This window comes from Phalacrocorax aristotelis, chromosome 6 (assembly GCF_949628215.1).
Source record: "Phalacrocorax aristotelis chromosome 6, bGulAri2.1, whole genome shotgun sequence".
Lineage (NCBI taxonomy): Eukaryota > Metazoa > Chordata > Aves > Suliformes > Phalacrocoracidae > Phalacrocorax > Phalacrocorax aristotelis.
The window spans coordinates 41,365,235-41,488,525 of record NC_134281.1 but is presented as its reverse complement, the minus strand read 5'-3'; the positions used below and the strand labels follow the sequence as shown (position 1 = coordinate 41,488,525).

Below are 123,291 nucleotides of genomic sequence, written 5' to 3'. Positions count from 1 at the left end.
AAATCTTAATGGCTGCATTATTTATGCCTGAAGGCTGTCAGTACAGGAGAGACTTAATCTCTTCTCTTCTTTGCATCTTTTTGGTCCTTTCCCTCTTCAGCCTGCAGCACATATACACTCCACTTCTGGGGATGCCAGAGCCCTACAGCACCAAGCAAGGGCAATCTTCCTCTTCTTCAAGGCTTATTCTAAAGCAAGAGGAGACAGATTTAATTCACAGCTGTGTCAGCCTGACCATCTAAGCATATGAAAGACCAGCCTGGTTTGAGAGGGCGATAAACATCAGGTTGTCTGAATTGGCAGTTTTGACTGATGTCCTGTGACTCCAAAGATCATACAATCTGGATTTCTGGGGTTTTTTGGGTATCCTATTCTTTTTTCCCATGGCATTTTGGAGGGAGTTGTTTCCAATTTTGCTTTACATATTTTGATGTGTGAAAGTGAGTGCATGTACAAATAATTTAGAAATGGCACCACTGGTGGTTACTTTGATTGCAATTCTGCACCAGCTCTGCTTCCCACATCACCGACCAGCTCGTCCGTAAACACAGCAGGGAATGAGGCTGGTGGGTGGAAGGAAGGGTTGCTAACTGCTGCTGTGCTGGAAGCTGGCTAGCTCATCTGGGGAGGCAGTGGTGTAGGCATGAAGTGTATGGGAACTCCAGGAGGAGTCCAGGTTTGCCTTGAGGGCTGTAGAGTAAATGAGTTTAGATTGTACATGGAAATGTTAAACCTGTTCTGTGGGTTCATCGCTGTGAGCAGGATCCTGGGGCTTTGGAACCAGAAGGACAATTGCCTCATTCATTTCCTGAGGTTAGTTTGTTTAAAAAAAAAAAAAAAAAAAAAAAAAAAGACTATTTGTAGCATTAACCTTGTGATTTCACAATTAGGTGCATGAATTGGATGACCTGGATAGCTGGAAATGCAATGGTGTTGCTAATGCAGCTAGCTACTGACTTAGCTCCAGCTGTGACCTTGATTTGATAATTTATGTAACAAAGTTTACAGAGATGGAGTTTTCTTTTCAAACATACAGCTAAGGTCAGAAATAAAATATAAAAATATGGGTAGTTTAGCCAAGATATTTGAAAACCACTTGGCTTTTCACTATAATTTAAAACCTTTGCGTCCTACACTAGTGAGTCTAATAAAAAAACCATAAAATGTAATACAAAAATTACTAGTGCTAAGAGAGAATTTGGCTCAGTTTTGCTTCTCTCTCTTGGGCCCAGGGAAAATATTCCAACAGAAGTCCAAAAGCTTCAGCATGATGGAGTGAAATGCCATGTCTTTCAGATAGCAGCTGCTGCTTTAGCAACGGAAATACAGGATACAGATTACGGCAGCTTTGAGAGGCATTGTTTTGGTTTAGATTCCTTTTGCCTAACCAGTAGTCCTTGTCTGCAAACCTGAAAAAAAAATATTTTAGGCCCATAACCACCTAAATGAACAAAAGCCAAGAATAAACTGATGCGGCTTTTGCATAGTAAGAATTAAATTTACTTTATTAAAACCAAATGAAAGAGAGTTTTGCTGATGTCCCTTACAAGAAGAACGGCAGGTAAAACCTGACCCTGACAGATGCCAGTGGACGCTGCCTGGCCACAGCCCTCCTCTGTGGGAGAAGGGTTTCGGCTTTGACCCAGCTCCCACCCTTGACAAAGCAGGACGGGGAATTGCTGCTGGCACCCAGAACCTGGGAGAAGTAAAAAAATCAACCGTTAAAGCAGATAAAACCATGTTTCAAGAAAATAGAATATGATTATAAAAAATAACCTGTCGCTGTATTAATTCTTGGACGGATTGTTAACTCGTGGAATTTACTGCTACAGGACACGAGTGACTGGTAATTACCCAGTAAAGCGGATATTGCAGCCATCTTGTCACTACAGGTCAGATGTATTTAAAAATTATATACTCCTGCAGGGTTTTGACATAAAGTGTTAATTAATGAAGAGTAAATCTAGAGGGTATGTATTTAATATGTGCCTATCATTTGGCTTCTTGGGCTTGCTGATTGCTGGGCAGGAACCGCTGCTGTGTGCCACATAAAGTCACTCTTGCTTTCATGCGGCAAATTTTATTCCCCTGTACACTTTTTCCTAATACAGCCCAGCGTACACGCAAGGCTTCTGGCATGTTCCTAATGAGGTGCATGATAAGGAGGGAAGATGTAAGGTGTGAGGAAGACGAGGGAGTGAGAAAGATGCTGCTACGGATCACCCGGCACAGCGGGAAGAGGCTTGCAGGGCGGACGGGGTTATGACCAGAGGTTGTGGAAAGGGGTTTCTTTGCATCGCCCCATACCTGGCGTTGATCCGCCCCCAGCGCTCGTCTCTCAAAGGGGATGTTTCTCGAGGGTCTCGGCTTCTTATCTGTTCCCCATGCCGCTCTCCCCGGGAGGACAGCTGCCGCCTGTGTGCCACCCAGTGCGTTAGGCTTTCCGCGCGTCCCCTTCGTTTATTCAATTTCCAGCCCTGTTGCACACAAACATTTTCTCAAGTCTGTGCTGCGCGGTGCCGCCCGGGGAGGGGTGACTCCGTGCCCCGGGTTGCGAGAGGAGGCGGGCACGTTGCCTGATTTAAAAGTTTTTTTTTTTTTTTAAAAAAACCCTAACCGACAAAAAAACCCGAACAAACAAGTAAAAAAGTTTTTGAAAAAAAGGTTTAAACACAAGAATAAAGTGTGCTGACTTTTAGAGACGGGCTGACGGCCGCTGAGGCACACGCTTGCGGCGGCCGCTCCGGCAGCGCGGGCGGGAGCGCCAGCCTCAGCCCCGCTCCCCCGTCGGGCCCGGGGGGCAGCGCGGCCCCGGCGGCAGCGGGCGGGGCGGAGGGATGGGGGGAGGGAGCGGGGGGGCCCGGCCCGGCCCGGCCCCGCGCTGCCCCCGCCCGCAGCGCGGCGGCACCAGACGCCTCCCTCTCCCCGCGGCGGCTCCGGTCCCGGCCCCGCCGCTCCCGCTCCTCCTCCGCTCCGCAGTTTGCGTCTCGCCGCCGCTCGCAGCCAGCGGCGGGGCCGCGCCGCGCAGTGTCCCCGGAGCCGGGCGCGGGGCGCAGCGGCCGCCCGCCGAGCCGCCGCCGTCCCCCTGCATGGCGGCCGCCCCGCAGCCCTAGCCGGCCCCCCCGCAGCCCTAGCCGGCCCCCGGGGCCCGGGGGAAGCGGCGCGGGAGCCGCGGGGCGGGGGGGGAGGTTGTCCGGAGGCGGCGTCCGCGGCTCTCCCGCCGCGGCAGCATGGCGCGGGGCGGCGGGCGGCAGGAGGCCGCCGCCACCGCCCGGGGCCGCCGCCCGCGGGGCCGGGGGCCGCTTGGCCTCCTCTGCCTGGCGCTTCTCTGCGGGCTGGGCGCCGCCGAGGCGGAGTTCTCCATCCTGGACGAGGCGCAAGTTCTGGCCACCCAGATGAGGAAACTCGCCACCGAGGAGCTGGGGGTCGTCACCATGCAGGTACGGCCCGGCCCGGCCCGCGCCTCGCCTGGTTTTCTCTCCCTCTTCCTCTCCCTCCCTCCTCCACACGCTCTTCCCGATTCCTGTTTTGCCCTTTCTTTCTTCTTTCCCTTCTTTCTTTCTTTCTTTTCTTCCTTCCCCCTCCCCGGTTCTTTTCTGCTTCACAAACTTCCCCGCCGTGGGGGCCGCCCGGCTCCCCTCGGCCCCGGCTCCCCTCAGCCCGCCGCGGAGCCGCCCGCCCGCCCCGGCCCGGGGCTGAGGGGTGCGGGCCACGGACCCCTTTTTATTTGTGAGTTACACAAAAGAAGCGGGCAGAAAACGCTCCCCGCCGCCTCTCCCCCCGAAGTCCCGAAGGCCGGTTTTTGCAGAGGGGTCCGAGCCCGGCCTTGGGGCTGGGCCCGCCGCGCTCCGGCTGTCGGGCTGGCGGCTCGGTGCTAACCTGCCTCCCGCCCGAGCATCCCTCTGCCTGCTGGCAGGGAGCTGTAATGAGTCGTGTCCAGCCCGACAACGCTCAGATCGGGGTAAAGAAATGCTTCCCGGCCCGAGCGTGCGTTTGGACAAGTTTATCCAGATGCTGTAATTCATTGCGGGATTTGGGTGAAGGAGGTGATGAGGAGCTATTTGCATCTCGGGCTGAGAGGCTGCATGTTAACGGGGTATTTTGTGGAGGGACTGGTCGGACTTGCAGGGTGTGCTGGTACCTGCGTTATTGCTGTCGGCTGCGGAACCTCTGGGGGGGAAAGTGAAATCAGATCCCAAGCAGCTTTAAGCGGAAGATATGGTCAGTACCAAATGCAGTTTTAAAAGCCTCCCAAATTGAAAAGGAGACACTTTCATAGAATCAGCAGGGGTCTCTACCCAAATGGCCTTTTATCTTCTCTAAACTGGCTTCATTCTCTCACCTCTGAAACATCATTGTGCCTGCTGGCCTCCTAGGGCTGTGTTTTGTCGGGGGAAACACTGAGCTGTCTCTTGTCCTTGATGCTAAGAAGAGGTGGATTTAAATGACTTCACTTAACAAGGTAGACTACTGATGTACTGAATTCAAGGAAGTCACTTTTTTTCCTATGCCATGCATACGCATGCATGTATTTCCCCTCAGGATATGAGCATAATTATGTAAATGGTGGGGTCTTTGGTTAGTGCAAATTAAATCAGTATAATTGTATTGCTAAATCTTTTCTGGTGTTACGAAAAGTCTAATACAGTCATCTCAACAAGTATTGTCTTTTAAAAAGCAACTCAGAAAAATATACATGGTTACCCTACTGTGATACACTAGGTAACCGTAGGATGAGCCAGGTTTTCTTTCCAAGAATTATACCGATGATACGAACTCGGGAACAATCTGGATGATTGGTGCACAGGGATGCAAATGATGTTAAACCTGTGTTTACTATTAGTTGCATATTTAAGGGCCCAAAGTAATTTAATGTGGTGGAACTGGTAGTAGACTCTGAAAACCCTTTTCATACTGAGCTCTATTTTTATATGCTTAATATTTTGGCTGCCTTAACTCCCATCAAGCTAATGTGCAGCTTGTCCTTTACTCTCCCCTGTAACATTATTACAGCTGTTTAAGATTAAAAACTGGTGGGAACAAACCTCCCCTGAATTTAGAAGCTTCTTTGCTGACCTTCTACAGTAGAACAAAAAATGTTATGACATGTGTCACTGCAGCCCATGCTTCTCACTTGATTTTTAGGGCAGAAATTTCCTCAGCCTGCTTAGGCAAGGCTGGATGTAGCTGGCGCGGAACTACCCTTTTTTTCGCCGGTGCAGGGCTGTTGGCGAGCAGTGGCAGGCGCCTGGTGCCAGGCGGTGGGTTGCCTGTGCTGCAGGACCATTGGCGCAGCCGAGATGCCTGAGGCGATGCAAACAGGTGCTGTGGCAGGGCTGTGTCTGTGTGGAAAGGAGGGGTGGGAGATTTTGGAAGAAGAGCGAGAGTGCTTCTGGACTTCAATTGGATATAAATGTAGGGGTGTTGCCCTGGGTTTAGAGGGTGAGGTGGAGGCAGGCCCCAAGTCAAGACCTAGTGAGAGGAAGCTGCGGTAGCGAGAGGAAGGATTAATATCCTACCATTTAGAAGCTGTGGTTTTATTTAGTTTCATAAATTGTAGAGGAGGAAGTGGCAGGATTTAATGCTTCCCTTGCGCTCTTCCTTCGTGCTTTGGTCCTTGCCAGTTGTGGCTTCCACGTCTGCATATCCTGGTAATAGGCAGGAGGGGTAATTGTGGGAGAGGGCTTTGGAGGAAGGATAGGTCTGAGCTGGAGGTGGGGAAGGAGCATCCAATGAGTGAAGGAGCAGGTGGAAATGCTTAAATAGAGTGACGGTGAGAGGTTGGTTTGGGTGTGTTTTGAGTCTGGAAAAGATGAAATTGTAGACGGAGCCTCCATAAATGCAGGAAGGGAGTATGAGGTGGAGCCTCCAGAGCAGACACTAGAGGAGCAATGGAAGAGGTAAGAGGGGAACCATGAAATTTCTGAGCCTTAAATGCCTGCGTAATGAATATGGAAGTTGTGAGATAGAAAATAAATTTGTTTTCTGCTGGAGCAGCCATCAGCGCTATAAACGAGATCTGTTTCCTCTGTGTGGTACCGACTTCCTGCGATACATTTTTATTTTACCAGTATTTCACGTAATTAGTCCAACAGCAATAAGGACTTGGTGTTTTCAGTCAAATCGCATTGTTTTGCTTTGTGGAGAGGAATGAGGTCCGTGTACATCTGCATTGTAATATAGGCTGGAGCTACAGGAAGAGCGAGGATGAGGGAGATTTCTGATGCCAGCATCAGTGTGACAATTGTTTTTGGCACTCATACCACAGCTTTCTATTTATAGACACTTGCGTGAGTGCATCTGTGCACTATCTGACTATTACCTTTAAGAAATGCTTTGTTTTCTCACCCATGTAAGTGCTCTGATTTCATATATAAATTTATTCTTTGAATGGTACTGCACAGAGCAGCTGAGGATAATGTATCGTATGTGACAATTCATGAGATGAACACTTGCTGAACGTATTGAACACCAGTTTAACAGTTTCTTACTTTAGTCTCAAAGTAAAATGTACGCATTTGTATCACATGAGGTATTCTCTTAGTGAGAACGTGTGTTGGGCGCTGCGGTGCAGAAGGATGTGTGGGTTCCTGGGTGTCGGTGTGTTACTGCCCTGGGTGTTATTTGTCCAGGAGTGGTTAAATATAGAAGGTTCATCGATTGTCTCACTTTCTCTATTGCAGCAATTAATTATTATTCCCACTCCATTTGACAGTTCTACAAAACCACAGTTAATGACACTGCTGTATCTTAACATCACATGTATTTCCTTCTGTGCGTCAGGGTACAGGGTGGTGTGTATGTGCACATGCTTGCGCATTTTTTTTCCCCTGAGCAGTAGAGGTGATCTGTTTATGGTTCTCCCCAAAGTTCGACAATACTTTGTCCGAAATAACCAGAAACAGCCGCACTGTGATCCCTTACAGGACAGAGAGTGCCGCGCTGTGAGAGCGGCAGGAGGAGAAGCTGCTGGTTCGCACGGGGCTGCTGTGCCTGCAGCAGGATGCAGGTACTGTACCTACAGTCCCCTGTAACCATTGTCTTCTTTTTCCTGTTAGCTAGAGCACACGTTGACAGTGTCAGTACCATTCCAGGGAGCAGCATTTGGCAGCAGGCTGCATCCTTGGAAGACGGCATGCAATCACATCTCCACCTGCCAATCTGAGCAGCCGTATTACTTGTCATTACTTAGAACCTACATCTTAAACAGCCTAATGTCATAACTTGCAGAGAGCTGGAGCCTGGTGAACGAGCAGTTCGCGTGGCAGTCCTGTAATGTGTTCTTCTGGGCAGAGCTGACACTCAGCAGTAATTAGAGCTAAGTGCCCCTTTATGCTAAAATTATAACTAAATTGGTGGTTGTGGCGTGACCTGGTCTGCTGGTAGAGTTTCACCATCCGTGTTACCTGGCTCGTTTGACTTGGTTGAAATTACAGAGTAGGCTGTGGGTTGAAACAACTGAGATTCTTTGGTTGGGAGGTAGAGGCAGCAGAAGGATAAACCAGAACTTTTGTGATCATTTTGTTTGGTTTTGGCATGGTTTAACTAACCCTCTAAATCTGCACAGGGCGTCCAAGGTGAGGGCTATTTTTTGATAGTGTAGGGCAAGGTAACATCTCTGCCTCAAAAATGGGGCTCTAATACTTGCAGTGAGAGTTGAAAGGATTAAGCAATGCTTTGAAGATGAAAAGCATGGTTAAGCGCTTCTATAACTTTCAAAATGCATGTTGATGTTTCTAGTCAGATAGTAACAAAAGTCATAGGCCCAGAGGGCCTTGAATATTTTTGAAGGCAGCTCTGCCATCTTAATCCTTCACACTTGATGAAGGAAGCACAACCCTTTCTCATTGTCTGGAGGTTAGAAGAAAAAAATGCATTTTGACCCTGAAATCAGCAGTTTACTGGTAATTTTTTCCCTGCCTTTTTCCTTTTTTTTTTTTTTTTTGTTTGTCTTGTTTTATATCAATACTTGCTCAGGTGATGTAGTGATGTGTAAAATAATAAACAGCATAGTACATGCTTCTCCAGGTTGATTGGCAAGTTTATTATTTATTTTACTAATCACACGCCTGGCCATATGTTTTTCAAGAAGAACAGATTGTGCATAGACCAGAATGACACAGAGACAGGGAGATGTCTATATGTTTATATGAGGAGGGTGCCCTGACACCATTGTTCTGAAAAATCCATGTTCTTTGAAGATTTCTGGGTGATGGCAAAGAGTTGCAGTCACTAGAACTGTCCATTTATTTAATCTCTTTGAAAATGAGCACTGACAGAATACAGTGGTTTTTTCTCTAATGGAATGGTCTTCTGGCTAATGACAGTGGATTTCTGACTTAGGAGAGAGAAATCCCATTTTGAGGTGTGCTGCAGACCAGTTGAAATGCCAGAATTGTGGTTCTGCACCTCTGAAACCAGGGTTTTCACACATTTCCCCTCTTCTTTGTATGGGTATTTACAAATAAATCTGTCGGTGGCTGTGACGTGCTTGTGTAGCAAGTGATGTAGGGCACCACAAGTTCTCCAGCACCGGGTCTGAAACCTGGACCTTGGTGGACCCTTGGACAAATGACAGCACAGAAAACTGCTTCCCTTTTTTTCCCCTTTTATTTTCAGGTTATTTCCAGCTTGTGAAGCTGAAATACATTAGAAGAATTCAAGTAAGGAAGGCCGATAAATGTTTGACTGTATCTTTTCTTTTTTTTTTTTAATTATTATTTGGCAGTAGTGCTCACTTTGGTAATAATTACAGAGTAGAAACCAGTGGAGTAAAACCTCATCTGTTTTACATGATTATGTCTTGGTTTGAATCCAGCTACAGCAGCCTTTTTCAAGGCGCTCTGAAAGCCCAAGACTGCAGCAGTTTTTCATCCTGTTCCACATGGATTCTTTTTTTTTTTTTTTTCCCAGCATGAAACATTTCAAAAAGATAGAGAAGGGTCCTGGTGGAAGGGCAGTGAAAATGGCTGTGCATAGGAGACGGAATCTGGATTTTTAATTAGGCTTTGAGTTGTTTCTTCAAAGTGTCGGGACATCATTAGTGATTTAAGTTTTGTTGCATTAGCGAAGACTGATGTTGCACTTCAAATGCAGAGAATGCAGCTGTCCTGTACAGATAAAAGTTGCCGAGTGTGGTGCAGCAAGGTGGGTTGGTAGATAATTAGCTGTCCCCTGCACTGCTGCAATGAAGGACACTGCCAGTCGTGGTGAGGAACAGAGGGGTTATTAGCAGCAAGAAATCCAAGTACACCATGAAGCGATTGGGAACACCATCTCAGCTGTGGCAGCACTGATAACACGTATGTTAAGAAGGTGCAAAAGTAAAAGGCATGCGTTAGCCCTCTTTTTTCTTGGCTTAATTCAGGAGAGGAGGAACCATTAGTGCGTGACAATCTGAACATAGCAGAGAAGCTGCTCTGCTACCGGTAGCTTGGCCAGGCACCAGTGAGAAAAAATGTAATGCTTATTTTCAAATAAAATCGAGTGCTTCACCTTCTTTGAGACAGAAAAGCAAGATATGTCTGAGAATGGAAGGAAATGTGAAGTATTAAGATATTTGTGTGTGTGTGTTCACCAGTTATTATTTTATGTCTGTGGATAAAAGGAAGTATTATGTATTAACAGATTTTTTTGTTCAACAGTTACTGTTTTCAGTTCATCAATTATTGGTGAAAAATTGGCAAAGAAATGTTTGGAGCCGTGTCAGTTTGTGTGTGGAAGTGCCCAGCTGTAAGGAATTATCCCAAATGTCTCTGTGTCCGGACACTGCGTAGTTTGAACTGCTCGGGGCTGAGATACCAGGCTACCAGAGTGTGAGCCTGGCTCTCTGTGAAGCCTGCTCATGGCAACACGTTGTGGGTCAGAGCCTATGGCGGCTTTGCTGGGGACTTCAGTGGGGGTTGGAAAATGTCCCAGGAATGATTCTCTTGTATGTAGTTGAATAGGAAAATATTAACTTTTGGGTTTATTTTTCCTTTTTTCCTGTACCTGGATAATATAGCTTAAAAATGGAAATTTAAGTAACTTATTTGATGTATCAGCCTTTGTTTTGTATGTCAAAAAAATCTGCTGAGGTTTTGACTAAGAGCTATACTACCTATTCTTGTATCGTAAGCTTAATACAGAATAAAGTATAAAGTTATAAAGTATGGAGTGACTGCATTCTGCAGTCATTGCTTTCCTGTAGTTTATTGTTGTTGAATAATGTGCAATGTGAAATCTGGGAGGATATTCTTGTGCTCTCTTTCCCATGGAAAACAGAGTTTACTAACGTGGATACTTAGCCAGTGTCTGTTGTCAAGACACACTTTATCTAATATAAAATAGTGTGCATGCTAAGTCATTGCTTGAATCTTGCATTATGTGTGTTCTTCTCTGGTACAGATTTCTGTACGATACTGCATGTCTAATTTAGCAGAGAAAATCTGAGCTGACTTTTGAAATAATGGTACCACAAGTCAATAATACTAATTTCCAATCCCATGAAAAGTTGTAATGGAGTCCCTTTTATCAACTGCCTGTAAGGTCTCTGTAGAGTCTCTCAAGTGATTTTGCAAAAGTGTATTTGCACAATTACAATCATCAGTGAAAACAAACTATTAGTCTTCCTTTACCAGCTTCTCAGCCAGAAGCAGCTGATAAAACCAGCTTTTCACTAGCGCTGTTCCCAAGCACATGGCTTTGCTCATCTTTGACTATGTGATTTGAGGATCGAACCACTCTAGTAGGACCCGAGGGAATGGCTGGAAGGTGTGCCAGGGGAGGTTTAGGTTGGGTATTAGGAAAAGGCTCTTCACCCAGAGGGTGGTGGAGCTCTGGAACAGGCTCCCCAGGGAGGCAGCCACGGCACCAAGCCTGATGCTATTCAAGAAGCACTAGGACAAGGCCCTCAGAGATATGGTGTGAAATTTGGGGTTGTGCTGTGCAGGGACAGGAGTTGGACTTGATGATCCTTGTGAGTCCCTCCCAACTCAGGACATTTGATGATTGAGTCAATGATTCTATTAGTAGAGCAGAAGAGCCCTACCACCTCTTTGAGAAAAGCTGTAATTTTACTTTCGGCAGTCTAGCCAGTGCTCTCTGTCCAGTTTTGGCCATCCTTTGCACATGCTCCTGTGATGCTATATGCATTCTTGGCTATACTTATAATGGTCACAGGTGGGAATGAGGCATGGGGAAAAGGCTTTACAATAGACGCATCTGGAAGTTGCCGTAAAGGTTTCTAGAATTTCTTGTGCATTCACTCTGGTAGAGTTATTGGAGTATTTTTGTGCCCTTTTTTGTGGCTTTTGGACCTGAATGTGTTTAAAAGCGAGTTCAGCTTGATGGCGATGATATGATGGTACCACACCAAAGAGCTGGGGTGCTCCCATGACCTCCCTGTCTCTGTTTCAGTCCCTGCTCCTCTTACTTTCAGCAAAGGAAATACTAGAAAAGTTTCCTTTTGGACCATACTGTCACCTCAGAGGTAATATTGAACCAAGCCTGGGGAGATATTTGTGGTGATGGGGCAGAGGGGAGAAGGGACAGACTCCCCGAAGTAGCTATAGTGGGAGCCTGTTTGCCTGGAGCAAGCCCAGGCTCTGAGCCAAGGCTGGAAAGGGCTCACCAGCCCTTGGGAAGGTCACATGGAGAGCCAGGAGATCTCTTTGCCTTTTATTTGTTGGCAAATAAAGGAACCCCAATCTGTGGGGGTCAGCAGTGTAAGTTTTTTATCATAACAGACTTTCCTTTTGTGTGAGGGTAGCATTTGACACTAAAATGAATGGCAAGTTAGCAAAATATCTTGGTTTTAGCCAAATAAGCAACAGTCTTCACCAGTTCCTTCCCAGAAGACATGTTAGCACAAGGAAGATCAGCTGTGTGATCTCTGCATGCCTGTGGCTGATCCTGGTTTCGTCTCCTTCCCCTTTACCCAGTGGTGGCAGCTGGGCATGAAAACTGGTTGAAAAGCACTACAGCCGCAGGGAGAGGTGTTCAGCGCATCCAGACAATGGTGTGGCCAGCAGTGATGGCAGAGCTGTTCCTGGCCAGAGCCCATTCCATGTCTGCTGCATATCAGATCGTGTGCTACAGCGTGGGACAGTTCAGCTTGCTGATGCATTATCCCAAACCTGGCTGCTGCTTTGGGAACAGGAGAAAGCCTGAGGTCTCAGCAGACCGGTTGTGTTTGACTTGTGCTAGTACTGTTTTGTCTTCAAAGAGCAAAGAAGAGAAAAATGGGCCGTGTGATGCTTTTCAGGGTGAAGTAGATGCTGAGATGTATGCATGGGCAAACATCAGGTGAGGGGCGCTTTTTGGGAATACTGTACAGTAGCCTGGTATGACTACAGAGGCTTGCGCTTTGTGGGAGCAAAATTAAGTTTGCCTGAAGTGTTTTATTTCAGTGGTAGCCTATCCATTGCACATCAACACATAGGCAAATGCTGATGGAATATCAGTGCAGAAGGTTGTTTTCAGGATATTTTTATTGTTTTGTTCATGGTTAGTGAACTAACACATTGTGTTCCCTTGTTTTTTCCAATACAGAAGTCATATGGCATTTCTGACTTTTGATTTTGGAGACCTAAACGCCATTTGGAGGAAAAGAAAGCAGCAAGATCTCTCATTGCAAGGAATGTAAAATAGAGGAGGAAAGGCCACTTCAACTCAGTGGATCCTGAATTGCAGTTCAGTATTTTGTTAGCAGTGGAGGCTGAAGTGGGTGCAGGTCTGCAGGTTCAGCACCCAGTTGACAGCAGCTGGCATGTCAAGCCCTTGTGACAGCAGTATTTGAGAGAGGCCAAATGAACATTTTAGAGACAGAATTTTTGTGTTGTATGAAAGGCATACGAAGGATAAAATAAAAGGATATTTAATATGAGGATAATACATTTAACCATTTTAACAATGAATGGATATTTAATTTAAATGTGCTACAATTGCGGTCTGGGTAGTCAGACTTCCTTGAGCATGCTGGTTGCCCAGACAGTTGTGTGTAATATGAATTTCTTAGTTGTCTTTCATTTCTTTTGCCAGAGGCTATCCAGGACTGCCAGGAGTGATGTGGGATTTATTCCCTTGGTCTGGCTTGGTGGAGTGCAGCTATAGGAAACAGTTTATAGGGAGAACTGCACATTCTGGTGCAGGTAGGAAGACAGGAGTAAGCACTAAGGATGGCTCATTTGTCACATTATCTGGCAGCAGTCAGGCATCTGTTTTTAAACTGTAGATTTCAAAGTCTTTGATCTGTTAGATTAAAATTAGAAAATGTTATTCCTGGACACACAGTCTCTTGTCTTGCTTGTAGGAGGTCATGATTTTAAAAAAGATTTTTTTTAAAAGAAAAATGTTAATATTCAAATACGTTGCAGGAGGAGAACAAAAATTACAAACTTTTAAGACTTTTTAGCTTTAGATTAGCTTCACCAATGTCAGCGTCGCAAATGTAAAGCTAACATCACTTAAGTAGCCTACCTTCTCTTGTCTGAGTTACTGCTTGGTAGTGTAATTTGGGAAAAACTGAAGCATATTTTTCATTTTTTTATTTTTGACTGAAATGAAGCTAACATTTTAAATTATAATATTCCAGTTCTTCCTTCTGATTTCTGCTGCTGTTGTATTTTACATAATCCTAGATGATTCCGGTAGCTGCTCTGAGGCATAGGCTTGATGGTCTTGAAGTTGTTAAAATCAGTTAGCTAAAGATCCAGCTGCTCTTGGCGGAGGTACCCATGCTGTGCTGAGCTTGCTTCCAGAACTGCAGGATTTTTATTCCAAAAGTTGTGTTAGGTTTTTAACATTTTAGATATTGACATCTGATGATGTTGTATTTCCATTAAAACTGCTGGATGCAAAGCCAAAATTAAAATAACCCCAACATAACCATAGTAGTAGATAGCTAGATTAGTAGAAACGACTAGTCATTTATTTCTGTTTGGTAAGAAATAGAATCTAATGAATTTCAAAATACTGATACACCGCGATGTCACTTAATGTAAATCTACCTCCTGCTTCATATTTATGTATTTATTCAGTCAGCTGTTGACTGTAAGTCTAGAAATACATTTAAAAAAATACGTTCCGGTAATTGCAACCTCAGACTTTCAAACACTGCTTTTTCATACATGTCCGCGAATAGAAAGTCAGCCTCCAAAAATAAATGAAACCCAATGTACATTGCTATGGTTTCCAGTGTTTGAAATAGAGGATTTCTCTTTGAGGAGCAGAGGTGCAGCAGCTATTCTGAGAAGGGAAGAAGGCTTGGAGTCAGGCTGAAATGAATGCAGACCTGCTATGTGAAGGCTCGTTTGAAAAATAAGGCCTGCTGAGTGTGTTCTCTGCTTCAGGTGTGTCGTCTGGATCATTTATTAGAGCCTGAAAATTCATGCTAAAGAGGAAAACTAAGCAGCTAGAAAGGGATAACACAGTCATAAAAAATTTTAGTAGAGAAATGCATTGTTTTGGCAATTCTTTGAAAACGTCACGAAAGCTATTGTCTCTTCTGAGCCAAGTTAGATGAGAGCCACTTTGCTAAGATGCACGTATAGTGTAGGTCAGGCTTATTCCAGATTCTCACCTATTTTTATTAATACATATCTTGGAAACAATTTCCCTAACGGCCAGCATCGAACGAGCACTTAGCCCTCCTCTGCGTGACATGTATGGGGCTGAGGTGGTTGGTTCTCAACTCCAGTATGGCAGATGGACACACCTCTCCGGTCAGCACAAGAAATAACACGATTGTAACAGGTACCCTGAATTTTTGCCCTTGATAGAAGATATCCCTGAGGGACTGGCAGGGAGCTGGGTGGACGCCTAGGGCTGCGAATGTGTGGACCTGAAGATCTGCAGAGTGCTGTCTGCATGACAAAACCCAGCATTTTTAGAACCATCCGCTCTTCCTGTGACTGCAGGGAGGAGCTGGACTGGGGTTTTGCCACTGCTGCTAGGAGATGACATTTCATTTTAATACTGAAAACAGATCCACGGCCTTCTTGGGATTCTTGCTCTGAAATAAGGTTAGAGCCAGTATTAGCTTTGGGCCCTAGGTCTGATTGCAAGTCCAAAAATATATCTAAAATATTAGAACCTTGCTATAGCAAGCCTGTGGGCTGGCAGCGTGGCTAGTTGCAGATCCTGCAGAGGCCGGTATGTGAGGCTGGCGTACAGCCATACCCACGCTGGTGAAGATTGTCAACTTGTGGCCTTGCTTTGATGCAAAAAGGAAAAAAGATATTTTTTTTTTTATTTTTTTTTAATTTTATTTTCCGTTTTGGTGGACAGAAAATAACTTGCTTTCTTGCAGGGCTGCCAGGAATTTATATCTACCTGACTTAGTTATTCAAAACCTCGGGAGACGCTGAGCCCCTGTGGGCAAAGGAAAGAGAAGAAAAAGATATGGAAAGGGGTATGATGGAGAAAGTGGATAAAGTGGCTCTTAACTGCTTTGGTTTTGATAAGAGCAGGAGCAAATGCTCAGGAATGGCAGCTCACCAGTTAATCCTGACACCATAACAGAAGAGCAGGATCTGATCAAACTCTTTTAATCTTACTATTGCCAACCCGCCAAAGCAGAGATGCTGCTGTCCTCTGAGAATCATGTTTGGTGTAGGTATGTTGTCTGGGCTGGAATTGTCTTTTCTGTTTTATCCATGAACTGTGACAGATGCAGAGTGGTCACGGTCTGAGGTGCCTACATGTTGCCAAATACAGAAATTAAAGCATTAAAACAATCAAAGTGCACCTTTGACTGTCGTGTGGGTACCGGGCCTATGTGAGTATTACTGCAGAGGAGTTGCGAAGCATTCCCGGCTACTCATTTTAAACCCCAGTTTTCTAGTAATAGACTTAAAAATCTTATTGTGGAGTTGAGTTAGTGACTGAGTCTTCACTTTATAATCTCTTTATAAAAATGTATGCACATTAACAGGACGTATTTAATAGACACACTGCCTAGATGAAAGGGTGCTTTGTGGAAGGAGGCTTTTGTGTATTTCTGGATCTCTCAGCAATTCCTGCGGAGCTTCCTGAGTCTGGCTGACACTGAGCGGCAGAGGAAAAGACCTTCTCGCTTTCAGCTTGAATGGAGAATAATGGGGAGCGAGATGGGAGTGGGGGAGGGAACCCCACTCCCCGATGCGGGGCGATTGGTATGGGCGCTCACCAGCCGAGCATTTAACATTTTCAGTTCTTCCTACCCCCAGCTGGGGCTTTGCATTTGCAATGAGCTCCGTGCTACCCTGGCAGCACAAGTGGGTCTGCGTGAACAATAGCAGTTTCCCAGCCTGGTGAAATTGAGACAACTTTTCTCAGCCCAGGTAGTCCCTTTATTTCTGGTTTGGTCCACAGACAAGATGTTTCTGAAATGGCCACTTACCAGAATAGTGTTAGGTTGGGGCTTGTTTGGGTGTTTTGTTTTTTTTTTTAATTGAGAGCTTATGTTATCTTTCATCTTTTACTTAATCCGTCAGCTGGATTTTGGTATTTTTTTCTGTCTGTGGCGCACCAGAGATTCTTGGCGAGAAAAAGGTTTTCTTTTTCAAAAAATAAGGCTGCAAGGTCACAGACACATTCGGTTTGACCTGGCAAACATCTTCATGACAACAAGAGTCTTGTGGACATCTAATTAAGTTTCCACTAGCAAAAAGAACTAAACTTTAACAAAAAAAAAAAACCCAAACAAAAAAAAACCCTGAAGTTCGCTGATAAAGACATTTCCTTTTGCAGTTGCTGCTAATTCATGTGCTCTGTGGGATTACAAGCAGAGGGAACTTCAGCTTAGTCCTGTTGCAAGGACCCCAGAAAATGTATTCCGGTTTGGAAAGATCTGACTGAAGATTCACAGAGAAGATTATTAAAAAAAAAAAGAAAAAAAACACCCACGCACTTTTAATTAGGATGATAAAGCTGCACAGATGTGATTGGGGTCCTTTGGAGCAGGGTTTCTGATTTGGTCAGATGGTATGTCCCTGGTGGGAAAGGTAGGTGTACCCTGTGTATTGAGTTATTTCTTGCTGGTTTCTGTGCAAATGCTGCTTGTGGTTGGGTACTTCCAAACAGATGTGTGTTGATAGAGGTGGCTCTTGCAGTGCACCTCACCTCTGCTTCTTGCCTTGGACCCCAGTTGCCTGTCTTCATCCAGGTCCTCGTATTTGTTTTTCAGCTGTGGTCACAGCTGGAGACTCCGTGTCAAGAAAGCAAAAGTAGGCTTGAGTTGAGTGTTTGCAGGTTCCCCTAAAGGGTAAAGCAGTTGTGCGGTGGCTGAGAGTGAAATCTGTGGATGGGGTTACACCCAGGTAACTTCAAAGAGATACAAAGGCATTAAATTGGAAAATGTTGCAAGAGGAACATGTGTGGCCAAGGTTACAGTGAATCAGGGGTGAAAGGCCGTAGGCTGGGCTCTGTGTTCCCGTCTGACTTGAAAGCACTACTTGTCTTAGGACAAACCGAGATATTATGCATTGACGTCATTGCTATGACTGAAAATTTCACCTTAAGAATTGCAAAAATCTTTTTGAAACAAATCACTCAACACCTTTTTGCCGGCAGCCCCAGCCCAAGCATGCAGCATTTCTCTGTATAAAACCAAAATTAGGAACCAGCCTGTTAATTTTTGGATGCAGGCATAAACCCTTTCCAGGTGTGCTTCTAAACTGATGCATTTCAGGTGCTGCTTACTTTCCTTGATCTCCTCTTGCCAAAGAAAAGATTTCACAGAAGTGATATAGTAAGCACAAAAATCCTTGATTTAATTCTTCCTCTAAGACAAGGCTATCTATCTTTCCCTGTTAGCCTCCTATTTAATTCTGTGTTTATTGAAGTGCATTATGCGGATATATGTGGGACCTTATGGTATCTGTTTATTTCTCCCTCTTTTTTAATCAAAACAAGAAAATCTGGCAAAGGGCTAAGATGTCCCTAAGTCACTGAGTGATATTTTTTTTTTTAAAAAATTACTTTTATTTACTACCCATCTTAAGGATAAAAGCTTCCTAGTTCATGAGCTTTCCCATATTTTTAGTTTTGAGTACTGGCCTTGCTTCATTAGACATGATTGAACGTGGAATTTCTAGGAGCATGTGGTTGTACTGTGTTAATTTAAAAAAGAAATGAGGAGTTGTGTCCTGCAGGGTTCTGAAACTGGAGGGGGCAGCAGCAATTGCTGGAATCAGAAATTGTGGCCCAGAGGAGGCCACAAAAATGATCAGAGGGCTGGAGCAGCTCTCCTACGCAGAAAGGCTGAGAGAGCTGGGGTTGTTCAGCCTGGGGAGACCTTAGAATGCTCTGGGGTTACCTTATAGCGGCCTTCCAGTACTTAAAGGGGGCTTATGAGAAAGATGGGAACAAACTTTTTAGCAGGGCCTGTTGTGATAGGACAACGGGTAATGGTTTTAAACTAAAAGAGGGTAGATTTATACTGGATGTAAGGAAGAAATTTTTTACAGTGAGGGTGATGAAACCCTGGCACAGGTTGCCCAAAAAGGTGATCAATGCCCCATCCCTGGAAACATTCAAGGTCAGATTGGACAGGGGCTCTGAGCAACCTGATCTAGTTGAAGATGTCCTTGCTTACTGCAGGGGGGTTGGACTAGATGACCTATAAAGGAGTTGTTCAACCGAAACTATTCTGTGATTCTATGAAATTAGCCATTCCCCCAGTGATGTGGATATAGACAAATTGGGAGTTTTCTGCCATAGAGTGTTGCTGCTCCAAATTTCTCCTGATTACAGTTCTTTTAAAATTTTGCCATTATTAAAATGATCAGTTGGACTGAGATTGATCTCATAGATATGAACTGTACATTGCAAGGTGGTGTGAAAGTTTTATGTTCAGAACTTGTGGGAATTAAGTAATTTTTGATTAATATTGGCAGGAACTTAATCAGGAGCAAAGAGCAGGGATTTCCCAGCAATCACCTGAGTAGTCTGCTTTATTTTAGCACATTGCATGTGGGCTCAGGATAAAGTCTTATGTTAACTTCTTGCTAGTTTCAGATGAATAAACAAAAATACGTCCTGCATCACTGCAAACCTCACCTTTCGCTAGGCTCTCCATGCACGTGGCTTGTTGCACAAATGTGATGTTACCTGTAACCTCCAGCAGCTGGTGGAAATTTGTTGTGTTCGTGAATTTGGTGTCTTTCATAAAGTTTTTTGTGGCTTTACCAGTTGAGTGCAACTATTCTGTAATAATGAAATTCAGCAAGCTTTGAACTGTTTTTTGCAAAAGCAAGAGGTAATTGAGATTTTTAGTTTCTAAAAGGAGGTATTTGGAGTTGATGAAGCACCTGAAACTTCTGTGGTTTGATAGCAATCCCCTATATAGTTATTTAATGCTTTTCTATCCTACTTGCTTAGTAAAATACTTACAGAAACACATACAGAGTATGCTGTATGGTAGTACTCTGAACTATAAAAAGCATACATGTTCTGAAAGCTAGAGAGGTTTTTGTTTGGTTGGTTTTTTTTTTTTAATTTTCATTACTTTCATTGCATATTTGCTGCAGGTTTTGTGTTCTTCACATTTAATCTTCAGTTTCTTTAGGGGAGAGCTGGTTGAACATTGAATTGAAAATCAGGTTCCTAGTTTGTCAGATGAAGATTTCTCATGAAGAATATTTATATTTTTTTCTTTTAATAGCTACTGCATGCTTTGCAGGCTGGGATAACAAGTATTCTTTTTTTTTTTTAACCAGAAAAAACCCCGTCATTATTGTTATTACGATTTTATTTTTGGTGACTAAAAACTGAAACAGGAAATGACCTGAGACAGTTTCCATGACACCCTTTCACTTGAATCCGGTTTTCAGGAAGATGAAAGGCCAAAGCAGCCTTTTGATAGTGAGCAGCTAATTGGGTGGCTGATAGAGGCAGGTTTTCCTACGTGGGGAAAAAAAAAGGAGAAAAGAAGTGGAACAGCTGTGTTTTGGTATATATGTATAATCCAAGATCAAACTCTCCAAGGGCAAGGAAATACTGTGAAACGAAAATTAAGAATCTTTGAAAGAATAAATGTGGCTTTTTTTTGGGGTAGGTTGTGTTTAAAATAAAAATCTACTGGAACAAAGGTGTTAATAAATAATGGATTTGTGAAATCAGAACAGAACCTCTTGCTCAGTGCAAAATGTGGTGTTGGTTTTTGTTTCTGCCTAGGCAAATCCCAACAAAATGGCAATGTGCTCGGGTGTCTTTGCTGTTTCCTTTGCTCGGTATGTTCCTGCCCAGAAAGATGCGTGTGTGGTTAGAGCAACATGCAGCCAGGTCCGCTGTTACTGCAGCTCATCTGAGGGCAGTTCCTGGACTCCCTCAGTTCTGATCATTGCTTTTGCTCTTCTTCTAATAGTGTGTGTTAAAATGTTGTAGTGCAAAAGTACAGTGCAGAAATCTGTCCTTTTTTTGAATGTAGGTTTAAATTTGAGAATTCTCTTCCGCTAATAATGGGGATGCTGATCAGGGTGTTAACATACATGTAATCTCTGCAGTGAAAAATAACCTTCCAAGACATGGCAAAGATGATAAATACCTAAAATTAAGTGAAATACTTAGCACAAGGAGGGTTTTTTTTTGTTATAAATAGTTCAAATCTCAGGTAATGAAGCAGATTAAATGCTAGATATTCAGGCAGTTTAAGCTTATTTTTCTTTCTGGGACTTGATACAATATGAAGTGAGTGCATGTTCCCTGTATCCATATCACTGGATAGAAAAAGGGAGTACTGATCATACAGTCCTACCTTGTTCGTTTTTCCCTCTGCTGTCCCACTTAGTTTGGGAACTCCAGATGTCTGAACAAATTATTTCTCCTCCAAAAGTGGGTGTTTTAAGTTGATAAACTTACGAGCCTGTTACTAATTGGTGTCTGGTGTCTATTTTTGATTGGAGGGAGAGGTCCTGAAGGAATCCTCGTAAGTTGAGTGGTACAGCAAGATGTGACTGATGAGGGTGCGGTTTCTAAGTGGCAGTGTTTGTTTCTGCTACAGCATCTGTAGGTGTTACAGTGCTGTTGTATTTTATATCTCTTAAAACATAGGCGGTGTGCTACAACTGGTGTCACTTTTGGTTTACAAACTGTTCGTAAAATTGTCCTATCCAGATACGGAAGTGAGAAGCTAGGTTTTAAAAGTTCTTGTTTTAATTTCGTGAAAATAGAAGGTGCAAAGGACATCTTAGCTTGCAATCGTATTGAATATAGTTTCAGATTTACTCCAGTGAAGTAGGGAGCAAGTAACTCTGATTTGTGGATTCAGACGCAGGTTGTGATTAGACGCATTGGCAGATGATGGCACATCCAACCTCATGGCTGGCTGCTGTGCAAGGAGGAGGTCCTTCTCTGGGCATATGCTCCTGCTGTATCAGGCCTAGGATTGCAGAGCAAGCTCATGAGAACCTGCTTTATTTTCAGCAAGTATCTGTCAAGCTGACTCATCTTACAGCCTAGTGGCTTAATTCTCATAGCAAACTGTGTTTTCAGGAGTGTTACAGAAGCAGTTGGTCTGATCCTGCTTATTGAGAGGAGAGGGTCTTTCTTGCCCCTTCACTGCCATGAGGCCCATGGACAATCCCTTGGGCTCTCTGAGCTGGCTGCACCCACCTGTGCAGTACTCCTTCCCTGTACCCTGAAATTAGCCTCAGCTTTCATGAATGGTTGGATGGATTTTCGTGGCTTGCTCCTTCTTCAGTAGGTGTTTTTCTGTCCAGATGGAGAAGATAATTGCTTTATCTACTGTGTTACTTGCCACAGTGCATGAGTTACACTTATATTCCCATGAAGTCTTCAATACCCGGAAGGGAAAGTTTGTAGGAATGTTTTGAGGTTGCTGTTGCCTTGGGACCTGTTGTGCTCTCCATGGCTATGTGGTACCCTGTTGGTCCTGGAAGTGTGTCCAGCTGGTTAGTGCTATTTCCATGCATTGTTTTCTCTTCTGAACTTCTTATGCAGAAGATGCCATCTAGGCTGGCATACTTCAAACTAAGTGAAATAGCCTGGTTTTTATCTCCTGAATATCGAAGCGAGCCTTTTTTGAATGCAGGAGACCGGGATTACACCGATGAAAGCTATGTAAGCCAACCAGTTGCTAGTCTTTCACAGTGACTTCAGTGGTTTGTGAACCTAAAAATCTACTGCACAATCACTAAACAACCAACAGGAGATAACTCTGGAAGAATTTGGCACAGCTCTGGCTGATTGGTGTAAGGCCTTCTCACTACACCACCATGTACTCCTAACTTCTGCAATGGTAAGGAAGCAGCTTACTGTCTGAAAGGGCTGCTTCAACATAAATAAGTAAAACCCTCTAAAACCAGCTTGAACTGCTAGTGTTGGGCAGCTCCTCTGCCTTCTCATATGAAGATCTTATTAGGCAACAGCTGTGGTCCCACTGCCAGCTTTCCTCTGCAGACTAAGCCTGGGGGACTGCTCGTTAGCTCCCTGCCTGCCTGCGAGAGAGGAGAATGTAAAATTAATACACGACGAAACGGCCGCGGTCTGACACTGTGGGAATGCAGGTGGGCTGGAGTGATGCGTGGGAATTAAACTAATGTGCTAATTGTGCTCCTCGCAGGAGGCTGGTTGCTCTGTGCAATTTTGGTATTTTCCGGTATAATAATCCTGGTGGGTTTTCCCCAACTCTTTCCTGCTCTCTCTGCTGATAGAGCCTTTAATATTGTGGTTTGTGTGAGAATTTTTGTATTTTGTGAGAATTTGGAGAAATAGATAGGTGTTCCCTGCCTTCAGAAATTGCCAAATATTTCTTTCTTTATGAATATAGCATGATGTTTGCTGCTACTCCTGTGTGACGATGCAGTGTCAAGAGTGTTATTTCCCAGGAACAGTGTCTGCAGCTGACAAATTTCTGTGCGCTTTGGAATTGTGAAATCCAATCTTGTGCTTCTGCTGTCAATATGGAGCTTTCTCATGGCACTCCTTTATTTTTCTTTAAAGGCTGAAATTTTAGTAATGATCCGAGAGTATATAGTCAACTATTTTGCTCAGAAAATAGTCAATACACATGCATTGTGAGAGCTTGAAATAAAATAAAGGCGATCTGCTGTTGTACATGGGAGGCAGAAGGTGGTGTGTTCCTGTGCAGCTGTGACAGTCCTGTGGGTCCTGCTGCTGGGGGGATCATCCCTCTTTCCCTGTCCCTCTCTTGTAACAAATCTGTTTTATCTGAGATTAAATGAAATTAACCTGAAAACAAAAAATGGTGGCAAGATGTTCCAGAAGCAGCAATTTAATAATAATTTTGAATTTCAGTGGTAAAGAAAACAAGTATTTCATACAGATGCTGTTGCCAGAGCCCTGTTAAATGCATTTATTCTCACGAGTACTTTATCTGGAAAATGTTTTGCAGGCAAGAAATATGCAGGGTTTTTTGTTCCTTTGTTGATGTTTATCTTCAGAACAGGTGGAACAATAACTGCTTAATAAGGCTGTTTGTCTTAAATGCAGCTATTCAGAAGGCCATAGAACAAATAAATTGGAGACTAAGCGAAACGGAAAGTTTTGCTTAGCTACAGGGAAGTTAAAGTTGAGAGAAAAAATTGAAACCCAGGTCTCAGTGTCGCAAGTACTGGTCTACATCACTATAATGGTGTAAATGCCTCGAGGGAGTTGCAGATGTGATTTATTTACAGTGAAAGGGTCTTGTATGCTTCCAGCAAAGCACAAAGCAATGAATAAATGAGTGTTAGGCTTGAAAACTGCCTGATGGACTTTATATTTTGTCAGCTGTACTACTTGGTAAGTATTGTTTTTAGCAGTCATCTTTCTTGCAATGTGCTGTGTGATGATTTCCGAATTCCTGCATGTCCAGCTGTGTTACGCTGGTTTCTGGAAGTCAGACTGCACCATGCCACCGGTATTGCAAGCCAGCATGCCTCTCCATGTATCAAATTCAGGATGGAACCTGCAGCTTTCCACAATGCTGGCAGCTCAGTGAGAGTTAATGAGTGATTACCACTGAATATACGGTGGTCCATTCTGTATTACTGCTTGAGATCCTTCAAGCACTAATGTCAGTAAGTACTACAGGGGTTTGGTGTTACAGCTCAGAGGTTCCTTCCTTGGCTGTTTGCCCCATCTCTCCGCTGAGGTTTGCCTCACTAATAGTCATGTTAGTGCAACTATTTGTGGGGCTGAAGTATAAACTGGATCCTTGAAATGAATCCCTGGGATTTCAGGGATTCGGCACAGCCCCAAATAGTGGTGCCGGCACAGCAGAGTGCTAGGGTGGATATTTCTTATGGCAGATTTGTTGCTTATGCCCGTGTATATGTAACTATGCTGTTTGAGGTAAAGAATAATTGTGTTTTAAAACTTGCCAGTTTTAAAGACGGGTGATCATTGTATGCCAATCTCAAAGAATTCACCTTTCAGAGGCTCGTTCTCACTTTGTTTTGTTAGGAAAAGTGCGTTGCCGGAAGGTGCCTCCTTGCCTTGCTGCTGCTGGAACAGCTGGCTGAGCTGCTGGGATTGAGCTTGAGGAATAATCATTGAGTGGGGCTGGTTATATGAGAGTGAAGTGTTTACAGTGTCAAAACAGTTCTAAAATTGGGAACAAATGTTTAGGAGGGCCTGTTGCAATAGTACAAGGGGTAATGGTTTTAAACTAAAAGAGGGTAGATTTAGACTAGGTGGATATAAGGAAGACGTTTTTTTACAGTGGGGGTGGTGAAACCCTGGCACAGGTTGCCCAAAAAGGTGGTCGATGCCCCATCCCTGGAAACATTCAAGGTCAGATTGGACAGGGGCTCTGAGCAACCTGATCTAGTTGAAGATGTCCCTGCTCACGGTAGGGGGGTTGGACTAGATGACCTTTAAAGGAGTCTTCCAGCCCAAAGCATTATATGATTCTGTGAGAACATTGTGGAAACCTAACTAGGGCTTGGGTTCAGTTCTGGTTAGTGCTGACCTTAGAAGAGGCAGGTTGCTACAAAAGAGAGAGCTTACACATCAAATATTTCTGTAGCTCAAAGCTATGTTACAAGCAGCTGGAAGGTCCTCTTCAAACTTTTGTTTGTTGCAAAAGCCTACCATGCTCAAGGTTAGTGTGTGCCTTCTGTCCTTGGAGAGATGGAATAAAGGCTCAGAATGCTTCTTTCTTTCTTTTTTTTTCCTTAACCAATATATATGTTTACATTAGGCCTTTGTCAGCAGTCGAATCTTGCAGACTTAGGTGTTGTGTTGTGTTATGTTGTTGGTTTTGGTTTTAATTTTTCCTCCATGTGTCTTTCAGGTCTGTTTTGGTGCTTGAACAGGACATGCCAAACTCTTGACATAAAACTAACTTTGCAGGTTGTAAACTTAAAATGGTATTGACGCTGTAGAAACCACTTATCTTACTTTGTCCGCTCTTTCAACAAGAAACACATCAAAAACTAATTCAGGAATCTTCTTTCCACCAGTTTCTTCTACACTTTATGTATTTTATAGCTTTATTGTATGAGTGTCCTACGTTTTGGGTTTTTTTTTGTTTTGTTTTAAGTGAGAGCACTGAAGTTTCCCCTGTAAAATGACAGGTTAGAGTAGGGGGCAGATGTTACACCTGAAATTACCTTTTTAATTATCAAGATTATTCGCAAAGAGATGCAGTCATCTTTAAAAACCAAAGATATTACAGGTCGTTCATGTTATGGCTTCTTTTTTCACTGCTTCACAGGGGGCTGCATTTTGTAAAAGCAAAACTAAACCAGAAACTTTCCTGGTGACTTTTGGGGGACTGAGCAAGGAGGGGTGCGTAGACTGATATAGTTAAAAGGTTAGGGAGGGTAGGAGGAGGTATGTATTTAATTTTGGTTTGGAAAAAAGGGTCTCTGTATTGTTAGCACTCCAGGATCAAGTAACTAAACCTTCCCAAATCCTCTAGAGCTGACAAACCAAACCAAACCAGGACACCATCTGGAAATGATTCTCTGCTTCATTCTCTGTATTACTAGCATAATGAAATAAAAAAATTCCAAGTCCTTGTAATTGTTGAATTTTGTCATGCAAATGCGTTCTAGACTTTGGAAAGGATTGTAAAGGTTTTGCTCTGATTTTCATGCTTTGAAGAAAACCTCTGTGTCCTTGCTGCTTTGGTTGAATAGAGGAGCAGCTTGCAGCAAGACATCAGCTTTTCAAATCACTTTTATATGAATAACAGCTTGTGGTTGTGAATAAGTTGAAATTGGATGGTAGTAAATGAAAAAATATTGAATTAACATAAGCAACTAGTGATTGCTATGTTTATCGAATAGAATGCCTTCGTAAATTGTTTTAAACTTCTGTAATTATCATCCATCCTCAGATGATAGCTCAGATATTTCTTGGCTGCCTGATGCGTACTCGGGGAGGATTTGGTTAGCATTCCACTTTTTCTGTAGTTTGATGCGAAGGTCACCACCTTGTAATTCTTAACGTGTGGAACAGAACACATACTGCGGTACATTTTCTGTCCAGATAATTTATGTTTTTATTAGCTGAAGTGCGTACTGTAAACTTCACTTTGTGGGTGAGGGTGGAAGCGCAGGGGAGGAGGGAGCAGGCGGGAGCCAAGTCTGGTGCGCAGGGGCGAGGGACGCTGGAAAGCCAGGGATGTCACCTGGAAATGTAGAAGGCACAGGTGTGAACTGGTGGTAACTTTGTACTTAGTAATATTGTTATAACTGCCATGTCATTATTTTTACTTAAAAGTATATATATCTAGTGTTAAAGTCTGTAAATCCTCCATCTGCTTCATATTGCCACTTATTATTCATTTGCAAGTGTAAGGAGAAGCAGGAGCACACCATATTGTTTAAACACCCAGTTTAATGTGTTGTAAGATACTAGAGAAAGGACTTTGCCTTGCATGGAGATAGACCTTTCAGAATTTTCAGAAGGCTTAATTTTTCTTTTTAAACAATTCAATATTCTGTGACCTTCTGAAACCTGAAATTTGTGCCATTACTTCATCTTACTGTGCTTTATCATAGCTATTTTAGGATGGACATCGTGTTTGGGAGTCTTTTGAACTTTTATATTGCCTGATGCTTTTGATTTTGTAGCCATAGCCTTGTGTTTGTATCCTTGTTACATTTAAGAGTGAAAAGACATAAAAAGAATTCAAATCAAGCTGGGGAGGTGTGAAGCTGTGTTCAGTGTAGGTCTGTTGGCTTCCAGTGTCTCCATGTAGCAAAAACTATATTATGAAAACACACATTTAAATAGTGTCCTGGAAAGCTTTTGGAAATTAAAATACAGATTGCATGCTGAAACAGGGAGATAAAGTTAATTTGTGGGTATCAGCAATTTATTAATTTATTCAAGTTAAAATTTATTAATTTGTTAGGATAAATTATCAGTATCAGCATAATGAGAAATCTGCTGTCCAATAATTCTTTTCCCTACTTTGACTGTCAAATACTGATACTGGTGTAGTAGTAACTGTGTTTGACAACAGGAATATTTATTCCCTGAATAGCATTAATCTACTTCAATTCTGTCTACATTCAAAGTAACGTTAATGCCTTTATTTCTCCTTGGTGTCTGAACTTGCTAATCCTGATACCAAAGTGGATTATGGTGTCATTTCCGCATATTCAGACAGATGTGCAACACACAGATAATCGGACAGAAAACCAAAAGAAAGGGAATTTATTTAGGTTGCAGAGCTGGGGGTGGTCTCTATACAGCCTTAAATCCTTAATTCAATTTCAGGTTTGCCAGTCAGTCCTGTTGGCTCACACGCCAAATGAGGCTCAGTAAGCTTGTGGCCTTGCTTCATGCTCAGTTTTAACATCGGAAGCTGTGCCTCCACCACAGTAATGTTTTGATGCCTGTTTAGTACGATTCATCATGTATTCACAGTGAGTGGAATGATTATATAGTGCTTTAAAAGCATCACACGTTTTAGTAAAATACTGTTTTTTCCTAATGCAACGGCATGTTACAAGATTAGGATTTCGTTGACATCTTGTATCTCTGATTTTGATAAAATTTAACAAATGAAAGCTTGGATGATTTACTGAAAATGAAATAAAAACTATTTTGAAGAAAGAAGCTGATACTACATGTTCTAATTTGAAAACCCCTTTGACTGATAAATATTTTATGTGCACTGAAGCATCCTCAAAGATTAAATATGAATGAATGGTAGGAAACCTTGCAGTACTATAAAACCTTGAGATTTTACAATTTCAGATGCAAATGTCCGCCTAGGGATTCTTGATTATTTTTAATGAAGATGACACTGTACACATGATCAGCATGAGTGCTTCTTAAATAAGACAGTACATGTAAGTAGTATCTTCTGAAGGCAATCACAGCAGAGATTTATTTTGATTAAATGAGCAGCCTTTTCTCTAGAGGTTCCAAAATATTTTATTTAGACAAAGTAGACAATTTAGGCAAATTGAGATTAAAAAAAAAAAGGTCAAATAATTCTCTTCCGTTTTGAAACAGAGATTGTTTTGTGTTCATTTACCAGCAGTAGTGGAGCTCACATCATGGTTTGTAAATGTTTTGTGAAAAAGCAGCTTGTAATGATATTTCCAGAAGGAGTGAAAAATAGTAATTGCCTCTGTCATTGTTTTAATTTTAAGTGTGTGTATGCATGATTTCTTTTTGATCTTTTTAATAGGTACAACCCAGCTGGCAGTGACATCATATCATAAAAGGAATGAATCTTACCAACTGAAAAGTTGGTTCTTTCCAGTTTAAATTCCTTTTCTACAGTGGAAGTCTGCTCCCAAATTCTGTTGTCTTCTCTGTTCCTCCTGTCCTCACAGTGTTTTGCTATGTTGACCATAAATAAGATTGTGTAGATGTACGGGTCCCAGGGCTGTACTTGTAGGTTTGTAGCAATTATCTTGTGTATTTTCTGTATGGTTTTTTAGGTTGCAGACACATAAATCTGACATCTGTCAGTTCTAGATTTTAATTCTGTCCTCTGTGGGTGGAACAGTGTAGTTCTTGGTCCAATCTGCTCTCCTCTCTCTGGGCTTGGAAGGTTGCATCAGAGGTAGAACCAACTCAAAATAAAGGAAAGACCTATCTTAAAAAAAAAACAAACAACCAAACTTAAAAAAACCCAAAACAGGCTGTTTCTAAACATCCTGAAAGCTCTTTTCTTTTTCTTTCCTCTTTGCTTTGCTTTGCGGCTCTTTTGCATTGTGATAGTTCTTGCATGTTTTCCTGTATTTCTCAGTAATAACATTGGCTACATTAAAAGTCCAGTCTGTTGAGAAACGTGCAGTTTTTCCAACCAGAGTTGGAGGCTGGGGTGATAATCATATGACAAGATTGCATGCTGATAGTCCCTTAAAAACTGAGCTTTTTCTAAACATCCATAAATACCTTAACTAGTGTGGCATGGCTATACAATCCTGGCCTTATCCAAGGATAACAAGGTTAAAGTGGTTGATGGGGTGTATGTTTTCCTGCATCTCTGGGAGTGTAAAAGGATAGGTCAGCTGAGGATGATCATGGACTTGTTATTTCATGACAGTAATGATCCTTTTTGTATCATGAGTGATCTGCATGTGAAGGTGCTTTACAGTTTTGGCCCTTTAACCTTGTGCTTTTACATCTTGACTGCCAAAACCAGTGAGCTACAAAAAGTAACTCCTTGCAGCAGGTGACTGAGCCAGGGGCGCTTTGGATAGTGCATGGCTTATTTCCATGTTTTGTCAAATGATTAAGTCTAACATTAAGGATACTTGTCTGCAGAGCAGTGGCATGGGGCAGCATGGTGGTGGAGGGAAGGGATGTAAAAGCCACCTGTGCAGCATCTGCTGGAGCCTCTTCAGCATTTCTGTTCCACAGAGCTGTGTTACACCACTGTGCTGACACCTGAGTGGTCCACACTAAACTGATTAAATCCTCTATTGTCATGTTTGTTTTTTAATAATCTGCAGAAGCAGATGAATGTTCAGTTAAAGGATTCCAGGTTTTCTTAGAAAAAGAACATGCCACCTTCTCTTTTGGTAATCTCTTAAAAAAACAGCCAACCAAACACCCCCACCCTTCCCCCCCCCCCCCCCCCCCCCCGAAACCCTTGCTCCTTTTCTTATTAGAAATAAATCAGAGTATTTTCAAAGGGCCAAAGGAGCACAGCTATTTAATATTGTCATATCTTTAAGATTAGAGGAGGAATTCAGGAAATGGAGAACAGGTGATACTACTCAATCTACAGTGTGTGTGTCTGCAAACTCATGTATAAATTAGAAGAATTAGTCTTTATACATCTTCTTTTAAAAAAATTAGATCTCATTTCAGTGAGTGAAAAGGAATCACACTGAGAAATAAATATCTGATTTACCTTCAGTACCTGTATAATATTTTTCTTCAATATTATGTGTGCATTTATTTGGTGCTCTCATCAAGCCTTCATTTCTCTGATCAACCTTCGTTATCCTATAGTGAGTATATTTTGCAAAGGCTTCTTAAAAATAACAGATTACAGAAGCTCATAGTAACGCCAGTCGTCTGGAGCTAGAAGTAGCACATTTCTCTCTTGAAAACTCCAGGGTAAACAGTGGGAGATCTGGGACAGCCCCAGCAGAAAACTCCTTCTGCAGTGACTCTGAGGATGTATGGCTTTAATGTGAAACCACAGGAATCTGACCACATGGCAAAGAGTATCCCATACATTGAAATAGCTGCAAAAAGATATTCCACTGAGTGAGGAAAAGGTGCTTATGTGGAAACTGAAAAAACAAAAAAACACTGCACTGTAGTCTGAAACACTGCACTGTAGTCTGAGGTGTCGTTTCAGACATGAAATGCCTTTAGAGATTTTTTTTGGGGGGGGGCGGGAATTCTTACAAATTTGTAATATCTAATTTGTACTTTTTATTTGTAGTATCCATTTTGAAACACAGAAATCATTCAGATGTTCATCTCAGTATTGTTAATCAGCAGCTTATCAGAAGAATGCATACTCTGATTTTTAAATTGATGTTCAGGCTAATTTCTTGCTACTTAGTGTTTGAAAGACAAATATATTTAAACTAATTTCAGGAAAACTAATTTTTAGAAGGCTGAAATAATTACTTTTAGTTAGGAGATACTGTAGGCTGTTCATTCAACAGTAGTGAAGACACTATGTTTTCATGGTGTGTATTTATTATATTTATTTAAGATGATGAACATGGGTTTGCCAATATTCAAATAAGAACAGCAGAATAGAAAATCTATTTTGTGTTCTGATTTTTTCATGAGCCTTTTATGCTACTTACTCTTCATTTCTTCAGATATGATTTATGTTAAAGTTGCTGTCGTGGCAAGAGAAACAAGCAGAGCTGAGTTTGTCTTTATGTTTTGAAGCCCTGGCTAAATGACTCCTGAATAATGACATTTGTCAGGGAGCCTTTGAGACCACTATAGTAATGACAAAATTTTGTCCTTAAATGCCAAATCATGGGCTCTGTTTAACTGAAATAATTGCACATACCTGAATAGCCCCCACCCGAACGCTGCTAATGTTAGGCGAACTTGAACTGTCTGGTGTTCTTCATATGGAGAAATGGACACATAGGTGACAGGAGGTTGTTTGTATTGGGGAGACCCGGTATAGACATGGAAAAGGGAGGAGCGCCAGAAAGCCATGTCTCTCCTTTTTTTTATTAGGATGACTTTCTTTGTAAAAACAAAGCGAGACCACTAAAAAGCCAAGCATACCTCGGTCTGTGGCAGGTCCCTCTCACCCGAGCCCTCACCCATTTCAGCAGCTGCCTTGGTGGAACTGCCCCATCTTCTGGGATCCACAGTCAAGAACCCTGCAGCCCCATCGTTGGCTTGCAGCCTCTTCAGCTTGTAAAACAATGAGGGTGCAAGATAAAGGGCTCTTCTTCGCAAAACATCTGATAATTTTTCTCTCCCAAAGGCTGAATGTAGAAATTCTCGTGGGATGGCGTGGCGGGAGTGCTACAGAAAATGCTGAGGCTAGTTTTGCTCTTCTTCAGCACCTTTCCTCATTAAATCTGGAGCTTGCTTTCCCTTTCCTGGGTTGGAATCTGCTCTTAATTAACACTGGAGGTTTTGTTTGACTTTTGGCGGTGTTTTTTTCCCTTTTTTACTCCCCTCACTCTCATGTAAATGATGTCTTGCTATTTTGCTTGCTTTTTTCCTGTTTTAATTAGAAGAATAAGTGCTTGCATTCATGCACAGATTGCTTTGAAGTGTTGTAGGAATTCAATTCACAAGCCTCTCCTTAGTCTCAATTATTAATTTTTTTTTTAATAACCGATAATACCTAATGGCTCCACTCTTTACAGAAGATAACATTTGTTTTCTGTGGATTGCTCTACCTCCTTCTGTGTCCTGAGATAACAAGTTAAACATGAGGACAAATGGTTAATCGGCCAGCTTCCATTGAGTGTTCTTGCGAGGTTTTGTTTCACAGGGGGACGACTCATGCTGAACCACAGCTCTGTGAAAGAACGAGGGAAAAATAGTCCTAGGGACTAACTGATGGGTAGCTGGATGCCGTGGGCCAGCTCGGCCCCTCTGGCCATTGTCCTGCAGAGCATGGGAGTTATTGCCCACCTTGGATGAGCACTAGCGATTCACCTGGAGAAGTGGTTTAGCAGTTTCTTCTAGAGATCATCATCTCTGCTTTACTGACCTAGCAGTTATTTGCTACTTTGCATCTGTATGTTATTTTTTGGGCATTTACTTCTGTTGTAGATCTGTTTAATCTTGTTGATAGTGTCAGGTGGCCACCTGGCTCAAAAAACGTAACGGGGAGAAGTTGTCAGATAATTTAGTCTGTTAGTGTGCTTGCTCTCTGAGTTCATTCCACCCGTGTTGTGGAAGCATGAGGAGAAATATTTTATTTCCGGTGCTGGTTGATGGGTAATTCTCTTTTCATTAGCGGCTAAGCAAAGTGAAATGTTGTTTCCTAAAGGTCACCCAGAGTACCAGGGGATTTCAAATTTCAAGGTCAGAAAGAGTGCCAATTAAATCAAGTCTTCTCTGCTTTTGTAAAAATACGATGATTGACCCAAGGTTTTAGTGTGGGGCGTCACAGCTCTAGAACTGCCACTGTGTCCTCAGAGAATTGGAGAGTGGCTGAGGTGGGACGGGACCTCCTGAGGTCCTTGTGCCCTGCTCGGCTGGGGCACCTGTCCCATGGGGTTTGGCACCCCCAAGGCGGGAGTCCACAAGCCCCTGGGAAGCTCTTGCAGGAGCACGCAGCATTCCCTGGCACGCGAGCGTGCAGGCTTTGCACATACAACGTGTGCTGCTACGAGCACGCTGTCTTCCTGCACGTGCGCTCTGGCTGCCGCTGTCCTGGATGCCATTTCCACTTACTGTTCGTAGGCAAACGTGGATCCTCTCCCTGTCTGTACTCCTTTGGCTCCCACAGCTGCTGCATAAACCAGGTTTGGTTTGAGAAGTGTTTTGGGAGGCTGTGTCTGCAGGTGGGAAATAGCCCCAGTACACGGAGCAATGATTTCTTTCTAACCCATAAAATATTCTGATGTTAAACTGGAAGACTTTTTAATATATATGCTGTCCTGTAAATCTCTGTCAAGAGCTCAGTTTTCCACAGCACCTCTATGAGCCAGCATACCAAAACCAGCCGTGTGAAATGGGCAAAGGCACTAACCCACACGCACAGCTCTGCAGCCGGAGGTATCACCCTCTGCAGGCATCACTGCTCTGGGCCACGTGCCTTTGTTGGGTGCGCAGGTCTCAAAGCACTTTGTCACGTTTGGTGAGGTCTTGCAGCTGAGAGTTGGTACGACTGAAGTCACCTCTGTCTAGGCAGCATGGGGGGGGTGTCAAGTTTAAGTCAATTTTAAGCCCTGGGTCAATTTGAAATGTAACAATTATTTTCAAATAACTTTGCATCCAGGTTGGGGAGAATGATTGAGATGATAATTGATGAAAGTGTTTATATCCTGAGATAATCTTTTAACTTCTTTTAAAATTTGAGAAATTAAACCTGCTAAGACGTTAGGAGTGTAAAGAATTGTTCCTACTCCCTTCTGCTTGAAAAGGGAAAGGTGTGGATTATATCAAAGAAGAACAATGCAAATGAGGTATGTAAACAGGTGGCCTTAAAACTCTTATTAATACAAATAATATTATCATAAGAGAGTACTCTTGTACTTTTTATTACAGACACTGACTCATACAGGAAGGTACTTAAGTACAGACGGTCTCTTTCAGGTTGTTACTCATCCATTATTTTTCTCTTGAAAAAGGTGTCGGTGGCTTACATCGAAGCATCTGAGAACTCGCTGCAGTGGGTGTTCAAGTTTTAAACTTTTATGTGTTTCTGAGTGCAGACAGTATCAGACAGTTATTGTTAAGAAGCACTGCAGCAGCAGTTGCAGGGGAAGGATGTTATCATGATATTTATCGTGTGTACGTTGATGGCTCCTGCTGAGAGATCCTGAAAAATGATAGTCTTGGACATTTAAATAAAACAGTTCTGTAATTATGTTAGCATCAGCCCATTCATTTTATGCACAGAAGTTTAGTGTCATGATCTATGAACTATAAATTCCTACGTTTAAGCATGTTGTTCTTGGATATTTTTTTTTCCTGATTCAAGTAGATCTCTTTAATAACTCACTCCAGCCTTACTGTTCTGTGCTGCAGCGTTTCTCCAAACAAAACCCACCTTGATTGTGTTAAATAGATCAGGAAACAATATTACATGCTCTCACTGTGTGTCTGTATGTCCCTTTGTGTTTGTTTTGGGGTTTTTTGTGTGGTGTGGTTTTTTTTTTTTTTTTTAATTTGCTGTAAAATTACACAATCCTAGCTGTAATGATACATAAATTGAACCATGTTTCTTCTGCATACTTGGTATATATTGAATTCATGACCAAATTGGACAAGCACAGTAATGATACTAAAATGATATCAAGGTCTTTTGGCTATAGGATTGCATCTGTTTACATGTATTGGTTTGCTACTTAAATGTTTTCCAATTTTTAGTTAGTAATTTTGACATGGGCTTGAAAGAAAATAAACCAGAAAAATGAAACCCAGAGTTGTTCCAATAGAATGAAGTTTCATGTTGATTTTGCTAGTGATAAATGCTTAAATTTATCTTCTCTTTAAAGGGAAGAGGACCTACAAAATGCAGCAAGTTCAAAAATCTCCAATAATCAAAGTTTTCAACCTGAAAAAAACTATATAAATTTTTTAAGCTTCACATCCTAGAGGCTGGAATGAGGAATAAGTGTATAGGGAGAAAAAATCAAATCCTATTGAGAAGGCCATCTGCTTTATATTTTAAGGTTGGGTAGCATGACTTCTCTTTTTCTGAAATGCCACCATATACATTGTCATGAGTATAGCCTTAGTCAAGTTACATTGGCTAAATGAATAATCCTCTTAACATGTGGAACTAATTTTCTTAGGGTATTTTCCCCTCTCACTCTTCTTTTCCCCTCCCTCTTCTCTGGTTCCTTGAAAAAGACGACAAAAAATCTGCCAGTTTTTGATTGCATTTTTGGCAGTTACTCAGTTTTCCATAGTTCTCTCTCCTGGCAAATGCCTGAAATTTTCCAAGGAAACACGTTTACAAGAATTGTGCTCTACTTTGACTCTTTTCAAGCAATGTTGTACCTACTTACCATCTCCCCTTCTGAATATGACTCTTGAAACAATCCCAAAGACTTTTACCTCCCACAGGCTAATGATAGTAGATTAGTTATAAATTCTGACTGTGATAATTTCTACCATCAAAATTAAGATCAAACCCAAATACCAGTTCTTCTGTTGTCCTCCATGTTGCACAAAGCGTTTTGCTGCAGTGCTGGCTGCAGAGTGGGGCGCATAGATGCGACGGGCCAACTCAGGAAGTGGCAGAAGATAACGGTAGCTTGGTTTCTAAGTAGTGAATTGGTAAGCAATTTTCATTAAGGTAAAAACAGGCACAAGAGATGATGTTTTCCTGCTTACAACATTCTCAAATGTTGGGGAATGTCTGAGCACGCAGAGGTACACATCTGCAAATGCATCTTGAGTGCCAGGACGGTCTATTTCACTTTCCTTATGGGAAAGCTTTGTCTGATAGTCTCAGCTTTTTCTAACAACTGATTTTTTCCCCACAAATTCCTCCGCGTTGCAAGTAATCTTGTGTAAATTTTATGTGTAGAAAAAGCAAAATCACTTAAATGAAGCTGCCAGAGGAGTCCTTCAAATGATGTAGTTTAACAACACACCAGCAATGTAGATAATTGAGCACAGACCAGCTTTGCCCATCAGTGACAAATAGAGCTTCTCTGAGCAAAATGTTGATGGGGGGAGATGAACAGGGCCAGGACAGCAGAATCACAAGCTGTATGAGTCTTTACATTTCCTCACTTTTTTAATTGAAGATGCTGCTTGTGGTGCCTGCTCTCTGAGGAGAGGCTGCCTGCGCTCTGACCCCCACGAAAGCACTGGCCTGGGGCTTGTGAGCTCTGCATCACATTTCTTTTTGTCTACCTGTCCAATAAAGATATCTGTTGCTGCTTGATGAATAATGTAATGAAAAAAAAAATTAATTTGTTAAATCCTTCACAAAGAGTTGTTCTCCTGAAACCCTCAGAAAGGCATTTGCAGGGTGGTGTTGGGGTATTTCTTTTAGATGTGTAGCTGCTGCGTCTGTCCCTGGGCTGAGCAGGGTCTGGAGTACTGGGCTGCTGCCATCATTGCTCTCATCCAACTGGATTTGCCTTTTGCTATGTTTTCCTGCAATTTACTTTAGTTTCTTGTATGTATATTGTACATTCTTAGAGAAAAACATGAAGCATGTCCTTGATCTCATGGGAACCCACTATTTAATGTTTCTTGGTTTTAGAAAATGGTAACAAAACATAACGTGATAGGGCTTCAGACACTGCAAAAATAAACTCCAGACAGAAGCCACAGGTTTCCCTCAAAACAATCTCACTTGGCGAGTTTCATCAGAAAGAGGATTTGTTATATATTTGTTTGCTCACCACTTTTTAAAACCTTAACCTTTAAAATAAGAAACAGACCCTGGTTAGTTGCTGCTTGAAGTTTAAAAAGTATTGCAGCCCTGCTGAGCTAATACTGCATATATCTGACACATGTACATTTTGTTACTGCTGTTTTCGATACTTTTTTAATATTGTTGAGCTTTTTCATCCTGTCATTACCCAAATATGACATGTAACAGCAGTCCATGTCCTAAATCTGCTGAAAGTTGTGGGTTTTTTTCTTTTTGAAGTCTTGCAGTATAGATGCTAAAACAGCTTCAGTATATTTACAGCTCAGTGGATATTTTACTAATCCTGTATTTGTTTTTCCTGATTCTTTTTGTCTCTAAAAATGTTATTTTTGCCAGTAGGGAGATGGATTCATATCTTGTCTAGCAAATAAAGTGATGTGAAAATGGTTCACTGCTCTGTGGAGCAGTTGGCGCTTGTAGTTGGTTGGGGACCTTGGAGGTTTGGGGCTGGTGGCTTCTTTTGTTTGTTTTGATGCAGTGCTGACAGTCAAACTGGGGGCATTTGAACTTGTTTTCTCACTGGAGTGCATTGTTGCTGAGTTTATTTTAATCTCAAGGAACTGAGTGAATAAGTCAGTTAATATTTTACTTTTTATGCGAAGCTTGGTGTAGAGTCATCTCCCATATTTAAAACTGAGTGCCTTTGGCTTCAGATTATGAATAAAGGTCCCCTAAGCCTTGTTTTGGTACACAACTAAGCTAAACCCGAGCTACCCCTTATCTCTGGCTTGGTGGGAAACGTGACTCCATTTTACCCAGAGATGCGGGTTCGGGTGCTGTGCCCATTCATCACTGTCAGACCCCACCTGTGGGATGCATTAGATCGCAGTGGCCCAAATCTTCCTGTCCCAGCCCCAAGGACCCCTGCCCTTGCATCCTCTCATCGCTTCCTGATTTACCTCACTATGAAATATTTGTCCTGTTGTTCAGAGCTAAAAGAGAGGCAGGCTGGTGGCACCAACAAGCACTTGGTTGCAGTTAAAGTCAATAGATGATATATCTAGATACCACAGAATATTTTCTAAGAAGTTGCGACTGCTTTGACCCAGACAGGTAACTAAAGACCTTGGAAAGCAAGAGTCTCTAATGTGTTGGAAATGTGTATTTTTTTTAAAAAAAAAAAAAAACAACCTACTTGCTCAGGACTCCATCCAGGCTGTGGTCATCCTCTGCAGGCTCGTAGGGACACATTGCTTGGCTTTCCTGAAATCTGCATGTCTCAGAGCTGTAATGGATTGCCAGAAATCCTGCAGTGGTACCTGCAGATACCATGGTTTTCTAGGCTTCTGTTTGTGTAGCTAAAGTGAGTGCAGTGTTCAGTAAGGGAAGGGGAGGATAAAGAGCATGAGTGATGTGCTGAGCATCGTGCTCAGGATTCAGGTGTTGCCGGAGGTTCAGGGGCCCCAGGGATGGCACAAGGCTTTGACTTCAGCCCCTGCCTGCCCCACAGAGTTTAAATGTAAGGATAAACCAGCAGGTGATAGATATAGCCAGCCAGATAAGTGTTATTTCTCTCTGAGCATCTCAAATGTGTAAGTAATTTGAAAAGAAAAGCACACTTTTACAGGCTTCCTGATTTAGACTGGGTTTCTGAAATCTACTTTTGGAACAAAGTATGGAAAGTGCAGATGTTTCAAAACTCGTAAGTTTTGAAAAAGTTTTCCATTTTGTTTACTTCGGAATGTTGTGTTTGAAAACTGATGCTTTGTGGCGGAAATGGCTGAAGTGAGTGAAACAAAGTTTGCTTGCTGTGCTGGGTAAGCTGTGGCAGCACAAAATGTTGTTTTCTAAACCGAATCTTGAAATTTAATTCAGAGTTTGGATTGAAAAGCAAAAGTTGCTTTTGTTTCCAATAATATTTTTTTTAAGTTGGAAACCTTTGCAAAAATCTGCTTGAGGAAACCAAGCTGGTGGAGTAGTTGAGGTGCGCTGGGTGTGTGTGCAGGTGTGCTGCAGCATGTGTGGGTTGGAGCACAGCTGTGAAGCAACTTTTCTTGGCCCAGTACCTAAGATAAGTAGCAGATAGTGTAGAGCGTTAAGTTTTACCCTCTGCCATGTGCCACAAAACCAAAGCTGTTGTGTTTTAAGTATGTTGGATTTAAAGGAATTTGAGAATTCCTGAAAAATTAATCTTTTTCACATAGTTGATGAATGTTCAGCAACAACCTGAATATTTATAAATATTGTAATAAACTTAAAATAGATGATGATAGCAAAGGGTGGGGCAAATGGAGAAAAGTAAAATAAAATGCTGTTTCAGGGCTTACGGCGGTGTGCGATGAGGAGACGTTGGGAGCAGTGGTGGGGCTGCAGATAGCTCTGCGTCTGGTGGAGCGCCACCTCAGCGGGGGGAAAGGCTGGAGGCCAAACCAGCGCAGCAGTTGCAGCCTTCGTGTGTTGTGAGAGTGAGTGGTGATGGGTTACGGCAAATAATCCCAGGCGAGCATCTCATTAAACACGTGTGTAATTGTTCCTGTTGGAGTGAACTTAGCCTGCTGCCATCTGCTAAGCAGATTCAATTAAACAGTGAGGAGTAGGAAGAATAATGTACAGATGCTAATGCGCTGTGTAAACTACGATGGGCAAGTTCTCCTAAATATTTAGATTATTTTTCTAAGTTCGTGGAGCTGACTTATTCTTGGGTCTGTGAAGGTCCCTTAACTTCATTTGAGGTTGCCACTTAGCTCCGGTTTTCTACTTAAAGTTAGATCACTTTTTTAAGATAGTGAAATTGGCTTAAATACAACAGGGAGATGGTTTTGGATTTGGGTGAAATTCTGCATAGGAGTTCTTGATAGGGAGCAGATATCTCTAGTAACTAGACTGTACCCAGGCAGAGACCGAGCAGTTAACACACAGCCTCAGGGAGCTCGGTGTGCAATGGGTTGGCTTTTCCTGGGTAGTTTCTCAATCCTAAATTAGTTTTTACTGTTGGTTTAGGTTCACTGTCTATGATGGCAGTTTGACTAACAGGCTTCTGCTTTTCCCTCTCTGACATGCACAGAGCTTTAAATTAAAAGAGTAGAAGACACCATAACATTTTCAAGAACTTGGTTAAACTATAAATCAAGCAAAAATAGGTTAAAAACATAGCTCTACGGCCAAATAAATTCTTGCTGGTGCTGTGACTCTTATATAAGTGTGTGTAATGTTCTCTGGCATTATTCTGAAAGTTCATAAACACGGCTACGTGTTAAAGGGGTGGAGGAAGGGGTCAGCTTTGTGTTAAGGACAGAAAGCTCCATTCTCGGTAGCTGTCAGTCTATTTCCTTCTCGCTCCTTTTGATGTCTGGAGACTAAATGCTGTGTGGAGAGAAAAATTCAATTCATTTAAAACATTTTGCATCAAAATGACATGCTTTAATGTATTTTCTTCTGATGTTTAAATTATCTTTTCATCTCATGGCAGGGTGTGGGGGGGAAGCCAACATGTTTGTAGTTAAAGTACCCAAGCAAAACTTTAAACAAAGGTCTAGAAGAAGAGGAAGTTTCAAAGTACGGGCAGCTTTTAAGAGTAGATGCCTCCCCCCTGCCCCCCTCGCCCCCCCCCCCCCCCCTTCTTTTAGGCTCTCTGAGACCTGTAAACTGAGGAGATTTATTGCTGCCCTTCAAATGCTTCTTTAGAATTAAGAGTTCAAATTTCTGAAATTCCTGAAGTCCTCAGGAGGGAAAGGAATAAGGGAAAGTGATGATCTTAAGTGGAGCACAGCACACCAAAGGGTTTTCCAGGCTGGTTTTGCTAGTTATAGCTGCATGTAGCCTTACTAAGGGGAGATGAGCTAAACCTGCATCAGGAAAACTCTCATGGATGAATGATTACACTGCATTTGGATGAAGTTTAGACTTCTTTAGTAACTGCAGTTGTTATTGCCAATAATTTGGAAAGCAGACTCTGGCTTATAGTGTGGCTGTAAACATGAGTCTTAGTATACTCTCTCACAACTATGACATCAAGGGAGGGATTCAACAGGGTGTTTGTAAATCACTGTCCTTCAGCAGATGTGGCCATGCCTACAGATGTGCTTGCTGATGTGTTGTCATGTGTTTGACTTAATGCTGATAGACGTGGAATCCACTCTGTCAGTGAAATCCCAGCTCCCCTTGAGGCTGGTAGAGAAAAATCCCATTGACTTTTTTTTTTTTTAATTTTCTATGCCTCCTCCACAATCTAGGAAGGAGTTCACCCTCTGTGTTCCTTCTGCTTATGTCACTGATTTTGATATATTTGAAGTTGTATTTCCCAGTAGTTCACTTTCTTCCCTACATGATGCATGGAAGCTCTAGTAAATGTTGCACAGGGTGCAATGTTAAAATGCCCTCTCGGGCCACCCACTCCTGTGGAGCAGCCAGTACAGCTCCCTTCCAGCTCAGATAGGCTCATTGTGCAGTTGTTCTGTGGCAGGCACTAACAGCATCTCTTAGGTTTGGGCTGTGTTTTTGTAAAAAGTGTACAGTGTGTTTCTGGTTGCAAACACAGAACCCCAGAATCCCACGTTTGCAAGGAAGTGTCAGCATTTTAATCAGGATCTGCTTGGAAGATTATTTCAGCTTCTATATTAGATATCTTGCTTTCATAGAGAATGTTTGATATATGGTGGGGAACTGGCCACTTGTTTTCTTAAGAACTCTGCAAACCCTCCCTGCCGTTTGGATACCTCCAAGCTTGTTAGGGATTGGCATGCACCTGAGCAGGACAGGAGAAAGTTAGAAGTTCCTTCATAAATTAAGAGGCTTTTTTTTCCTGTTTTCCAGAGTATAATGACCTAAATAACCTTAACGTTTACTGTTATGTTTATTGTTAATGAATAACCAATACTATTCTTGTTTTGCATGGCACTGTTCTCTTAAACCTCCATTGCATTATGCAGCTACTGCATATGCTATTAAGACAGATATCAAAGGAGTATTTTAGGGACACTTGTAGGTTGTCCAGTACGGATGGCCCCACTGTCCCGAAGGGGGAAGGTGCCTTTGGAAATGAGAAGTCTTGAAAGGGAAACTTAGGTTTATCAGGCAAATTTATCAGGAATGCTATCAGTGTAACCCAGAATCCTTCCAACCTTATTTTTCAGTTTGGAAGCAGAATATTAGCAAGGTGTTGTTTTCTTTCCTCCATGTAACCACTGTGAGCAAATGATGATGGCGGTGTGGCTCTTGCCTGTGGAGGCACAGCAGGCGGAGGGACTTGTGTCTTTCCGGAAGCAGATTGGAAGCTTTCCCAGGGGAGGACAGAGCTCTCATTTCTATCTTCTGATATGTCTTTTTTTTTTTTTTTTTTCCTGTTAGTGAGTCTGATTTTGTTGTGTTCAAAAGCGGGTCTCATTCTTGTCTTTTCCAGATAGCAAATGTGTCTAAATTTGGCTCACAGCTTCTTGTGTGTTAGCTGGAAATAGCAAGCACTTTTAAAAACAGTTATGTTGGGTTAAATGTTTAGTGCTAGAGAACAGTCATAGTTTGCACGGGCAGTAGCTTTCAAATGTGAAATATTTTGTTTAGCACCTTATGACAGTTTGGTAAATTAACAGATGTTCTGAACAAAACTGTTATGTGTTTGCCTTCAAAACCAAACCCAGCCTTTTCACACAGATCCAGAAACAGGTATATGGAGATGTGATTCCCCTTGAGTAAGCCTGGCAATAGAATCCCCAGGTGAAATGGTCCTTTTCTGACACAGATTTCATAGAATCATAGAATTGTTTATGTTGGAAAAGACCTTTAAGATCATCGAGTCCAACCATAAACCTAACACTGCCAAGTCAACCACTAAACCATGTCCCTAAGCGCCACATGTGCACATCTTTTAAACACCTCCAGGGACAGTGACTCAACCCCTTCCCTGGGCAGCCTGTTCCAATGCTTGACAACCCTTTCAGAGGAGAAATTTTTCCCAATATCCAATGTAAACCTCCCCTGGCACAACTTGAGGCGGTTTCCTCTCATCCTATCACTTGCTACTTTGGAAAAGAGACCAGCACCTTCCTCACTACAACCTCCTTTCAGGTTGTTGTAGAGAGCAACAAGGTCTCCCCTCAGCCTCCTCCAGGCTAAACACCCCCAGTTCCCTCAGCTGCTCCTCATCAGACTTGTTCTCCAGACCCTTCACCAGCTTCATTGCCCTTCTCTGGACACACTCCAGCAACTCAATGTCCCTTTCTACTGAGGGGCCCAAAACTGAACACAGTATTTGAGGTGTGGCCTCACGAGTGCCGAGTACAGGGGCACGATTGCTTCCCTACTCCTGCTGGCCACACTATTCCTGATACAAGCCAGGAAGCTGTTGGCCTTCTTGGCCACCTGGGCACACTGCTGGCTCATGTTCGGCTGGCTGTCGACCCCCAGGTCCTTTATGCCGGGCAGCTTTCCAGCCACTCTTCCCCAAGCCTGCAGCATTGCGTGGGGCTGTTGTGACCCATGTGCCGTTTGAAGCTGCTTTAATGTGATATTTATGACAAAAGGTCTCTTAACGCATCCTTTCTGATTTTTCTTGCAGAGGATATTCAACTCCTTTGTGTACACGGAGAAAATATCGAATGGAGAAAGTGAAGTTCAACAGGTGAGTCTGAAAGCCCCTTCCCACCTCCTGCTGCCCACTGGCAGTGTTACAAAGGCTGAGGCAACTTAGAAATTAGTTTGTCTGGATTTATTGTGGCCACTTTCCTAGCGTCCAGCAGATCAGATAACCCATCTCCATTTATGTTCTATTCCATTTATTGTTATATGGGCTGATGATATATTTGAGAGTTTTGCATTGCCGTGAAAAGGCTTTCCATCTGCTGTGTGTGGGTTCTTCCCAAAAGAGCAGAGGCAAAGCTGGGGCCCTCATGTAGTATCTCACATTAATTGTCTTGTTTTCATGTTGGAAGTGTCTCTCTTAAAATTGTTTTAATTCAAGGCAGAAACGCTAATATTGTTTATGAATGCGGAAATGGTATCAGTTACTTTGTGTAAATATAGGACAGCTACAGTCTTATGCATAACAGTTGTGGTTGAGGTTTTTTTTGTAATTTTGTGTGGGTTTTTTGTATGGGAACACATTTGAACATTTAACTCTTCAATTTAGCATTGAGATAATATATCTCAACACATGGGCTGTTTGAATTTTGATACATGCATGCATTTAGAAAATTAATTTTGGATCTATTTTAAAACAGACCAAGTAGATCTCATTTTCTTGTTTAAGTAATTAAGGTACCAATTCTGTAGGCTCACAATTGCACCTTCCTGCTAAATTTGATTAATTTTGGTAGAAGAGGCAGCTGCTTCCCTGCATGAGTAGCCTGGGCACCTGAAAAAAGAGCTGGCTTTTCCTTCCAGTTTAAGCATGGACTCAGTGGCACAACATTCAGCAAGTAACCTGACCTTCTTAGACCCCTATCAAACCAGTTTTAATGTTCAGTAAAAACAAAAATGCCTCAGAGTTGCTCTCCCCGGGGAAAAGGGAGTTGCTCTCCAGCCACGCAGGTAGCCTGATTTGCACATGAGCTGCTATTGCTGGTTTCCAAGAGCATAGCAGCACATTGCATGCTCATGTGCCTTAAAACTGGTCATGTAATACAAATTAACACTCTAAGTTGTGTTTACTATAAATAGTAAAAATCCCAGACTTTTTTTTTCCCAAGGAAAAAGTCAAAGCAGAGCTGGATCAAACGGGATTTTGAATGCCTGCACATTGTATTTAAACTTTGGGAGAGTTAGCATTGGAGAGCAAGGCTCAGCTCCTCTTCCATTTCACAGAATCACAGAATCACAGGTTGGAAGGGACCTCAGGGATCATCTAGTCCAACCTTTCTAGGAAGAGCAGTCTAAACAAGATGGCCCAGCACCCTGTCCAGCCGACTCTTGAAGGTGTCCAATGTGGCCAAGTCAACCACTTCCCTGGGGAGATTATTCCAACGGTTGACTGTCCTCACTGTGAAAAATTTCCCTCTGGTGTCCAATTGGAATCTCCCCAGAGCAACTTGTGTCCATTCCCCCTTGTCCTCTCCATGTGACTCCGTGTAAAAAGGGAGTCTCCATCTTCTTTGTAGCTACCCGTTAAGTACCAGTACACGATGATGAAGATCCCCTCTGAGCCTCCTTTTCTCAAGGCTGAACAAACCCAGTTCTCCCAGCCTATCCTCATATGGCAGGCGTCCCAGTCCTCTGATCATCTTGGTGGCCCTTCTCTGGACCCCTTCCAGCCCGTCCAGCCCGTCCACATCCTTTTTGTATAGAGGGGACCGGAACTGTACACAGTACTCCAGGTGCGGCCTGAAAAGCCCTGAGTAGAGTGGGATAATGACTTTGTTACCTCTGCTGGCGATGCCCTTTTTGATGCAACCCAGCATCCTGTTGGCCTTCTTGGCTGCAGCAGCACGCTGTTCGCTCATGTTGAGCTTCCTGTCCACCAGGACCCCCAGGTCCCTTTGCACAGAGCTGCTCTCCAGCCAGGTGGATCCTAGTCTGTGCTGCATTCCCGGATTATGTTTTCCCAGGTGCATGATCTTACACTTTTCCTTGTTGAACTTCATAAGGTTCTTGCTGCCCCACTCCTCCAGCCTATCCAGATCTCCCTGCACGGCATCTCTCCCTTCTGGAGTGTCTACTTCCCCGCTCAACTTGGTGTCATCAGCAAACTTCATCAGGCTACACTTTATGCCATTATCCAGATCACTTATAAAGATGTTGAATAACATTGGGCCCTATATCGATCCCTGGGGGACTCCACTAGTGACAGGTTGCCAGTTTGAGAAAGAGCTATTTACTACCACCCTTTGGGTGCGGCCTGTCAGCCAGTTCCCCACCCACTGCACAGACCACTTGTCTAGGCCATATTTCAGAAGAAATATGGTGGCTTTTGATGGGATTCTAGTCAATGTAGGAACTAAATTAATTTGCAGAAAATTGAATAGTTCAGGAAAAGTTCCAACACCACTGGATTTCTGTTAAACAAAACCAGAGTTGTTAGTGTAGAAGCCTTGTGCCATACTGGCATTTAACCGAAGTGTGTAGCTATATTAAGAGATAACTTTGGTAAATGTAAGAGCATATGATTAATGATTTCAGATTTAAATTAGACTGTTAGATTGACATCATACAGATTTTAAGGTGAATCTCCTGTGAGTGCTAGCGTAAAAATGGCAAGGTTTATGTTAGGAAAAAACCCGACAAAGTTTACCTTAGGTGTTGCCATTGTCTGTGTTAGATGTTTCTTCAGTGAGATACAGATTGGTGTGGGAAACAATAGAAGAAACCAGAGCAAGGCATTAATCCCGGTAAATTACACTAATTCGGGCATTAACAATTGCTTGACGCTGCAGATAATAGCGTCTCAATCCTAGTAACAGACATTATGCTTTACTGGAGTTTTTTCCTAGCTCTAGTTAGTTAGAAAACATTTGACACAAGTTTTTCCTGAAGCTTGATTGTTTTGTGGGAGTCTGTCCTACATATTCAATTTGGTTGTCGATACACGTTCTTGATTTTTCTATCATCACAGTTGAGATTATCACCTATAATACAAGAGTAAAAAAATATGGGGAGGGCTAAATAAGCCAGGAGGACTTCCCCTCCTTGGTTTTTGATTCCACTGCCTGTCTTTGTTTTGCCACCTTTCTCACTTTGCTTCTCAAGTGAATTGTGGGGAAGACTTTCCGTACCCCTAATAATTATCCTTATTCTCTCCTGCGTTTGCTTGGCTTCTGCTTTTTGTTTTTTTTGATTGGTTGGTTTGGTTTGATTTTTTGTTAAGCAGTCACCAGTATGAATGTCATGACATGGAGGGCAGCAGATGTGCCATTGATGTTGTATTAGAACCCTTCAATTATTTTTTAAATAGCCTCTCTTCCAAGAAACCCCCCTGGTTATTTTTCTTTTTTGACAACCTCTAATTGGAGAACACATAATTAAGAAGAGGTTATATGGAACTAATGACATCCTGTTCTCTTCATGTAAGTGGTACCTTTTTTCTCTTGGAGGTCCAGATACGTATGGCTGTGTATCTGAGTAGTTAATTTTGTATCATTGTTATTAATTTATACAATTCTGGTGCGTGTTCCTATTACTAATTTGGGCATACATTTTTTTGTTGTTGTTGATATATTGGTAAAATATTGTTTTTTAAAAAAATAAATTGGATGTCCAAATTGCGATCCCATAGAATAAATTTGCTTCTTGGGAAGGCATCATGCTATTGGTGATGCTAAGTTGTTGGTTTATATGGTGCCCAAGGTCAGATGTGCACGAACGGTGATGGTTCAGTGGTGCAGACAGGAGACGCATGCCATGCTCAGTGTGATGCTGGAGCCCACTGTCCACCCTCGGGAGGCTTTGGCTTCCCTCTGAGCATACACAGGTGGGTGCTTGCATGCAAAAGGACCATGAAAGGGTAATTGTCACTTGAGTTTAAAAGTTTAAATCCGAAACCATCCAACATCTTAAAAGAAGGCTTCTCTGGCTTTGACGTTGCACTATGGTAATGTTTTTCTCAAGTATTTCTGGGTGGTCTGCACACCACTAAAGGGCCATGTGGGCTAGATTATATGTATCAGATGGCTTTTGAAAGCCAAAAGTGTTTTTGGGAAACAAAGAAACTGGATTAAAACTTCTTTGAAGTCTCTACTATCAGTTCACTACTTAAGAAAAGATGCTGCTTGTTTCCCAGACGCAGATGTACATATTCACTCTAAGTAGATATAAATAACTGTCTAAACACTGTAGGTAGTGTGATGAATTCAGAGCTGTCAGAGGAGAAAAACAAGGCCCCGGTGAAGTATAATTACTGTGGTTAAAAGCTCAACAGTGAAGTGGATAGAAGAATAATTGAGCACTTCTGTTTCATTAATAACCAGGTCCTTTAGTCCTAATGAATTACAAGCAATATAACCAGAGTTTTATGAGTAAGAGTAGTACATCGAATGGGATTGTCTTGAGCAAATGTAAACAAATTAAATCCCCTGTCGCTCACTCCTGGTTTTGTCGTTCATTAACATTTTCTTAGCAACTGATACCCGAAGGCAATTAATTAAGGTTTTATGTCATCTGGGATTTTTTCCTGGCAGACCACTGAATTGTTGTGGGGGGTATTTGGTTTTTTTGTTTGTTTGGTTGGTTTTTTTAAAAACCAAACTGTGTAAATAATGACTTTCTGTTTGTCGAGAAAGTGAAAAACTACAGCTGTTGGCCTTCAGGCCTAACTATTTAATATGCCTGGCTTTCTTTGTGCCACACAAGGTGTGGTTTACCTTTTGACATTAAACTTCTAAGGTCTACAGTTATAGCATTACTATTGTACGTAACAGATAAAACCTTTTTTGCTTTGAATAAGTTATAAAAAATCAGATGGCAATTGCAAAAAAACCACCTTGGATTCCTTTCCTGTAAGTTATTTCAATATCAGAGAACTTGCATTCAATAGGAAAATTTAGTGGTGTGAACTAGTGATATAAATAAAGTGGAAAGTGGTTAGTTTTATTAGGGAAAATCTAGATAGCCATTTTCAAGGAAGTCAGTGTGTGTTCCTGTCCTGCCAGACATCTGGTTTCTGCAGTATAAGGAATATGAAACTGGGCTCCAAGGAGGAGAGAGGACGGTGATGCAGTCTTGAGCATGAGCTTACTTACCAGCCTCAAGCAGAAAAGTCTTGATGCATTGAAGTCTGGCAGAGAAGTTGGAACACAGCAGCAATTACATCTCTACAGAGAGAAATTCATAACCATTTCTTCTGTCTGTCCATGCATCCTGGGGAAAGAAGCAGTAGCAAATAAAGTTTTTGAATTAGAGATGGTCAATTGCAAATATGACTATGTCAGCTGAAAATCACCTTGCTGGAATTTTCCTGGGAATATTCACTCCTATTTGAAGGCTGGGAAGGACAGGGACAGAGGGAGGATTTTAATTTAGAATGAGTAAATCAGTAAGCAGTGAGGTGTGCCTTATTATTAGGTTTTTCTTGTTTAATGTATCCTTCTTTCCATGTAACTCCTGTGTTTAGAGCTAGAAGACTGTCATTCCTTTTCCTTCTGGCTCATTCAGAGCATCATTATAATCCATAAAAATAGCAATAATAACCTAGAAATCCGTTTTGTATAAATCTGCTAGAAGCTGTGAAGAAACTGAAGGAGGTTAATCGGGAGGTTTGGGAACAGAACTGTGAGGCAAAACACTGGGTTTTTACAGGTATGCAAAATTGTTTCTAAGAGAACCAGGTTACCAAAAGTATTTTTTTGAGAATTGGTGTGTGTATCTATATACACAAATAGATATACACATACATATATATCTCCAAGTATATATGTGTGTGTGTATATATATATGTAAAAATCCCTGAAAGCTGAAATCTTTAATGATTTGGGATTGAGTAAATTGTGTGCCACAAAAATGTCTTTTGGAGTAATACAATATATTTTAAATTCAGAAATGCTTAACTGTGCACTTGCATCCCAGAAGGCCAACCATATCGTGGGCTGCATCAAAAGAAGCGCGACGAGCAGGTCAAGGGAGGTGATTCTCCCCCTCTACTCTGCTCTTGTGAGACCCTACCTGTAGTAGTGCATTGAGCTCTGGGGCTCCCAACACAAGAAGGACATGGACCTGTTGGAGTAAGTCCAGAGGAGGGCCACAAAGATGACCAGAGGGCTGGGCACCTCTCTTATGAAGACAGGCTTAGGGAGTTGGGGTTGTTCAGCCTGGAGAAGAGAAGGCTCCGAGGAAGCCTTATAGCAGCCTTCCAGTACGCAAAGGGGGCCTACAGGAAAGCTGGAGAAGGACTCTTTATCAGGGAGTGTAGTGATAGGACAAGGAGCAATGGTTTTAAACTGAAAGAGGGTAGATTTATATTAGATATAAGGAAGAAATTCTTCACTCTGAGGGTGGTGAGGCACTGGAACGGGTTGCCCAGAGAAGCTGTGGCTGCCCCATCCCTGGAAGTGTTCAAGGCTGGGTTGGATGGGGCTTTGAGCAGACCGGTCTAGGGGGAAGGTGTCCCTGCCCATGGGAGGGGGGTTGGAACTAGATGGTCTTTAAGGTCCCTTCCAGCCTAAGCCATTCTGATTCTATGATATTTCAGAGTTATAAAAGCTACGACTTGATGATCTTTAAGGGTCTTTTCCAACCTAAATGATTCCATGATTCTGATTCAAACGGTTTAGAAAAATCAGAAATCAAATTATATATTACCTAATCAGAAGTGAAACTTCCTTCTTTTTTTTTTTTTTAACTTTGCTACAGAGAACACCTACACATTTATTGTCAGTCTGACAGAGAACATTTTATCCAAATTTGTGGTGGTTTTTTTCACGTCTGACTACAAACTGAAAGATCCACTGTTCAGAGCTTTGCTTTGCATCACTCTTTTATACTCCTGATGGACAAAAATGATTTTGCTGTCATACTTGGGCAAGTTCAGTGAAGTGTGTATTATTCATTGGAGTTAGAATAATTTGAAATTTTGCACAGGTGGGATACAGCTGCTGAGGATTTTTCACTCTGTCAGGACTCTCATTTTCTGAGATAGTTTTAAATACATAGCACTGTATGAGTGAAGGGCACGTGTTCATTTGCTTGTGAAGGGTTCTATTATGGAAGTAGCATTTAGAGACAACGTCAGCTTTAGTTTTGAAAATATGGTAAAGGATGGAAGTTGTGTCCTCTAAACTGAATTGGACACAGCCACTCACTGAATTTGATCTCTCTAAAGATCAAATAGCTGTTTTACAAACTGTGTTGACTTTGTGGCACATGGAGAGCGATAGACTAAGGCAAATAAAAATCCCAAGTGGTATTATTACTAGGGGTTTCTTTCATGGGATCCTTATGCTGTTGGGCTGCTGTAATCTTCTGGGTTTCTGGAGGACTTCCACAGAGCCCGTGTGAAACTTGTTAGATAATGCACCGCTTTTTCTAAGCCTACTTCAGGGCTGGACCGCTCCTGGTTTGGTTTTTGGTGTTTTGCTTCCTCTGTTACCAACTGCCAGGTGGTGGGATTACATTCAGAGACATAGCCATTGCTTGTTCTTCCTTGTTCCTCTTTGCCAGTTGATTTGTATTCTGTTAGTTGTGGCATTTTTAATACGCTGTGGGACAAGACACAGCTCTCTCTACCATGTTTTGTTCTCTGCATTTTCCTTGCTAAGGCCACCATCATGTGAGACATCAGCTATACACAAGATGTTCTCTCTGTCTTCAGGGAATGTATTTGTTATAAAAATAAATAACAATATGTGAGTTTAAGGAGCTCCTTTGCAGTTGTGCTAATGAAAGGACTCCTCATCACTCAATTTCTTTTACTTAATTATTTTTTACCAAAACGGGATGTCTTTCTAAAAGTAAGCTATGCCTCAGTCTGGAAGGACAGGTTTGCTGCAGAAACACTTGTGCTGGTGAAGGACACAGGCCATCAGAAGCCCACCTGGCTTTACAGAGCTGGTACCTGTGAGACAGATGAACACATTTACTCCCTCTGTCAGCACACTAGAAGAAAGGGTTCCCCTGTGGTGGGAGGAAGGATGCTTTTGGCTGCTGTCCCGCTGCCTCACTGTGTCATGCATCAGCGGTTGATGCCCATGGCTGACAGCTTTGATGGTCACACTGCTCCGGCACCAGACTCCTGCAAAAACAGCACAGCAGCCTTGGAGAAACCAACCATTGTTCTCCTGAGCAAAATTCTTAGTAGAAACAGGGTCCTGATATGTCTGCCCTGGCTGCTGCTCTGCCCGCTTTGGTTTTGTATAAGCAGTAAGAGAAAGCTCTGCACTTGCTGTAATTGCTCTCCTCTTGGCCAGCGAGGTGCAGGGTGGTAAGACTGAGCTGGCATGTTGGCATGCTGTGCTTTAAGTTGGGTTGGATTTTTTCTTTGTTTTTGGACTGGGCAAAGAGCTTTTGAACTCTTTTGAGACGAAATATGTCAGCATGCTGAAAAATCTAGATTTTGCTGTTGAGCATGACATTTCCCTGGCTACGAAAAGTGATATGCTTGCACAACATCGAATTTTGTGTTGATTAAGTATAAGCCTCATGATAAAAGGCGATGCATACCATGGTTAACGTATTTCCAGAATGACTTTCAGGAATTGTGTCCCTTTCTCTGGTTTTTGTTGTGCGCTATGTTTGACATCTTCCTTGGAGTAAGTCTTCGGAAGCCTTGATTCTTAGTTCCACTGGCCAGTGGAAAACCTCAAATAAGTGCTGGTCTCTTTGAAGAAATGCACATTGGAAAGTAGTTTCCTGCATTCTGATTGAATGTCCAAGAGTGTATTTTCAGTGTCATCCAGAGTAGGAACGGTTTGAATCTGTTAAAGCAGAGCTGTGAGAAGAAGCCGGTGGTGATTCCGATGATCCTTTCTCGAGCCATGTCTCTGCTGACCTCTGTGCTCTTCTGGGTTTGTACAGAACTGGTGGTTTCTTCAAGACCCAAGCAGGTTAGGAATAAATAGGTTAAAAATTTTCTAGAACAAAAATCTGTGGATGCACAGTAGTGTTAAGTTGTGATACAGTGGGAGGAGTGCCTAGTGGATATTAGAGAGAGGTACTTTTTTTCCAGGTTCTTCTGGTTCATAGAGGGGATCTAAAAATAAAAATACTAACTAAACTCTTCAATGTGTAAGGAATACAGTTTGAGGAGCCCAGCAGTGTTAAATCCCTGGCTGTGAGTCCATTATGGTGTCCATGCCTGTTGACCTCATTGATACATATTTTAAATACATTCTTGAAAACATTAAAAATACCTTGGCTTTCAAGATACAGCCAGAAATAAAACCTAACCTTGGAGCTCTGCTTTCCCTCAGTGCTCCCTGAAAAGGGAAGACTTCAGAGCTGTGGCACTTTGAGGGGAATGAAGCTTTAAAAAAAAGCTCGAGGGAACTATGCAAATGAGGAGAATATCTCTGAGAAAATTAGAAACTCTCTGATGTTGTGATGAAAGGTTGTCAGTGGAGATGGTGACAACTGAAGTGCATTACCCATGGGTGCTGCAGTAATAGAAACAGGTGTTACCGTCCAACCTGTCTGAAAACTGAAATGCTTTGGCTGCATGCCAGCTGCCCCCAAAAAATATTAAAAAGAGCTAATGGCTGCATTGTTTGGAGTGAGCACTCCTTTCTTATTATTTGATTCCTTAAAATTAAGGAGAAAATACAGAAATCTGAAAAAAAAGATGAGAGGAATGCCAAGCAAGGCTTCTTTCTCCCCCCATTGTTTTTAAAAGGAGGTGAAGAGCACTTTGAGAATAGACCCGAGGATAATAGCATTTTTATGTCAAACTCAAAGTATCCAGATTTATTTTAGTCTCCATTAAAATGGATGAATTTGAGCATTTCTGTGGGAGCAGAAAATGTCTGTCATGCTTGGTACCTACCTGAGGGTATACCTGGGCATGGGATGTCAGCTGCCTGCTCCCTTTCATGTGCTTGATTTGGGACACAATTTTTCGTTTTGCCTTAAAAATGTTTTACGCAGTTATGTTAGGATGTTTTCATAGTTCAGTGCTCTGTCCTTTCATTATTTGTTATCTCTCTCTTTCTGTACCTTTGATGCTTTGTAACCAGTGTGGTGTGGGTCTCGCGTCCATCAGTATGTAACAGCTATTTAGCTCTGGGCAGGTTGAAAAAGCAGGGTATATGCTGGGGAAAAAAAGTGATCTTTTGGTTAAAGATTTGAGAGTTTTATTTAGAAAAATTAGTAGCTGATTTAAGCCTGCAGCTCTTATTCTGACAGGCTCTAGCAACTGAGTGCATCACCTTGCAAACTGAATAATGTTTCTGAGCTAATGATGTGAGTGTGCATGCATGCATGGGCACACAGGGCATAGATGAGGAGCTAGGAAGTATGCTTCCCCCGCCCCACCCCCTGTTGTTTTAATCACTGAGAGCTGGAATTCCTGTTCACTGTCATAGATTTTTGTGCTCCAGTGAAACCCAACTATGGAAGAAAAATTAAGTTAGTTTTATACTTCTTGATTTGATAAATTAGAACTATTTGGTTTTAGTTATTTTTCATCTGATTGGTGCATTACTCTTAGGTTCTTAACATGGTTTTATTCATTGTAATCAATTTACAATGGAAATTTGCTTTTGGATCATCTTGCCATTGGTGACTCTTTTGAGTTAGCTGTTTTTAAAGTGGTTTTGATTGTTGGGAGTATTCTCTTAGTATCAGAGGGCGGTATTTTTAGGGTTCTTCAGATTAGACAAACTCAGTTCTTCCAACTGTGTTCTTGACTGTGGGCAGGGAATAGATGTCTGTAGCTCTGGGAGGCTTCAAGTCCCTTGTTGCTGACATGCACTTGACTCTCTGCCCTGACTGAAGTTTTGGATCCCATTTAATAAAGTAATGTAATGACTTTGAGCTGTTCAGAAGTTTTTTGATGGGAGGTGCAGTTTAGATACTGAGCATTTGCTTTTTATCAGCTTCTGAGGTATGGGCTCTTCTGAAAAACAGGTTTGTCAGATCTTCAGACTCTGCACAGCAGAGTAAAATTCAAAGGCTGTGGGGTGCTTTTATCATTCAACCTAGAAGGTGAACACTCATCAACACCGAAACCTCACCTTGTACAGCATTCATTTATCAGAGAAAAGTGATTCCAAACAAGAGTCCTTTTGCTCTGATGCTTCGTGTTAGTTCTGTTACTGCTAATGATGGTTTCATGGTCCTTTTTTTTTCAGCAAACTTAAGCTCTCTCCCCTTTACGTGATTTTACGTAGAGAAACCAAGAAAGAAGTGTATCGATTCAAGTATCTGGTTTTTATAGTGCTTAAGCACAGGTATTTAATTTGCCCATACTGAGAGAGGAACTTTGTAACCATGAAATGTAAACGCTTCGATTTAGAAAATTTGGCTTGTGTATGTTTGAGACGCTTCTCAAGGACACATTTAAGGACTACAGTCGGCCAAAAAGAAACTTTACTGGAAAACAGAAAAGGAACTGCCCAGCAGCTTATTCTCTAACAACTGAGAGCAATTTAATAATGTTGGATGCCTAACATGGAGGAGACCATTAGTAGTCCTCTGGTGCCTTGGCAATAAATCATTCTACCAAACTAATTAGGTATAATTCTGCAAGTCATTTGAGTAAGGTCCTATTAAAACCTGTGCTCCTAGGAGACCTGTCGTTGAGCTGCAGCATTTGCTGGGAACAATGGAGGCAAAAGCAATGCTGTTATCAGTGTGGGCCTTGTTATTTGCATAGCGAAGTAAATCATGATGAAATGTCCTGTTAATAATAGTTAGGAAAGACATTTGTCAGTCCAGGGGATCTGGAACAACCGACTGTGTTTCTCAGCACACAAATGTAGCGGCACTGTTAAATCATCCCCATAGAGTTTGGAGTGTACAGGGAGCAGGAGACATGAGTGTTATGAATTAACTAACTTCAGCTATGAAAAAAGTTTGCAGAAATGCAAAACACAGTATTTCTGAGTATCCAACATTGCTGTATATTGCTTAGGGATGATTCTGTTTCATTTATGATGCATCTGGTGGATAATTAAGTGTAATAGATATGTTGGTGTGAAAAGGATACTGAATGTGCCAGAGCAAATTTTGTACATGACTGGATAATTTCATTAATTTACCACTTTGAATGAAAGACTAGGAGCAAAAGTGTCAGTAAATTTTTCTTGTAAAACCTGATGCTTCCTAGGAACTGTGTTTACTGTCATGTTAGCTCAAGTAGCAGCCACAAATTTTCCCTTCCAATTTTCCCCTGCAAAGTCATTAGTCAGACTCATTCTGAAGTGCCTAATGAACTAGACACAAGCGAGCTCTTATCTGACAGCGCAAGAGCTTCAATAGGCCTGTGATGTGTCCCAGCAGGCTCTACCCTTGTTAACACCATGTGCCTTCGGACTGCTTTGAATCTGCCTGGCACGGAGAGCGCGCAGGGCTCTGCCTGCAAAAGCCATGGGCATGACCATGTCTTTGAATCACACACCGGCAAGCCCCAGTGCAGAGCTCAAGAAGTATCTGTTTGCAAACATTTGTTAACTTTTTTTTTTTTTAAAAGAAACATTTAAATAGAAGGGCTGAAGTACCCTATTTGCTGTTTCTAAAGTTAGGCACTCTGATTTTTTTTTTTAAAGGTCCGAGAATTGCTGGGGAGGGATGACAATCTGTTTGTTTTCACTTTTCAGAAAGGAGAGAAATATGATCATCTGCTCTTACAAGTAATAGTGTAACCTCTAAACCTTGTCCTGATTTATCAGTAGCTGCCTTCATCAGAAGGACCTCTGACAACAAAAGGCTTGTGGAAGAATTTCACCTGTGCGAGATGGTTGTCATTATTTTCTTTCTGTTATAATAAAATGTCAGCTACGATTTTTCATTCTGTTGTTGAAGTTTGTAGTTAAAACTGTTGTAGCTTACAACTAGCCACTGTGAGCTGCTGGGTCGACTCTGAAGACACTCAGTTAGGAGCCTGTGGTGCACCCCAGGAAAGCAGCAGGGGATACAAAGAAAAAAAAGCAAGAACTGGGATGGCTTATTTTGCCCAAATTGCAATGAGGAGAACTACATGAAAGTTTTTGTGAAATACTTCTGAGCAGATCCACCTGACTGAGGAGGCTGTTGATGAACAGAGAAATATGCATGGCGGTATTTGGGCTTTTTTGTGGCCAAGATTATTAATTACTTGACTTCACAGTGCTTAAGCCAGCAAAATAGAAGTACAATGAACAAAGCAGAACGTATGTAGTTTTTACTTTCCATTTAAGTTGGTTAATAAGGTACGAGATAATGCAGAGAAATTGGCTTAATTTTAACCTTTCTTCTTTTTTTTTTTTTTTCAGTTGGCAAAAAAAATTCGTGAGAAATTCAACCGTTACTTGGATGTTGTGAATCGTAACAAGCAAGTAGTGGAAGCATCATACACTGCTCATCTCACATCGCCCTTGACTGCGATCCAAGACTGCTGTACTATTCCACCATCTATGATGGAGTAAGTATTAAATTCTGAAATTACTTATGCTGTCACTTAATATGTGAAGAAAAAAAGATTATTTCTTTGCAAAATAGCCTGTATTATCTGCTGGTCTTGATAACTCTGAAAAGGGGGGAAGAGAGTACTCCAAAGGTGCTCCTTATCTTGTCCTCATATTCTTTTACATTTCTACTATGCACACGTTTAATGAGGCGCTCTAAATAAGAACTCAGCTGTGATGGATTGTAAAATGAAACAAAAAGGAAAAAAGTTTGTTCAACCCTTAATTGCACAGAATACTTTTCTGTAAAAAATCAGTCTGTTTATATCCAAGATGCCAGTTTTGCATTGAGACACTGCTTACCCTGAATAACTCCTCTGAAGCTGGTCATGGGACTTGTTCTTTTTACCCCTTTGAAGTGCAGTAACCCAAATCACGAGTTGGTCAGTACATCACATGCTAAAAAAATTGCATTACAGTTTAATCAAGTTGACATGCTGCTTTTTGATACACAGAGGTTAATCAAAAATGAGTACATTGCTTGGAAACTGAATTTATTAATTTTCAATTTGTTTCATTTTTAAGTGCAGGAGATTTGAATAGTCTAAATCCAGGAAGTTGGTTGTCTTAATCATGTTTTATTATGCTGTGTATTTGCAGAAACTTCTTTGGGTTTCCTGATTGTAGGAAGGTGTGATAGAAAATCTGATTTTTCCCCTAAAAGTGTAATAATTTCTTTTAAATGCTCAACATTTTAAACATTTACTTTTATACACACTAGGAAAGAACAAGAATAACTTCCAGTTTGTGCAAACCTTGATTACAGAGTACATTTTCATTGTTTATATCTGTCTGATTTAAAAACATTTTAGAGAGGGGAAAGTAATTGGGGTAATAAATATTAAAAGCACTTTCTGCAGTCTAACTCTATAAGACAGCTCTTAATGACAGTGTGCTTTCATGTTTTCTGAAGTATGGCATTAACCTTTGTTTATATAAGGACTTAAAATATTCACGGCATTCAAATTTGCGATACGAATCGGTGTCTGGAGAGAAAGTCCACGTGTTTGTTTTGATTGGCATGAAAGTAAGACATCTTGATAGGGTTAAGCCTCACGTGGCACCAAAGAAAGGCGTACCTTGCTGTTGTAGTGTAGATGTAGTAGTCTTGGTACAGTTCCTACTGGACAAGGTGTGTGTGTAAAATGCTGGCACATCTGGTGCTCAATGGCCAGACTGTTGGCAGCATTAGTAGAAAGGTCAAGAATTAGTGGAGGATGAAAACCTTTCTGTGCTCTGACCTCTCCATGCAGGAAACACCAGCCAGCAGTAACGCTTACCAAGCAAGGGGTGAAGAGGAGGAATGAGATTTATAACTCCCTTGTCAGTATTGCATAATTTTTCATTTAAAAAAGAAAGAAAGAAAAAAAAAAAGACACCTGCTCTTAGTCTGTAAACTTTCGTGAATTTCCTTTCACTTTGTCCTCCAAAATTACTTAGCTTGGAAGTCCTTTAGAAATTTTTTTACCCATGGTGGACTTGCATAAAGATCCTTCACAGTATGTGGTTTAACAAGCGAACCAGAGCTCACAGCTGGCAGAGAGGTGGATTTTCTATTTGCAGAGCTCCTCATTCAGGCTCTACAATATGATTCTCATTATTTAGTTACTGGGCTTGATAATATTAAATCTGCTGAAGTGGTTACCAGACCAGTCTATCAGTCTGCAGGATCCTCCAGACAGCACTTCAGCAAGACCTGGTTGAGTGGCTTATTGGACCATGCAAAATATACCCACTGCCATCTTTAGGAAATTGTCCGCAAGTCATACCAAGACAGAATGTAAAAACATGTTTTTCTTGTGAAATTTAACTTCAGAGTTGTTACTGGTGCCATGCTTTGTTAATTGCCCAATTGTCTAAATGCTTCTGCCATAATTTCATTTGTCATTTCTGCCCTTCTGCCTCTCCTGGTGCTGCTCTTCCTTTCATTTCCCTTCTCTGTGGCATCTGTCTTCTGGGAGATTACTCATTTTGGTTAAAAACGTTGGGAAAAAGCTGATGTTGATATCCAAGGTGGCATTGTTAAGTCTTATGTTTGACACAAGCCTGTCAAAGGGGAAAGTAAAACGGCTCACACGGGCAGGACATGGTTTCTGAAATGGTAGGAGAGCACCTCATGCCCTTCCCCTGCTCCATGCTGTCAGCTGCCTCAAAACCTCTCCCCGTCTTCCTGCCTCTCCAGAAAAACACATTAATTTTTAATAGAAATGCCAAAATGAGATAACTTTCTTTTTAAGCAGAAGCTTTCCATTAAAATTAAAAGATTCCTTGCTCATTAGGATCCCCGTTTCTCTCCCGTGGTCACCTCCAGGACTAGTTAAAAGGGAGGAAACGGCCAGCGGGGCGAGCGTCTTTGCAGGCAGGTGAACCAGAAATCATCAATAGCTGCTTTTTTTTTTTGTCCAGAGAAATAGACTGAGATTTTTGACAGAAAATACTAAAAGTTAAGATACCTACCTTAATGGTCAGATTATGGGGAACTGGAACAGATGTATGAGTGTTTGAATGTGGATTTAGGAATTATTTTTAAAACACAGACACAGATATCTCCCAGCTGGACAATGTGATCATATTTTGAAGGCTACTGATTTACTTGAACTCTTCCACATTTTATTTTCCACTAAGTTAGTATGGCTATGAGGAGGGCTGCACTTATGAGAAGTAAAGTTAGGTGTGCTTTTGCTGGTGACAGCTTATCCTTGACATGTGTTAGTCCTGGGCAGGAGAGTGCTGGAGTAAGAGCAACAATGATTATAACAGTTTTGTTTAGAGTGTTTATTAGCTGCTGCTATAGAAAAAGACACACTGAAAAAGACACAGATTTGTCTGTGCTATTTGCTGTTTCCAGGATCTACTTTGCTTTAGATTGTAACTTGAAAATGTGTGTGTCCTTAGGGCTATGTTTTTTCTTTCAGGAGGATTGTGAAATATTTGTGTTATAACCGCTTCACTCTGTGTATTCTTTTTCTGGGTGTAGGGAGGTGTTTTGTCATGTGGCCTTTTGAGTAAACATTTGGTGCAAGAACAGTGTCAAAAGTACGTTATCTTCAGGCTATATTTTTCAGGTAGATTTGAAGGCTTGTCCCACAATATTTCAGGTTTCTTATCACAAGGCGTTCAGCCTCTAAACGCACGATCACATCTGTAAATCCGAGGGTACTTAATGTTGTCAGGTGATTCCTCCATCAACATTTTACATTGCTGTCTAGCTTAGTGGCATTGCTTTAGGAATGCAGCAAGTTTGGGTTTGTTTTGGAAAAATTAAGTGGGAAGGTATTTACACATGTGTAAAGTAGAGATGAACTATTGTGTAGAGAGAAGATTTATTTTTAGGGTTTTTTTAATCGCTTGGTATCTTTATTTAGTTTATATTTGTTATTAGCATTAACAAAATTATCCATGTGTAGCCTTGGATTTGCTTGTATTTACCTTGAAAATCTGAGCATTGGCTTAGAAGACAGTTTGCCATGTTGCTTGAGGGAAACTGAGAATACCACACCTGGTGACTGGAAATAAATGACACAAAATAAGACTAACAAAGCATGAACCGGGATATAAAATGAATCTGGCATTTAAATTGCTCATTTAGTTGGGTAGTGAGATATGGCAAGCAAAACAACATTTATTTTATTGCCAATATGTGGTGTTGGCTTTACAGTGAAGAGCCCAAATGAGTAAGTTTCCATGTGACTGTGATTCCAGTCCATAGTGACTAGTTCTGAATTAAAATTAACAGCCTGATTGTGGTTTTGGTTGCTATATTGTACCCAACATATAGTGGCCTAACTAGTGTAAGTACTAGTGCATTTGTTCTCCCCACTGAGGTTGGTTTGTGCAATGGAACTACCTTGGTTTGGAAAGTGGTGAAAACAAATGAACTAGAATATGCAAAATCAACTTGATGAGGCAGTGCAGTTGGTGGCTATTGAGCGGCTTTGGCAAGGAATTTTTCCATAGGCCTTAATTCAACAAACGTTTAATCATATGCTTATGCTCACCCAGTTTACCAGAGCATTTAAGCACGTGCTCATGTAAATGGAAATTAACCATACACTATATATGCAAGTACTTCGAAGTAGAGGCGGACTGCTAAATTGGAGCAACAGAGCAGGGGCTGTCTGTTTTTTCTTTAGTTTCTGCTGTTCCTTGCTTCAGATACAGCTGTTTGCATTTTCAGTTCTGCTTAATCAAGGTTTGGGAATGGGAAAAAACATGATGGCAATGGAGGTACAGACAAAAGTTGAGAAGAGCAGCCAGAGGGTGTAGCTTTCAGACAAGCTCAGAAGTGGATGGTATGAAGATCCAGTATCTGCTCTACCATCTGGACTATATTTGTGTCTGTGAGGTCAGAGCCTGGAGACTTGTTCCTTTTCCAAGGGCTGTGTGCCACGTTGAGGAAGCACCCATAGCAGTTGAGAAAGGGGCATTGCTCCAGCCAGAGTTAATATGGGTAAAGTGCTCCAGGCTCTTAGCAAAATGGATGGGTAAACTGATGGGAGATAAGGAAAATGGATGTCAAGTGACATGCATCTTCTAATCTGTGAAGAAATCCCTGCTGGAAAAAAAGGCTTTGTGTTTCCTCACCAATAAAGGCTGCTGAAGAAGCCACGAGAAACAGATTTCATGCTGTGTCTCCAGACATTCCCTATCATGATTGAATTGGGTGGTTATTTACAAGACAGTGTTTTGATTAAAAGTATCTTCCTTCTTAAGAGGATAAATACCTTTGTGTACAAGATGGTGTCTCCTCTTTGTCATGCCTGAGATGCTTCCTGAGAAAGCTCTGAGTGTAGATGTTTAGGAAGTCTTGGGACTGAAATGGCCCGATGTACATGGGGCTATAGCAGAGCAAGAGGGCAGGGGAAAGAATAAACTGTGTTTGTTTATCAGAAGTATTGAGCACCTGCAGCTTCCCTACACCTTCAGCAGGAACTTACAGGATACATGTCAGTTGTGGAAAGTGTCTAAATGTAGGGACTTAAGAAATGAGTTTTGGGAAACGGGTTTAGAAGCATTAGCTTTGTGTGGTGTTGTAACTTTGCAGGTCTGCATGGACTGACTTGTGACTGACAACTGAAATAGCTTTCTTCATAAAGATGGTGTTGGACTGGATGGCAACATAGATCAAATAGGTGTTTTCTATTGACTATTTGCAGATGAAGGAAAATCAGACTCTTTCCACACAAAGAGTAACTCTGATAACGTGTGTAATGTTTGAGTATTCATCACCTACCCAGTACAAAAATGCCTTTTTCTGGAGAAGCTGTGATTGATGCTATGATTGATGCTAGCTGGCTCTTGTAGGAGACTTTCAGAAGTAGCTTTATATAGTTCCAGTTTTGCCAGGTAAATTAAAGTTACATTTGCATGATAAGTACATGTGAAGATGCAGCTGCAGGTAGGTACTTTACAAAATTGGTGCCATAGAGTACACTCCAGTGGTTTTCTTGATGTAGCAAAGCCCTGCATTTCTGCAGTAAGATTACCTTCCAAAAAAACGGAGGCTATAACTCCTTACGTAGATGCATTTGTGAGGAAACACACAGCTACCTGTGTAACTTTTCCAACAAATAAACCAGATACTATGCTTTTAAAGGGAGACCAAAAAATCTTCCTGAACCCAGTCTCGATCCTCCTCCTCTCCTGCCTAGTTTTAAGACCCATCACAGTCTGATGTAGTACAGCATTTCACATCCTCATGTGTCTGTGAGTGAAGGTAGGAAATGATTTCCTTAAGTTGCCCACAACTGGGACCTGAGTGGGGAGAGAAGGGCAGAGTCGTGGTGCTGGGAAGCCACCCTGCGTGGTGCCTTGCTGCTGCGAGGGGTGGTGTGGCCAGCGTTTTGATAACCCTACACCTGCAGATGGGACATGAATACACGTGTGCTGGTGGAAACACCCTCCTTTCTCTTGGCTTCTACCCTGGAGAAGAGAAATTAATTTTACTGCTGTTTTTTATGGAAAGTTGTCACGGGTCTCTCAAAAACATATGTTTAGAAGCACATTGCCATTCATTAATACTCTTGCTTCTGCTGCTACGGTGTATATTTCAAGGTGGCTAGAAATCTATTTTTACTCTTTATTTGACTATGCTGATAAGATCTTAGGGAATGCATTTATCTAAATTTGTGAAAGGAGATGGAATTGAGAAATACTTGTTGGTAAAACATTGTATTTGGCAGTGTTGTGTTACAAGCATTAATAGAACTGTTTGAATAAGTGAGTTTACAAACCTATTTTTGAAAATCATTTACTCCCTGACTGTGATACCACCTTCAGAAGTGGTCTTTTTTTTTCTTTTTTTAAACAGATGGTTAAATATTTGCTAATGCAGTTCAAGTTTATTGCAGCTCTTTCTTTGTTTATCCTTCCTCCTTAGCAGTTAAGTGGGCGATAACGGGAATCCCATTCAGTTCCTTCAGTTGCTGCAATATCTGAAGAGCTGCACTTCCAAAGGAGAAAGTGGGTGGGCCACACTAAATGGAAACCTAAGATGTATTTGCTGTTCTTGCAGAGTATCAGACTACAGTAATGCGGGTGAATTCCCTAGAAAATGTGGGGAGTGTGCATAGTGCTAGTCTTGGCATGACCTTGTTTTGTCCATAAACTGTAGCAGGTATTTAGGAAATTGCTCTCTTGGACTGTTGCTTTTAACTTCATAAATGTGGCCGAGTTCCTCGTGAAAAAGTGATTTTTGGCATAGTTTGTGTGACTGGGTTGCAGGCCTCCTTCTAATAATACACTTTTTTTACATCTGAGAGCAAGTATACTTTTATAAGCAGTAGTTGAAATAATTGGAACAACTTCTGTGCCTTGCCAGAAGAAACTGGTTAACTGAATCATCAGTAGCTTTTTTTTTTTTTAAATCTTATTCATAAAAACATTGCTTTCCACCATTCTGTTTAGATGCAGTGGGAGTCATATATTTCAGTATTATTTTAAGTATGTAAAATATGAGTTAAAATCTTGCCTTATGATCAAGAAAACATGCCTAGTTGAGAATTTCAAAGGAAACGCTGAATTTTCAATGAACTTGTGTAATTTCATTTGCATACTAAAATCAACTTCAAATTTATATGAATGGAAAGGGAGGGAATGAAATGAGTCTTGAAACAATGAGAAACACTCAATAGCTGCTCAAGTGTCATTTTTATAGGCAGCTCTCTCATTTTTTCCCTAAACTGAAACTGTACAAAAGAGGTTGATTTACACTGTAAATTTAGGCCGCACAAAATCCAATTGGAACTCACTTGAGCACTGTTTTGATGTAAGATTCAAAGCTTCTGCGAATTTATTTTATCTTCTACACTTGCTGATCTCCTGCTTGTAAATCCTGTTGAAGGAGAATAGAAATGAGTGCAGCCTGATGGGAATTTAATGTCTGAAGTTCAAAGCAGTTTGCACATCAGAGCAAATGTCAATCAAATGAACATCTTGCAAGCTAGGCAGGGAGCGCGTTTCTCCATGGGGAAGAGATCAAAGTGGGAGTCGCAGCTCTGTTTGCTCCCTCGGGACGCAGTTTCGATCGGTTGTTCATTAAAGTGAATCCAGAAGGAAGGGCTTTTTAGAAAGAGGCAGGGGAAGGGGGATGGGGTGAGTGGGGCCTGTCTTGAAACTGAATTTCAGCCAATGTCTTTTGCTCTCGTTTAAGGAAGTACGAAAACGAATGACATCTAAATACAGATTTTGTTGTGTTTTTCTGGTAATGATTTTGGAAGACTTCCTAAGTGTTGGCTGTGGTGTTACCACCTAGACCATTTTGGGCCAAATCTCACAGGAGGCCTCAGTCAGCCATTGCTGTTATCCGCCTCGTAGTCTTGCTGCTGGCAAAAGTGGGAGAGACTGGTAAAAATTAAGTTGCCTTTGTGCAGAGAAAGGGAGGTGATCAATGCTTGCCTGCAAATCTTAGAATATTGAAGTTTGGGTTTTTTAACTTCTTCCAAAACAAGTGATGGGAAGATTTGTACGGTTTGAAACTTATGTGGAAGGTATATGTAGGTCATAGCAAAGGTAAAACCAGTGATTGGAGCCAAGAATATAAGCATTTACTGTAAATGCCACATGACAGTGTTGAGGCTTTAGTTTTAATTGTTGCTTTAATAGTGAAGATTGCCAAATAGGTTAATATCACACAGAATCACAGGTTGGAAGGGACCTCAGGGATCATCTAGTCCAACCTTTCTAGGAAGAGCAGAGTCTAAACAAGATGGCCCAGCACCCTGTCCAGCCGACTCTTGAAGGTGTCCAATGTGGCCAAGTCAACCACTTCCCTGGGGAGATTATTCCAACGGTTGACTGTCCTCACTGTGAAAAATTTCCCTCTGGTGTCCAATTGGAATCTCCCCAAGAGCAACTTGTGTCCATTCCCCCTTGTCCTCTCCATGTGACTCCGTGTAAAAAGGGAGTCTCCATCTTCTTTGTAGCTACCCGTTAAGTACCAGTACACGATGATGAGATCCCCTCTGAGCCTCCTTTTCTCAAGGCTGAACAAACCCAGTTCTCCCAGCCTATCCTCATATGGCAGGCGTCCCAGTCCTCTGATCATCTTGGTGGCCCTTCTCTGGACCCCTTCCAGCCTGTTCACATCCTTTTTGTATAGAGGGGACCGGAACTGTACACAGTACTCCAGGTGCGGCCTGAAAAGCCCTGAGTAGAGTGGGATAATGACTTTGTTACCTCTGCTGGCGATGCCCTTTTTGATGCAACCCAGCATCCTGTTGGCCTTCTTGGCTGCAGCAGCACGCTGTTCGCTCATGTTGAGCTTCCTGTCCACCAGGACCCCCAGGTCCCTTTGCACAGAGCTGCTGTCCAGCCAGGTGGATCCTAGTCTGTGCTGCGTTCCCGGATTATGTTTTCCCAGGTGCATGACCTTATTAATTGAAACGACTTAGGGGCACCCAAAAGAAGCACATGGAAAATTCTCCAAAGTAATTAAAATAATCACAAGTACTGCAATGTAAATTTACCACAGTGCTACCTTTGTCCAGTTTCTGGTCTTGGTTTTCTGAGGATGTACATTTGCAATGGGAGCTGGTCTGTTCTCAAGGTCCTTGTTATATGGAACCAGTCATGCTTTAAAAATACACTCTATTGCAAGATGCAAAATATCAGTTTTAAGGCAAACTTAGAGATTTGAGGTAGATAACCCACAGAGCGCAGTCTGGAGCAGTCCTTGCTGTAGGTTGACAGATCTCTCTGAAGGCTTGTCTTTAATTTATGGGGTTTAAAACAATTGTATTTATATCTTTTTCATATTAACCGTATTCTCTTTTTGCTACTTGTGTGCTGTGGCAAGAGAAAGGAGGGGTGGGCTGAGGGACTTGGTTAATTTTTGCATTAAAGTGTTTTAACATGCTCCAATAGAAATGCAATGTAAATAGGGTGTTTATAGCTGAAACACTGATCCCCTTGGCCTGTGGCAATCGGTTTGGGGCTGCAGGAGCGCTTGTGGCAGGGCAGGTGAGGGTGATAACTTTATTTTTGCCTTCCTAGAAGGCATCTCAGCATTGGACCTGGTGATCATCTGCTTGAAACCCCATGTTAATATCTATCATGACCAAGAGACCAGAAATTCAGTTTGGCAGCTTTGTGTGTACAAAGAGGTGATGTAGCAATACACTCAACATTTTGAACCAAGATACATACAACTTCTCTGCTGGGTAATTTAAAGTGAGGAGTTTGGATAGTGTGAGAACTGTGTGTCAGGGTGCACATGTCATTTTCAGTGAGTGTGAGCGGTGACTTCTGGCATAAAATAAAATCAGAGCAGAGGAAGATTCCAGATGATTTTGAATTAAACCCCAGCATTTACTGCCTGTGTTATGAGAGATGAATAATGTTAGCTGCTAACAAGGTATCCTGTTGCCATCGCTAATAGATTTTGATGGGAGCAGTGGGACAATTAGCTAACATCTTGAAAAGTCATCATTTTTCCCTAAGAGTTTGTTCTTTAGTATTCCTCGGAAATATTTCTTTAGCATGGAGATGTTTAATTTGCAGTCTCCAGCTCTTCTCCATCTGGTTTTGCCCAAAGATAAACATGCTTTTTTGTGAAACCCATCCTTCAGTAATCAATCTTAATCTTGAGATTCTTTAGCCAACAAAAAAATCAACAACATTTTTGCTTGCTTGGTAGGAGCTGTAATTTTTTGAAGTGGTTAAGTTTTAATGGGGATAGGAAAAGCCACAGCCTTGATCCAAAAACTGTGTTCCTGTGAAATGTCTTTTCCTCAAAGGAGAGAACTTTCGGGTGTTTTCAGAGAGCAGGTTGCCAATAACTTCAACAAGCAGCCCCCAGCAGAGTGGATGAGCCCATGCAGAGTGCCATGGCATCACAGTTTGGCTGCTTTCGGTGTCTGACATAGCATTCCTTCCGGATCTTATAATCTGATGGTGGTGGGGTCTGATCAAGAGGACAGGAGATCTTTCTGTCTGTCTATCCTTCCATTTCTCTCTCTCTTCCTTGCCATGAAGAGCGAGGATAATGCAGAAGATCATCAAAAGCTCTTTGCCCCTATCTGAGTCTTGAATCAAAACACCAGCACTGATGGAGTGCTGTTGATTATGCTGTTTTGGATAAAATACCAAGAGCACTGAACATCTGTGTCCAATAAGAAACCCACAGTACTTTTTGTAAAGCAAGGAATTTAGCTGCCTGTTCTTGTTCCTGCTGTATATGGCATTTTTCACTTTGCTCATCGCTGAGTGGTTTTGATGTGTTGAGCAGCTGCCACAATTAAAGATGTTTCTCCAGTGACAAGCAAGTTCATAATTGTGTGTATTAGGTGGGGATGGAGGAGGGCAAGTGGAGCTAAACGTTTGTGGTTATGTAGGGTAACCTGACTGCATCAAAAGACTGAGGTATGTAAAATATTTGTAAAGAGATGAGAGAGAGAATTTGTGTACAGACTGCTCTAGGACTCCCTGATGCAAAAACTTGCACTCTCCATGCATCTATATGGTAGAAGGTTTGCACCTTAAAAATATTTTTTTCCCTGTATTGATGTATGTATATTAAAAATCTTGACCAAAATTGACAGAGCTATGTTTAAACAACATTTATTCTACATAATTTTTAAAGTGTATGGAGGGCAGTTAACTGCTTCCAAATATACGTTACTCCTTCCCCTCCTCCCCCTTATGTCTAGGTTTGAGAAGGGATAAAAAATGCTGGTGCCTCAGTAACTCTAATTGTCCACTGGTAGTCTCATTCATCTCCTTTAAGTATAACGCAGTTAAAGATGCATGTAGTGTTTATGGATATAGATTAAACTAATTTTAAAGCATGCCGGTTTGAGAAGACGTTGTTTTCATTGATTTTTCTATGTGGCAGTGAAGATGTTAAAATTAAGCAGTAATCAATAATGATAACTTTTTGCATGTTCAGAAATTCAGTTTGATTAGAGCTTCTTAAACAGAGCCTCTAGTCTGGCTATGTAAAAAGACACTTCTTGCAACTCTACAAGAATCATAAAATTTAATCTGATGTTAAGACCAAAGAAGCCAGTGTCTGAGGTTTTGCTATGCATTTGTATAAAAGACTATTTTACTTATTTGTAATTCAGAAAATCATTTAGGAGTTTAATAGTGAACTCTTTGGAAATTACTCCTATACTTGAAGGGCAAATTTCTAAAAAAAAAAAAAACCAAAAACCAAAAAAAACCACAAAACACCAAAAAACCCACCAAAACAAAAACAAACCCAAACAACCCAAAACAAACCCAACAAACAGCCCAAGCTTAAGTATGGTTATACTGGCATGAATCATGAACAAAAGGCAGACTCATGGCCTGTATATGCAACAGCAGGTGCTGCTCGCAGTGAGCTCCAGTGCTTCTCTCAGGAGCATTTGTCTGGTTTTGTAATGCTAAAATTTCTGAAAGTGGATCCAGTCACCTACAGAAGTGATGATCTTAAGCCTACTAACAAATATTTTTCTTATCCTTAGTTACTAGTTTTAACAGATCTCTTCTAAGTCATAAAAGGTTCTCCTGCATCCCGTGTGTGAGGACCCCATAAATCGAGCAATGGGGGTTCTCAGCAAATATTGCATCTGGCTGGCTTGGGGCAGCTGCAGCTACCTCCCCATAGGTTGAAATTATTTTGAATTGGGCTGAAGGAAAAGATATTGGATTAGGAGATTTTAATTTGCTTAAAAAGACTTGCTTCCTGTGGTCACAAGTTGAAATTGCCTTGTGGTAACCAATTCCATCTGTCTGTGGTTTTTGTTTCTGTTAATTGTTGTTTTAAGGGGATGATTTAGAAGTGCATTGTTTTATCATCTGTTTGTGTCTATGAACCCCGGCCCTTAGAGAAAGCATTCTGTAAGGACAGAACCAGCAAATCAGTCTTTCCCTTCTGACTGGGCACCATATTTGTTGAAGTAGTTGCAACTTCCTGCATTTCAATTTCTTGTTTAAAATCTTCAACCAGAAGAATGGTGTCTGTTTTTCATACTGCTTTTGCTTGCAATATTTTGGGCCTCCACTATGTGATAGCATATATGTGGGTGTGTTTGTATGTGTACATATACATTTGTGTATGTGTATGTATATGTGTGTATGTGAAAAAATGTAAAATCAGTTTAAGCAACTAAAGAATCTTAAGCGCATATATAACATACGTGTGCATTGATGTAAATGTAAAGCATTAGAATGGCACTGGGTGATTGCTATGTAGATGTAAGCGAGTGATTGATGTGCCATTAATATTAAATAAGTTGGTCGGTATCTTTTGATGTAGCTGTTTTTTGTGTAATTTGCTGTTTTAGTCTTGACAGTACTGAACGAACCCCTACTCTGCCCAGTTTCTCTCCAAGACTTGTTTCCTATCAGCTTTCATGCCAGAAAGGCTACTGAAGGCTCTTGTTCCAGGACGGGGTTTTATGCAGACCTTGCTTGCCGTTTGTAATTTCTTAGGAATACGTTGATGGTAGAAAAACTCTTTGATAGGAAGTAAATGGTTTTTTGAAGTACTAGAACAATCAGACTATAAGTCAAATGTCATCAAAATGTTCAAGGTCACAAAAATGTTAACAAAAAAAATTGGCCTATGTAAATGATACAAAACTGCATTTAAATCCTTGAAAGCTTCAGAAGAGTTTCCAGTTACTTATAACCCTTTAAAACCCTTTTACATTTTGTTAAGGCATTGGTTTAATTCTATTTTATCGCCATTAGAAGTATGCACTAGAATACTTTTTCCATTAGAGTTATGAATGCGTTTGAATTATTTAACCTAACCAAAATGTAACAAAACTTTAGACGGTCAAGTTCCTTCCACTCTTTGGAATGTAAATCTTCAAGTTTGGTACAGAAAACAAGTTTACAATTGCTGTATTAGATCTTTTTTTGTAAAGACATGAAGAGGAAATCCTCTTCATGAAGACACTTGGTGAAAGATGAAATAATAGTACTGGTGAAAGAGTCTCTAGGAAGAAAATGTTTGGCTCAATAACAGGAGGAGACACTTTCTGATGGCATGGCTGGATGCTATGCACATTTCCCAAGCTGGTACCTCTACTGGTTAAATCTAGAGGAAAGAGTGTGCTTTCTTATGATCCTGTCTTTCAAGGAATATTGTGGAGGAAAATGCAACATGTCATTGTAGAGAGCAGATGCAATATAGCCGTTATGAGCTTATCCCCCCTAGTTTTGGGTTTCACAATTTTTCCTGGACCCTTAAAATATGTATGATGTGGGAGTTTCCAAAATAATTATTTTTCACTGAAATTTCAGAAATATGCTTTCCTGTTGTAGAAACTGTGTAGGTTTAATAGATAATGTTAGGTTGCTAATCCTGTTGTCATTTCAGATTTGATGGAAATTTTAATACCAACGTTTCTAGAATTATCAGCTGTGATAGACTGTCTACCACTGTCAATAGCAGAGCCTTCAATCCTGGACGTGACTTAAATTCTGGTAAGTAGTAGAGTTTTGTGTTTTTTCCTTCTGTTGTAGGTTTGGGGTTTGGTTTTGTTTTTTTTTTCCCATTAGACTTTAACATTTCCTTGGCATAGAGAATTAGCATCAATTGCCATAGTAACAAGCATTTATTTCTCCTTGAAACTGTCACACTGCTCTTAATTTGAGATTTCATGATTGAAAGATGATACCTAAAGTAATGCCTTTAGTTGAAGTTCTTTATAAAAACGTAATGAAGATTTTATTCCAGCCTACCATGGATAATTTTGTTGTGCTTTATGCACTTTTTATTTCTTCTGGGTTTTGTGGTTTTTTGGGGGGTTTTGGTGGGTTTTTTTGGTGGGGTTTGTTGTTGTTGTTTTTTCCCCAAGGCACTTTCCTTACTAGGCCTGTGTACTTTGGCATCAGTAGTGTCAGCTACTGAAGGGGCCATGCAAAGAGTTTTCTCTGATCTTCTTAGCTGAGTTCAGCTAATGTGAGGCTGTGTTTGCAGCGATACACAAAAACTACAAAATCTAAGGACATCCTAAAATATTTCCTTTCTTCATCTTGTCAGGGCATTTCCATCTTGACAGTCAGTGCATTTTCTTGATGCACTTAAAGAACTAGAAATATGCTTAGAACCAAAACACATATGACTTATCCCTGAAGAATTCAGCTTTTGGTCCTCTAGTGTAGCAAAGTTTTCTTTTTTTTTGCATCCTGGTCAACTTGAATTAATACATGGATTTCAGGGTTTTTTTAGTCATAGTTTTGTTCAGCTGTTTCATCTTTTCAAATTTTTATGATGCCATTGTGTTGTTAATTAGGGACTTTGGTTGTAGATTTCGTTTAGCATAAGTTTTGGGATTTTTTGTTTGGTTTTTTTTTTTTTACAAGTAATGCAGACTTGAAAGGATTGTTTTAGTTATTATTTTCATGTGTCTTTTGGAATAAAATACTGGTTTATTTTTCAACTTGACTGATGAAGTGGCAAACCTGCCATTCTACCCTCACCATGCACAGAACATCTGCATATCTTGCAAAAAATAAGATGAAAGAACCCCAGATTTCTCTCTAGCCTCTCTTACTCTGTCCCTTCTTGTAGCTTTTCTCTCTGGATTTCTAATGAAATCTAAAAAGAAAAGTAAAAACCAAATGCAAAACAAACAGTCCCCACAGGTTTCTTTCCATCCCATCCACTGTATACCACATCTTGAACGCAGGTGCTAGCCAGACCAGCTAATTTCCTGACATACATCTCATCACCATAATTTGTGTAGTGTTTTCCATCCTAAAGATAGACAGTCTTTGTTCACTCACTATGATTTGCTGGGCTTTGTTTGACTCATAAGCTACCTCTTTATTAAAAAAAACAAACAAGCGAACAACTTATTCTTATTTTAATAATGTTTAAAATCACATGCAGTTGTTGATCAAAATAATTTTTGAAAGTAAGTTCAAGGCACTGCTATAAAAGTAAAGCATTGAATGAATCATGTAATTTTTTTTATGTAGTAAAACCCCATTGTTTTTCTGCTGCAGATGGTGGATGTTAAAAAAGTATTGAAGAAATATTCCATCCTCTTGAGTGGTGGAAAACAAATACGCTATAGTTTCACTTACACATTTTTTTAAAATTTCTGGTTTACAAAGTGAGCACATGTTCAAGCTTCTTGCTGTCCTGCCTCAACAGTAAGACTTCAGTGCCTCTGCTTCCCTTGCCTCTGGCTTGAAAGCTTCCTGATGAAAGGAGTATCTTCAAAAAATGGCAATGGCAGAAAAGGGCAGCAGAAGAGAAGAGGGAATTGGGGTGATAGTAAGAACAGGGAAGTGCTTCAGGATTTACTGACAGCTGACTCTCCTCTGGCTTTCATGTTAGCAGCTCTCTAATAAGAAAATGCCTGTAAGAGAGAGATGGAATGGGAAGAGTGGATTGATGCAGAAAAATGAGATGGAAACAGGTTTGAGAAAAAAAAGTTGACACTGAGTACACACCTAGTGAAATAAGAAGTGAAGTTTTCTGTAGGCAAGTTGCAAGGAATACCCTTAGTCCTCGCCTGCTTGTGCAAAGGTGTTTGAAAGCCTGTGAGATGACAGTTCCTGTCTGCCCTTCCCTGGCCCTCAGCCGCGAACATCTAAACCACCTGAGCTCCACCTCCCCAGCCACAGAACAGGAGACTGGTGTGGCTTTACAGAAGGGTTGCTGCCAGGATTGTTGAGCAGAATAATGCTGGTATGGAGCTGGACATCATCCGCATCCAAAGCAGTGTTCCTGTATCGCTGCAGAGGTATTTGGGGTTTGGAATAAACTGGATGTGGAAAGGTTTAGCGGCAGGAGGCTGGGTGTTTGTTTTGTGGGTGTAGGGTATTGTGTTGGTGGTATCTGTAGCTCTCGCTTATGTAGTCATGGGCCATGACCTGTTGTGCCAAAAAAGCAGCCTCTGCCCAAAGGAATTCATGGTCTAAGACAATAGTTGGCTTGAGACAAGCTGGGGATATGAACAGATGGGGAAGCAGTTTTGGTCAGAAGGACAGAGTGCTGTGAGTGCACCAGTATCCTTACAGCTGTGAAGATGGCTGTCCGGTAAGAAAGGGTTTTTAAAAGTACTCGCTGTCGTCTGTCTCTCAAAAATCTTAATTTTTTCTTATTTTCAGAGTGACCTAGTTCTGTGAAACTGCTTACCTTAGAGGATACACTTAGGACGGAGCAATTTGTCTGCACAGGAGCTGTTTCTGAATATATCTCTGTGTGTGTATTTATTACCCTAAACTAAAATCACCTTTGAAAGAGAATAAAGATCAAACAAGGAAAAAAGTTTCTCTACTCCTCTTGTAAGTGTCCTCACATAGAGCTACTGAGGAATATCAGTTGCACATTGGAATCAGACCCTACCTCAGCCTGAATTATCTTCCTGCTCTAAAAAGCCTAAGAATTGTTGGTACATCTGGGTATTTTGGTTGTGTTTTTTCTCTCCTGCCTTGCTTTGCTCATTTAGACTTAAAGGCAGGATGGGAAGCCATGGCTTCCCCAAAATCATGTCATACTGTCTTTCCCACTGGATGCAGTGTGATGGAGAGGACCTCAAGAGCCTCCTAGAAAAAGGGTTTGAAAGCCCTCTAGTTTGCCCACAGTTTCCAAAACCAGCCTGACTACCTGTCCATCAACCAAGTTGTTTTCCCAAAAGGGATGGTCATTTTATTCTTAATGTTAAAAAAAAAAAAAAGTAATTTCCCATGAGCATCTCTCTTTTCAGGCAGAGTTTTGCAGTTTAAATAATCCAGCCTATAAAAAGCTCTTAGCAAAACATAAATTTAAACTCTGCTGTGTTCGGCACTGATCTCAATTCTTTAAATATTAATCTTGGCCTGCTCTGTGCACAGCGTAAGAGTGGGATCAGAGTGTCAAAGTTGTAGGTGTTGGAAGTGAACAGAATTTGCACCACAGACTCTGGGTGAGCCACAGGAGCAGGGCCTCGGAGAGCCCTTGGTGCAGACAATAACCTCAGCTTTTAGTCTGAACAATGTATTAAGAAGGGTAACTGTAGCTCGTGAAACTTAAAAAAAAAAAAAAGAATTTTTTGTTTTTGCAGTTTTCTGTTGGATTTTTATAATCTAAAGAGAAAATAAATATTAATCTTGGGGAAGGAAAGGAGAAAAAATAGATGTCTATCTCTTTCCTCAACCCTGAAAAAACAATGCTTTTGTCGCTTTTCTCCCTTGATATTAGGTGGCTTTTTTTTTTAATGTTTCAAGAAAGTTTCGCTGTTTCTTGGCTTGAGTTTTGCATTTGGATTACTTTTAGCCATTACTACAAAACAGATAAGGAGAAAGTCTTTATTCTTCAGATGGAATCACAGGCTCTGGTTTTTTAGATTGCGAGATCTGTCCTCACTGGTATGAATAGGCCTTATCCATAGCTAGTGTGTTATGTTATCAGATTCCTTTAGGGTTTTTTTTTTTTCGTTTTGAATAAACAAGGAAATAGTAAATCATTCTCCTTCTCATCCTTCAAAACACTGAACTATCTTGATTCGAGTCAGGCAGCTTTAGCAGAGTGGTCTTCCCCAGCTATATACAGAGAAGGTACCAAGTTGCTCAATAAATTTTGTCTGTGCCTTATTTGAGGCGTTGATCATTTAAAATGTGAAGTGCCTTGGTCATGTTTCTTACACTGCTTTACTTTAAACTGATAGTTTGGGTGAGTTAAAATAGTTGGGAAGTATTTGAGCAGATGAGCTAATGCCCTCTCCCCCCAGCCCAAATCCTTTTAATCAAAGAAGCTGGGCTCATTCCTTAAAATGAAAGGTTTTTATACTTCTTTGCCCTTCAGAGTCAAAAGAGCTCCCAGTGAGTGAGCTGGGCTCTGTCCTGGCTCATGCTATCAGCAGAATTTTAATTGGGTTCGAGCTGCAGAGCCTTTTATTTCTGGTGAAAATGCGTGAGCCAGAATACAGTTTGACTCAGAAAACCCTGGATCAGATTTGTAGATCTGGAGAGTTAGAGAATGTCTTTACATGTAACATAAACACATTACCTTTCTGCTGTTGTTTCTGGGGAATACTAAAGTGTCTTCATGATGATTATTTTTAATGGAGGTGCTTGTCAGAGAGGAACTGCAGTATGTGCATTGCACAGAAAATTAAACTTTTCTTCTTTGGCAGGGTGAGAACCATGAGGTCTGCAGCTCAATAAATGTAATGTTAAAGAGGAGGATTGTAAGGAACTCTTTTATAATGAGCAATTATGTTCAGTAGTTCCTTTTTTTTTTTTACTGACTGTTTGTGCTGTTCTTTGAAGATTAATTAGTTAATGATTTGACTACGCTTTGAAGATGTAACGTGGTATCTAGAAGTGCTAAGTGTTATCATATCGCATTCCCTTTGAAGTTTTATAAACTCTATCACATAGGGCTTTCTTTCTAAAAGTCCTTCTTGCATTGTGAGGTATTTATAATTAGAGAGAATGATCATGTGAAATACCCTCATGTTAATACTTTCCAGCTTCTGTCTGCAGCAGAATTTGGGGTCAGATAGTGCTGTGTTGTAAGTGGAGGGGACAGAGGCTTCGGAGTTACTTGGCAACGCCAGCTCATGGGCAGCTCCCAGTTGGCCATTTATATAATTCCAGTCTGGGTCTGGAATTAAGGGATACTGCTAAGATTTCTGCATTTATAAGACTTGGACTCTTGACTTCCTCCAAGTAGCATGATATCAAGGCTGGGTCTTTAGTGGTAATGTTCATTTTAGAAAAGCAAAATCTTTATGCATACTCAGTAATGCAAAGTACTTCGTAATTTGTGTTAGAACAGGGAGATGGGTACCTTCTTGTACTTAGAAAAATTACTTGAGCCTGACCAGAAAATGAAAAGTAAGTTGGTTTTGAGTTAAAATGGGAACCACAGGTCTTGGTCAAGCATACAGACACCTAGAGAGTGAGTACCAGTGAGATGCCCTGCACACATTTCTGCTAGTGCTGCCAAGGGTGTAATTTTGTCAAATTTAGGCTTTAGCTGTAAGCTAGACAGGCAATTCACCTTACAGTATGTTTTTTTGTTGGCATCTTCTGATTCTGTCACCTGACCAGAGGCTGGCCTTCCTGGAAGAGGGAGGTGAGAACAAAGTACAGGCAAGCAACTGAGGGAGTGGAAAGGTTAGGGTAAGTGAGGTTAGGTTAAAACAGAGCATCTGCTTGGTGTCCTGGCAGGGACCAAGAAACAAGGAAATATCTGCAGGACGTTCTTACAGGTTTAGTGGATGGAAAATAAAAGTGCACTTAAAAAGTATGTATTTTTCAGCCATGGCTTTTCTGCTGGGAGATTGTCTACTGTGGTCATAGGAAAAAGGGAACAAAAAAAAGAGCAGAAAGTTATGACAAAATTCATAGTCTCTGGGGAAGGCATTATTGAACTAATGTGCGAGTTGAAGGAAAACATGAGCAGAACTTTGTGAAAAGGAGGAACAGCAGAGAGAAGCACAGAGGCTGTAAGGAGTTAGTTTGAGGTTCAAAAATAATTGTTTTGTGGGGAGAATGAACACTTTTAAATCCAGATACTCTCATGGGAAAATAAATACCTTGGCCTTGTGGGAGTGAGAAGTTTAATATAGCAATGATTGAAAAGAAACCCCTCTTAATTATAAACTCCTTTATTTTAATGTTGTTTGTGAAATTAAACTGGACAAGTTATTTCATCCAGGCTTCAACTGAGTGTTCACGTGTCTGATTTGAAAATACATTGTTCAAGTTCTATAACCCATAACAAAAGCTTAAATACCAGAAATTCATCTTCTTTATACAAAACAATTGCCATACTTCACCCCCAGAACTATGAATCCTGGTGGCTAGACATAAAAAGAAGGATTTAAAATGTTTGATACTCTCTTCTCTCTCCCTGCCTGCGAGGCAATGCAGTCACCTGAAGCAGCAGTTCAGCTGTAGTGGCGGCATGCCTGGACTTTGTTGGCCTTGTTTGTGTTGAAGTGTAATTGTATTAGCTTTTCCTAAGTTTTTTGTATTGCAACAGAATGGATAATGTTGGTTGTCATACACTGCTGAGAGACAGTGTTGATTTAAAAAAACATTTTTAAATAGTTATGATTTTCTTTATTTTCTTCCAAGGGTTTGGTACTTCTAAAGGATTTTTTCTCAGGTTTCTCTTTGCAGCTTAATAAAGAGATACCAAATACTTTTCTGGATTCTCACAGCTGTGGCCATGCAACATGCTGCCACGCAAGAGAGCTTGTGTGGGCTGTGAGCACCGGTGCTGCACCTTCCCTGAAGGGTCAGGCTGCCAAACTCTCAATGAGTTCAGAAATTAATCTGGGTTTTCCCAGACAAGTTTAGAGAGAGAAAAAGAGGATGGGAGCTTTGGAGGCGATGAAGAGAAGAATTTCTGGTACTCCTAGCTAGAAAAGCTAGAAACTCTGTGTGTGTCAGATTTATTTTGTTTTTAATTAAAACTGACTTTTGCCTAAATTTGGCAATATTGACATTTCATATTGCTTTGTGTCCCTGCTACACAGAAACCATTGTCCGTGACCAAAGAAGCCTGCTCTCTGTACAAATCAGAAGTGGCACTACTAAACTGGTATCATATCAGGTGTAAAAGCAAAACAAGGACTTAAGAGAAGTTTAAGGGGAACTTGAATGAAACAATATTCACAAATCTGTTTGACTTCTGTCTGCAAGATCATGGGAGGTTTCTTCAAAAGTGTGAAAACTCATAAGAAAAAAGATTCTTGCTCCCAAGAGCATCACCAGGTTGATTTTACCTGTGCAGAGGGAAGAGTGAGAAACAAGCTTTGGCACTCTTGCTGGGGTTGAATTGGTTTTTCTGGAGAAGGATGAGAAAGTGTGAGGTGTGAGTATAGTTCTGGTCCCTGGCTCAGTCATTAATGTGCTGGGAAAACCCTCATCAACCATTTCATGTCTTGTTCTTGTTTTTTCCTCAGTCTTCCTCCTCATCTTGTCCATTGAGGCACCAAGTTCTTCAAAGCCACAGTCGTGCAAAGCTGCATCTTTGTACAGAGCCCAGCAGGGTGCAACCAGGACTTCCACTGGGGCTTTTAGACACTGTGGAAATGTAAAAAACTGTGGCAAAAAGGGGGGAAAAAAGACCCCAAGATAGTGGTTTTTACAGGGTAATTATGCTTAGCTGAACGTGGAGAGAACATTGTGGCCGCAGCTAGTCTGGGGAAACTCGAGAAAGTGCTAAACTGTTGAGGATGTAGAATTTAAACTGTACTTTGTGTGGGTATTTTGTTGTAGAATGTCCGGCTAAGGTTTGAAATGTGCCTTTCAGTGATTTCCAACCCAAATATTGACGTATTTGATAATGACTGAGATTTGGGAGATGAAACTGTCTGGCCTATTTTCAGTGTCGATCCTAAGGGAAATGCCCAAAGTAAATGCTCAGCAAAAGGTGAAGCACTGTAGATCAGAGCTGCCCTCTGCCAGTTCTGGCAATTTTATCATCAAAGAACATGGAAGGAGAACTGGTGAGAAAATACTTTTTTTTTTTTTTTTAATGCATTTTAAGCTGTTATGATCCATTTTAACTGTTAGGTAAAGACTAAAGAATGAAACATTCAAGTTTTATTTTCAGTTTGCTGCAAGCAGAGACGATGATTTGCCCCAAGTGGAATGTAATCCTGTTACTGCTGTGGTGATGAGAGGGTGTGTGCCTCCCATGCTAACGACATTCCATTCCTTCTCCCCTGAGAGCATTTTTCCTCTTGCTTTAAGGGACTCAGCAAGCCTACGGCTGCCTAAAGTCACTGGTGTGGCAAAGCTGGCAAATGCGTGGGATGAGTGCCAATCCCATCATCTTGCCGGGCTTCCAGGGAGAGCAGTTGAGGTTTCCACTGCACTATGAGGCAGAAATCCCAATGCTGCATCTGCCTTGGGTGATTCAAACGCTATTGTCCCCACCTGGGCTCTGAGTGCTCGGGATTTCTGCAATAGCCGTGCACTCCATTGGTTTAGCTTGATGTATTAAATATCTTTGTAGGTTATTAGTGCAGACAGTCTCAGCCCTGGGGTAGCTGCTTTATTTGGTTGCTGGTTTTCGTGGTGGTTTGTGTTTTTACTAATGTAGTCAGTTTTGTTAATATTGCTAAGCTATAGCTTTTGAAAGACTTCATTGTTAGTGTTAAGTAGTGCTTCCTTAAAGATGATTTTACTAGGAAAGTAAGCACATTTTCAAGAGAATTAATGTGGCCTATAAACTACAGGAGGGTTTGAGATCTGTACCCTGTGGTTATATTCTGAGCTCAGTTCCTACTTGACTACAAGACTTGGGAACATGTCATTTACCTTCTTTGTTCTTCACTTTTTGCCCATGCAATGAATAACTCATAATCACGTGCCACAGAGATGTTTCTGAGAGACTTGGAGGAAAGTTGCAATATAGCTGCTAAGAACTGCTATCATCATTCTTTCTGAATGTTATGATCTTGTAAATGGGAGCCTGATGGAGATGCTCACAGTGAGGATGGGTGGAACCAGCATGGAGATGCCACCCACCAGGTAGCACTTTTGTGTGGCCACAGCATAACCCTTTGAGGAAAAATGCTGTGTTTTCCCTGAAAAGTGGCTATTTCTCCTAACAAGCAATACATGAGGCCCACAGCCTTGTTAAAAATGGCCCAGGGATAGTGAGAAACTGGGGTAAATTCTTGAGTCCCAAAGATGGGAGCTGTACCTATCTACCTTTACACAAACAGGACAGCACGATGAACGAAGATGAAAAATTCTCCCTTTTTTTTTTTTAACCTTTTCAACTATTTCTGTACAGTGAGTTTTTTTTCTCGACCCACATTTTGCTAAATGTTCATGTAGACATTTTTAAACAGATGTCAGAATAGGTAATGTTCACAGATTGGGTTACAGAGCTATAAGCGGCAAACCTACTTAATATTTTGGAGTTATTTCAGTATAAAGACTGCATGTTTTTTTTAACATTGGGGTTTTTTCTTTGAGAACTATGTGGACAATATGTTTATCATTACATATAAATGTATGTATGAACATACTTACTATATATAATTGCTTTAATCTCTTCCTTCCTTGCTCCTGCCTTGGCTTCTTGGGTTGCAGTTTTAATTCAGAGATTCAGGAATTGTTATCACATATTAAACAAAATCCATCAAGTCCAGTGTTAAGTTTCAAAAAAACTTCAACTGTTTGCAAATCAGAAGTGAAAATCTATCAATCCTCAGATAGAGCTGCTTGTAGTGGTATTGGGACCTTCATTATTCTTCTCCAAGCACATACGAGAGACGCTTTGAATAAACATACCTCCAAGTTTGACCTCTCTTTATAACTGTACTTCGGTTTTGATTTTTTTCCTCTCCAACCTTCAGTTCTTGCTGATAATCTGAAGTCTAACCCAGGAATTAAATGGCAGTATTTCAGCTCAGAAGAAGGCATTTTTACCGTTTTCCCAGCCCACAAGTTCCGGTGCAAAGGCAGCTATGAACACCGCAGCAGGTATGATTTGTCTCCTTACAATCTAGTGGGCAAAGCACTAAAATTGGATTCCTTGAGCACTGGTTTCATTTCAGCATTACGCTTTGCTAAGGCGACATCATTCATGAGTAACTTTAACGGGGTCCCTTGGGTTTTCTTAGGTTTGTTTTTTAAAGTGCGAGTTTTCACTTTTTAAGAAACTTAGATTTAAAATAAAATTACATACAGGTTCCTCACCTCTCCCAAATCAAATAAGCTGTAAATAGCAGTAACTGGTAAATTGTAGGTCAGCCCATAGGCAAAACTTGTCTTGCATTCGACTCATACTCGACCCCTGTTAATAAAGTAGTGAACATGTGTTCTGCTGATTTAGCAGCTGGATCACTTTGGGGAGATGGGTAGAAGGATGAGGGACTGGAAAGGGCATAGGTAGGAGCATTTTTCCAACATCCACCTAAGGTTCAAGCGGCACATTTTGGATAGTTGGGAAGCAGCAATAGTGGAAACTTTCTGTTTCTACTGAAAAAAAAAAACCTGTGGAAAAAAGAATCAAATGGTGACAAGGTTTTCCTGCACAGGGGAATATTCCTGTTCTGTAGGCATGAAGCAAAAGCAGTTGCAGTGCAGTATTTTTTCCCCTAGCTTTTGTTGTTAATACTCTGGGACTGGTAAAGTCTCAAGGGTGGAGTCTTCTAAGAAAGTGCGGTGGCTTTAGTATCTCTGGTCACGTATGAGCTGATTGTACCAGTTAATCAATCTATGCAGAGGAAGTATCAGCACAGCCAGGTATGTTTCTATATAGAGCTGAGTGTACAGAGACTAAGAAGTGTTTTGGTGAACTGTCAGTGTTGAGCAGTCAAATGTTTACAGATGTTATCTTCTATGTGTCATCAAAGCATGAAGCATCTGGGCTTGATTAAGTCTTCTGTGGTCTTGGAAAGGTGTAGTCTGAAGACGTGGGAGCTGGGGGTACCCCAGTCTTGATCAGAATTTTGACACTAAAACCACGGGTGATTTCATCCAAATCACTTAGTCTTGGTTGCAGTCTCTCCATGGCTGAATAAGGGATATCTTTTTGCTAATATTTACTTCAGAGGGTAGTTTGGATGAATTAATTAGTTATTACTTAAGCTCTTTGAAGATCAAAGGCCCTATTTAAGTTGTAGGTATTAATACCAGTGTAGAGCTGCAGGCTGTTTTACAATTAAGAACTAATTTGTGCCAGTTGTTTATTGCAGTGCCTTGTCTAAAATCTTCTGCATTTCCTTTACTCTTAATAAGATTTCTGTGGCTGCCTTTGATATAACAAAAATTTAGATCCCAAAACTCACACTTGACTCTTAACTGGTTTTGGGTCTGGACTAAAGAGGGAAGAAGGTCCTGTCTTTTTTTAAATTCTTCCTCCTTGCAGAAGATCTTCCTAATTTGGTCCATGTTGAAACCTTGGCATGAAAACCTGTGAAATCTTTCACACATCTCTCACAATACCAAACTGGATCTGAGCACTGCTTCACTGAAAATAGTTTTTTTGATGTTAGCACAAACAAACACATGGCAGCACCAAGAGCCATCACTAGAGTTAACTCAGATTGGCCGTGGGGTTTAAAACTCTGCAGACGCAAGGGGATGTGGAGCATGACCCGTGTGAAATGTATTCCAGAGCACCAAGAGAAAACCCTTCCTTGGCCAGAAGCCTTCCTTTATTATAATAAACCAGCCACCCTGCACAGCTCCACAGGTTTTTACTTGTCATGCAACAAGCAAATATTCACTATTGCACTTACTTTCACATGGGAGTAAGGTTGCCGGCACCCAGCATTTATCATGAGGCATTTCTTGCTTGTCAACACTTAATCCAAAACTTGATGTGAGCTGCTGCAAACGGTAATCCCAAACACTGCTGCTGCATCAGCAAGATTGTTTAGTCCTAGCTGATAGGAGTTGCTGTGACAGAGGAAGAAGGATCCAACACCTGATTTGTATTAAAAAGAATCAGAGTAAAAGTGGGGGCCTTTTCTGTGTGTTCAGATTCTCAGCTGGCCTTTCCTCGTAGAAGTTTTCATAAAGGCAAAAATCCCTGTTGTAATTGTTTCTTTATGTAGTGTTTTTGATTTTAATTCTCAACTATTTTCACTTGTAAATGTTTTAGTGGAAATTAAAAGATGACCCATGACAGTGGTTTGGGTTTTGTGCTCCTTCAGGCCTGTCTATGTTTCTACTGTTCGACCTCAGTCGAAGCATATCGTTGTCATTGTGGACCATGGGGCTTCAGTCACAGAGACACAGCTGCAGATTGCCAAAGATGCGGCTCAGGTTATTCTGAGCTCTATAGATGAACACGATAAGGTAAGTTTTCTCCAAACAACAAGCATATTTTCATTGGTTTTAACCATGTACAATGTTTTAAGTTTTCGTCCAAAACCGTGTTTTTAACTTGTGGTCCGTGGACTTATGGGGATCTGTGGTCTCCCTCTAATGGGTGATGAAGACTTGAACTCACTTTTCGAAGCCTGTATTACTGCAGGGGAAACATTTGGGGATCCACAGGCTGAAAAAAAGTGGAAACCACTGATCTAAAGCAAAATCTTGTTTCCGAGTAATGTTTAAAGGCTTTTTCAGCTTGGCAGAGACCTTAGGTGATGGTTCTCCTAATTGCGCACTGTATCACACTGCTGACCATGTTCTGAGCCTGACAACTTCTGAAGTTCTAGGTTGCTTTGAACAACTTTACCTTTTGAACATTTTTACCTCTGAGTCTCTTTTTTGCTTGTGAAAATGGAAATTATTTATTCTACTTCTATATTGGGGTGAGCTAAAACATAATTAGTGTTTGGAAGATTCCCAGACAACTATGATACCAGCAAGGAAAGGCTGAAGCAAAGGGCTAAGAAATCTGGATTTTATTTCTTGCTCTGCCACAGATACTCCACCTGACAATGAGAAAGTCACTTAACCCATATATTTTTTAAGCACAGATTACAACCAGGGGCCCAGAAGGTGCTTCTGTAGGACCACAAGCAGTCCCCAGTTTGGTCTTTACTTTTAGCAGTTCTCTGTTAGTAGAATGTTGATTGTTCTTTCTACCTGGGTTTGATTTTTTTTGTTGTTGTTGTTTTTAATAGGAAGGGAGTTTCGGTTAAATCAAATTGAAGGACAGCTGATGATAATCTTTGCCTTAAGTCTTCGTATTAATAGTACAGGAAAACCACTTCTAACTTCTGTGCTTTGTAGAGAGTTTTAATACAATATAATAATGCTTATAGTTTAGCAGAATGAATAGTATTTATATTTAATGTCAAAAGTATTTGTCTTAATATAGGCCTATAATGAAGAAAAAACATTTAAGACGTATTACTTGGTCAGTAGCTCAGTGGTTATGAAACCTGTTATACGGGCATATAATTACTGCTTCAGTCTATGACTGTCTTGCATCAGTTGTAATCTATAATAAAGTATGCCATTCATTTAATGAGGCTGGTACATTATGTGTCAATTAATGCAAGTGTTACCACTACATGCCTTAACTTACTTACAGGATAAAAATTGATGGTAGATTTGTCTTGCTTTGATGGAAACATTAAAACAACATAATGCTTTGCCTGTGAAAAGTTCTTAGAGGGCGTTGTTTGTTTTGTTTTGGGTTTTTTTTCTTCTTTTCTGTATGCACTCTGCTTTTCTATAGGCACTCAAGGCTTTCCTGAAAATGCTCTCTGCTGATTTTGTTTTCAGTTATGTCTAGTTCACTTAGGCTTCTGCCTAGAACAGTGTATTAACTATTATGTACGAGCAGAGAGAAGCTGACTTCGTCTGAGAAACAAAGGCTGAAGTCTCTTTTTCTTGAAATCACCATAAGTCTAATCCTTTTGAAGTTTGATGGATTTATGCCTCAAGCACTTATTTTTTAACAATCAAATTTTAAATCCACAGAATCTCTTCAGTTGGCTTATCATTGTGTTTTCTATATTGGTGCGTAAAGAATTATAAATGGTAAGGTAATCCAATATAGTTTCTTCTCTTTCAAGATCTCTGTGTTAACCGTGGCAGACACAGTAAGAACCTGCTCACTGGATCAGTGCTATAAGACATTTCTGTCTCCTGCCACTAGTGAGACAAAAAGGAAGATGTCCACCTTCGTTAGCAGTATAAAGTCATCTGACAGCCCTACACAGCATGCAGTGGGATTTCAAAAGGCTTTCCAGTTGATACGCAATACAAACAATGGCACAAAACTGCAAGGAAGTAAGTCTCTTGTTGTGCAATCCTGATTATTTCTGAGGCTTGCAATTGTTTTCTTATTTGAAATTCTCACTTTGACAGAGGCCAGAGGAGTGCAGTGTCCTGAATATTAAAAAAAAAAAAGGAGGTGGGGGAACATATGTTTTTATTAACTAGCATTTACTTGATCTGGAATCTGCATGAGCGACTGATTAATGTGGCCGTTCCTTTTTAATTTATTTCACTTGCTGACTTTCCTTTCTTTTGAACTATAATATGAAACTGCAAGATTGAACTGCCCAATAGCTGAATTATTTTTCCAAACGTGTGTGTGGAGGTCCTTTTAATGAAAATTGCTTTTACTGCAGGTTCATTGACTTACTGCTAAACCAGTAAGTTTCAGCTGCTAAAACTGCAGTGGGTAATCCACCTAACTGGAATCCTATGGAAGTTGTCCGTGCTTCTCAGGGGAAAGGGTTTTTTGAGAATACCAATTATGGGTGATACTTTATGGAATGTGAGGTTGGCCTGGCTAAATTTTCCTTCATCTAAGAATATCCTCCTGAATTTTGGTGTAAGCATTATGGGCTTTCTACTTCCAGTTCCCAAGACTGGGGGTTTTTGTGTGTGTTTTTTGTAATGAGGATGTGGTGAAAGATGTGGAAAAGATGAATGTGAAATTGAGTGGCATGTTTGCTTGCCAGGAAGCCGTGGAGAGCAAATTCTTGAAGCTGTGCTCTGAGTGCTTGTTGAAGTTGAGTAACATTGCCAGTGCTGTGGCAGGGTGGAGAAAGCAAGACCGATCTCTGTCAGTTTAGTCAATCTATGTAATGCAGATCTCATAGCTTGGTCCTGTGCCTGCTCCAATGAGTGCAAATTCTTCATTGTCCTGAAGGGCACTCGTTCAGCACAGAAGAAGGTGAAAAAGAAAAGTCCAGGAATGAAAGTGCTTTGGAAAGACTAAGGAAACGTGCTTCTACTTCATGTGACTCCTCTGGTTTATAAAATGGTGCTTTTGCTATTAAAGGTTCAGCCAACTTCTGAACCTTAGGCCATAGATACAGTGAAACTTTTATCTGACTGTACACTGCTTAGCAGAAGTATAAGGTTGTCAGGGGCAGGTTTTTATCATCCTCTAGCAAAATGATGAAAGGGATGCAACTTTCTAGGGGAAAAGAAAAAAAAAAAATCTGGCACTGCTGAAGCTGGCCAGGATAATATGCATTAATCATCAGTAGTTATTCGAAGAACATCAGCTGTAGAATCTTACAGCATCCTTCCACATATCTTTTGATGTTTGGCACTGTTTTTAGATTAGGATTAGAATGTTTTGGTATATTGTTCATTAATGTGAAAACACATAGTTTTTTTAGGTTTCATACCAAACAATTATTTTGTGGCACAAGTACAGAAAGTTGAAAGAAAGGCTTTGGATTTCGTTTTTCTCTAAGTGTGAAAGATTTTGAAGACCTAATGTATATATAGCAGATTTCAGAATTCATAGGGTGAGACACAATAGGTTTGAGAAGAGGATGTTTATAAAACATGTCTCATTTTCTTGTAAATAATCTTTTCATCTTTTTAAAAAAGAAAAATAAACCTAGAAAAAAAAAATCATTCATTTCACTGTTAATTTTCTAACATCCTGTTCCCGGAGAACAATGTCTGGGTGTGTCGGGGAAGCTATTGAGATACAGCCTTGCTCCCAAATTTGCACTGGAAAAGTTAGAAGGGAAGTACTGGTACGAGATGGAAAAATTGTGCCATTAAACACGTCTGAATTTCCTGCCTTATGCCGGCTCCTATTGCAGTCCTGCTCAGCAGACCCTCATCCCAAAGTGTAAGAAAATTTTCTGCCACCAAGTACCATCATTCCCTGAAAACACTCCAGTTAAATAGGTAGGGGGTGTCTGTGCCTCTGTGTGTGTGTGTGTATATATATAAACTGCAGCATATGTATATGTTATATACACACGCTATAGATAGGTGTAGTAATGGTACACCGATTATAAGGGCCTTTTACAGCTCTCAGAAGTGTAATATATCAAATAGCGTAGGATGATCAGCTATTGAATGATAAGAGGCCCTGTTTTGCACTGGGCCCTAGTGCAGACTTAGGACTGACTTATGTTACTCCTGCTAGCAAAGCTTTTAGACTGCAGCATCATGCCTGGCTGCAGTATATAATAGCTATGCTATAGCCTAGGAAACACATTAACAGTTTTCCTTAAACTGTAGCCAAAACTATATTAATACCTTGCTTTTTTTTTTCCTAGTTTTAGCTTTTTTTTTTTAAAAAAGGCAGAAATTCCTCCCAAGTTAGCAGCTCCTTAACTTGTTTGTATCAAAAGCTAGTTCTGGCTGAAATTCTTTTCAAGTCATGATGGCAAAATGTACAAGTCAAAGCATTCGTACCTATTTTTTAAAAAATCTAAAAACCAACCAAAAAACACAAACCGAAAACAAGCTGGATGAGACAACAAAGTTGATGTGTAACCAACTAACCTCATGTGCTTCAGATTATAAGATGGTGTATGATCCCTACAAGTGTTTTAATTATATGCATAAAACACTTTTAATACTGAGGTATAATATGATGAAACAGGATGAGGTGTGAGCAGTGATTTGAATTTACATATCCAAAGGCTTTGAGGCAGGCCGTTCACCGAGAACATACTCAGCTGGAAAAACTTGTTCAACTTCATGGGAAACAAGCCGATGAGGAATGGCAGTGCTGTGTCTCATTTCTCAAGCATTATGCTCTAACCTACACCATACAAAAGCATTGGGTCCCTTTCATCCTGCAGCATCTTCCACCTATTGCACTGCAAGTCAGGGACTAAATTGCAGCAGTGCTAATACAGACACAGAGGAGGAGGAGTGAGTGAAAAGGTCTTTTGCAAGGATTTTGTGTTTCTCGTGTACATCTGTTGGGCTGCCTGCCACCGTGCTACAGCAGGGTCTGATTGCATGGCCAAACCTGGCAGGAAGGGAGGCTGAGGAGGGTCCCATGAACAGCAGCAACAGCAATGCCAAGCCCCTTGCACAGCTCTTGCAGCAGCAATGGCTGGGAAAGCACCATGCGCTTTTCATGTAGGAAATGCAATCAGATGCTCCCCTGGGATGCAGTGCAGCTCTGCTCTCTAGAATTGCAGGACAGCAGAAGAACAATGGGTTAGGAGCTGAAACTTGCAGGTTTTTTTGCTTTTGTTAAGCCCGCTCCAGGGAGTTAGAGCAGCTTCTGCAGCACACTGCTTGCTGGTCTTGGATGCTCCTGTCCAGTTGCAGCCAGGCCAGAAGGTGCCTGTGAGGTCTGCTCAGGAGAAACAAGCAACAGTGCTTTTGGGTATCTGGTAGGCCCCAAACCAAACAATCGTTTCTTAAATGCTGTGAATGGAAGTTTAATAACAAAGGATATAATTCATAAGGTGGCAGTGTGTTTATCCATTGTAGATTCCTGTGAATCTCACAATTGAACCCACAGGCAATGTATGGTTGTAAGCACATGTAAAGGCTCTTACCACATGACTTGACTGAGTTAAAAATCTAATGCACTTTCTGCTATATATATATATTTCTTTTTAGATACCGATATGGTCATAATTTATCTCTCGGCTGGGATTACATCAAAAGATTCTTCAGAAGATGATAAAAAAGCTACTTTACGTGTCATCAATGAAGAAAATAGTTTCCTCAATAACTCAGTAATGATTCTTACTTACGCGCTTATGAATGGTGAGAAATGTTTTTGTATTTCCAGTGGATGAAAATTCCCTTTCGTTGTACAGCTAGTTTATTAAGCTCGTCAAAATGTAATTCCACGCTTTACTGGAAGCAGTTTGTTAATGGGTTTTGGCCTGTGTAATCCAGAGGCTGCATCCAGATGTTACCTCTTTGGTGTATAAAACTGTGTGCCACTATATGCTCATATATCACAGTGCAGCTGCTCAGGATATAAAGTGTTGTTGTCTAAGTTGTCTAGTGGCAAGCAGACTGAATTAAATTTGATAGCTGTTGCAACTGTAAACCTTCCTGACGCTGCCCGTGTTTCCTGGTGCAGCAAAATGAGAGTATACGTGATTTCTATTTCAGTTGTTAGCCAAGCAGCATGAATGTAACATCTAATGTAACCTGAGGTGCTTCAATAACTTAGGTCCTAACTTAAGAGTGAAGTTAAATATGAAGATCACACATGCAGTAGTTTGGCATCCTGTGCTTTTTTAATAAGAAGGCTGTAAGCTGTATTACTAAAAATTGCACGTGGACTCTAGCCAAGGAAACTAATGCTTAAGCTAATGTATCATTTGACTGTAAATTGAAATACTCATTTGAGACCTAATATGTACACACGTCTTTGATTTGTCTGCAGGAATTGAGGCTGGGACTTATGTAAAATGTGAAACCTTAATGTTTAAGCTAAAGAACAAAGCCTGTTATCTGCAAGGGTGTATAATACGCTTCTGGTCCTTCATGTGGACTAGCCACCAGTGGAGAACAAAGAGCTGTCCTGTGGATTTATGGGTCACATAAGTCTCTGTTAAAAGATCTTGTTTAAAGTGCTGATGTGAACAGCATGTTGAATTTTTGCACTGTGCAACAGTATGTAAGAGGCAATCTTATTAAATTTTGTACTAGCTGATTACTCTTCCTAAAACTGTACTAGTCTTTCAGAACTTTACCTTAACATTTAAAGAACCCTATAGTATATTCAGTCCTACAGTATAGCATAGTTATAATTTTGCTTTTATTGACAATACTTTGGAGTAAGATACAGAAGTCCTGATGGAAAGTAAACTTCTTCTAACTCCTTCCTTCTGTTTCTCACATTTCTGTTTCAGAGGGAGTGACAGGTTTGAAGGAACTGGCCTTTCTGCGAGACCTGGCAGAGCAGAACTCAGTGAAGTACGGGGTGCCAGACCGAACAGCCCTACCTGTGATCAAGGGAAGCATGATGGTCCTAAACCAGTTGAGTAACCTGGAAACGACAGTTGGCCGATTCTACACAAACCTCCCCAACCGAATGATTGATGAGGCAGTCTTCAGTCTGCCTTTCTCAGATGAAATGGGAGACGGTAAGTGCTTACACTGAATTTAGGTATAAAAATGTAACAGATTAGGTTCCTTTTTGTTTACATACTCCTAAATATACTTCAGTCTTATAAGGTGATGCTTTTAGGTGTGTTCTCAGGGCAAATGTAGAATTAGCCTTTCATGCCAGTAGGTTTTTTATCGCAGAAGGTCTAGTTATGAAAAAAGTGGTAATAAAGCATGGAGCAGATAGATTCAGGATGGATTCTTGGGAGTGAAATTTGTTCTTATATATGTGTACGTATACAGCATCCATAATTTAATTTGTGGAGAGAAATTCTTTGTACTTGAGGGAAGCAATCTTCTCATGTTGAAATGACAGCCATGACCATGCTGCACCATTGCAGCGTTCATTATTTCAGTACTTCTAAATGTCTTGGGGTCTTACAGGTAGACTCAGGGGATTGCATAAGTCCCCACAGTGGAGGAGAGAACAAGTTGTTACCATTTGAGCCTCCCTTTCCTGGGGAGCCATGGATGTGACTTTTGAGTCATCATTCCTGCTGGAGTTCCCTTTTTTCTGTCTTTGCCCCCCAAGCAGTGGCTCTTCACAACTAGTTTAGCATCCATTTCCCTGCTGTGGGTCTGTAAAGGAGGGGGATGCTGGAAGCTGGCAGACCTTCGTAAGAGGAGGAAGGCAACCAGCTTAGCAAATGGCACAAAGAGAGATTATTAAATATTGTCCCAATTGTGTTATCCTTAGCTCTTCCTTTAGCTTCAGCACACTTGGTCTGCCCCCAGCAATAGACAGGGCAGGAAAGCTGAGCTGGCTGGTGAAGAATATCTCAACGCAGCAGATGTCTGTAGTCTGATTCTCCCGTCAGTTTCAAATTTATGCTGATGTGGTGGGAAGGTGCATGGATCTGCCCTTTTACTTTAAAACTAGATGCCAAATTACTAAACACTGTGTGTTCAACTTGGTCTGATCTCACTACTACATCCAGTAATGGAGAGACTGGCAGTGTAGATACCGATAGAGACTTCTGGGAGCGTACCAGTGTGTGTATAAGATGGCACACATGTAAGAAATGCAGAAGTTAGTTTAATTTGCGCTCAGGGTAAGCATGCACTGCAGGATGATCCTATTTGTGTTCTTGCCAGGGGCAGGTTCAGGAGGTAGGGAGTGGTCTTAGGCTGCTCCCACAGTGCTGGCAGAGCTCCCCCAGCTGGGCACACACCCAGCCGGGGGTCCCACTGCCTGAGCTGATACTTGGTTAAGTGTCATCAGTTGTAAGCTGCAGAGAGAAAATCCTTTTACCTTTGGGATCTGGTGCCCTTCCTAAAGCTCAGTGTACATACTTGGAAGGTTGGAGCTGTAGGGTTTACCCCTGCTAGTTTATGGGCAGCTCACCTGACATTTCTCTAGCACTGCTCCAGTGCTCTGAAAACAGATGTGACCATCATAGCGATGTTGGGAAATGCATTGGTGATTGTATATTGCTTTGACAATTGAGCAATTTCTGTATTTCTTCATTCAGGACTTTGCATATTCTTAGTCTCGGCTAGTATGTAGAAGTAGTTGAGGGCTACACTGAATAGTTTTCAAGGGCTGATGAGTTTAGGTTGCACATTTGCCTTGTGCATTGAGTCCCAAAACAAATTTAACACTATTCCTGAGCAAATCTCTTCTGAGTCAGAACGCTTGCTACTTTCTGCATTTCCTAACCTTGGTAATTAAGCTGTATTATTACTCTCTCACGAAGCCATACCCAAGCACAATGGAAAATTTGAGCAACAGAGGGATTAGAAATGGTGCAATAGAGGAGGCTTGTCTTACAAAACTATCAAAGTGTTCTTAAAAGCTTATGCATGCAAATTAATTTTATATTGGTTGAAGGAAAAGAGTCACCGAGTTTCCAAATAGCAGTGGTGTAGAAAGTAAGAGAAATAAGGTATTACCAAGAGTTCTTACCTCAGGCACAAGATGCATCCAAACCATTGTGTGATTATGGGTTTCATTCCCAGTACAGTGGCCATACTGATATTTAGTTAAGCAGAGGAGGTTTAATATTCTCGATATGCAATCATCCCTATTGTTGCTTTACAAGTACAATTTCTCTTCCTCCCTCCTCCCCCTATTTCTTAAATTGCCTTAAATGATGTTAAGGGAACAAAATACTATCTTGGCTTTTCAGGCAAACGCATTTCTTATCTGTAAGGCATCCACTAGTAGACTGACAAACCCCAAAACATTAATTGTGGTGTGTATTTTAATAAATGGATTAAATGCACCTTAGGTCACTATCAGAAACATAGACATTTACTAATTAGGGAGAGTGGCTAAAAACAGCCAGGCATGACCTGCTCAGCTTCCCTTTAGGCCTGCCAATTTTTGTCCATATTCCAGCAAGTAATACTATATAAAGTTTAATTCAATAACATTTTGAAATGATAAAGTGCATGCTCTGTTTCCTCTAAAAATAATTAAATAGATACTATTGCTGATTGGTTTATGTTATTTCTCTCATTCTAAGGCCTGATAATGACTGTAAGTAAACCGTGTTACTTTGGAAACCTCCTGCTAGGGATTGTTGGAGTAGATGTTAATCTCGCATATATCTTGGAAGATGTCACCTATTATCAGGACTCCTTGGGTTCCTACACTTTCCTCATTGACAATAAAGGTAACTTTTTGGCTCAGATAATCTCTTCTAGTCCCATTGAGATCATTAACCATCAAAAGGAAACTCTTAATTCTCATGTCTCTAGATAGTCTATAAGTAATGAATGATGCTATTTATTAAAAGGTTAATTGCATGTTGTTTGGTTAGTTTTGCCTGAGAGTTGCCAGATGGCTGGAGACTGTATGTGGATTCACGACTTGAATTTTCTGTACTGGAGTTTTGGTACGGAAGTGCTTACTTGCTGTTGAGATTTTCTATATGTGTAACATTGAGGGTTTCTGTATAGGTAGGGCAAAAGGCAAAACTGGTGTATGTGTGTGTTCAGCTCTTTTCCTCTGATCCCAGCCTCTTTTTATTGCTTGGTTCTTTGACCTGTCTTTCATTTGCAGCTTATCAAGTTCTTAGTTTGCAACTTCTTTGATTATCATATTGCTTGTAAACATTTGCTAAGCCTTTGTAAAAATTGTATGTAGTTACTGTATTCTTTTTTTTTTAGCCCCCTGAAAATATTAATGAAAATATTCATCCTGGCCTCAGCTGTTATAATGCATTCAATGTCTGATTTTGTGTCTTTATTTTTTTAGGATACACTCTTATGCACCCATCCCTTACCAGGCCCTACCTGTTGTCTGAACCACCGCTCCACACAGATATTATCCATTATGAGAACATTCCTAAATTTGAGCTGGTGCGCCAGAACATCCTTAGGTAAGGAATCGGGATACAAGTCCAAACACTCTCAGTCCTTAGGGCACTAGAAGTATTTCTAGAGGAGTTTTAAGAGAATATAAGGTAAAGTCCCTTTTCCTACAACATCTGGATACTCAGATGGATTTTTTTTTTTTTTTTCCTTCCCCTCCTCCCCCAAATGCAGAACAGTTCTGGTTTGGTTTTTCCTCCAACTTTCTACATTTTATCATTTGGTTTGCTAAGCAGTGGTTTCCACAACTGATCTGGGGGATACTCTTCCTAATGCCTCTCTTCCATGTCAGGAAGAATTTCCATTATTTGGTCTGGGTTTTTCTTTAGCCTTTGTCTTGTCTGAGTATGTGTTTTAACCCAAAATGTGGTGGTACACAAGTGCGTTTTCAGCATACATACACTTTTTCTTCACCTAAGACAGATAACAGTTAATCTCTTCATATCTTATGATATTTTTATAAATTTACAGTAGATGGTGTTTGCTTCAGAGCTTTCTCAATGTTTAATAAAATGCTGTATGTTATATTTGCCAATCTAGCATTCCCCTGGGCAGCCAGATCATTACGGTTCCTGTGAACTCCTCACTGTCTTGGCATGTAAACAAATTGAGAGAAGTTGGAAAAGAAGCCTATAATGTCAGCTATGCCTGGAAAATGGTAAGGAATAGAAGTGACAGTGTGGCAGGATGGCATTAGAGTAAGTTCATATATTGAAGAGTACATTAATGTACTGAATATAGTAAAGCATGAAGTATTGCTACATATTGAAGTATGAAAGGTTTGAATTACTCAGAAACTGCATGAATGTGAGGTTTTTTAGTTCCAGTGAAGAACCAATGAAACTACCATTTCAGGTTTGCTACCATGTCATCTTCAGAGATGTGTCTGTATGGATACCTGTGCTCTTTCCTCGTGACGGCACTCATTTCATAAGACATGCATAATGTACAGATACATAGAGATTATACTCATGCTTTCCCAATGGAAGCAAAGCTATACTGTTCTGGATGTCATACTGCAAGCCAGGTGACACATAAATACCTACCACATTTCAATACAGTGCTAAGGCAGGGTTTAGTATTAAGTCACTCTTTTGCTTAATACTGTTGTTATGTTTGGGGCAGAACAGTATGATCCATTCATTAGTACAATTGGGAAAATGTCAGCTTCTTGTTCTGATACTGCCTTTTTGCAGAACTGAATCAGTAGTCAGTGATGTTTGCTGTAATTTAACGCTTTTCTTACGAACATTAGTTATATTGAAGCTTTCATTGATACTGATTACAATATATATGCAACAGGCTATATTATCAGTAGTAAGAGCTTTAAGAAACCTTCTAACAACTGTCTCTTCTTCAGTTTTGAACGTATCTGAACACTAATCTTGACCCAAGGATTAAAATGGAATCTAAGGTTAAATATAATCCAGGTGAATTTCGCTGATGCCAGAAATAATTGGCTACTTCTTTGTGCCAACAAACTTTGGAGGGTACTTGTGGTTCATTTCACAGCATTAAGTTAAATCCAACTAAAAGATTAAGCTGAGCAGTTTTAAGAGATGAAATCTGTCATTGTTTAACAGAAATTCACATAGGAGGATGTCTGGAGCTAATTTTCTAATGTTGTAACGCTACATTAAATATCAAACACCCTTGCAGAGCAGCTGGGGAACTTCAAGTTTTGAGTCTGATATACTACAGGATACTTGAAATATACAAACCAATAAAGCAAAATCTTTGCAGATTGAGGAACAAAATGGCAGTCTTAATGCAGTCATTTTTCCTGAAAACTAAATATTTTTTATTTTGTGCATAGACTGTAGGAAAGTATTTCTTGTACAGCAGGATAGTTGTAATGTGGCTGTATGGGACTGAGTTGCTGTAATCAAGTCTCTACCCTGCATGGAGAGCAACATGGCTTGAAAGTTTTTATCTGCACAGTACTTCTCCCTGTTTCCTGTAGGATCGAGTCCATGTTAGCTTCTTTTCTTTGAAAGGAAATTGTCTGTTTTCAGAGAGAGTGGGAACTGTGATCCTGGAGAGTATGGTGAAGTGTGGTGCCACCTTCCAGAACTAGATGAGATGAGCAATTGAAGAAAAGAGAATGAATGCTAAATAGAAAATAAGTTCTGTAACACCTCCACATTTTTGTTGCAGTTTGATGACTTGCCCTTGTTTTTTCAGGTCCAGGACACGTCCTTTATTCTGTGTGTTGTGGTGATACAGCCAGAAATACCTGTTAAACAGCTGAAGAATCTGAACACTGTCCCCAGCAGCAAGCTCCTGTATCATCGACTGGATCTTCTGGGCCAGCCAAATGCCTGCCTGCACTTCAAGCAGCTGGCTACCTTAGGTAGAGCTTCCTTGCAGTTCGTCTTGACCTCGCGCATATTTCTGTGAAGTGTGGCAGCAGAAAGTAAAACTCTTCTCATGAAACATTGGAAATACTCTCTTCTGGAGGTGCTTTTATTCCCAGGGCTGATTTTTCTAATCAGATGTACCTCCTTATAACTCTCCATTCCATTAATCATAGCTACCCTGCTCAGTGTGAGCACTTGCATGGGTGAACGCAGTGGGACTGCTCATCAGACTACAAGATAAATGCACTGTGAGCCTTGCTCAATCAAGTTCCCAGAAAGTGGCGTGGGGAGACTGAGATATGTCTCACCAAGCTTAAAACTAAGTTCTCTTCTCTTGGCTGTAAAGTAGCTTATTGACAAATAAGTAGAACGAAGTCCCAGCCAGCCACGCAGGAGAACTTTGGGACTTTCGATTTATACAGGTTTTTCACTCCCATAAGCATTTAATATCATCGATCCATGTGAAGTCAGAACTTATGCCTGTTGGGGAAACTGAGAACTCCTGTGGTGTGATGGTTTCCAGACCTTCCTTACCTGCTTAAAAATTCTCGCGTTACTGATGTGTTCCTGCTTTTGATGAGCTAAATTGATTCTACTCTACCTGACTAATTTCAGTAGTTGCCCAAACATTACTGGAAAGAGGGAGAGTCTCCATGGCAGTACAAGTTCTAGTGTCTGGAAGGGATAGAGAACTTAAAAAACATAATGTATCCTAAGAACGTAGAGGTTTTTTTAATATAAGCATCATAAGTTGTGAGCTTTCATATTTAAGTATTAATCTATGCTTTATTATAAGAAGTTCTGAATTAACTGCTTTTGTTTGTAGCAAGGTTTGAAGGTCTTATGGTGGATTAGCAGCACAGTTGTGATATTTTTCTTAGCTATATTGCAGTGCCACAAATAGCTAAGTGAGATTAGACTGGAGGAGTTATGGAGGAACTTGACAAAGCTATGGAAATTGCTTTGCCAATTGTTTAAAATACAGCGTTTTTATCTCTCTTTAATGTGGTGCCTAGTCTTGATTATCGTATATCCAGAAAGACAAGATATAAATGGAAAATATATTAAAAAAAAAAAGCAATACTAAGCTGATAAGTGGAAAAGCTTCATGCAAAGCAAAATGCAATCACATCAGAATATTTGGTCTGGGAAGCAGATGAAGGACTGCAATAGAAGTTCATAAGTGATGACTGCAGTACATATGGTCGCTGGATGTATGGTGATGTGTTTTAGAGGAATGTGAATAAAAGCAGAACACTTCACATACTCCAGTGAATTTTTTCCTCTGGAGACCATTACACACAGGGAAATCTGGTTCCATGGGTCAGATATTCAGAAAAGGAGTTCTTCTCAACCTTCAGCCCTGCATCATCAAAATCATTTTTCTTTTTAAAAAGAAAAACCTGTGTGGTATTGCAGTTTCTGCACAATGAAAGTTTACTTTCTAGTCTGTTCTGAAAATCACCCGACAGTTACACTTTTAGTGCTAAGCTCCTTCTTCTGCGCTTGTAATTCTCCATTTGTTCGTTATCTGTAACTGAAAGCGCTTGTTTTCACTTTCTTCTGCTGTATCTAACCTAAACATGGATAATATATTATGCTAAAGAAGAAGAAATTACTTTTCTTAAGGGAAAATAGCTTCTGTAATCTTTCGAAAGGTAGTAATTCAGAAATTGTTTATACTTTGAGAACAAAGGCACTAAAGTCTACCAAATGACACATGGAGATCAGAGTAAGTGGACTAACTTTTCAACTTCTGTATTTTGAAGCAAGAAAGGTAGTTCATGTGAAACATAAGTTTTGTCAGTGGCTGGGCAGGCAAGCTGTGCTGGTAAGTGCTCTGGTGTGGATGGAGAATTTCACGTTTCCTGTGCTCTCTCACAGTCCATCCATGACCTGGAGGAGCTGTGCACTTTGCATACTGAAGTGTGGGAGAGTGGAGGATACCTTTTGGTGGTATGAAGGGGTTTACTATGCAATACATGCAATTCATTGTCCTTAACTTTCTCATATTTTGCTATTTTTAGAAAGCCCTACGGTAATGCTCTCTGCAGGCAGCTTCTCTTCTCCGTACGAACATCTCAGCCAGCCTGAGACGAAGCGGATGGTGGAGCATTACACAGCATACCTCAGCGACAACACGCGCCTGATTGCCAATCCTGGCCTTAAGGTATTTCCTCGGTGCTGATCACTCACATCAGCCCTGGAGACCCTGGTTTCCTCATGTCCCATGCCTTCATTCAGGAGGGGAGTATCTGAAATGTTGATCTCCTGGTGCTCATAGAGTTCTGGAGTGGTGTTTTGGAGCGGTATTCCCATGCCTGGAGAGAAGGCCGTAGGCTTGAAGGCCCAGAAGAGCGGAGAGAGGAGGGAGAGGGCTTCTTCCCCTAGAGGGGGGAAAAATGTTGATAAGCAGCTATTGAAATGAACGCTAGAAAAATTAAAGTGTCAGTAAATTCTCAGCAGAAATATCTTTATGTTCTTAGGCATATAAATGAGAAATTTTTATTTTGTGTGCAAGCGGAGCAATATTTGTATTTATGTGAAGTAAAAATGCACATGCTAAAAGCTACAGAGATAACGACAACAATATTTCATTATAATAAGCGTTTCCTTTGCTTGGAATGTGCCAGATCTGTCTGGTGTGAGAAGACTTTAAAAAAGTAATGGAGTTTAGATGATCTCCGATCACTCTTTAGGAAACCCCGCAAGCAGCTTATTATCTTTTCATGCAAGTCTTAGAGGAACCCTGCTAGGGTCCGCCTTTGTTTTGCAGTTCTCTGTCAGAAATGAAGTAATGGCTACCAGTCACGTCACAGATGAATGGATGACACAAATGGAAACGAGTAGCCTGAACAGTTCTATTGTGCGCCGTTACATAGCAACCCCCAATGGGGTGCTCCGAATTTACCCCGGTTCCCTCATGGACAAAGCATTTGATCCCACCAGGAGACAATGGTGAGTTTTTAGGGTCCCGTTATGAAAGCTTTGGATAATCTTGGAGGGCAATAAGGAAGATATTTGGTATCAATTTCATAGCCTGGGGTTTTTTTATAGCCAGCTATAAACTATTTAACTAGAAATGTTTTCATTGTGGGTAAAAGGCTCAGTGCTTAAATACAGCTTGTTAAAACCTTTATTGGTTCTAATTTCAACCCTTTTTATTTTGAGTGATAGTTTCTGGTTCATATCCCTGCTATGGCAGATGGGAGTATAAATATTCAGAAAATGAGCATCCCCTTTAGGGATTAGCTAATTCAGGAGTGTTTTCAGCTCCTTGTGCCATTTTTGGTTGTTAATATTTTAGTCTTTTTGTTTGTTTGTTTACAGTGGGTTTCATTGCTAATTTAAAGTAGGAATTTGCTGGCTCAACTGTGTACTATTAATTATGCACTAGCATCTGATTTGGGAAAACATTTGTATACATTACAAATGAGAGCCTGAGACATGAGAGCGCTCTGGAATGTGTTTTGACGTATGTGCTTTGTTGAAAGGAGCCAGCCAGGTGCTGCCACACAGTGATGCTGGGAAAGGCACGAGCCAGCGCTGGGTCCCAACCCTCCAGCTGTACAGGGAAGGCTCTGAATTGCTCCTGGCATCGGCTATGCTGTAGCTCTCCTGACCCATGTTTTCCCTGAAAAAAATCATTGCCATAGCTACTGATTAGCTTTTCTTCACGTTTTCTTCCTTTTTGTTGTTTGTTTTTGCTGACAGATCAGATGGTGGAATTCTGCTCTCTTTTTTTTTTTTTTTTTTTTTTTGTAGTGAGGCAAACAGGGTGCATTCATGTTGTAAATTAACTGAATGCACTTTTACAATCCCTAGTCTCCATTTTAAAAGCTCTCAAATTATTTTCATTATTGTTTTGGGGAGGGTGTTTTTTTTTGCTTTCACACTTCACTGATTTTTTCGACTCGCGGTTTTGAAAAAGCCTCCATGTGCAGCGTGCCATAGTGTCTTGTTTTTTATGTAAAGCCAAATGGCAGCGTTTTGGAAAGAAGACACAGGCAAAGCACTGGTAATAAAGTAGAATTCAGTCATTTTTGCAGCGCAGTCCAGACTCAAGGGTTTGTATACTGGAAAGCCAAATAATAGATTTTTCATACACAAAAGTGTTTCCAACAGTTGGAAAGTTTTATAAACTTTCTTACTACAGTAGGAAGATACTTGATGTGATTGTGGCTCACTTTATGTTGACTGTAAGTTTTAAAAGAGTTTATAATTTGTAATAACTTTCTGACATCTTTCCAGATTTTCATGTGTGAATTCTGCCTATAGGACGTCCTTTCTCCTGCATTTGCCACATAATAATTTTGCCAATGTTTGCTTTGAGTTTGAGACTCTTCTGGCACTGTCATACATCGTTCTGGGGAAAAATGTCTAAAATGACATTAAACATATTCTATGCAGAAGTCAATTCAGCTTTTTTAATGCAGTTGTATGTAGTGAGGAACCATTTATTGAGCAAGTTTGTTTTAGGTCTGGCTCCTATTCATACTTAGGTATTTGTTTAATATTAAGAAACATTAATTTGGTAGCATGTTGTTCATAGTGTGCAGAATTCAATGTTTGTCTGTGTTTCTGCAAAATCAAGTTTACAGTAACCATTTTTTGCTAATTATGAGTGTTTCTTTTGGCTGCCCTTAGGTACTTGCATGCAGTGGCTAATCCAGGACTCATTACATTTACTGGTCCCTACTTAGATGTTGGAGGGGCAGGCTACGTCGTTACGATCAGTCACACAGTCCATTCTTCCAGGTAAATGGTGTTTTGAGGTTTATGTCAAGCAAGAATACTCTCAATTAGCAACTCCATCATGTTCAAGAACAGAAAACCAAACCTGGTTTTGATAAAATGTGATATAACCTTGTGTAGTTTCAGTGGAAATAGGATATTGAAACACTGTGAAAAATCCATGGTCTATGAATAGGTTTATATTCTGTAGCTTTATTCATATACAAATAATAACAGCCTATAGAAAAAAAAGATTGGTGAGAATGTCCTCCTGGACGAACATGAGATGAAATGTCATGTATGCAAGACAGGGACCTAGGAGGAGGAGAGGGATTGCTTTCATTAGGCACTTTGGGATATATTCCCTCTCTGCTGGTAGTCAAATAGACTGATGACTTTGGTTTTTCATCAAGACAGCTAATCTGTAAATTTCCTGAAATTACTCACACTCCTGAAGTTGTATGTACCAGGGTGGTGTTTGGAAGGGAATAAGAGGTGAAAGCAGATCTACCTAACTGCAAATAGAGGTCAGTCCACGGGGTGGTTTTAATTAAAGATCTGTCTGTACTCCAGAAATTGAGGGAGCTCCTCGTCTGGGCTATTTAAATTCAGCACTTCTGGACAGGGGCTTTCAGGGGGAAGAAGAATTTGAGGAGAAGCCTGTAAACCTTCAACTGCCCTTACAGGAGTGCAGAAAACAAATCAGAGTGGAAACAGTGGCCTGTGCCTTTGGGATCAAAACCAAAATGAACATTAAAGCCATATAGGAAGAATTATTAATTAGTCTTCTGTAGCTTAAAAAAAAGGAAAGGGGAAATTCTAATGTATCTTCATTCAAAGCTGATCAAGAGAGTCACAGTGTTCCCTTTATTCTCAGTACAGTGTAATACCACCAGGAGAACTGGAGTCAGTCTCTCTGTGAACACCTTGTCAGTACTGGAATAACCCTTTCCTCGAGGACTAGAATTCTTTTGTTTCAGCTCCCTCCTGGCCAGGCCCCCAGCCTAAGGCTGAGGTTTGATTTGTGATGTAGGCTGTTTGAAGGAGGTCAGTTTATAGACTATTTACTAAACCTTTCTAGCATAAGCTCTCCCAAGTATCAGAAGTAGTAGTTACTCATTTTGGTTTTTCACACGGAGTCTCTTCCAAGACTTTCACTGACCCCACCAGTACAAAGGTGACTTCTGACATTGCCCTGGTAAATACATATCACAAAGCCAGCAGAGCCCAGGACACTGTTTTTCTTCTCCTCTCGGTGACATCTTGGCTTTGTTTGGGATTTCCCACCACAGGACATCTGCCTGTCTTTCTTGGCAGGAGTATCAGGCCTAATGCCTGTGTGGTGCTTCTCACAGAGGAATTTACTTAAGGGAAATAAAGCACGTCTGTGAGAAGAAAAGTGCAGTTAATCAAAATTCTGATTTTTATCTAGGAAGGGATGGTTTAGTTAGCTTTAAGGACTTAAAGCTCATGTGGGTTATTAGAACATGGTTAAACAAAGTTTGGCAGATGTGAATCTGATTCCTGGGTAAATATGACCTCTAAAGCTTATAGTCACATGTGGTTATAATCCCCAAAGAGGTCTTAGTTAAAAAAAAGAGGGTGGCAGAGGAATCAGTAGAGTTAATAGGCATACTCTCATTAGACACTGCTGTGTGGGTTTAAATACCCACATCAGTTTATCTGGAACTGATGCTTACCTCTCATTCCCATTTTACGTATATCTTATTTCTTTTTTGGAGGCTGGGAATAGAAGATTCATGGAAGAAGTTACTTAGTACAGCTTGCATCAGCAAACCAGAAGGATTTAATGCTTAAAACCAAAGCCAAAATATTTACAGTGTTCCTAATGGCTTTTTGTCTATTAGGACAGAGCAGTAACTTCATAGCTTGATGCCTTGTCACATGCAGTTAAATGTGTCTGTGCCGCTTCACTGACATCCTTTTTCCCATTCCTTCTCCATGTTAAAAATAAATCAAATGCAGGCTTTTAGAGTCTATATTTATGAATCTGCAAATTAGATTTGACTACATCTTGACCGAACATCTCCAAAAGCAAACAAACTTTTCAGTCCAGTAAACAGAGTTGGTTTTACATGGCCTGGGGGTTGCCAGCAGCCTCTATTTTGTATAGCCCAGCTGTGCTGTTCAGTTATGTTCTTTTTCTAAACATTTTTATTCCCATGTTCAGAGATAAAATCATTTAGAAGAGTACATTTTAAAAAGTAGTAAGTCAAAGGTGTCTCCTTTGCCATCAACATAAAACCCACATAGGTGCAAAATAGCACGCCCTGCGATTTGAGGGTGAGCTGACCATTCCGTGTCCTTCGGGGATGAGCTGTAACTTGATCCGGCCGTGCCATCTTAGTGCTGTAGGAAGCAATCCTGGAGGAAGTGGGTCTTAGAAATGTAAGAGTGACAGGGATTGCTCAGTAGCCTCAGGCTACTGCAGGCCACCACATAATATCATAATTTTCATAACCTGCCATAATTAACATTAGTTATTTCCCTCTATTATTATATTAGAAGGCTTTTGTTCCAGAACCTCGCCGCTTTGATGCCCAGCTGCCCAGTGAGGATTTGTGCCTTAGCTCAAGTGCCTTGTGTTCAGGAGGTCTTGCATATCTGGATGTTTCTCTTGAGGGGAAGGAGGGAATTTTGCCAGGACAGGAAGTTTTGGGAAAATAACAACATAAATAGGATATAATTATTATTTGGAGCTTTCAGGATCCAAATGGTCTCAGCCAAATGTCAAGACTCTGTCCAGGACTCCATTTGCAATTGCTTCACTGATGGTGAGGAAAGTTAAAATGATACAACTGAGCAAAGTAGCGCTTTTTTACCTTTATAGAGCTGTGAGAAAATACACTTCCATACGTCAGCCTGAGACTGTTTTGTTGGTCTTTGATGTTTCGGTTGCTAAGGCAACTGAGTACATTCCTGAACTGGTGTGTAAAAATAGGAACACAAGCGTATTTTCAGTATGGGCAAAGTATTGCAATTCAGAGCAGCTCTTGCTGCCGCTGCTGGTGAGCATCCACAGAACTCCAGGTTCTGCCCTTTCCCTAAACATTTACTTTATGGTTGCCCTACACTGGGGAAAGATACTGAATCAGAACATCTGTTAAGTGATATGATTTTAAATGTCACTTGGCTGTCCAAGGCAGTGGGAGGCCGTGCCAGGTTAATGTGAATTACTCCTGTTTAATTCCAGCTAGCACAGAAAACTGGCCTGTTAGTAGGATGTGGTTTGAAGCATTTAACATGGTGCTCATTAACCAGTACCTAAATTCCAGCTAGTTGCCTGGTGCAAGGTGACCTCATTCACATCTGTACCTTGGCCAGCTTTTTTTTCTGGCTGAAATTCATAATCATGCCTACACTCTGGAACTTCAGGGATTTAGCGAAATGTCTATGACAGCTTCATATTCAGGTCCTAGTGCTGGGGGCTGAGCAAAGAGGAGCAGTGCAAAGCATAAACACCCGCAAGGTGGTGGGGATTCAGGTGCTAGAAATGCAGAAGCTGCCTCCTGAGTTCATTTGTGCAGGTGGGGAATTTTTAGTCCTAGTTTCTGTTGCTGAATATTAAAAGTCTATAGGTGGTAGGGGTGTATGCAAGAGTCAAGGGAGAACAGCCAAGACGGGTCGATTCCTGGGCGTGATCCAGCCATGGGCTGCCTCCTGTCTCCTCCACGTGCTGGTTGTATGAGGTGCAATTTATGTGGAGAGACTTCAGGATTTGCAGCAAATAACTAGCACTGTTAAGACACTGTTCTCTCCGTTTACAGCTGCTATAGCTGTTCATTTAAACACAAGCAGGGTGAACTGAGCCGCAGTGTGGAGGTGTGGATTTGGGCTGGTCATTTCAAGTAGGAAACTTGAGTAATTAAAATATGAATTATTAATACAGCCATGAAAGTCTTTTTCTTCCTCCCCTCTTTGCAGTGCACAGATGTCTTCAGGACATTCGGTGGCAGTAATGGGCATTGACTTCACCCTGCGATACTTCTACAAAGTTCTCATGGACCTGCTGCCAGTTTGTAACCAAGACGGAGGAAACAAAATAAGGTAAGCCGTTCCTTCCAGGCAATAAATATCTAAAGCCCTCCCCACCCCCCTTTTCTTTTCTTCCTTCCTTTAACCAGATGACCCAGAGGTACTTTCCAACTTAACATACTAGGATTCTCTTACTGTCAACGCATGTTCTCTGATTTCCACTAAAATTTGTGCTTGTTCTTCTCATAAAGATTATGTGGATTTTTTTGTTATTCAAGACCAAACTGCCATCAGCTAAGTAAATAGTCCACAGGAATATGAAACCGGAAGATAACTGGTTTTTTTGTTGTTATTTTTGTTATATTTAGACTTCACTGAAATCCTGGGAAAAAAAACATTATTAAGTGAACACACTTCCCATTCTCTATTGTTTGTTTTCATTTTACCTATTTAGTTACTGTGAGCATGTAATAATGATGTATTATCTCTAGTTATTTTAACATTGATTATTAAAATACACTTTTGATATATTTTTCTCAGAAATACATAGCACTGCACTAGTCAGAAGTCTGATTTCACTTGGAGTATCTAGTTTTATTTAGACCTATGCATATCTTAATTGTTCCTCTTTCCTTTACCCTTTTTTAAAAAAATCACATTGTGGGGCAGGGGTAGATGCTGGTTTGGATCTGGAGTAACTGGATAGCATGGTTCGGGCGTTAATGTTGTTTCTTTGTTTTTAAACCTTGAATTTAGGAAGGGAAGTGGTTTGCTGTCATCCTCCTAATTATCTTCTGGTTTTGTTTGGGTATTTTTTAATATATTTTATGGTATATTAAAAAATAATAATCAGGATTTCTGGCTTAGCATTCCTCTCCCCCCCGCCCCCCCCACAGTTAAAAACTATTAATAATCAGCGGGGTCAGATGCTTTATTCTGTTTCTACATACCCTAAATGAGGAATTTCAAGCATATTGCAAAATGCTTTGTTAGACCATTCTAACACGGAAGCCAGATCTAATGCTTACAGCCTCTGCGTAAATGCACACAGGTACTAAGAGACAGCTGCTCTAACTGTCTGGTAGGCATCTGGGTTTTTTAATGTATCTCTACTAAGCTTTTTTTCTCTGCAGTCATTCTGGGGTATTCAAAAGCCTACTTGTTCTCCTGTTTCCTGTAGCATCTTTCAGAAAAAAGAGAAAATGCGACATCACTACATGATTTCTAATGCAAAACTGAGATGGTTTGGGGCAGTAAAAAAAAAATCCAACTAAAACTTTTCATGACTTCTTTGTGTGCCTAAAGTGTACAGTCCCATCTGTTCTGTGCTGATTGCTTTAAATTATATCTGCTGTCTCCCTCTGTGAGCTGATGTAGGTAGAGCTTTACATAGCAGACTGCCATGGGAATCGCAGGCTTTAAAGCCGTCCGAAGTGTCCGCCAGCCCCAGGCAGGAGGCCAGGCTAGCAGCGCAGCTGTGGGGCCCAGCCAAAGCCCCGCTGCACTGGGGGACGCGGCTGCTACCCCGCTGAGCTCTTCGGGAGCATCGAGTGGCCGCATTAACCTCCTCCCGTCTCCCTTCTGTGGCCACCTATTCTCTTGACCTTGGCACAGGCTGTGCTGTCCCCGGTGCCGCTTGCTCCCCCACCTTCCCCAGCGCAGCTGTCTGCAGCTATGGAAACGGGAGATGCTGAAAACATTACAGATTAAAACCTTGCAACACACTAGTTTCTAGATAGGAGCACAGATCCGACATCATTTCCCTGAGATCACGCGGGAAACTAATGGGAAAAGCTGAAAAAGGAGAGGAAAGGTTGGGAAGGCTGAGAATGAAACGGGGAGTGATTTATCTCCCTGTTAAAACTGAATTCTAAAGCGGGAGGTCATTAAAGGAGAGTGTGAAATCTCTGTTTAATTAGTAACATAGTAGATTAATAAACTCTTAAAGCTTTCCAAGTTCATCATGCTTCATTTCTTTCTTGATCTTCCCCAATCGGACAAGCCACAGCACTGATCAGTTTTCCTTTCTGTTTCTGATCTGCTCCATTTTCAAGTCCTTGATGGTCCAGGCTTGCTGTGACAAACAGATTTAAAAGCTTAAGGGAAATACTTGATATATGCTTTAAAGATGTTTTGCAGTGAATTTCTTTAACAGCCCTGTTATTTTAATAAATTGCAGCCTTTAAAAATTCTTCCTCTAGCTGTAAATTTAAGATCATGTTTTATTTCACCCTATTTCTCTAAATCCAAGGAGGTCTAATGGGAGGCTCTCCACTTTGTTTGTTGTGGGGCAGGTGCTTTATCATGGAGGACAGAGGGTACCTTGTGGCACACCCAACCCTCATCGATCCCAAAGGACATGCACCAGTGGAGCAACAGCACATTACGCACAAGGTCTGGCTCCTTTTTTGTTGGTTTATTTCTACCTTATTTAGTTTCTGAGGTGGTAAGGACTGTAGAGAAGCTGCTGTTTGCGTCTGATTTCAAAGGCATAAAATCCTCCATTTTCACTTAGGAGCCTTTGGTAGCAAATGACATTCTGAACCACCCAAACTTTGTCAAGAAAAACCTCTGCAACAGCTTCAGTGACAGAACAGTTCAGCGGTTTTATAAATTTAATACCGGCTTAGTGGTAAGTGTGTTTTTCTGTTTTATTTTGCTTTTGAGTGTACTTTGGTTGGGTTGGGTTTCTTTTGGTGGAAACGCAAATCCTTGCCAGGATCAGCAGGCGAGGCTCAAAGCCAGCCTTCCTTGTGGAGTGGCCTCCGTTCACCCTCTCCAAACACAAAACCAGCTATCTGGGCTGCACAAACTGTTCTTGCATGAGGAGTCAGTTGACATACAAGGGATTATGGATGTGATCGCTGGCTAACTGTGGCTGATGTCTGCAAAGTCCCATACAGTATCATGAAAATAAGTTCCCAGCTGTTTGGTGAGGAGTTTCCAGCAGTAGTTGGGATTTTTTGCTTTGGTTCCTCTCCTGACCTCAGGCTTCCAACTCATGTCCTCCTGTGACATGGGTAGTAAAGGTCTCTAATAACTTACCTTTTAGTTAGGTGACTGAATAAATGCATTTACTGATGTAACTTGCATGAGCATTTGCAGAGGATCGTTTGTCCAACTGCAGTCTTTGGAGATGTGAATGCTCTGCTGTCCTCACGGGTTGTCTGTGAGCTTCCTCTTGTGCTCAGAAGTCTAAATCAGGGGCTGTTGTCTCTTGCTGCGCCGTGAATACCGATTGCAGCGCCACAGATCCACGCTTGCAAGATCACTGCAGAATTATTCAAAAGATGTTAAGCTCTGTGGGAGAAGCCGCTCTTTACATAATACTTTTCAATTATTACTGGGAGGAGAAGTTGCAAAATGAGTGTCAAAAATATTTGAAAGTTATGTCAGAATACATTGATTTATGTCAGGTAGGCTTAAACATTTTCCCCACACTTGAAATGCAAAATAGAAAGTAAAGGAAATTGTATAGGACATGGCAAAACCTTGAGATTGTGGCACACAAATAGGAATCAGGAATGAGTCTGCCTCCCAAACAGATCACAGCTGTACAGTGCTGTGGTGTATTTTTTTTTTTATAGTACATGTTCTAGGAAGTTTTCAACAAGTTGTGATGGTGCCTCCCCGTCAGTGCGGAGCCTCTTCACAGAGGTCACCGATGGCTGGCACAGTGGGGATGGGTCGGTGAGCGATGCGGAAGAGTGAAATGTAGCCTGCTGCTGGCAAGATATCGCACCCAGCGCTGCTGCCACATCTCGTAATGTTTACAAGCTAAGCATATTTTTTTCTATCTTCAGCAAAGTCTTTCCACCCAGCAGTAGCTTGGAAGTAAAGCTCAACAGGCTGATGAACAATTCTATCAGCCTCTTGTTTGTGAAGGCGGCACTCCCATGCATTTGTGTTCCCTGGGCTCCGTAGGTGTCCTTGGAAGGCGGAAAGTCTTCAGCTCCCTGAAACAATGGGTTTCTTGCTACTCCATTGACACTATTTGTTGTTTCCCTAGGGTGATCTGACAAACCTTGTGCACGGCAGTCACTGCTCCAAGTACAGGCTGACAAGAATCCCAGGCACCAATGCCTTTGTGGGAATCGTCAATGAGACCTGCGATTCCTTTGCTTTCTGTGCCTGCAGTGTGGTAGACAGACTCTGCCTCAACTGCCACAGGTGAGCAGGAGATCGTAAATGAACAGCCTGGTCCAGGCATTTACTTCTTACTTCTTTCTTGATTCGAGGTTTATAAAAACACATTTATTTTATAAGCTAAATGAAAACATGCAGTGCAAAACTGAAGTGAAAACAAAACAGTTACTTTTCCTACGCTATCTTAAGAGGCATGGTGACTTAGCATACCTCTAACCCTTTGCCATATTGTCAGTGTATTAAAACACAGGGTAGTTTGTTCTTGATATGTTTGGGTAGATAACACTAAAAGACCATGACAGATTCAGTTTCTCAGGGGCAGCCTGTAGATCAGGCCCTTTGTTCTGGCACATTCTGGCACACCCAGGAATTTTCGTGGTTTGACATAGTTTTTCATTGAAGGCCTCCTAGTGCTTGCAGGAGATTTTGTCTACACCAGCATCATGCACTGGCAAGAAGGATCCTTGGATCTAGATCTGAGACATGTCCAGGGGTTGCCTGCCTTTTTAAATTTCAGGGGGTAGGTAACAGATCAGAGAGGCTCTGTTATTACATTGCCCTCCGTCCCAGTGCAGAATAGAGTGATCCCTGTGTTCCTGGGGGAAGGAGAAGCGTTACTGAACAGCCTTCTCTATGGTGAGCTGCTTTTATGGAGCTGGACTGTGGGGTTAAAATCACGATGCGAGGTCTGATGCATTTTCTGTGTGTCTTCTGCCCCAAAGAATGGAACAGAACGAATGTGAGTGCCCTTGCGAGTGCCCCCTGGAGGTAAATGAATGTACCGGCAACCTCACCAACGCTGAGAGCAGGTGAGAACGAACCTCCTCTAAAGGAACAGCATGTGACAGAGTTAATTAACAATTACTTGTGTACTCATGGTAACTTACGGGCGATACACGATAGACTAGACAGTATTTTTAGTATACTTAAGCAGATTATATGGAATAGATAAAAATGATATTTTTCATTGACTGTGCTTTGACTACGCTTTTAATATAAGGCTTTACTTTTTGCCCCAATGTAGAAACCCGAGCTGTGAAGTTCATCAGGAGCCAATGACTTTCACAGCAATCGATCCCAGCCTACAGGATGCTCTCCCGCAGTGCATCAACACTCAGTGCAATCAGAGAACAGAGAGCGGGTAAAGTGGCGTTCTCCATCCTTCAAAATAATACTGTGTTCTTGAAATAATTAAGTGAAAATAGCTCTTCCTTGCATGTTTTCAAGAAAAAAAACAAAAGAAGAAAAAAAAAGTATGATGCCAGAATGAGACATTGTAGCACACACCAACCATGACATGATGCTGCAGTGCAGAAACAGAAGACCTCAGAGTTCCCGTCTGAGTCACATAACACCATTAATAGCAACAAATAGCTTTCCCACCACATTTTGTGACTCTCAGAATCAAGGGTTGTGCAAGTGGAAGATCTGCTGCTGAAAGGACGATTAACTCTTCCTTTTGGCAAAATGGGTAGTGCTGCTATGCTTGTCCACCTTCTGGAGGAATGTGTGGACTAAAGTGTTCGCAGAAAGTAGACAGTACTTTTGCAGTGGTGACTTTGGAGCACATTAGAGATGGTGGCTGCCTGTTGGCTTCTAGTTTCTGCTTATCTTTTCTACTCCTGGCATTACATGGAGAAGCTTGAGGGCTTATTTCTTTTTTGCTAGTTATGAGCTATCTCCAGGGAACTGAGATAGCATGACATGTTCTAGCAATGAGCAGACTTTCCAAATCCTTTCTTCCATTTTCCAAAGGACTGCAGAAAAAGGGTGGAACCATAGTCAGACTTCACCGTGCTGAGAAATGCCTTATTGGAGGAGTTACAAGCAGGACGTTTTCCCTTTGCTGAGTGACAGACAGACATGGAAGATGCATGCTGAAGATGCAGCTTCCCTTTATAACTTCCATTGTGGTACTTGAGCATTTTAAGGAGAAGGTTTTTGTAGCCAAACATTATGTATGTGAGGGTTTACAGGTTATTTTGGCCTCCCTCTGTCTTGCAATTCTAAAATAGACTGAGCTATGCCAAATGAGAAGTGGTGGACTTAAAAGTAAATGTGACCTTTTTTTGGTTTTAATTTTCAGGGATTGCTTTGGTGTGTTGGACTGTGAGTGGTGTATGGTAGACAGTGATGGTAAGACCCACCTGGATAAGTCCTATTGTGCCCCTCAGAAGGAATGTTTTGGTGGCATTGTGGGAGCAAAGAGCCCCTACGTGGATGACTTGGGAGCAATAGGTAACTGCCTTTCTGAACAGATGTTGCATTTAACTGTTTGTATTTAATAACTTGCACTTTCAGTGTCAGAGCATACTTTACATAACACATTTATCTCTTAGGCTAGTGTTAAATTAGCATAAATAGTGCATCAAGCAGTAAAGAAGTAGCATCAGGCCTGTTGCAGGGATTACATTTTTTTAAATATTGATGTGTAGCTGAGTGTAGCTATATATTCCTGTCTTAGAAGAAATTCAGAGAGGGTACATCTTTATGTAAAGCGTGCTGTCCTGCATATGTGCCGTTAAGCACCTAGAAAGCCTTGAAGATCATCTCTAATCTGCAGAGATGCTGATTTAAACCTTTCTGCAGGGCATTTATGTTTTGTTTTTTTTTTTTCTCTGTTTTGTCCCTTTTGATTTAGGAGATGAGGTAATCACTCTGAACATGATCAAAAGTGCACCAGTCGGCCCAGTGGCTGGAGGCATTATGGGCTGCATTATGGTGCTTGTCCTAGCAGTATATGCATATCGCCACCAGATACATCGGAGGAGTCACCAGCACATGTCACCTTTGGCGGCGCAGGGTGAGCTGATGATTCTTGAGAGAGAAATAGTAGGGTGGGAATTAAAAACAAAACAAAAATCAAAACCAAAACAAAAAAAAAACCGCAAAACCAACCAAACAACAAAAACAAAAATCCAGAACCGCTTTCCTTGGTTTTGTTTCAATGCTTCACCCCGTTTTATTTCCCTTTTGCCAACCCGTATAAAAGTCAGGTCTCATCTAGGGTGCTTGTGTATTGCTGCCCTCTGCTGGGTGCAGCCAGACCTGCTGCCCAAAAACCCTAACTTGCAGTTCTTGTGAGGAAGCTGAAGCTACACTTCTTATAGAGCTAAAACGATAAGCCCAGCTTCACAGCTTTCTGGACCGTGTCATAGCACACCGATTGCATATGTTTATTTCTGCAAAGGAGTGGTGCTTCTCGGAGTATTACAGTTCCACACCGTTTCTGCTTGGGCTGTTTGGGACATGCGTTTTTTTACTTGTGTTCCCTGCTTCTGTGATATTCAAGGAATATCTATACGTGGATAGATAAAACCACTGAAATCTGGGAGACAAAACTGTGTTTGGTAGAAAGGTACAGAGGTGAGAAGTGCGATCAGGGCTAATTTCCTCTTTCCAGGGTATTTGATTATACCCTGGCTCTATTTTGAATCAGTTCAATTTCTTCAAAACTTTAAAGCCTGGTCCTTTCAGGGGGAGGTGGGGTGTATCGTCTTCCTAGTGTCCCTAGCCCCAGCTGTCTTGGAAAAAGAGCACACCAAGCTCAGACTGCATCTCTTCACACAGTTACGCAAAGTGCTTCCACTATATTACCAGGGTGACAGCCGTGAGTAAGATGATCCAAAATTTTTCTCTTAACAGTTGCATTTTTCTGTTTGTAATGGTGTGTAGAAATGTCAGTGCGTATGTCGAACCTGGAAAATGATAGGGACGAGAGAGATGATGACAGCCATGAAGACAGAGGAATCAGTAAGTACCAAATCACTTTGCTGTAAAAAAAAAAAAGTTAGAATAAATAAGCCATTTGTTTTCTTAATATGCTAGATCTAAAAATACATGAGGAAGCCCTGTGCTGATTAGCAGTAGGAAGTGACAAAACAATGTTTTAACTGAAACTGTAACCTCAAGTGCACCTTTAATCTCATGTCGAAAAAAATATATTTTTAACTTTTAAAATTAAATAAACTAATCTCCATTACATGTGGAGGAAGTTTGCCCATTGTATTCCCCATGCCCCCATCATGACCACTTCCAGAAATAGCTCTTACCAGCTTAAAAATTGCAATTGTGACAGTACAGGGTAAGCAAAACTCCTACCTTTGCTCAGCCTTGGAAAGGAGAGGCCAAGCCTGGCTTGTATACTCAGCAAATGTGGCAGTAAATCTTACTTGCATTGATTTGGGATGCTTGTACTTCGTTACCATTCTCTAAAAATGGCACTTTGCACACGATACTGGTGTACTGTAAGATGAGCTGGGGCACCTAAGATCTGAGAGTGCTCCGGAGTCAGACCAGATTCCTGTCTCTGGGCCCTCATTAAAACAGAAATAAAACAATACCCAAAGTTTGAAACTGTGTCAACACTCAAATATTGAAAAATAAGTGTATGTGAGTTTAAGGGCTTGCATCTACTGCTTTTCCAGGTCCTGTTAGTTTCATTCTGAGTCAGCTTTCAGTGCTGCCACAGGTTCTTTAGCATTGGCACAGTAATTCTCTAACTTCAGTTAATCCAAGCAGATGAAGTGAATGAGTTCAGCTGGATCTTGATCTATTCTACATTTAAATACTGTCTCTTTACTCCTACTCCTCTGTCGCTTGACAGTCTACCTAAAAGAAGTAGTATTTGGGAAGGATTAGTTTGCAGAAAGCCTGTTCCCCTGTGCCTGATTTGTCCCACTGATATAATTCAGTAAAAGCACTGTCTTTAAAACCACTTCTGTTTCTTTCTCTCCCCCAGTTAGTAACACCCGATTTATAGCAGCGGTAATTGAGCGGCATGCCCACAGCCCAGAACGCAGGCGCCGCTACTGGGGACGATCGGGAACGGAAAGCGACCACGGTAAGACCTTGAATCACTGCCATGGCCCCAGGTTAATGATTGCGGTTATTCAGTTTCCTTTAGATGTCTGGCACGTTGCAGATAAGGCTGCAAAACCCAAACCAAAACAAAAACCTTTGCTCCTTCCTGCTTCATAGTTACACAATTTTGACACCTTTCAGCAGATGATACTGTTCAGCGAAAGAGCTGGTTTTGTCAGAGCCATAGTGTAGCAGCAGCTAAATGCTGTGCTCGCCGTCTGATTTTTGGGTTCTGCCAGCTCCGCTGGGTGACCAGAATTCAGACTGACAGAAGTGGAACTATGTTTACCGCACTCTTTCCTCTGCCAGCCCTAACAATCTAGATGTTTAGTTGAGATAATGGACCTCTCTTACTTAAAAAGAAAAAGGAGATCCCTTGCAATGAAGTCAGCGTCGCTTCTGCTCTCCTCTTTGCCATGACATGTGCATCTTTCATAAAATTCTAGCAACGTGCTGGACACCTGCATTTGCCTGGGTAAAGTAAGCATGGATTTAGAGACCAACATGTCAGGTGCCTCCTGAGCCTTTCTGTTGCACATTCAGTCCATACCGTCACCACAGGGGACACCTTACGTCACTTTTAAGCAACAAATGATCAGTATTAACTGTGCACATACCTAGCAACGAAGAGTATTCAGCCATGTGCGTTTGCAACACACACACACTTCAACCCTGTTTAGGTTTAGGGAATTTTGATATATCTGTCATGCCCTGAGACTAAGTCTTCTTAAATCTTGAAAGCTGTTAGAAAGGTGTAATGCTGTTGACTCATGAGGAGGTTTAGTATAAATTAAGAGGAGGGCTAGACAAGGCAGTCTGCCACAGACGTCAGCTCTAGCTGCGTGTTGTAGTGCTGGGTATGTTACAGCAGACCTGTTTAATTACTAGAACAGTGGTTGCACTAATGGAATTGCTGAGGGACAGGAAATCTGAAGGCCAAAGCCTTGTGACATGGATGAACAGATGTCTGAGAGACAGTCTTGCTCTAGGAGGAATTACCCTGGCTTTGGGGCCAGATTACCTGTGCTGAGACAGATTTGCTAGAGTAATGCTCCTTTTGTTCCACTTCTCGTAGTCCCAGCAAATCCTTTCCTTCTTTCTAGTCAACATGTCAGGGTAACTGTCTACCTATTTCTGAAATGTGTGCTTCTATTTTTAGTTTCTGTAATTCCATCTTCTTCAAAGGGCTACCCAATCTTCTTCCCCAATTCCTCTCTGCCAGCTAGAAACCATGACTCGGACCGTGGGAAACGAGAGCCAGCTTTGGGTACTTAGCCTGGTATTTTTAACACACTTCTTTTAGGTGTCTCAAGCTGAAAACATGACTGAGATGCTCAAAAGCACTAGTGGCTTTTCAGCTCTTTGCCAAAGTTTTCTGAAAAGGAGGGTTTTTTTCTAATTAAAGCAAGATATCTTGCCTTTTATATTTTGTTTGTGGTTTTGCATTTAGAAATACTGTGCTGGTTTTGTTTGTACTGCAAACTGGTTTTGAGTGGTAACAGCTGGCTTTAGTGGTAAGTCCAAATCTCAGAGTAAATACTAGCACCTGCTTCAAAAGAAAGGGACTGAAAATCCCCGAGACACCTCTTATGAGACAGCTTCCTCACCGAGGAAGCACAATCTTGTCTGGCAAGGGTTAGCTAGCTTTCTAGTGACATGATTCCCTTAGGACATCCCAGTGAATGCGATGTCTCATTACTCCTATAGATGGCTGATCTGGTTTTTTGGAACTTCGGAGGCTCCAGTAGCAGATATTTTAGCCAAAGGAGAGCCTCAAGTTAATTGCCTGATGTGCACATGCTTGGCTGGAAGTGTCAGTATTATTTGGCTTAATGGACCTGCTGTGTGAAACACTTCCCATATGGATTCAGTAGATTTCTTTAACAGTGTGGAAAGCTCACCAGCATTAGAAATGTGTGCTTGATTTTTGCAAATAGACCCTCACAGGTGAAAAGTGCTCTCTTCCTTTTAAAAATACAATACTGTGATTATACAAGATGATGTGAAGAAGTTCTGCTGCTTCCAGACAAAATAGCTGGCCATCTTTCCTAGGAAGGATGTAGTTTGATAGGAATAGAGGTAACGGTAGTGGATCCCACCTATTTCTTGTCTGTTTGTAAAAATCCAAGTAATAGCTTAAAAGATACCACCCCAAAAGAATTCTGTTACGTTTTGTTTTTAAAATCAGTGCCAGCAATTCTACTTTAACAAACTGTTGAACACATGATTATTTTTTTACTGCTTGGGGTGATACAGACCATCGGCCCCCAAAGTTTATAGAACAAAGACAGTGACAGGGAAAGGGATCCATTATGAACCTACAGGAGGGGATGGTTTTGTTTGTTTTTCTTTTTCTATTAATTAAGGAAAATTGTTTATTCCCTATAAAGCACTGACTGTGTCTCATTCCATGAAGGGTGCAGCAGACAACACTGTGGACTATTGACCTTTTAGTCTTGCTTTTAATTCTTAGTTCTGCTGATTTATTTTCTAGGCTACAGCACTATGAGTCCTCAGGAAGACAGTGAAAACCCTCCATGCAATAACGACCCATTGTCGGCTGGTGTCGATGTTGGAAACCACGATGAAGACTTAGACCTGGACACACCACCTCAAACAGCTGCCCTGTTGAGTCACAAGTTTCACCACTACCGGTTGCACCACCCAACTCTTCACCACAGCCACCATTTACAGGCTGCAGTCACGGTACACACTGTGGATGCAGAATGCTAATGAACAACGACAAAAGAAACATAACTTGTGAACAATGATCCATGCAGCAACGGGCAGCTTTGTTTCTGTGCTTTTCACCAGGAATGATTTAACGAACTTCCTGAGTAAAGTGTTAAGCATAAAAGCTTTACATTTTTATAAATGTAAGGTTGGCTCTGAAATGGAAGGGAAATGTGCTTGATGAATGGACCTGCCATAACATTTAATAAAATGGAGCAGGAGGCACGTTAGACCTCCAAAAACAGGGACACAAGTTTATACAGCAGCTGAAGCTTTGGAAGCCCTGTTATGCTGAGCCAAGAGGAGAGAGCGAGCGTTTAAAAGAGCCAGAGATTATTTGGTTTCCTTAACTGGAAGAGCAGAAATCTGCGCAGCTGAAGACTAGAAAAGTGCCAGATAGAGGTGGGGGGCGGGGAAAGGCTGTTGGTTTCTCTGCAGTTTGTTTCACATATAGAAAGTTCACTGCTCCGACAATTGCTGTATGGAACCTGGGACAATGCATCTCAAGATTTTTAAGTAAAGGATTATTTTTCTACTATTTATTGAACTTGAAACTTTGGGGGGAGGGAGGGGAGAAAACATGTTAGCAATTCTCAGCAACTACCACATATATTCTGTGATGGTGAAGTGGTTCTTCCGAGGAAGACATCTGTTTCTTATTAGCTGATATTCATCCACTGCCCCACTCTGCAAAAGGGAAAATGAAGAAGTCGTTTCTGACGTGTTTACATGATGAATGCTTTCTTTTCCACAATTGTTTTCTGTAAATATTACCACCTGATTTATATTATAGTATTTTCTTCCTATTTGCAGAGAAGTCCTGTACTCCGCTACTAAAATTCTGAGAATTCTGCCCATAAACCTCTCCATCTTTACCTCTTCGATCATCCTTAAAGGTTTCCTGTGTGGAAGTTATAAAGAATTTATTTAGCGTTAGTTACCAGATAATTCCAAATGAAATCTGTGCCATTCTTCTGTTTCCTTAGGACGCTGTCAAGATCAGAAGTAGGGATAAACCAGTGTTTTGTAAAACTTGGGTTACTGTGGAAGGTATCTTTCTGAAAGTGTAATTTTAAGCTGCTGCTGTTTGTCTGAAATTTAACATTGCGTGGTAAATCAAAGATTAATTGATCTGTCTACAACACAACATCATAATTATAAATCAGTTTTAAATCAGTGTATTTTAGATTCACATTTTGTGATTACAATGATATAAAAACATTCTTGCACTGTGCATATAATAAACATCCATTTATCTGTAGGTTTTTTTAAAATCACTTGTTTTAATTAATATGGTACTTAATACTGTATTATGTAAAAAATTGGTTCTTAAACAGTACAGTAAAATAACTATATGTGTGATACCAGGATACCCCTTTATACTATGTATAAAATTAAAATCTCTAGTGAAATAAACTGTATATAAAGTATAGTTCTGTGGCTAACTGGCTAGATTGAAATGATTCTGTCTCAGTTTCCTTTAATTTCTGTCTGAACGAGTGCTATAACAGAAGTGAAACATTTGGACAGGTTCCGCTTGCTCTTATACAAACTTGAGAGATCTAAACTTTACACATAAATTACAGTATTGACATGTTTTAAAGTTGTTCGGGTTGGGGGGCTGCTTTGTTGCCTGTTGGTCACTATCTGGGAAATGGGCATTTCTGGGAGCGGTCAGCCACTGCATAGACTCACCAAAGACAATCGTTTGGGTTTTTTCTTACTTGCTACTGAAAACTTGGTTGCACTGGGTTTGCCGTGCTGCTGTGTTTGTGTAGGATTGGGTTGTGGGTTTTGCTGACCAGACAGCTGTAGAAATCTATTAAGCACTGCTTTATGTTCTCAAAGGGCTGGATCTGATGCCCTGTAACAGTTTGTATGTTAATCTGTAGACCCAGCTTGCTAGAATTTCTAATTTTGAATCCAAAATAATGCTGGTTGTTGGGTAATGGACAAACTGGCTGTTTTGTCAGGTTTGCCTTTAGAAAAAAATGCATTATCTTAATATTACTGCTAACCAAAGAACAACACACCCAGCCAAGAAGCAGAACTTTTAAGCACGAAGGGAAAACACCTTTCAGTGCAGAAACTGTTAACTATATGTAAGTTTTAATAACAGCTTGTGTGAAACATCAAACAAGATGCATTATTGATTTCCTAGTCCTATCGAACTCATAAATGCATTCTCACTAAAATTCAGAGGTAAATCAGGTTTGAAGTTCTAGCTAGGATTTTATCTGTTCAAATTTATGCGTGGAATGTAGAAGCTGGAATTCAGCCAAAAACTGTTACCACATGACACGAGTGTCTCTGGAAGTCACTGACTTGTAAAGCGGAATTTAAATTGTATTTTGTCCATCTACATACATAGGAAGGAATCTCACTATGCAGCAGAAGTTCTTGAACTTTTGAGTATTTGCCTCCCAGTTGCGTTTTTTTTTATTTCAAGCAACATTAAGAATAGTCTCCCTGCATAAAAATAATATAAACAGAAATAACGAAAAGCACACCTTTGGCTTGATCTGCACTTGCCTGCCTGCTCTGGTGCTGATGTTAGTTTAAAGCAGATATGGCTAAGGAGCACATCTGTAGTGAGATTATTTCATCCAGCTCTAATTAAACTGCAGTGTTAAACAGGTTGTATGTATACATTTATTAACCCACACTGACATGTTTTTTATAGGAGAAATAATTTTTGTTAAAAGTGTATCAGAAAGTAACATGAATAAGCACATACATTGTGAAATGCAATAATATTAATTACTTCACTACTGTTTCAGTGGAGACATTTTTTTGTTGCTCTTCACATTACACGCTGGACAGAAACTGCTCGTGGTGCTCTCTGTTGCAGCCCTGCCAGAAATACAGCAAAGTGTTGCAGAACACTTCTCCTTCAACAGCTATCAAAAGTCGCAGCAATCGCAATCAAACCCCCTTGCTTTTACCTTTAAAAGCTTTTGTAGAGCTGCACCTCACGGCTGTTTCATCACTTTTGTTCTAGGAAATACAAAACTGTTCTTCATTCATGGGGTCTGGACAACCTTGCTTATACTTGAAGTGATGAGAAGAGACAAAGCTCTTGCTATTAAAAAATAATTATGGGAAAAACACAGATCTAGACGTGTGCTGAAACGCAACTTCAAATGCTGACAGCTGTCCCAGCAGCCATAAATGTAATGCCGGTAAACACTCTACTGTTCATTTAAAACAAAACCTGATAATGATGTGATCAAGGTTTCTAAGAAGCTGCATGATTGCTCTTCCCTTTTTACGGCCTGCATTGCTGCTGTGGCCTTCCCTCCCCATTATTATTTTACTGTGTTGACTGAGGAGCAAGATCATAAAGCGAGCAGTTAGCTGCCTGACTTCAACTCATACCCTGCATCCTCCTTACCTATAACTGGTAGACTTTATGGCCATTAATTTTCCATTTGTTTCATTTTTGAAACTTAGTTGTATTGATTTCCTGTAGGTTTTCTTTCATTTTTCCAGAAAAAAGTTCTTTTGAAATGAAAATGAGTGTTGCCTTTGGTCTGTGTTCAGCAACATTAAATTGACTCAATGCTTTCAGTCGTTGAACACTGTGAAGTGTACTCATTTTGCCTGTATGTACCATCCAAGTAACCCCCGCTGGCCTGCCCAGAGATAGAAGCTGTTTACATATTCAGCATATATTGCTTGAAAATGAATTGAGATTATTTTTTTAATTTGTTTACGCTATTGTCTTGATTAAAAAAAAAGTTATTTGGAAAGAAGAATGTATTACAATTTGCCCATGAACATTTTATAAAGCCACTTAAGCCATGAAATACTACTTTTTATCCTTGCCCTTGGCAATGAGAGAGAAAACAGATGAGAATTTGTGAGATGTAGACACGTGCAGCAGTAGTTGTGACTATAACTGGTCAAAATGGGATCTGTAGCTTTCAAAGGCTTTATTCTGTAAAGGGACCCAGAAATGGTGGTGAGGATAGAAAGCGTATTTGTCAGAGTACAAATTACGGTAGTAAGCTGGCAGCAAATACAGAAAAGGGGGGCAAAATAGGATGCAGATGTCCTAGATCAAGTTAAGAGTGCAGTTAATCCAAAAGGCTGTATGTAAGTGCAAAGGTTCATTTGCAGTGTTCATAGCTCTTAGCTACCCGTTTCATTTGTTTTTAAAAGAGAATCCCAGCTATGGCTGGGATTTCAAAGGAGCCTGCACTAGGCTTTCAGTGATGTTTGGAATATTAATTCCTACAGCAGGTAATCTGGTAACTGTTGGGTTGTTTTGCTGTGCGATCCCCCCCCACCCTTTGCCATGGACCCTAACTATGAAAAAGTAATATAAGTGCCATAGAGTATTTCATATTACTTGCAGCACTTCTGCGTGATGAGAGGTAATTATTTTCTCTACTTTATGTGCTCTGAACTGAGTCACGGAAGGACCTTGGCCCAGAAGGGTTTGCGTTTCTGAAGCCAAGGCTACAGTGGAATTTAGACACTCAAGTCCAAGAGTGAAGTCCTCCAACCCCTGCCTCGTTAGTCAAGTGCCAAACATAACTGGTATGTTTGCCAGTGCATGCGCAGAAACGCTGCCAGTTTTATCTCTGTAGAAAAGCCTGATGCCTCCCTGCCCCTGCATTGTTTGTATCGCCTGCTTTGGATTGTGCTTTTTGAGGTTGGGGTATGCAGATCCTCTGTCTGGGAACCAAAAGGAGCCTGAACCGGCAGGAATTCAGAGCAAACCTAAGCCTGTGTGTGAACAGGAATTTGCAAAGTGAGTTACTGACTGCATGGCAGCCTGCACTAGAACATGCACTTACTGGTTGCCTGCACCATTCCAGGCAAAGGCTTAATCACAACTACCTCTCTTCTGCAAACCAGTTAGCAATAGCAATGGCCTGAGCAGAAGAGAAGCATGAATTTGATGGCAGAGGTGGAACATTTATTAGATCTGGAAGTTTCACCTTCAGCCCACAGATGAATCATAGTGGCCTCGTCTAAATTCTGTGGAAAAAATTTACTGTTGTTATCCCTGGGCTGTTTTCATTCGTGGTAGTGGTAGACGGTACTGCGCTCAGAAGCTGGGAGCCAGCAGTAACAATTATGTTTTGTTCTATTTTATTCTACATTTTTATTGCTGATGCAGGCAAAAACACAAGCTTCTTGGAGCACTGCTTGAACAAGTGCTCTCCACTGTAACTGCCACTAATGGAACAAAAATAGCGCTAGCAAGGAAAGGGAAAAGACTGGCCAAAAGCATAGTGCAGGAACCCTCCTACCCCACCCTCCACCTGGCAACGAAAGGTGAGGGTCAAGTACAATGGCTGCTCCATGGATAGAGAGAACAACCTTAGCCTTGGAGACTGTCAAGTCAGCACATTTTACAAACAGTGTGTCTGCATGAAAAATGCGCTGAAAGTGGTGGTGCCATGCCACGCCACGCCAAAGTTCTTACAAAACTGGCAGTCTCTCCTCTTTACACCTAGGCACTGTCACACCAGCTGAATGATGGGCCAGCCTTGGATTAGATTGCCAAATATTTCCAGTTTGGCCAACGCTGTGGATTTTTCTGATTTTAAAAGTCTTCCACTGCACCTAGAGGTAGTGAAATCAGACAGACGCTCTGAGAACTGCAGGAAACTGGGAACTTGGTGAAATGTTTTAGTATACTTGTTTCCAGTTTCCCAACTTCCTGACGCTTCAACAATTAATTGGCGCCCAATATCAATTCTCTTGGCACAATGTATGCGAATCACAAGCAATTGGGAGATCAAAGCTTGAGTAATTAAACTACATGATCTAATTCCTGCAGAATAATAATGACCTCTTTAAGTGTGTTTATTTCCATTGCAGCTTAGCTGAGGAAATCTCTCGAAACAAGTCAAAATGTGTTACTTCTGTAACCTCAGCCAGAGAACCTGGGTAACAGGGAGCGGATGGTTCTGAAAACAGCATGAACATGTAGAAGTCAGACACTTCAGTAATTGTGTTTATAGCAAAAAGTCATGTTGCATGACAGTTTCTATGGAAACCTTTTTATAACTGAATGGCAGAACATTTTAGTGTCTCATAAATTTTTTAAGAACACATTGGGAAAGTTTAGCTTGCATTACATCCTTTATGCCAGTTTCCCATATTTAGCAAGTTACAGCCTTTTTAAGGACAAAATATTGTGGGGGTGTTTCAAATTCCGACCTCTGCTGGCAGGGATAAATCACTGACTGGTTTATCATATCAAAACAAATTGCTGGTTAAGATGCCTGTTCACTTCCAGTACATACGAGTTATTCAGTTAATCACATGGATGATTTATAATTGGCCAGATCTGTAGGTGCTGTAAATGAGACAGTAATGGAGATGCTGATTTACCCTAGTGAACACTTATTATGATTATGATTTTACTAGTTTTTTATGTGAAATGATTTCACAATTTCCTGTGAACTATCAATATCATTTTAGAGTTCCTAGAAAATAGGCCCTTATAGAGAATCTGAGAAAAAATGATTTGAAACTACAATTTGCAGCACATTAACAGGTTAGCCAATAAAAATACTCTGTGTAGGAATGTGGGGTTGTATGAGATTTGGCTAGAAATCCAAGGAACGTTGGGGGGTTTTTTGTTTTTTGTTTTGTTTTTTTTAATACTAAAATTGCCAAAATGTACTTTCTGCCAAGAAGTTATTACTAAACTTGAAGTTTACTCTGAAGGAGAACAACTAAAGCCTATGCAAGGAAGAATGGTGATTTAAAGCAGGGAGGGCATTGGTTTAGGAGAAGGGATTGCTGAGGTTCCCCTGTGAATATACTGGCCTTTAGGACCAGGACTGTACTTAGAACAGAACAAAAGAAAATAAGATCAAACAACTCATTTATTATTGAAGAAGCTGGTCTTGTTTTGTGGTGGTTTGTCTTGAGATTTACTCTTTTTTTGCTGTCTTTAAATATAACCTTCGTATGGATTTGCTAATGCTATGCATTAGGCAACAAAGGTTACAAATTCTACTGCAAAGACCACGATTCCCAAAATAGACCATTACATTACGTTTCAGTGCAATGATTTCCTCAGAGTAGTTACTCACTTTATAAGTTATAGCTCTTA

The 123,291-nt window shown here is 41.1% G+C and overlaps 1 protein-coding gene across 1 annotated transcript; it reads left to right on the top strand.

Annotated features, from left to right (window-relative positions):
- Window positions 1–3,133: 3,133 nt before the first annotated feature.
- On the top strand, window positions 3,134–117,639 carry CACHD1 (cache domain containing 1). The gene is made up of 27 exons (XM_075097367.1): window positions 3,134–3,440; window positions 43,419–43,481; window positions 56,686–56,834; window positions 70,691–70,797; window positions 80,643–80,769; window positions 82,950–83,094; window positions 84,771–84,987; window positions 88,549–88,698; window positions 89,802–90,035; window positions 92,526–92,675; window positions 93,260–93,383; window positions 93,916–94,033; window positions 95,560–95,728; window positions 97,763–97,905; window positions 98,512–98,693; window positions 100,383–100,493; window positions 104,415–104,537; window positions 106,760–106,859; window positions 106,981–107,097; window positions 108,475–108,635; window positions 109,334–109,420; window positions 109,636–109,752; window positions 110,698–110,849; window positions 111,253–111,414; window positions 112,287–112,364; window positions 113,353–113,454; window positions 115,969–117,639. Exons 1-27 carry the CDS (start codon window positions 3,231–3,233, stop codon window positions 116,205–116,207), a joined length of 3,837 nt encoding a protein of 1,278 aa, XP_074953468.1. The 5' UTR covers window positions 3,134–3,230; the 3' UTR covers window positions 116,208–117,639.
- Window positions 117,640–123,291: the final 5,652 nt, after the last annotated feature.

Excerpts from the sequence above, each read along its gene's own strand:
- CACHD1 (XM_075097367.1), top strand. The coding sequence starts at position 3,231 with ATGGCGCGGGGCGGCGGGCGGCAGGAGGCCGCCGCCACCGCCCGGGGC. Across the intron at positions 3,441-43,418 it reads TGGGGGTCGTCACCATGCAG|AGGATATTCAACTCCTTTGT; the intron begins GTACGGCCCGGC and ends TTTTTCTTGCAG. Across the intron at positions 109,753-110,697 it reads AATCAGAGAACAGAGAGCGG|GGATTGCTTTGGTGTGTTGG; the intron begins GTAAAGTGGCGT and ends TTTAATTTTCAG.